This window comes from Panthera leo, chromosome A1, assembly GCF_018350215.1.
Source record: "Panthera leo isolate Ple1 chromosome A1, P.leo_Ple1_pat1.1, whole genome shotgun sequence".
In the NCBI taxonomy this organism is placed as follows: Eukaryota; Metazoa; Chordata; class Mammalia; order Carnivora; family Felidae; genus Panthera; species Panthera leo.
The window spans coordinates 189715662-189858122 of record NC_056679.1 but is presented as its reverse complement, the minus strand read 5'-3'; the positions used below and the strand labels follow the sequence as shown (position 1 = coordinate 189858122).

The following is a 142461-nucleotide window of genomic DNA, read 5'->3' as shown; positions in this document are numbered from 1 at the left end:
TAATTATTGTCAAAGATAATGATCCTGTTATACTGTAATTTTCTTTTCCTTACCCCACTCCCACTACCTTGTGAGCCTTTTGTGAATAGGAGGTATACCTTGTTCTTCTTTTGTCCCACCAGCATTTAGAAGGTATCATAAATGTTTAATTAGATAAATTATAAATTAAATAATTAATTGTTATTATTTCATTCTGGCTCAGCACACTTCCAAGTTGCTCTTAGGAGAATTTTCTTCACTGGCCCTTACTATGGGAATAATGTTGGCCCAGTGACAACTTTGCTTTGTAAACCATTTTTCCAGCAACTAGCTCTTTTTTTAAAGTCCAGTTTGGGTATAATTTACATAATTAATAGTCTCCATGTTTTTTAGTGTACATGACTATGAATTTTGATAAATGCATACAGTTTGAACAACCACTTCTGCAATTAGGATCACCCCCAAAACTTCACTCCTGCTTCCTATCACTCCCAACTACTAGCAATCATTGATTGGCTTTCTGTCATTTTAGCATTACCTTTTCCAGAATGCCACATAAATGGAACCATACAGAATTTAGCTTTTTGAGTCTGGCTTCTTTCATTCAGCATAATGTATTTAAGATTCATCCACGTTGTTGCATGTATCAATAGTTCCCACCTTTTTATTGTTCAGTAATATTCCATTGTGTGGATATACCACAGTTAGTTTATCCATTCACCTGTTGAACGACATTGGGTGTTTCCAGTTTTTGACAATTATGAATGAAGTCACTATAAATATTCAAGTTTTATGTGAACCTATGTTTTCATTTCTCTAGGGTTAATAATTAGGAGTGAAATTTCTAGGTCTTGTGGTTAAATATGTTCACTTCGTAAGAAACTACAAAAAAGTACTTTTAAAAGTGGTTGTACGGTGTTGTATTCCTCCCAGCAATACATGAGAGTTCCAATTGGTCCACATCCTTGGCAGGACTTAGTATTGTCAGTTCTTTTGATTTTAGCCATTTTAATATATGTGTTGTTTCCCAGCAACACTTTTGCATTTCAAGTACTCTGTGAGGGGACCAGATTAGGATTATTGGGTCCATTTTGACAGAAGCAATTAAAGCCTAAATGGGTCTTTTACTCAAGTTCTTTGGTTATGTTCAAGATTTTAGTCTTTAGTTCCTTTTTTTCTCTTAGTAATCCACAGGAGAAGCAAATCCCTCCAACCCCTGGGAAACCCATGAAGCTCTTGGAATCACTCATTCAACAGCATTTCTTGAGCAGTTAATTATGTATCTAGCATTTGCTAGAATCTAAAAACACAAAGATTCTCTTTTAAAACATTTTTTTTTATTATTTTAGAAAGAGAGAGCCCAACATGGGGCTTGATCCCATGATCCTGGTATCATGACCTGAGCTGAACCCAAGAGTCAGACGCTCAACTAACTGAGCCACCCAGGTGCCCTTACAAATACAAAGATTTCTAAGACAAGGTCTCTACTGTAACAATTAGGGTAGGGGGAGGTGAGGAAAAAGAGAGATGGGAATAGGAACTGACAAGTAAATGAAATGACAGTTACAGAGAATGATCAAGTTTCTTAATGTGTCTTGGGCCTTTGAATTCTCAACACCAGGTACTGTCCCCAGAATTGTGGATAATAATAATAATCACTATCATGTGATGGTAGCAAGTACAGTGCCTGTATTATCTCATTCAGTGCCCATAATAGTTCCATAAAAGATATAAGGTCAAAGCATACAGAATTGTTGATTTTGTAGATCAGAAATGGTCAAACTTTGACAATGTAATATGGTTCACCTATTAATAATAGTCATAATTGATTACACAAGGCATACAGTGTAACCAGTGCATTATCACATTTTATCCTTAGGACAACTCTCTACCATAGGTACTACTGATATTCCTACAGATGAGGCAACTGAGACTGAAGGTGGTGATGGAAGCACGTTCATGAAGCTGCTAGGTTGGAGACAAAGCTTGAATTCACAACTGAAGTATGAGGAACTTCAGAGCCACTGAAACCATAATGGTCTGTAACCACTATGATACTCTAATATTATTACAGATAAGCAAACTGAGGCTTGAAGAAGTGAAATTGCCTGAGGTGGCTGTGGGATCTACCATGCCCCAAGTTCACAGGGCATCCCAGCTTCAAACTCCTGGCCAAATCACCTTTTTTTCCTCATCTCCTCCTTGTCACTCTGGATATTGGGCTGAATTCAGGCCATCCTCGGAAACACAGGGTGTTGCCTCCGCAGCTGGCAGAACAGCTAGGAAAGAGGCTTTGATACTTGCTTGCTCCTACTTGACCCTAAAGGAAGTACATCGTTTTAAATTAACAAACTTTATTTTTTAGCGAAGCTTTAGGTTCGCAATAAAATTGAACAGAAAGCATAACGAATTCACTACTTCCCTTTCCCACACACGCACCACCTGCCCCACTATTGACATCCCCCCCCCCAGAGTAATATGTCTGTTATGGTTGATGTTATGAGCCTACCCTGATATATCATTATCACCCAAAGTTCATAGTTTACATTAAGGTTCACTGTTAGTGTTATACACTCTACGGGTTTTAGCAAATGTGGAACTATATGTATCCACCATTATAAATACCATACCGAATAGTTTCACTGCCTTAAAAATCCTCTGTGATCTGCCTATTCATCTCTCACCCCAAACCCCAAACTTCCAATCACTGATCATTTTACTGTCTCTGTAGTTTTGTCTTTTCTGGATTGTCAAATATTTTAAATCATATGATATGTAGCCTTTTCAGATTGGCTTCTTTCACTGGGCATATATCCAGTTAAGGTTCCTCCATGTCTTTACATAGCTTGATAGCTCCTTTCTGTTTATCACTGAATACTATTGTGTTGTTTTAGTTTACGGCAGTTTCTTTATCTGAAGGACATCTTGATTGCTTCCCAGTTTGGGCAATTATGAATAAATATGCTATATATACCATGTGCAGGTTTTTGTGTGGACGGACATAAGTTTTGAATTCATTTGAGTTAATATCCAGGAGCATGATTGGTAGACTGTATGTTAAGATTATGTTTAGTTTTTAAAATAAAAATAAAAATAAATCAAAAGGTATGTGTAGTTTGTAAGAAACTGCCAAACTGTCTTCCAAAGTAGTTGTACCATTTTGCATTCTCACCATCAATGAATGAGAGTTCCTGCTGCTCCACACTGTTGCTAGCATTTGGTGTTGTCAGTGTTTTGGATTTTAGCCATTCTAATAGGTGTGTAGTGCTATCTCATTTTAATTTGCCATTTTCTAATAAAATATGATGTCAAAAGTATTTTCATATATTTATTAGCCATCTATATATCTTTTTTGGTTAGGTATCTTAAATTTTTTGGCCCATTTTTTAATCAGGCTGTTTGCTTTCTTTTTGTTGAATTTTATGTGTTCTTTGTGTACTTTGGAGAACAGTCCTTTACCAAATGTGTCTTTTGCAAACATTTTCTCCCAGTCTGTGGCCTTATCTTTCCATTCCAATGACATTGTCTTTCACAGAGCAAAAGTTTTTTTTTAATTTTGATAAGTCGACCTTACCAATTATCTTATTCATGGATTGTGCCTTTAGTGTTGTATCTAAAAAGTTGCCGCATTCCCAAGGTCATAGAGGTTTTCTTCTATATTACCCTCCAGGAGTTTTCTAGTTTTACATTTACATAGTCCATGACCCATTTTTAGCTAATTTATGTGAAGAATGTAAGGCCTTTGTCTAAATTCCTTTTTTTTTTTTTTTTTTTGTATGTGGTTGTCCAGTTGTTCCAGTGCCACTTGTGGAAAGGAAAAATCTTTGCTCAATTGTACAACATTTTGCTCCTTTGTCAAAGATTAATTGACTATATTTATGTGAGTCTATTTCTGGGAACTTAATTTTGTTCCATTGATCTATTTGTCTATTCTTTTGCCAATACCACACTGTCTTGATTAGTGTAGCTTTATAGTAAGTCTTAAAGTTGTCCAACTTTGTTCTCCTTCAATATTGTGTTGGTCATTCTGGGTTTTTGCCTCTTTATGTAAACTTTAGAGTGACTTTGTTGATATCCATAATATAATTTGCTGAGATTTTGATATTTTGATAAGGATCGCATTAAATCTATAGATTAAATTGGGAAGAATGGACTTTCTTTCTTTCTTTCTTTCTTTCTTTCTTTCTTTCTTTCTTTCTTTTCTTTTCTTTCTTTCGAGAGCACATGTGATTACAGGAGGGGCAGAGGGAGAAAAAGAGAGAGAATCCTAAGCAGGTTCCTTGCCCAGTGCAGAACCCAATGTGGGGCTTAACATGGGGCTCGATCTCCCAACTGTGAGATCATGACTTGAGCTGAAATCAAGAGTTGGACATTTAACCAACTGAGCCACCCAGGCATTCCAAGGGAAGAACTGACATCTTGACAATAGTAAATCTTCCTATCCATGAACATGGGATCTCTCTCCATTTACTTAGTTCTTCTTTTATTTCATTCATCAAAGGTTATAGTTTTTCTCACCTAGATCTTGTACATATTTTGTTAAACGTATGCCTAAGTATTTCATTTTGGAGGGTGCTAATATAAATGATGTTGAATTTTTAATTTCAAATTCCATTTGTTCATTGCTAGTATATAGGAAAGTGATCGACTTTTGTATATTAACCTTGTATATCTTGTAACCTTGCTAAAATTACTAGTTCCAGGAGCTTTTTTGGTCTGCCTTTCAGATTTTTTTACATAGATGGTTATGACATCTGCAAAGGAAAACAATTTTATTTCTTCCTTCCAAATCTGTACATATTTTATTTTCTTTCCTTATCTTATTGCATTAGCTAGAATTTCCTGTGTGATGTTGCAAAAGAGTGGTGAGAAGGTGCATCCTTTCTTTGTACCTCATCTTAGTGGAAAAGGTTTAAGTTTCTCACCATTAAGTATGATATGATATGATATGATATGATATGATATGATATGATATGATATTATGATATTATATTAGCTCTAGTTTTTTTCCTTTAAAAAGTTAAGGAAATTCCTAGTTTACTGAGAGTTTTTATAATGAATGGGTGTTGGATTTTGGCAAAAGCTTTTTCTGTATCTATTGATATGATCATGTGATTTTTCTTTTTTAATCTGTTGATGTGACAGATTATATTAATCAATTTTTGAGTGTTAAACCAGTCTTGCATACTTGAGAGAGACCCCACTTGGTCATTGTATATAATTCTCTTTGTGCATTGCTGGATTCAATTTGCTAATATTTTATTGAGAATTTTTGCATCAATTTTCATGAGAGATTTTGATCTGTAGTTTTCTTTTCTTATAATATCTTTACCTGGTTTTGATATAAGAGTAATGCTGGCCTCATATAATGAGTTAGGAAGTATTTCTTCTGCTTCTATCTTCTGAAACAGATTGTAGAGAATTGGTATAATTTCATCCTTAAATGTTTGGCAGAATTTACCAGTGAATCCATCTGCGTCTGGTGCTGTTTTGGAAGGTTATTAATTATTGATTCAATTTTTTTTAATGGATATAGGCCTATTCACTTTGCCTATTTGTTTTTGTGTCAGTTTTGGCAAATTGGGTCTTTCAAGGAATTGGTCCATTTCATCTAGGTTATCAAATGTGTGGGTATAGAGTTGTTCATAGTATTCTTTTATTACCCTTTTAATGTCCATAGCATCTGTGCTGATGTACCCTCTTTCATTTCTTTTTTTTTTTTTTTCTTATTTTAAAAACTTTCTTTTTCAGTAGGCTTCATGCCCAGTGGAAAACCCAATGTAGAGCTTGAACTCATGATCCTGAGATTAAGACCTGAGCTGAGATTAAGAGTTGGATGCTTAACCAGCTGACCCACCCAGCTGCCCCTCCCTCCGTTTGCTTCAGATATTAGTAATCTGTGTCTTCGGTATTCTTTTCATAGTTAACCTGGCTAGAGGCTTACTGACTTACTGATCTTTTCAAATAACCATTTTTGGCTTAATTGACTTTGTGTATTGATTTCTTGTTTTCATTTTCATAGATTTCTGCTCTAATTTTTATTATTTATTTTCCTATGCTTACTTTGTATTTAATTTACTCATCTTTTTCTAGTTTCATAAGGTGGATGCTTAAATTACTATTTTTTAATTTTCTTCCTTCTAATATACACATTCAATAAATTTCCATTTATGCACTACATTCACTATACCTCATAAATTTCATGAGCTGGTTTTCATTTTTATTTAACCCAAAATAGTGTCAAATTATTCTTGAGATTTCTTCTTTGACCCATGTCTTATTTAGAAGTGTATTATTTAATCTTCATGTATTTTGAAATTTTCCATTTATCCTTTTGTTATTGCTTTCTGGTTTAATTCTATTATGGTCTGAGAGCTGACATGGTATAATTTCTATTCTTTTTAACTTGTTAAGGTCTGTTTTATGGCTCTGAATATGGCCTATAGTGAAGAATGTTCTATGTGATCTTGAGGAAAATATGTTTTCTGTTATTGTTGGATCAACTAGTCTATAGATGTCAATTATATCCAGTTGATTGATGGTGTTGTTGAGTTCAACTATATCTTTACTGATTTTCCGCCTGTTGAATCTGTCCCTTTGTGATAGAGGGGTGTTGAAGTCTCCAACTATAATAGTGGTTTCATCTATTTCTCTTTGCAATTCTATTAGTTTTTGCCTTACATAGTTTGATGCTCTGTTGTTAGGTACAGACATATTAAGGGTTGTTATGTCTTCTTGAAATATTGACCCCTTTATCATTATGTAATGCCCTACTTTATCCCCAGTAACTTTCCTTGCTTTGATATCTGCTCTCTCTCTGAATTTAATATAGCTGCTCTTGCTTTCATTTGAACATTGTTAGCATGGTATGTTTTTCTTCATCCATTAACTTTTCATGTATAACTGTCTTTATATTTAAAGTGAGTTTCTTGTACACAACATGTAATTGGGTCTTTTTTTATCCGCCCTGACAATCTCTCTCTCTCTCTTTTTTTAATTGGTGCATTTAGACTATTGACATTCCACGTGATTATTGATATAGTTGGATAAATATCTATTATATTTGTTATTGTTTTCTATTTGTCCTTGTTTGTTCTTGTTTTTGTCTTCCACTCTTTTTCTGCCTTTTGTGGTTTTATTCGAACATCTTTTATGACTCCATTTTCTCTCTTAGCCTATGGATTATACTTCCCTTTTTTAAACTTTTTAAAAAAGTTTGTAATATACCACAGCTAATCCAAGTCCACTTTCAAATAACACTATACCACTTCAAGGGTACTGTGAGTACCTTATAAGAACAATATAATCTCAATTTCTCCCTCCTGTCCCTTGCATCATTGCTTTTATTCATGCTACTTACATATAAGCATGTGTATGCTAATGCCTTGTGATACTAATGCTGTTGATTGGAAAGCACATTTTCAGAACCACTGCTCTCAGATGCCATTAAAAGAAATTGCAATTATCCTTTTGCCTCATTTCCAAATTTTAGATAATTTTTCTCAACAGTTACCAACATTACAAAAAAAATCAGGGGGCGGCTGGGTGGTTCAGTTGTTTGAGCATCCCAGTCTTGGTCTTGGCTCAGGTCATGATCTCACGGTTTGTGGGTTCGAGCCCCACATTGGGCTCTGTGCTGACAGATTCTGTATCTGCTTTGGATTCTGTGTGTGTGTCTCTCTGTCCCTCTCCTGCTCATGCTTTCTCTCTCTCTCTCTCTCTCTCTCTCTCTCTCAAAAATAAACATTTAAGAAAAATCGGGAGGTTTTGTTTGTTTGTTTGTTTGTTTGTTTTGGTTTTTTGGTTTTTTATCCTGACCCTGGCTTCTTTTCAAACATTAAAAGATTGGACAGTAATAAGCCTAAATTCTCCCATGATGACAATTGGCAGACAATATTAGCTGCTCCTTTTAGGGAGAATATTTGTTCTCTCCATTTTGCCACAGTCACCACCACCCCCAGCCCACATCACTCATTTATTTTATTTGATTTTTCTATCCTTGCAAAAGACAGTGGACATATAATGCAGAATTTTGAGGAGGGGCATCAGCATGGCTGGTTAATCCTATCTAATTAATTCAGGCATCCATGGCTGGCTTCACCAGGGCTACCCAGGCAGTTGCACAGGATCCCACTCTCAGAAGGACCCCATACTTGGCTAAATGCTCTGCTGTTGCTATCTTGAAATTCTTGATACTTTTTGGAAAAGGGGACCTACATTTTCATTTTGTATGGGAATCCACAAATCATGTGGCTGATCCCGCAGCCACCTCACATTTAACGGTAACCTTCTCATCACCAGATTACAAAGGAGAGGCAGGGAAAGGTAATTCCGGGATCAGAGATCATCTTCAGAAATCATCTTATTCAGTAGACGAGGTAATTATTTCATTTTATAGCTAGAGCTACCAAGGTCCAGAAAGAGGGAATTGACTTCTTCAAGGTCATGGACAAACCCTGAAAAAGGAGCCAAATTGGAAATCTAAAGTGATGAGTCTGCAAGGCAGTGAATACTAAAGACTGCCAGTGAGTTTATGTATCTGATGTACCTCTGCATACCAATGAGAAAATCCCTATTTGTCACTTAGCTCAGTCAACTTTAGGCTGATCCAACTGAAACAGGTGAAGGAGGTGAATAAACCCTAAGGGTGGGGGTGTGAGATTTAAGCCGATCAAGAAAACCATATAAACAGACTCAGTTTAGAATAAGGACTGGGAAGAAAGAAAATGTCATATACGAATTCTACCCCTATGTTTTGTTACAAAGGGCAGACCTCCACCTAAATCCCAAATAAATTGGAAAGGGAGAAGGCATTCAGGGAATGCCAATATACTGCCTAATTAAAAATGGCAATCAAAGTTCAAGGAAGCACTTAATTTTAGCTGGCCCCACTTAGCTGGAAAATAGCTCAATTACTTCTAGGTCTCAGCTGCCTGGTTTCAGTTAATGGCTGCATACACCCACTGAGAGAGCTGAGTCCCTGCAGCTAATCAAGTGGTAAGTTGGACTGGGAGTTAGGCAACTAAGTTAGCCCCCGGTGGTCTTGCACCTCTCCACATCAGCGCTTGTGGTTTGGATGGGACAGAGACTCCGCTCCCACCCATCCAGCCCCTCAGAGACAGTCAAGGAACCAAGGCCTGGGTATAGAACTCTGCCCCCATACCCACTGAGCTTGGCTCAGTGTTGGGTATGTGTCCCTGAGCTGGACAATCCTCCCCAAGACTCTTGACAGGCCTATCAGAAAGTTTCTTCCTTTTCTTCAGAGACGGTTAGCAATGTACGTTTGGGGCTGGTGAGGAGTTCTTTTGCTACTATGTAAGGAAACAACCTGGCCTAATAATATTATTTGAACCTGTGGATCCAGGCATGTCTGAAATTGTTTATTTATACCCCTTGAATTTCTCAATTACATGAACCAAAAAATTTTCTTCTTCTTCTTCCTTTTTTTTTTTTTTTTTTTTTTTTTGGTTAAGTCCATCTGAGTTAGGAGTTTGTCCCTTGTGGCCAAAAATGCCTAACATAAAGGCCTTCTCCATCCTAGGCACTATGCTAGGTAGGTGCTGGGGTTAAAATAGTGGACAAGACATACGTCATTCCTATCTTCGTGGTACTTAGAGTCCAGTGGGAGAATGGCAATAAGCAAGCAACTACACAAATAAATCAGATATAATAATTATGCATTGAGATTGGTAAACAAGAGGAGCTAAGACAGAATAAGAATGGAGGACTACTTTAGACAGCATGGTTAGGGAAGCCTCTTATTTGAGTGTCTTTTAAGCTGACAGCAGTATGATGAACAGGGAGAAGAGATTTCTGGGAAGAGCAAATAGGAACTGCTTTTAGTCTTGAAAAAGTCTGCTTCATTCAAGGAATTGAAAGAAGTCCGTCATTTATTCATTTGGTCACGTCAATTAGTGGCTTGGTGTTAGGCATAGGGAGACAAGATAAATAAAAGCAGTCCCTGACAAGTTGACAAGATGTATTGTAAGCTGTAAAAATGTTCATACCATTTCATTTAGCAATCCCACATCTAGGAATTCGGTCAAAAGAGAAAGAAACAGAGATATCTGCAAAAACATCACTACAAGGATGTTCACTGAAACATTTTTTCAACTTTGGATTGATGTACAACATACGTACATGTATTGAATGCACAGATAATAAGGATACCACTCAACTATTTTCACAACTGAAACAGAGATGATTGGTACCCAGATCAAGAAGGAAGATATGGTGCTTACTTGGGCAGCACATATACTAAAATTGGAACAACACAGAGAAGGTCAGCACAGCCCCTGCGCAAGGATGACACGCGCATTCGTGAAGCTTCCGTATTTTTTATGGAAGCCAATTTGACAATAAATTATATTTAAAAATAAATAAATAAATAAATAAATAACAGAAAGAAAGAAAGAAAGAAAGAAAGAAAGAAAGAAAAAAAGAAAGAAAGGAAAGACATGACCAGCACTCCAGAAGCCCTCTTTTGCCCCTTTCTGCTCTCAGATCCCCTTCCCACCTAGGGGAACTTTTAGTCTGACTTCTAACAGTATAGACTAATTTTACCTTTTTTGTATTTTATATAAATGGAATCACACAGTATATGGTTTACCTTGTGGGAGTAGGGAAAGGTGGGGGACAGTTGGAATGGCTTCTTTTGTGAGATTCCACATTATTTATGTAGTTATAAGTTGCTTATTCTATATAGTACTCCATTATGGGAAGGTACCAGTAGTTATTTATCTATTCTGCTATTTATAGACATTTGGGTAGTTTCCAGTCTCAGACTATTATAAACAGTGCTGTTGTGAACATATTTTGGTTAATAAATATCTGCATTTCCTTGGGGTATATACCCAAGAATGATCCACCTTAGTAGATAGTGCTAAACAGTTTAACAATACGATTGTACCTGTTTACACCCCACCAGCTTTATAAGAGAGTTCTGGTTTGTTCACATCCTTGATAACACTTTTAAAAATTTTAGCCATCTGGTGGGTGTGTCAGTATAGAGCTGAGATTTCAATTTTCATTTCCCTGATGATTAATGAGGTTGAAAACTTCTTCATACGATTATTGGTCATTGGATATCCTCTTTTCTGAAGAGTGTGTTCAAGTCTATTTCCTGTTTTTCTACTGAGTAGTCTTTTTTTTTTTTTTATTGGTTTGTAGGCATTCTTTAAACATCCTGGCTACAAGCTATTAGCCAGATATATGTATACGGATACCTTATTCCACCTTATAAAGTGCCTTTTCACTCACTTGATGAAAAGAAATTCTTGTATTAGGGAGCCTGGGTGGCTCAGTTGGTTAAGTGTCTGACTTTGACTCGGGTCATGGTCTCACAGTTCGTGGGTTTGAGCCCCTCGTCGGGCTCTGGGCTGACAGTTCAGAGCCTGGAGTCTGCTTCAGATTCTGTGTCTCCCTTTCTCTCTGCCCTTCCCTTGCTCATGCTCTGTCTCTCTTTCAAACATAAGTAAACATTAAAAATATTTTTAAAAAAAGAAATTCATATATTGTTGAATTTGTCAATTTTTTATGTTTAGTACTTTTTAAATACTATTCAAGAAATTGTGCAGTACCCCAGGATCAGAAAAATGTTCTTCCCCTGAAAACTTTACGTTTTCGTTTTACCTTTAGATCTGTAATCTATTAGAAATTGATTTTGTTTATGGTATAACGTAAAGGTCAAGGAAATTTTTCCACATGGCCGTACCAAGTCACCTTTGGGAGCTATAGTGAATTCACAGGGGTGCCATGAGATATTTTGCATTTTTTGAGAGAAGCACAGTGACATCTGTTGGATACCAAACTATTAACTTGAAGTAGTTCAGTTTCAACATTAAATTGTACTACATTCCCTTCCATGACATATTTTTGTAAAGCTGGGTTTTTTGAAGTTGCTGTGATAAAAGTAAATACCTCTTGAAATCAGGAGATGTGAATAATGGTGTTCAGTCTGATTCCAAGGCCCATTAAGACCTGTAGGGCCCACAGGAGCATAAATCCATTAGTAAATATTGTGGTTGCTTAAAAATAAAAAAAATATTATTTTTTCTTTCAAATTATATGTACTATCTTTCAAATGATTACTAAATTGTTAGGATATAAGTACTTACTAACTTGTTTGGATCTAACTACTTAACAAAAAAAATTGTTAGGTATTTCTTTTGGCCTAACAGTGCCACGAAAAGAAAATTTCTGGGACATTAAAGGTGCCATGTATCAAGAAAGTTTGGGAAACTCACTGAGGTTGAGTCTAGGGCAGTCCCCATGATTCCCATACTGGTGCTTATGTTCTTACGTAACCTCTTCCTCATGAGTCTGGGTGAGACCTGTGAATTGCTTCTAACTGATAAAATATAGCAAAGGTGACAGGATGTATGTGATTTTGTGTACATGATTGTGTTACTTAAAATTGTAACACCCAACTACTCTCTGAGCTACTCCATGGAGAGAGGCATGCAGTAAGGGAGTGTGGGTGGCCTCAAGCTAACAGCAGAAAATTGAGGTCCTCAGTTTGGTAGCCTGGAAGGAATTGAATTCTGCCAATAACCACATGAATTTGATTTGCAGATCCTTCCCCAGTTGAACCTCTGATAATACTGCAGCCTTAGCCAACACCTTGATTGCAACTTTGTGAGACCCTTAAGCAGAGGGCCTGGTTAAGCCTTGTCTAAACTCTTGTCTACAGACACTTTGAGATAACATGTGTACATTGCATTAAAATGCAAGTTAGTGGTTAAACTGTTATTGCTGTTAAACAGCAATAGATAACTAATACACCTGCTGTATGGTTATCTCATTGACCAGCAACATTTCTTGAAAAGACTGTTCTTTACAGTGTCATCTTTGGCATAAAACAGACACTGCATTTTTTTTATAATAGTGAGAAATAGAAAGCACCTAAGTTTACAATAGAGTTTTGATGAATAGGCCATGACACATTTTCCATCTGACTAGGAATAATAAATGGCCAAGAAAAATCATGAGGAAAAACAGCTAATTTACATGGAAAAGTTTTCACAATATATCACTTAAGTGAAAAAAGTGAGTTATAAAGTCATATGTTCATTTATATTCTATTTGTGTAAAATGTGAGTTTTGTGTGTATCTGCACTATAAAAATTGTTAAAATAGAAGAGGAAGGATTACAAGGGCTTAGCAACGTTTTTGTGTGTTTTTAAATTTTTCTACAGCAAATCACCCACTGATTTCCTACTTTTCCTACTTTTACGAACACACAAATTCATACACATACAAATTTTTTTAAGTCAAAGAACAGTCTTTGCCTTGAAGGAATTTATGGTATGGTAGAAGGAGATAGGCTTTAGACAAGTAAGGGTGCTATAAAGTTAGACATTGTATATTCATGACTATTTAGAGACCCAACTTGACCTATCTCAACACAAAGGGCTCACAGACTGTAACTGGCCTTGCTTGAGTTATATACCATCCTTGAACCAATTGCAATATTCAGAATATGAGGTTCTAGGCCAGCGTCATGAGCCCATCCTATGAGTCCTGCCTGTCATCAGCACCACATGGGGGAGGGGGCTTCCCAAAGAAAAGGGGGTGCCATAATCAGAAGAAAAAGGGGAATAAGAAAAGTGACAGTGAAAGACCAAACAAGAAGCTGTCAGTTTTGCCTGAAGGAACAGGGCAAAGGCACAGAGGAAGTCACACCTAACCTGAGTGTTCAAAGATGAGGAGGTGTTTCCAGGCAGCTGGGTTAAGGAGGGCATTTGAAGAGGATGAAGGGAAGTGGTATGAACAATGGAAAAGGGAGCCAGAGAGATAGAAACCGGATCATCCAGAAGTGGCTGCTGTATTAGGCTAAGGTGTTGAGACTTCATCCTGTGGGTGATGGGGAGCCCCAAAAGGATTGAAGGCAAGGACAGCAGTGTTTGATAACTTTTGCTTCCCTTGCAAGGTGTAATGCCTGATGAATATTATTATAAGCAAGAACAGTAATAATATTTTCTCTCTTCTGCATGAGACTCCATGAATTCTCCAGTGGCTGTGAGAAGGATAGTTAGAGGAATAACTTCCACTAAACCAATGTGTTTCCATGTTTTTGGCCATAATCCTCAGTAAGAAATACCTTTTACGTAACAATTCAATTGAATTTCACTGAATTGTGTTTAAACAAACAAAAAACACTGTCCTGGACTACCAACACCATGATGGCAGTGAGCATGACCATATGATTCTTTTGATTACCACTATAATCTCTATGTCTGGCACAATGCTTGTTCCATGGTGGGCCTATAATATTATTATTATTGCCAAGTACGTTTTTACTGAATGAATGAAAAGATGGGTGGATCGATAAATGATTCAAAATGACGCGCTAACTACAAAGAGTAATCCAGATGCAAACAGTTACTCTTAGCAACCAACTTGGAGCTATGTTTATGAGACTGTGTGTTAGACAAATCACCAGAGTAGGCAGTGGGAGGCGATGCCAAGGGCAGAGCAGAGTTGGGATTTGACGCAACAGTGGGTGGTGCCTCGTATACCACATTGGAATGATTCATACTACTTCCTGGGCCAGGATCCTTCTCCACAGGCACACTTCCTCTTTTACAGACTGTGAGTAATTTCAATAGTATAAGGGGATCATGATTCACAGATTGGAGATGAGAGGGTTTCCCTTGCTGGTCCAAAGATTCCATCTCAAAGAGAGCATAACAAATGCGCAAGGTAATCTTTTTCTCTGAAAAGGGACCTGGGATTGAAAAGCCACTGTTAAAGATATCTTGAAAGTGCAGTTGGGGCACCCGGGTGGCTTAGTTGGTTAAGCAGCCAACTTTGGCTCAGGTCATGATCTCACAGTTTGTGAGTTCAAGCCCCATGGCAGGCTCTGTGCTGACAGCTCAGAGCCTGGAGCCTGCTTCGGATTCTGTGTCTCCCTCTCTCTCCCTACCTTGTGCTCAATCTCTCTCTCTCTCTCAAAAATAAATAAATAAACATTAGGGAAAAAAAAGAAAAAGAAAAGAAAGAAAGTGCATTTGGCTCAGGAAGGGTCATCAGGAGCCACTTAAGCCCGTCATTTCCTCCTGGCCTCTTGAAGCTTACTGATCAGTATCAGTTAGAAAGCCCTTCCCATAAGTTCTCTGTAGCCAAGTTCTCTATGGAGAAAGCTAACCAAGGAAACAAGTTTAAAGAAAGCAGTTTGCCCAAAGATTCACAGTGCTAACTGGGACTGAGCAATGACTTTGTTCCAGTGTCAATATTCCTATAAGGTTTGAGGATTAAGATCCCATTTGAAGAAGGACTTGTCAGAAGAAATAATGATTTTCCATCTCTTTCAAAGAGCCATAAAACTTCATGATGGACCAAGTCATCACCAAAGATCTTTAGGTTAGGCCTGCACAAACAGTTTAATAGTTATAGATGATTTGGAAGGGGTGGGGGGTAAATTTCCAATATCAATCACATGGAGCCTTTTTCATTCAACAAACAAGTCAGGAGTTGAAACAATGTTCTTTTTTTTTTTTAAGTTTAATTTTGAGAAAGAGAGACAGAGACAGAGACAGAGAGACAGAGCATGAATGGGGGAGGGGCAGAGAGAGAGGGAGACACAGAATCTGAAGAAGGCTCCAGGCTCTGAGCTGTGAGCACAGAGCCCGACACAGGGGCTCAAACACAAATCCTGAGATCATGACCTGAGCTGAAGTCAGATGCTTAACCGACTGAGTCACCCAGGCACCCCAAAACCATGTTCTTAAGAGGCCTTCAGCTTTTGGGGTGCCTGGGTGGCTCAGTCGGTTGAGCATCCAACTTCGGCTCAGGTCACGATCTCGCGGTTCATGAGTTCAGGCCCCACGTCGGCCGTCCCTGCTGACATCAGAGCCTGGAATCTGCTTCAGATTCTGTGTCTCCCTGTCTCTCTGCTCCTCCCCCACTCATGCTCTGTCTCTCAAAAAATAAATAAACATTAAAAAATAATTAAAAAAAAAAAAAAGAAGCCTTCAGCTTCAAGAGTAAGGAACTTTGGGAACAGGCAGACCGGGATTGGATTCCAGTCTTTCCCCTGTGTCTTTTAAGTAATCACTTTGGTTAAGTTAAAGAACATACCTTCCCTGAGCCTCAAATTCCTCAGCTATATCATTTCAAAGACATTTTGAGGATTAGGAAAAAAAATATATGGAAAACCACTTAGCACTGTACCTAGTACATAAATGTTAAATAAATAATTCTCATGGTGGTGATGATGATGATGGTGGTGGTGATCTTTTTATTATTATTTTGTTCTGAAGAAATATAATATTACATTCATATTCAGAATGCAGTTGGGAAGAAGAGTTGGATTCACAAATAACCAAAATGCCAAGTAATATTTGAGAATAACTAACACATTCCTAACTTCCTGCCTTTATATCTAAGGTGTTTCATCTACTGGAAAAGACCTCTCACACGATGTTCACCTTTCAAACACAGCCAGACCTCATTTCAAATGCTTGTATTCTATGGGGCTCTCCTTGGTCACACAAGTCAAGCAAGCTGTCCTTCAAGCCCTCCTGCTTCCCCCCGCCCCTTCACTTGTATGGTTGTCCCCATGCAGCCTTTCAATAAATACTGCTTTCTACCTGAACTAACTCGAGTGAGTTTCTGCTTCTGTGACCAACAAAGTTTTGATTAGGATAGCACCGATGAATGTGGTTTTAAGCTTTTTGAGGGTGAGGTTGTTGGAAACAGAATTGAAGCAAGCCAGGCAAAAGGTGGGATGTGGGAGTCATGGGCTGATCACCAAAGCTGGTTCAGAACCCATGAGATCTCTGCAGAGGAAAAGAGATGAGAGAAAAGACTGGAAACATGACTGATTTCAAGAAGCACTTAGATAACTTCTTGTCCCACTAAATGAAATGACACTACCATTGAGCACTTAGTGTGCGTAGCCAGCCCAATCTAGGTACTGGGAAAGAATGCAAAGTAGAGCAGACACAACCCTCTGCCCTTCAGGAAATCACAGTTCCAACTTCTACTGAGCACAGATGTAAGGATTACCCTTTAGCAGTTCTTTCTCTAAGGGGTCTTAAAGCCTGACATGGAGGAATGGGATCAGATCATACCAAATATATGCAAAAGTGCTTTGTAAATGGGAAATAGCTTTGTACATATAATCGATGTTAGTATTCAGACCAGAAACATTAACAGTTCACAGTTATGACCTACTGTGCCAAGAACAATGACAAATCTTGTGTACATATTCTTTAAAGGAAAATAAAGTGCCAGAGAAGAAAACACTATCATCCCGTTTTACAGATAAAGAAATGGAGCCTGAAATCTTTGTCCAAAGTCATGAAATTAGTAGCAGAACCAGAAGCAAACCCACATTTATGTAACAACTGGATATCTATATGGGAACAAAAAGCGGGGGTGGGGAAGAGGTCTTGGCCTCTACCTCACAGTATATACATAAATTACTTCAAAATAAATCATAGAGCTAAGAGCAAAACTAAAACTACAAACTTCTAGAAGAAATAATAGGAGGAAATATTCACCTTGAGGTAGGCAAAGATTTCATGGACAGGACAGAAAAGTTTAAACCATTAAAGGAAAAGCTGATAAACTAGACTTCACCAAACCAACCAAACCAAACTTTGCACTTTGAAACACCAGAACTTTGAAAGCCACTATTAAGAAACTCAAGTGGTGAGCCACAATATGGGAGAAAATGTTTGCAAAGCAAAAGATAAAGGGCTTGTAAGCAGAATATAAAAAGAACCCTGAAAGGTCAATTAAGAGAAGGTAACTCAAAGACAAATGGGCAGAAGATTTGAACAGACCCTTCAGAAAGGGTGATATATGAATGGCCAGCAAGCACGTGAAAAGATATTCAACATGATCAGTTAGCAGGGAAATGCAAATTAAAAGCACTATGAGATACTGCTTGAGACCACATTAAGTTACTTATTCTGTGACCCAGCAATTGCACTCCCAGATATTCGCCCAAGACAAATGAATGCATATGCCCACAAAAAGATTTTGATGTGAATGTGCACAGCAACTTCATTCATAATAATCAAAAGAAGCAAACTCAAATGGCTAGACAGATTGTGGTATATCCATGTATCCTGGAATATTACTCAGCAGTGAAAAAGAACTATTGATATATCCAACAACACTGATGCATCTCAAAAACTTTATGCCAAGGGAGGAAGTCATGACCAAGATTCTACACGCACTATGATTCAATTTATGTGAAATTCTGGAAGTGTCAAGTTTCAGTGATAGAAAGTAGATCACTGGTGTTCTAGAGTGGGGGTTGGGGGAGGAGATTGGCTGGAAGGGGCAAGTAAGAATTTTTTGAGGTGATAGGGGTGTTCTACATCTTGACTGTGGTGGTCGTATGGGTGCACACATTCGTCAAAATTTATCAAGCTGTATGTGTACTTAAAATGGAGACATGTTATTATATGTAAATTACATCTCCAAGAATTATTTTTTCAAAATGAGAGAGCCTTGAAACATGCCTGTGCAGCAGGGAGAGAGCCTCTATGGGTAGACACGGTGTGGAAGACATTGAAGTAGACAAGGGCTGGAAACCTAAGGAGAACATTTTAGTTTATAAAGTCACTCCCTGCTTTGACAAGACCTTTCATACTCTTAGAGGTCACAATCGTTCCTCAGGTCCTGTCAGACACCAAGTGCTGGTCTGACAGGAACAGACCTGCCCAAAGGACAACAATATGGAGAAAGGGGCCTACTCAGCTCCCTGGAACTGAAGATAGATATTCTGACTTGTTCTGAGTTCTCCATAGAAACCCTCATGCCTCTCCCCTCCTCCTACCTCACATCCCCACCTTGCTTCCTTAGCAGCCTTTCTCTCTGGCTCTCATTCTGTGGCCAGGGACCCCTCACCATGTCCCTGGGGCAGCACAGAAACTGTATGTAGCCACCAACTTCCAAGCCCTTTGCTTTTTCCAGAGAAGCCACAGGAAATGCTGGATGGAATAAATCCCACCACTCACAAGTGTTCAGATATTCTCCTAAGTACTGTTCTTTTAAAAAGCTGGAAAGTTGGGTTGAGGAGTTTGGAGTTATTATTAGCACCAAACACTATAAAAAGGAAATGCCACTGATAATCTTGAGTGGCTATATTTTTATATGGGATAATTCAAGCTTCCTTCTTTGAGTTCCCAGTCATAAGAAATCCTTAATAAAAATATTACCTCAGGTCATACCCTCAAACCCAGCTTAAACATTGCTGAAATCCATTGGGGCTATTCCAGTCAGGACTGACTAGGAGAACTAATATTGTGTTTTTGGCCTATTTTTATGGCTACTCCTTTCTGAGTTGCTCAGGTCTGTCTTACCAGAGGAACATAATCAATCAACCCATGTAAATATTTATTTGTAGTGACTATGTGGAGGCAACATGGCAAAGGGGTTGGTATGAAGGCCAGACATACTCAAGCTTGGTCCCAGGTAGCATCAGACATGTTGCTCTACCCTTATGAACTTCCCCTACAAGATAGGTTGTTGTGAACCTTATGATGCCCCTCACTTTGTTAATGTTCAGTAACTGTTAATTCATTTTTATGTGTTCAGTCATGCCTCTTACCCTGGGAACTGTAAAGTGTGGTTTTACCTTTGGAAATTCCACACTCAATCTTTTTACACAAAGCATACATACAGGAGAATAAAATAACAACAAAAATAATAGATCTTGTGTTAGTGAAGTTGCTAAAAAAAATAAAACAAAAACCAAACAAACAAACAAAAAAACATGTACTTTAGAGACACTGCTGGCCTCCTGCTTCCAGCTTTATTGGAGAGCAATTTGTCAATGTGTGTCAAATCCTTTAAAATGTGTTTGCCCTTAAGAAAACAATTTAGGGGACACATGGGTGGCTCAGTTGTTTAAGTGTCCAACTTCGGCTCAGGTCATGATCTCAAAGTTCGTGTGTTTGAGCCCTGTGTCGGGCTCTGTACTGATAGCTCAGGGCCTGGAGCCTGCTTCGGATTCTGTGTCTCCCTCTCTCTCTGCCCCTTCCCTGCTCACACTCTGCCTCTCTCTTTCTCTGTGTGTGTGTCTCTCTCTCAAAAATAAATAAACATTAAAAAAAATTAAGAAAACAATTTGTGAGCAAAGATTTAGAGTGGATATTAGACTCGCAAAAAACTGGTAATAGTCTAAACATCTAACAACATGTGTATTTAGACATTATAATCGAACATTTGACAAAAAAAAAATTTTTAATGTTTATTTTTGAGCAGGGGTGCAGAGAGAAAGGGAGACACAGAATCTGAAGCAGGCTCCAGGCTCTGAGCTGTCAGCACAGAGCCCAATGCAGAGCTTAAACCCAAGAACCACAAGATCATGACCTAAGCCAAAGTCAGATGCTTAACCAACTGAGCCACCCAGGCACCCCTATAACTGATGAACGTTTACTCAAAGCAGGTCACAAAACAATATGTAAAATATGGACCCAATTGAAGGTATGACCTGAAGTAGTGCTTCTTGTGACCAGGAGCTCTACAAAGGAAACTTGATTTAAAACATAAAAATATAAATATATGGGTACATGTGTAGATGCATGTAGAAAAGGTCTACAGACCTTGGCTTATAATAGTTCATGTGTGAGTGCTGCTTTTGAGTGGGTTTTTTGTTTTATTTCTATTTCTGTAGAGATATATTGCTTTTATATTAGAAAAAAAGCCCTCAAAACTTAGAGAAACAGTTTGGTGAATTTAGAAAACAGAAAGAGAGAACAAACACAGCACAATAGGTAAGTCAGCAGTGACCTAGTTTTTATTTGACCCTTTTTTTTAAATTTTCAAAAATTTTTATTTTAGAGACAGAGAGAGACCATGCGAGTGGGGGAGAGGGGCAGAGGGAGAAAGAGAGAGAAAAATCTTAAGCAGGCTCCACGCTCAGGGTGAAGTCTGATGTGGGGCTCATTCCCATGACCCTGGGATCATGACTTGAGCCGAAATCAAGAGTCAGGCACTCAACTGGGCCACGCAGGCCCCCCTTTATTAGACATTTCTAAGAATTCTAGGCTCTTTATTTAGCTTTCCACAAATAACACTGATTCACTGTGTGACTTAGGGCAGATTCTTCCCTTCTCTGGCCCTCAGTTTTCCATGTGTAAAATGCATAAGTTGGGCATAGATCAGGGATGGCAAATGACTTTTGTCTTGAGTTTCAGCTCCGTATCATTGCTAGAGACTGCCTGGACCACCTCTGTGATGAGAATGAATGTCTGAAAGCAGGCTAGAGCTCTGTGACTAACAATGTCTATCATGGACCTAAGGATAAGGAATGACACAGGACAACCATGCAGCTCCTATATGTAGACTAGATAACTTGAAGGTTTCTTAGAACTCTGTGAGTCCAGAGCATCTTTAACCAAAAATATTAATCTGAATTTGGAAAGTCACAGGGGCTGGGGTTACCTAATTCCACTTATTCATTTTGGTTAGGTGTGCCAGATCACTCATTCTACATCTTATTTTACAGAACCCAAGACATAATTTGGGATTTATTAAAGAAGAAAATAGTGATGGCTATTGTGTCTCCATTGCATTTGCACCCATTACCTCCTATCCCAAGAGCACGGAATAAATCTGCAGCTGTTATTTCAACTTCTTCAGTCTCAAACAATTTGAAAACCACAGCTGTTAGAGGCATAAACCTGATTCTGTCTTTGTCCTTGGTCTATGTCTCATGTTTCATAGAATTCTCTCAAAGCCACACCTCTGGGAGTTGAGTCAGAGAAGGCCACTTCTCCAATCATCACCCTCCCAGGATCAGAAGTGCTGAGTGCTCATTCCCAAGGGGACTTTCCAGTATGAAGTAGAGTCATTCCTGTTCTTTTTCAGTGGAACCAAGTTCCTGAGAGGGGTGCTGACATTCCTAAAGTCATACAAAGAATTCAACTACCACCCAGCTTTTCCCACTGGCAAGCAGACATGGATAATTTGGCAAACACCAGCATCTGGCTGCTAGCAGCTTGGCTATTTGGAGGAGGGGGCAGGCTGGAGGGCTTTACTGCATCTCAAGTTAACCACACTAATCTACCCTAGCTTTCACAGAGAACAGCAGGCTATATTCAGGGATCTCAGCAACAGCTGTGCTTTCCAAACCAAGATGCTGTTCAGAAAGATGATCCAAATGTGGGTTATGTGTTTCAGCAGGATTTGCAGGGACTTTCCTATTCAAATGGCCCTTTGTGTGCTTCTAAAAGATGGGGCATTAACCTCACACGTGGCTAACGCATGATGGATGACTTGGTGTTCTCAATTTACATTTGGCTGATGGTCAGAACTGAACTGTCAAAATGCCTGGGTATCTGATGGACAGTGCCTGGCTTGTTCAGACTTGTTTCTGATGAAGTGGGTGGATCCTGGGGCTTTTGCTCCATCCAGATTTGATAAGCTAAACAAGGCTGGACTGTTAGAAAGACTGACTTCAGTGTCCTCTCAGGACAGCAGAATCCAGTGTCCTGACTCAGTGGCCTCTATTATCAATTTCATTTATGTTCAGCATCTTTACCTGCTTCTGGGTCTTCCCTGACATTTACCCATTTGTTGCCAAGTATGGTCCTGCCCAAGACTGGGGCATTAGGAATACAGGGCCCATGCTCAAGTCACTTCTCTCAGTTCAATAAAGTCACCTGCTTGGTCTTGTTGCCTTTGTAGTAAGACACTTTGCAAGTACAAAGTACTTCTGAATTCATCAGTGCTCTGGATTGTCTTCTCAGGGCAAGAGGAGTCAGAAATTGACCTGCTGTATCCCTACTTGTCATGGGCTTGTGCTGTTATATGAGAGTTCAACGCTCCCAGGCTGGGGCTAGGAGGGGTTTCACACTCTCCCTTCTCCTTCAGACTAGAGTGGAGAAGGAGCTACTAAAGATTTCAACATGATTCAAATGATTGGGAATGAAATGATTCCCAATGAAAGTTGTGGAGGAGACTCAGGCCAGCCTGGTACACTGACTCCTTGGCTACAACAAACATGATATCACATGGAAGGAGCTAAGCTTAAGTACCTGTAGTCTCACAAGAAGTTATGAACCCAGAATCCAAGCATTATACACTTAACAAAAGATCCAGGGAAAGAATCCCAAACAGGGTAATCTGGTCTGGCAGCCCTTCACCCATGTGGATGCACATTGATGTGTGGCAGCTGCCCCAAGAAGAAGGGATGCCTGGGGTGAGGGTGGAGGGTGGTTGCATCTGCCTTCCTGGACTCCTGATTCTATAGGAGGCATTTTCACTGGTCACTGGCTTAGGTCACAGTAAAGCAAAGTAAGAGCAACCTCACTAGAGTGAGATATATTTTCACTTACCCTTAAATCCAACCAGCTTTATGCTCTGGTCTAGCTCAGAGTTACCAAAAGAGTCTCTTAGAAAGTTTAACTCCTTGGAACCTTTTCAAAGGTTATATATTTTGAGCTCTGGCTCTGAATTTTTTATAGGAATCTATTCTAAAGAAAGGAATTTGTTTTGACTATAAGGCTGTTGTCCCAGGGCTGATAATCACAATACATGTAAGAAACCATTTAAATTCCAATAGTAAGTGATTGGTTAAAACAATTATAGTATATCTATACAAGTAAACTATTAAAAATTCTATTCTAGATTAATACCTCCTGAAGTAAATATTACCTACCACTTAGGAAATATTCTGATCAAATCTCTACATCCAACTACTTATTTATAGAAAATTTAGGGGACAAAGGGACATGTTAAATGACACCAAGGGGATGCAATCAGCAAAATTCAGAATGTAAGCACTGCACAAACCTAGTTTCTTCTTTAATAAAAAACAAAACAAAACAGACCATTAGGAATACATAAAGAAAAAGAGACTTAGAATATGTTTAAAACAAAGTCAGTAAGTAGACCTTGCTTAAATCCTGATAAAAATATGTAATTATATTTTTTAAAAAGTCATTTATGAGACAATTGGGAAAGTTGAACACTGGATATTAGATAATACTAATGAATGACTACAATTTGTTTAAAAACAGTCCTAATCCCTTAGAGATATATACTGAAATATTTATGGATAAAATAATATTTGCAATTTGCTTTTTAAAAATCCACTGAGTAAAGGGAGTAAGGAGTATACAATCGGTAATTGTCGAATGTGGATGGGAGGTACAGGAAGTGTATTATAATGTTTATACTATTTTCATATAGTTTGAAATTATCATAATAACAAGTTTTTTAAAAATCTAGTGTCGTAGAAAAGTGTTTATGACATATTACATAAAAATAAAGAGAGAGTGCATAAGGGGGTTGTATGTTGAGTTCCGTGATGATCTAATTTTTGTACCCATGTGGGTATATGTATGAAAAAGTCTGCAAAAATATATGAACCAAAGTGATCAATGAACTATGAATGACTGGGTTACATTTATACTCTTTTATGGTGTTTACTAGTATGAATTTTTTCCAATATACATTGTTACTCTTATAAGCAGAAAATAACAAGTCTATCTATAATTAGAAAAAAATATATGTATAACTATATTTGCACAGGAAAAGTTATGGAAGGATAGTGGTTCTGAAAGACAGAATTTGAGGATTTTTTGTATTTTCCTAATTCACGCAAAGAGTAGTTTGTTATGAGAAGAAATTTAGAATGAAGAAACTTCAGCGCTATATGAAGACATTTTAAGAAAATGTGTGAATACTTCACACAACACTATATGAAGACATTTTAAGAAAATGTGTGAATACTTATGTATTCTGTGTCTATACAAAGTTGAACTTCTCCCCAACACACCTGAGTTCTGCTCTTCCAACAATGAGCTGTTTGATGGGAGACAAGTCAATGGTTGTTTTGTGGGTCTCTGTTTCTTCACCTTGTGTTTTTCATGAAACTCAAAGGAGAAAGCAAAGTGTTCTGAAAGGCTTTATACAAATGTCAGGAGGTGATAGTGGCTAGTACCTTCTGGACAACTGTACCATTATATCTTTTTTTTTTATTAACGTTTATTTATTTTTGAGACAGAGAGAGACAGAGCATGAACGGGGGAGGGTCAGAGAGAGGGAGACACAGAATCTGAAACAGGCTCCAGGCTCTGAGCTGTCAGCACAGAGCCCGATGTGGGGCTCGAACTCACAGACCACGAGATCATGACCTGACCCGAAGTTGGCCACTTAACCAACTGAGCCACCCAGGCGCCCCTGTACCATTATATCTTAAGGAAAGAGAGAAGCCAAAATACTGGGGCAGGTGGACACCTGAGTAGGACAAATTTCTTTCCCTCCCAATCATTTTCTCAGGTTTGGCCTTGTCCTAGCAACTGGGAGGTGTCCCAAAGACATTATGAAAGAATGAGGAGGAGATGCTGTGTGTTGCTTAAAACATAAGAGGGAAACACCAGGACACCACTACTGCTCCACATATGCCCCCAACATTGCGTATTATCATAAATCCTCCAAAACAATCCTATGAGGTATGTATTATTATTATTACTATTATTATTATTATTCAGAAAAGAAAACAGGTTCAGAGAGGTGAAGTTACTTGCCCAATGTCACATGGTTCCAGAGTGATGGAGCAGGCGTCTTTCCCAGTCATGTCTGATCCAAAACCTGATAGAAATCCTTAAACACTATTCTATACAGCATCACTAGATGTGAAAAATGTACATTGTGAAGAGTATTCACTGAATTTCAAGATGTTGACTGGCTCCTTGCACCACACGAAGGGGATTTTTATGTTTCTGTGTTTGTCCAGATTAATATGCAAGAAATAAAAACCCACCACCACAGGGGGAAAGAACGCTTGAACAAGCTAACTGGCTCAAGGACCAGTGACAGTGTGAAGCTAAGCTTTGTGGTGAATGGAAGCAAAGGCTCAATGTCTGGATTCTCTCTGTGTCTTCCTGCCTGTTTCTGTGTTGGTATCATCATTTGCTCCTACCAAAGATAGACCTTACCTACACAGAGGAAACATGGCCATGGGAAGCTCCAAAGTCACTTCTTAGAGAATCATTTTCTATGATGGCAAAGTTGTCCCACCATGTCCACTTAGAAAACTCCTTGTGAAGGCTCTGACTGGCCTGCTGAATAGCTCAACCAACCCTGGACCCAACAGTGAATTCAATGCACTGTTGTGATTGTCTGTACCACAGCCACATGGCTGCAAAGGATCCAGAAAAGAATATGTGAGGAGTGGTGGTCCCAAGAGGGAAAATGTAGGAGGCATCCAGGGTACTCTGGAAGGTAGTGACAAAATTAGGGATGAGTTGATGATCCCTTTAATCCTGCAGCTTCCTTTCATGTTTTCTTTCATCCTATGGTAGCTCAGACTTCCATATCTCGTGGAAGAAAAGTTCCACCAATCTGTGAGTTCCAGTTGAATTAGATTTTCTCCAGAATTGTTTGTCAGCAAGGGTAACATGGTGAAGCACAAAGAATGCTGAGTTTGGATGCAGAGACTCAAGTTCAACTGTCAACTCTTCTGTTCACTTGCTGGGTTGCCTTGGATAAGTCACTTCACTTTTTAAAATCTCCAGATTTTTCACTGGCTAAATAAAGATGATAACACCTATTTACAAGCTTGTCATGAGGATTAAGTGAGATAATCACACTTAAGTGTGATATTAGATACAGTGGCACATAGCAGGTGCTCAAAAAAGTATAGCTTATATCTCTATTAAATAATTCAACAAATACTTACTGAGCATGTACTACATTGCAAGGCAGAGGGCTGGGTATCTGGGATCGTTAATCAAGAACAAAAGACAATTGTTTCTATTCTCTTGCAGCTCCTCACAGCTGGGGTTGGAGAATATAAACAAGGAAACAAGATAGTTACAGATGACAAAACTGCTTTGAAAAAACATGAAATTGTTTCCATGCTGATATTTATTATTGGTATAACAACCATCCTGTGCAGTCTCTCTCCACCGCTTTATGTGTTGAAAGCCATTCTCAAAGACATTTCAGCATTTACATTAAGCTGGAGCTTGAAAAGGCATTGAACTATTGTCTCTTAAGTGACATGAAGAGGAAAGGAAAACAGAATGTTGATGGTAGGAAAATTCTGATACTATCCTCTAGTATATCCAAATGCCATTTTGTCAACCATTGCCTAGTGGGGTTCAGAATCACCTGGGGGGAGGATCCTTTAAAAGATACAGACTCCCAGTTCCCCTCCTCAAATATTCAAATTCTGGAGGTCTAGGGTGTTTTTTTTTTAAGTTCCCTGGTAATTCTTATGGGCAATCAGACATGAGAAACACTGCTTCCCAGTCAGTCTATGAAATCCATTAGTCCCTGAGGTTGAGAATACAGAACTGTGTCTGTAATTCTGTGGCCTACCATGTGTTTATGTTTCTAGTTTCTAGGATATTTGCCCCCAGTGGCCCTCAAGGAATTTAGAATTTAGTAGGATATATGAACAAAGATGCTGTGGAAATATAAAGCAGGAACAATTAACATGGTTTTTGAGGGTTAGAGAAAACTTTGCAGAAAGGAAGAATTCTGGATAAGTTAAAATTTGGTTCAGTTGCATATGATAGAAAACACAAAATTATAGTGGATTAAACTAGAAAGAAATTATTTTTCTGTTACATAAAGGTCTTGAGGAAAGTAATCCTGTGCTGGCATGGTGCTTTAGACTCGTCTCTTGTTTTGCTGTCATCCTCAGCATGAGGCCTGTAGGTTCCAAGGTGATTGCTCAGATTCCAGCCCTCACTTCTGTATTCTAGCCAGCAAGAAGGACAACAGAGCAAAGAAGGGCATAACCTCTCCCTTTATGGGTACCTTCTGAAAGTTGCATATGAAACTTCCTTTGACATCTTATAGTCCAGAACTTAAGTACTTGACCATGCCTGGCTTCAAGAAACGAAGTATAGCTAAAAATATAGAGTTCTACTACCAAAAAAGAAAAGCATTGAGAGGCAATGGGCTGAGCTATGAAGAACAAGTAGGCCATTAGGCCAGGTAAGTCATGAAGTAGACTCAAGAAACAGGGACTAGTGTGTCCTCTTCAACACAATGGGACACTAGGCCACATTTTTCTTTCCAAGTGCTCTGCTCATCATCCTTCATATTGTGACCCAAAGTCGGACTAGAATGAGCCTGCCTACCTCAACCATTCAGTGCTCTGTTTTAAAAAGACCTCTAAAATGATATCAAAATCCCTCATGTCACTGAAATAATGGCTACTCGGAGGGACCCCCACTCCTTCTGGTCTGTAAGAGAACTCACTTTGAAATCACATCATTGAAACTGCTAGGACAAATTACTGAAACCAACTTGGAAAAAACTACAATCCTAACTCTTTCATGTGGTTAATTATGGCACATCAGCCTGAAGCAATATTGTGCAAACATGAAAGGTAATCAATTATAAAACCATAGAGCATGAAAAACAGCTCACAATAAAATATTGAGGAAGTACACAATAGTGTATATGCAAAAGTGCACTTGTGTTGTGAATATAATTATGTGGAAAACGTGTATATGGACAAATATTAGAAAGAACATCATAAAATAAAAACAATTATTGGGTAGATGTAAGTTTTGTTTGTGTTTTGTTTCTTCTGAAAACCATTGTGGTTACATTGTTTTCATAACAGATATAATTTGAAATAAGCCTCACAAAACTACTTGCTGTTAAAGGTAGGTGTGCTTAAAGATTACCTGAGGAACTTAGTAAAAGTGCAGATTTCTGGATTGAATGCCAGAGAGACTGTGATTCCATAGGTCTGGGAAATGACTACATTTTTAACAAGCATCCCATATCATTCTGTGGGAAGTGGTACACTGACCACATTTGAAAACCACTATCATGGCTAGTGTTTCAGAGATACCTAAATAAGTATAGAATTGGCGCATTATCTGTGCCAAAGTAGCCCTGGCTTACATCGGGCTAAAGACTATGACCAATATTCCTCTACCTTTGCTGGGGAAAACAGCAAGAAAGTTTAAAACAAAGACTCCATATTAACAAAAATTATTACCCACCCTGGATTATAAAATGAGATATCACTGGAGCCCCTGGGTGGCTCAGTCGGTTAAGTGCCTGACTCTTGATTTCGGCTCAGATCATGATCTCACGGTGGGTTCGAGCCCCACATCGGGCCCCATGCTGACAGTGTGGAGCCTGCTTGGGATTCTGTCTCTCTCTCTCTCTCTCTCTCTCTGCCCCTCCCCTGCTCACTCTCTATCTCTCTCTCAAAATAAATAAATACATAAAAACATTAAATAAATAAATAAAAATAAATATCACTAAAAGGTACAGTTTTATTTTTCTTTTAGTCTTCCAAGTAAAGGTGAACTGTCTGATTAAATCACCACAGGTATTAATAATTAGCTATCCTCAGTTCTCTTATAGTTCCTACATGTCCTGTAACTTATCCCCACCCCCGCCCACACACACACACCTTTCTATTAAACCTGCACAAGTTCAGCTATACTCTGCTTTTGTGAGAGAAGCATCATGATTTCAAACTCTAAATCTAGATAGTACAGTCTTCATAAGCCAACCCTCTAGATGATTCTATATTCATTTTATTTATTAGGATAGTCATCTTGTCTCATTTGGCCAGGACTTTTCTGGTTTTAGCATTGAAAGTCCCTTGTTCTGGGACTCCTTACCCCACAGTACTGGGAAAATGTTGGTCACCCTACACCTTTCCATTGTCTATGACCTATGTAATTAGATACAGCTTAAAAGAAAAGACATTCTCCAGGATGGGTTTGTTAGCTTGCACAGTGTCTCAGGGAACACAGGCAAATCTTAGCTCTTTGAAGATATTCCTTTGAAAAAGAATACATGTAAGATGCTGTTCATTATTTTTAGAAATAAAACATTTCTCAGGGTGTTTGAGTGATTCAGTCAGTTAAGTGTCAGATTCTTGATTTCAGCTCAGACATGATCTCACGGTTTGTAGGATGAAGCCCAGGGTCTGGCTCTGCACTGACAGCATGGAGCCTGCATGGGATCCTCTCTCCCACTCTCTCTGCCCCTCCTCCACTTTCGCTCTCAAAATTAACAGTAAAACAAAACAAAACAACATTTTCCTAAAATAATTTCAGAGAAGGAGCCAGAGACTAAAGGGTTTAGCAAACAGAAACTCCCCCACACACACATACAATTTTCCCCTTTTCCTACAAGCATTCATCACTGAGTGAAAAGTTTACTGAATTTGTGTATATTACACTCATCAGAAAGGAGACAGGTAGGTTGGGTCAAGTAGTTAGAACGCAGAATGTAGAGATAAAGAGTACATCTGTCTAGAGGATGCGAACGTTTTCATCAAGTAGAATTAGATAGAATGTAACTACTTATATGTTTGTTTTTAAGAAAACTGATTTTATTATGAAGCCTTTGGAATTTCTCTAAAATCGAATAAGTTTAAATGAGTCAGAAAGCTAAAAAAATGATGTGCCTCAGCAGTCTGTCCCAAAATATAGGCCAGAGATTTTTCAGAATTACCCTGCCCACATCAAAATTATACTACTTTAAGATATTGCAAGTAATTCATAGAATCCCCAGAATTTCATTTCAACATCAGTTCCAAACTACAACTTTCAAAAGTAGCTTATACTTTTGGCTCAGGAATAATCCTACTGACAGCTGGTTTACACTGTGGAAAATATACTTGCATGGGAATTTAGCACATTTGCCCACTTGAATTCCTGGATGTAATATCTATCAACTTTCATTAAAAAACCAGTTTAGTAGAGAAAGGCAACTTACAACTATAAGTTTCAGTTCTTGACTCTTCTAAGACCGTCAGATACTTAGTACAAAAAACAGTTTATTTAGCCACTGCCTTCTTTCAATAAAGGATTTAAGGTGATCAATGCAGGAAACCACATGTGAAGTCAGCAGTTGAAAACCAAAGCCACCGGCTATAATTGTATTAGCATTTTCCAAAGTGGATTCTGTGAGATGTTAGCAGACATGTTAAAACAAAAAAAGGGGGTCTCAAGCCAGATAAGTTTGGGGAGCACTGAAATAAACTGTTAAACATGATTTTTCACTGCAAGACTTTTAACAACCGTCCCCAAGGCAGAGGAGTAGGATGTGTTTCCCAAACTTAAATATTGTCAGAATATCTAAATGGCTTGGGTTCCAACTAACACATTTGGAAAAGCACTGCTCCTGCCCTTCTAAATTTGATAATTAGGCTACTTGAAAATTGGGATTAAATTTATTTTCATTTTATTTTCAGTGAAAACAGTTTCCTTAATTTGCGATTAGCCAGAGCAGCTTTGTCAAAAGCACAGAAAAGTTTGATGCTTTGAACATGCTGATATTTCAACACACTTTTAAAGAAGGCTATTCTTTTTTTTTTTTTTTTTTATGTTTCCTTTAATTTTATTTCTAAAGTATACATCAGAGGGCTTCATGAAATCTGGGGGCATACCCAATCTGAAAAGGCACCAGGTCTCACCTTATAGACTTTCACCCCAATAGTTCACTTCATTCTCCTCAAATTATATTAAGTGTTAAAACAGAGACAACACTTTTGTAAATTCACTTGTAGTAGCCAGATCCCTTTTTAGCAAACTACCCAGTAATGAGCAGCTACAGTTTTCTTTGTCTTGGGCGGTAATATTATCTCAGCCTACACTGAGCCCCTTTGGCTTGGTAAACACAACAGGAAATGCATTATTAACAATGATCTGCATCAACAATTAATAAAATTACAGGTGCATCAAGTTTTCAAGCTACCCAATTCACATCAATGAAGCCAGTACATGATTGCCTAAAGAAGGCTATTCTTATTACAAGTATTACCTCTAATTCATAAGAACAAACAAGGCAATGAGACCTATTAGAAAGTGCTTGTGGCTCCAAGCTTAGAAAATTTCACTCTGATGACTTGAAGAGGCAGATGAATTAGTGCCAATGGGGCAGGGCTTTGTTTAGTCTGTAGATCTCTAGTCAGAGCCAACAGTGATTTAAAGAGCTATAAATGAGCAGATATGGGCATTTGTAGAGAGGCATGCTTATCTGCAGTTGGGTTACTTTTCTCCATAAGAGCTACCCATATTTTCCAGCCCAAATTATCTTGTGTATCTGTATATAATCTAAACTCTTGACATGTGATCCCAGCACTGTTGCCCATCCTCAACAGCCATTAAGTACAAGAAGGAAGGAATTGGTGGTACAGGGCTAGCCTAAAGGTAGACAGGGAAAACACTAAACTATGCTCTGTAACATTCAGCTGCCTTACAAAGGGATTTACCCCAACCAATTTGTCTATAAGATCTGTAATCAAAACCCCATTTAATCACTAAGGTATTATTAAAATGAGATGGGATAGGGGCACCTGGGTGGCTCAGTCAGTTTAGTGACTTCAGCTCCGGTCATGATCTCATGGTTCATGAGTTCGAGCCCCACTTTGGGCTCTGTGCTGACAGCTCAGAGACTGGAGCCTGCTTCACATTCTGTGTCTCCCCACCCCCCCCCACCCCCCCCCCCCTCGCCCTGACTCTTGCTGCCCCTCCCCCACTCGGTCTCTCTCTTTCTCTCTCTCTCTCTCAAAAATAAATAAACTGGGGCGCCTGGGGGGCTCAGTCAGTTAAGCGTCTGACTTCGGCTCAGGTCATGATCTCGCAGTCCGTGAGTTCGAGCCCTGCGTCGGGCTCTGTGCTGACAGCTCAGAGCCTGGAGCCTGTTTCAGATTCTGTGTCTCCCTCTCTCTGACCCTCCCCCGTTCATGCTCTGTCTCTCTCTGTCTCAAAAATAAATAAACGTTAAAATAAATAAATAAATAAATAAACAGTAAAAAAAATTAGATGGGATAAAATGGGTCAAGCTGACACACACATTTTCCCTTAGTTATAAACATCAATTGTGAAGACAACCAAATGTCACTTTAGTTCCAATGTGGGGTTACATGTTTGCCCTATCAATAAATTCAAATTTTGCTCTTTAACCACATTGAAATGACATTGCACAGAGTAATAAAAAATATAAAATATGAAAATAAAATTTTATTGGGAAGAGGAAATATTACATACAATTAAGTATAGGGTTGATGAAATATATTACATTAACAAACTTTCCTTAAGGAACAAATACAGACTTAGTAAAGGAAGATGTTGGAAGCTTAGAACAGGTTTCCATATACAATTTCCAAGCAGTATTAATTAACAAGATCTCAATTTGCATAAATTATACAGATCACTGAGAGAAAAGTGTATTGGTTTGTGGATATTTCTGATCCTTGGTTCAGGTGCCTTGTAGATCTCTTCTACCATGATCCCAACTCTGGTGGTCCTGATCCTGTTCTAAATAGGTTCTCTCAATCCACAGTGGCCACTTACCATGAGGACACATCACAAGAAGGATTTTTATTGCTCACTGTGAATTAAAAAAATTCCATGTGCTCTTCCATGAACTCCATGGTTTTAGAGACAGCTGTTTGAACCAAACCTGGAAGAGTTTTTCCATTTGGGGTAGTGCTTAAGTCACATGTACACACGTGAAAAGAGTTTGAAAACGGCATCAGAATATGTGCACAACATCTTTATTGATACAGTTTTAAGTCTCGTGTAAGCTAATAGAATCTGTGCAATTCTGGAGACTATTAAATAAAAATAAATATCTACTAAGAATCTGCACGTGGTATGGAAACTATCCGCACCTGAACAGTATTCATTTTGCTTATTTCTATCCCCCAAACAGAAAACATCCAACAAGAACAATTTTATCTATGTTTATTTAATTATAACAAAAGTAGAACAATGCATACCAAATGGAAAAATAAATCCAAAAAAGATGATGAAAATGTTTAGGAACAGAAATGACTAATTTAGCGGAAGGACTTAACCCAGTGCCATGAAAACATATTTGCAACTTATAATTGGTTATTCACATAAATTAAATTTAGCAATTGAGTCCAAATTCACTACTAAAAGTTATCAAAATACTTTCAAAATGTTACATAAAAACTGACAATATCCATAAATGTTACATAAACACCAAACAAAAAATCATATAAGAAAAATAAATAAATGTATGTTGAGATAAAATACAAATCACACTTATCATGCCAGCTATACACTCCCTATCCCTTCAAATATAATTATGAGGATTCAGTATTTTTCACATTCCAAGATAAAGTAATGATAATATATATTGATGCAAATTTCAGCCACAAAAATAAACTACTTTATATCTTAAATATTCCTACGATGAAACATCAGGACTCCAGTTTCACTAATCAAATCTTTATGAAGGCATACATCACGTTTGATTTTGACCCCTCATATCATGGCTGAAAACTCTCAGCAAAGCTTTCTAGGCTTTTTTTCTCACACCAACTGACCCAGAGTATATTTTAAGAAATGTTTATTTTCTGTGCATATTTGTTTTAAAATTATAAATTCCTGAGCACTTTTTCTTCATCCTCCTCATCACTGTCAGTGACATTGACTTGCTGGATGCTAGAGGGAGTTGACGTTGGGGCTGTGAAGACGTTCTCCAAGGCTCCAATGTCCAGCTGAGGCATAGGATTTAAGTATTCTTCCCCACTGTGGCTATGACTGTTATAGTAAGAGGTCCCATCCACGCTCTCACAACTCCGAGAATCTTCACTGTGTGTACGTTCATCTGGGTAGTCTCTAAAAGGATAGTCTCTATTTAAAGCTGAAAACATAGCCTCGTGTTTTTGGTACCTGTCTTCATAATAACCAAGGCATTCTGGCATTGAACTTGGAAAATTTCCATAGCCAAAGGGAGGCCGACTATAAGGGCACGTGCTGCAGCAGAAAGACAAAAAAGGAATTAGATCATACCTTGCCCACGTGTTTCCTTGCACACAGACTAATTGAGCACATTTAACTGCTCCTCTTTGGGGCCTGGAAAGTTCCCAAGATAACTCCTCAACCACTTCATGTATCCATCTGTTCTTTTACTACTACCAAGTCCCAACAGAAACTAAATGGCAAAGTAAGTTTGACTCACTAGAACCATTATCTATTATCAGCCTCAGGCTTCTTACCTTTGACAGCCTTGATAAAGAAAAATTGCTTATCTGGGCTTTTCTCTCATGATGCCTACTACCATGTAAGGTTTTGGAAATGCAGACATGTGTTATACTGTGCTAAAAATTGATACTTGGTAAGCAGTGCAACAATTGTTCTTATTAGTATTTGAAACAAATCTTATGGGGGGGGGTGATGTATAATTGTGTTGCAATCAAGAACTACTCATCAACTACATTTTTCACAAAACTAGAACAAGTAATCCTAAAATTTGTATGGAACCATGAAAGACCCCGAATAGCTAAAGCAATCTTGGGCAGGGTGGTGGAGGGAAGCTGGAGATATCACCATTCCATATTTCAAGATATTCAAAGCTATAGCAATCAAAACATACGGCACTGGCACAAAAATAGACACATAGATCAACAGAACTGAACAGAACTCAAAAATAGAACTCAAAAATAAATCTATGATTACATGATCAATTAATTTATGACAAAAGAGGCAAGAATATACAATGGGGAAAATACTGTCTTCAATATGGTGCTGGGAAAACTGAAAGCTACATGTAAAAAGAATGAAACTGGGCCACCTTTGAATAGGATACACAAAAATGAACCCAAAATGGATTAAAGACCTTACTGTGAGACCATAAAAATCCTAGAAAAGAGCACAGGCAGTAATTTCACTGACATTGCTCATAACAGTTTTCTAGATATGTCTCCTAAGGCAAGGGAAACAAAAGCAAAAATAAACTACTGGGACTACCTCAGAGCGTTTACATAGCAAAGGAAACTATAAACAAAACGAAAAGGTAACCTTACTGAATGGGAGAAGATATTTACAAACGGTATACCTGATAAGGGGTTAATATCCAAAACATATAAAGAATTTATATAACTCTACATCAAAAAACAATCTGATTAAAAAACGGGCAGAGGACCTGAATAGACATCTTTCTAATTTTTTTTAAATGTTTGTATTTATTTTTGAAGGAGAGAGAGACAGAGCATGAGTGGGGGAGGAGCAGAGAGAGAGGGAAACACAGAATCAGAAGCAGGCTCCAGGCTCTAAGCTGTCAGCCCAGAGCCCGATGTGGGGTTCAAACACACAAACTGTGAGATCATGATCTGAGCCAAAGCCGTACACTCAACCGACTGAGCCACCTAGGCGCCCCTGAATAGACATCTTTCTAAAGAAGATATACAGATGGTCAACAGACATATGAAACGATGCTCAACATCACTTGTCATCAAGCAAATACAAATCAAAAGCATGATGGAATATCATCTTACACCTGATAGAAGGGCTAAAGTCAAAAAGACAAAAAATAACAAGTGTTGGTGAGGATTTGGAGAAAAAGGGACCTCAATGCTATTGGTAAATTGGTACCAGTCACTATGGAAAACAACATGGAGGTTCCTCAAAAAGTTAAAAATAGAATTACCATATGATCCAATAATTCCACTATGGGGTATTTACCCAAAGAATATGAAGACATCAATTCAAAAAGATATATACACCCCTATGTTTATTGCAGTTTTATTTACAATAGCTAAGAAATGGAAGCAACCTAAGTGTCCATTAGTAGATGAATGGATAAAACAGATGTGTTATATATACACACAATGGAGTATTATGCAGCCATAAAAAAGTATGGGATACTGGGACATTTGGGTGGCTCAGTCAGTTAAACATCCAACACTTGATTTCAGCTCAGGTCGTGATCTCATGGTTCGTGGGATTAAGCCCCACATCCATCTCTGTGCTTGGGATTGTCTCTCTCTCTCTCTCTCTCTCTCTCTGCCCCTTCCCCCTTCTTTCTCTCAAAATAAATAAACTTAAAAAAAAAGTGAGATCTTGTCATTTGCAACAACATAAATGGACCTAGAGGGTATCATGCTAAGTGAAATAAGTCAGATTGAGAAGGACAAATACCATATGATTTCACTTATAAGTGGAATAAAAAAAACAAACAATGAACAAAAAGCAGAATCAGACCGTAAGCATAATAAGCAGAATACAACAGTATTACAGTATTACAGCAGTAAGCAGAATACAGAGAACAAACTGATGGTTGCCAGAGGAGAGAGGGGTGGGATGTTGGGCAAAATGAGTGAAGGGGAGTGGGAGATACAGGCTTCCAGTTAACAAGTGAATAAGTCACAGGAACAAAAGGCACAGTATAAGGAATACAGTTAATAATATTGTAAGAGCAATGTACAGGGGACAGATGGTAGCTACACTTGTGATGAACATAGCACAATGTATACACTTATCAAATCACTATGCTGTACATCTGAAATGAATATAACATTGTGTGTCAACTATACAAAAAAAAAAGTTCCTGGGCAGGGTGGGGAGGGGTGGGGCTCCACCACTGGAACAGAAGATGACAACTTAACTTTAATTGACAATAATTAAATTGAAAACACTCACTATCAGATTTAGAATGGATATTAAACTGTGGTTTTAAAGATCATTTCCAAATAAAATTTTTGCAACATGAACAATTGAAAAGATTATTTTTACTGTTTTACAAACTGCCTTTTTAAGGCAAATATAAAAATTCTGCCATTCAAACCCAATTTTTTTAGGTATTGTAAAGGCATAGAACAGGAATCATAGGAAGGGATATACAAAAGTCCAAGCAAGAGTTCCCTGGGCTCATGGACTCCATCTAGTGACAGATAACATAAACATAAAAACCATAGTCATGGGCAAAACCCATGACAAGTTGGGGGTTTCATTTCATGCTCCCACTTTTTTTTAAAAAAAAGGTCAACTTTGTTTCCTTCTATTAAAAAATAGAAGTATAATCAACATACTAGACATCATCTCAAACTCTGAAAATATGGGGTATCTTCAGCGGATTGATATCTCACCCCCAAATCTCCAAGTGCTACAAACCTTGCCCATGTTAACTATCACAAGTATGAGGCTAAGTTTCCAAAATGTTTCAGATTCCCTTTCCTATTGCCACATCTTCATTCAAGCATTTTTAATATAATACATACGTCCTGAACGTGTTATACTTCTAGCTAGTATGATTTTGCTCCTGTAGCTCTTTCACCTGAGCGTCTCCCCATTCACTGAATTACACAGACACTTTCTCTTTCACAAAACCTTCACATCAGGTGGAAACAATCACCCACTATTTTTTTTCAGGACTCAACGTAGGCAAGATATTATGCAAGGCTTGGTGGATAATTTAATTTAAGAATGATCTAGGGGCACCTGGGTAGCTCAGCTAAGCATCTGACCCTTGATTTTGGCTCAAGTCATGAACTCACGGTTCATCTCTCTCCCTCTCACTCTGCCCCTCCCCTGCTCACATGCATGTGCTCACTCTTTCTCTTGCCCTCTCTCTTTCTCTCAAATAAATAAACATTAAAAATAAATACAAAATAAAAATGATCTAGAATCTAGGTATATAGTAGACATGTGCTCAAGTCTGTAAGGCAAACTGCAAACACCAGATGGCTATACCAGTGTGGTAAAAACACATTAGACTCACAAAATAGATCAGTTAAGACAGGAGTAATCCTAGAAGTTTGCATGGATGAAAATGAATAACTTTGGAAGCACTGAGGTATAGTGGGAAAAGCATCAGTTAGAATTTTCAGGATGATAATATTAGTCAACATTTAACAAACAATTACTACGTTTTCTAGGCATCTGCTAAGGTTTATGTGTTATCTCAATTACTCATTAGAATAACTATATGAGACAGATACTCTATCTCCACTTAACAGATGAGGAAAAAGATAACCTGGAAGAGACTGAGTAAAGTGCTCAAAGTCAGTAATTAGTAAGTAGTGAAACAGAATCAGGCAAGCTAACTTTGGAACTTGTTCTCCTAACTACCATGCCACAGTACATGGGTACTAGTTCTAGCTGTGCCACTTATAAACCTGGTAACCTTAAAGAAACCTACATTTTTCTGAGCATTGGGTTCCTTATATAAAAGAGATAATATTACCTGTTCTGCCAACTTAAAAGGTCTGTCATGAGGAACTTGCCAGAGGATGTCTATATGAGTACTTTAGAAAGTAGAAACACTTGGGGCACCTGGGTGGCTCAGTCGGTTAAGCGTCTGACTTTGGCTCAGGTCATGATCTCACGGTCCATGAGTTCAAGCCCCGCGTAGGGCTCTGTGCTGACAGCTCAGAGCCTGGAGCCTGCTTCCGATTCTGTGTCTCCATCTCTCTCTGACCCTCCCCCATTCATGCTCTGTCTCTCTCTGTCTCAAAAGTAAATAAACGTTAAAAAAAATTTTTTTTTTTAAAAAGAAACTAGAAACACTTATAATGTGTTACTACTTAGTCTTAAAAAAAGTTATTTGTAGCAATGTATTCATAAATATACACACATATGTTTTGCTTTTATTTTCAAAAAGAAAGAATGCAAAGGTAGAGCAAAATCTAATTGAAGTAGTGGTATGTAGGGGCGTCTGGGTGCCTCAGTCGGTTAAGCACCTGACTTCGGCTCTGGTCATGATCTCACTGTTCATGGGTTCGAGCCCCATGTCAGGCTCTGTGCTGACAGCTTGGAGCCTGGAGCCTGCTTCAGATTCTGTCTCCCTGTCTTTATGCCCCTCCCCCACTTGCGCTCTCTCTCTCTCTCTCCTTCTCAAAAATAAACAAACATTAAAAAATAAAAGAAATGGTGGCATGTAGGAGGCAAGATGGAAGGGGGGAAGAGACAGGCAGAGAAGCCAGGCTTCTTAGAATGTACTTTGTATTATGATTTTGGCTTTGAAACCATGTAACAACTTTGCATAATTTTAAAACAATTTACTATTTTAAAAAGTAATGCCCTAAAAATTAAAAGCAAACGAAAACAAATGAACCCAAGTTCATATCAAGTTGCAGTTTCCTTAACTACACAGAGAAAAATTATTTCAAGATAATTTAAATCTGACGTCTTTATTGTGTCTTCCCGGTAAGATACACCCTAAAGAGAAAAGAATGACAAATACTAAACTACATTTGGTAATTTTATTGTTTGTGATACTGCTGCTTTGAAACTCTTGCTCTAATTGTTTTGAAGCTATTCTCTCTCTCTCCCCCCACCCCCCACAAACATATTAGGGAAAAAAAACATATTTCGTAGGACAAAGCAAATATATTATTATCACTAGAAAACAAGATTTCTCCTAGGGAGAAAAGATGTTAGCACATAAAATCAAAGAACTTCATTTAAAACTACAATATTTAATTTATTTTAGAAATATCAGTATATACTCATGAATTACTTCGCATACAAAAAATACATATTATTCTCATACGTATTCTCATATTTTCCACTGAAAAGCCCTAGACACTTTGTTAATTCAGAAGTGATAAGCATCCTTATTGCCCAAATTGTGATTTCAGTAAAAGAAACTTGGATTTCTGGATAAAATGGCTGATTCCAGGTCTGGGAAGTACAAAACGTGCAAGAAAAACCTAGGGCATACTTTGCCAGAGAACAAAAAAGCTATCAAAGATTAAGGACACAGAACCCAATTTATAGCCAACTGGACAAATAAAAGAATAATTTGAGCATCAGAAGATATAATAATGATTGCAATGTATCAAAAAATACCAAATATATAAAAATATACTTGTTCATGACGGTATTCCTAAAACAAAACAAGACTCAGTAATATCAGGCGAGGGTGTGGGGAGTGGGGGGGAGGGGGAATCAAGAATTTATCCTGCTCTTCCTGTATTTCAGAGTAACCAAGTAGTTGATGGCAAGTTTTTCTTCAAAAAAGCATTCTAGTTAATGAAGAAATGCTGATGGAGAAAATCACCATTTTACAATCCCATTGGTCTAGGCAACAATCACCATAGCTACTAAAATCATTACAATGGTAATTCTCAACCTTAGCTGACTGTTACAATCACCTGGAAAAACTTTTTTATTTAATGTTTAATATTTATGAGAGAGAGAGATGGGGTGGGGGGGTGGAGGGAGGGGCAGAGAGAGGGGAGGACAGAGGATTCGAAGCAGTGACAGCAGAGAGCCCGATGTGGGGCTCTCTGAACCCTGTGAGATCATGACCTGAACTGAAGTTGGATACTTAACCAACTGAGCCATCCAGGCACCTCAACCTAGAGAAACTTTTAAAGAATACTGCTGCTCAGGTCCTACCCTGACAAAGATTCTAATTTGTTTGGTCTAAACTCTTCAAGTGATGCTACTGTACAACCAAGAATTGAGAAGTACTATTAAAGTGATAATACCTGAACCCACAGATCATTCTTAACATCACTACTAGAGAAAAACAGACTTTGTGTACCTCTTGATGTGATACAATACAAAGTACACACCACCCAGGAGGTATCATTGTCAGAGAGAGAGAGAGAGAGAGAGAGAGAAATAGGGAAAAGAAAAATAAAGGGGGAAAAAAGTAAAAGAAAAAAATTTGAACCTGAATTTAATCAAGTTGCAAGATCTATCATTTTACAGAAAAAAAAAATAGTTGAAAAGGAAACATATAAACAATATCCAAGGATGTAATAAGCAAAATGTAAGATGAGTATAATTTCTTGTTTCTTCAATAAATACATGGAATTAAAAAAATGAAAGAGGTTAGAGCACGATTTTAGCAAAGAAGAGGCTTAAGAAACATAATCACATCCAATGTGTACGTCTTGCTTGGATCCTGTTTTATGCAAACTAATTGTGAATGGAGGAAAATTCAACAGGTCAGTTGTTCGATGATAATAAGGAAATATTAATGCTTCAGGTATAAAAATGGTTCAACATTTTTTTCAAGTCCTTAGCTAATAAATATAGATACTGATGTATATGCAGATGAAATTATATGACATCTGTGATTTACTTTAACATACTTAAAGCACTTCCCACTAAAAAATAGAAGAAATAAATAAACTGACAAGAGCTAAACTGTTGATAATTGTTGAGTGATGGGTACATGGAGATTCATTATGCTATTCTGCTTTACATATAAAAATTTCTGTAACTAGACAGTAACTAAGACAAAAATATAATGCTATTCATTGCTTCTTTCACTCATTCATATGCATGTAAGATTCCCCCATGTGTTTTCAGGGCTTGATAGTTCATTTTTTTTTAACACTGAATAATATTCCACTGTTTATGTATATCACAGTTTATCTAGTCACCTACTGAAGGACATCTTGATTGTTTCTGTTTTGGCAATTATGAATAAAATGGCTATAAACATCTGTGTGCAGGTTTTTGTGTGAACACAAGTTTTCAATATTTTTGGTAAATACCAAGGAGTATGATTGCTGGATCATATGGTAAGAGTTTTTGTAGTTTTATAAGGAATTGCCAAACTGTCTTCCAAAATAATTATACCATTATGCATTCCCACTAGCAATGAATTAAAATGTCCTTTGCTCTACATCCTCAGGAGTATTTGGTGTTGTCTGTATTTTGGATTTGGTAAGCTCAGATAGGTTTATAGTGGTTTCTCATTTAAATTTGTAAGTCCCTATTATTCAGTAATCAAAAAGAATGAAATCTTGTCATCTGCAACAACATGGATGGAACTAGAGTGTATTATGCTAAGTGAAATAAGCCAATCAGAGAAAGACAAATATCATATGATTTCACTCATATGTGGAATTTAAGAAACAAATCAGATGAACATAGGGGAAGGGAAGGAAAAATAAGAAAAACAGAGAGGGAGACAAACCATAAGAGACTCTTAAATACAGAGAATAAACTGAGGGTTGCTGGTGGGGTGCTGGGTGGGGAGATGGGCTAAATGGGCAAGAGTCATTAAGGAGAAGACTTGTTGGGACGAGCACTGGGTGTTATATGTAAGTGATGAACCACTAAATTCTATTCCTGAAATCAATTTTACAATATATGTTGACTAATTTGGATTTAAATAAAAATTTAAAAAGAAAGAAAAAAGGAGGAAGAACCAAAACTTTCAAATAAAACATAATGGAGTTGGGAAGAGCCAAGATGGCAGAACAGCATGGAAGTTTTTTTTTCTTGCACCTCGCATCCATGAAATACAGCCAGATCAACACTAAACCATCCTGCACACCTAGAAAATTGATTTGAGGATTAACACAATAATTTTCACAACCTGAACCACAGAACTCACCAGAAAGAGGAAAAAAAATATTTTTATTTTCAATTTTTATTAAAAATATTTTTCTTTAATTTTTTCCTACTATATTTTTTACTATTTTGTAAATTTTTCAAATTCTATTTTACTTCCATCATTTCATTTTATTATGTTCCATTGTATTCACTTTTTCAAATTTTCAAATGTTTTTCTTTTTTTCCTTTTTCTTCTTTTTTCCCCCCCTTTTTCTCTTTTTTCTCTAATCTATGAAGCTCCTTTCAACAACCAGAACAAAATATACCTAGGACCTAGCATAATTTCTTTGATTTTGTGTGTGTGTGTGTGTGTTGTTTTTAATTTTTTAATTTTAATTTTTTTTACCTTATTAATTCCTTTTCTTCCTTCAAAATGATAAAATGAAGGAATTTACCCCAAAAGAAAAAAAGACATGACAGCCAGGGACCTAATCAACACAGATACGAGCAAGATGTCTGAACCAGAATTTAGAATCACGATAATAAAAATACTAGCTGGGGTTAAAAAATAGATTAGAATCCCTTCCTGCAGTGATAAAAGAAGTAAAAGCCAGTCAGGATGAAATAAAAAATGCTATAACTGAGCTGCAATCTCGAATGGAGGCCATGGCAGCAAGGATGGATGAGGCAGAGCAGTGAATCAGTGATATAGAGGACAAACTTATGGAGAATAATGAAGCAGACAAAAAGAGGAAGACTAAGGCAAAAGAGAATGATTTAAGAATTAGAGAAATCAGTGCCTTATTAAAAAGAAACAACATGAGAATCATAGGAGTCCCAGAAGATGAAGACAGAGAAAAAGAGGTAGAAGGGTTATGTGAGCAAATCATACCGGAAAACTTTCCTAACCTGGGGAAAGACACAGACATCAAAATCCAGGAAGCACAGAGGACTCCCATTAGATTCAACAAAAACTGACCATCAACAAGGCATATCATAGTCAAATTCACAAAATACTCAGGCAAAGAAAGAATCATGAAACCAGTAAGGGAAAAACAGTCCTTAACTTACAAGAGAAGACAGATCAGGCTTGCAACAGACCTATCCACAGAAACTTGGCAGGTCAGAAGGGAGTGGCAGGATACATTAAATGTGCTGAATTGGAAAAATATGCAGCCAGTAATTCTTTATCCAGCAAGGCTGTCATTCAAAATAGAAAAAGAGATTAAAAGTTTCCCAGACAAAATGAAAATTAAAGGAGTTGGTGACCACTAAACCAGACCTGCAAGAAACTTCAAGGGGGACTCTCTGGGGCTCTGGGGAGAGAAAAGACAGAGGAAAAAAAAAGACTAAAAGCAACAAAGACTAGAAAGGGCCAGAGAACACCACCAGAAACTCCCAACTCTACAAGCAACATAATGGCAATAAATTCATATCTTTCAGGGGAGCCTGGGTGGCTCAGTCGGTTGAGCATCCGACTTTGGCTCAGGTCATGATCTCGTGGTCTGTGAGTTCGAGCCCGGTGTCAGGCTCTGTGCTAACAGCTCAGAGCCTGGAGCTTGCTTCGGATTCTATGCCTCCCTCTCTCTCTGCCCCTCCCTCACTCATGCTCTGTCTCTCTGTCAAAAATAAATAATTAAAAAAAATTAAACAAAAAATTCATATCTTTCAGTACTCACTCTAAACGTCAATGGACTAAATGCTCCAATCAAAAGACATAGGGTAACAGAATAGATAAGAAAACAAAATCCATCTATATGCTGTTTACAAGAGGACCACTTTAGACCTAGACACCTTCAGACTGAAAGTAAGGGGATGGAGAACCATCTATCATGCTAATGGTCGACAAAAGAAAGCTGGAGTAGCCTACTTATATCAGACGATCTAGACTTCAAAATAAAGACTGTAATAAGAGATGAAGAAGGGCATTATATCATAATTAAGGGGTATATCTACCAAGAAGACCTAACAATTGTAAACATTTATGCTCCAAATGTGAAAGCACCCAAATATGTAAATCAATTAACCACAAACATAAAGAAACTCATTGATAATAATACCATAATAGTAGGAGACTTCAACACCCCACTTACAACAATGGACAGATCATCTAAACAGAAAATCAAGAAGGAAACAATGGCTTTGAATGAGACACTGGACCAGATGGACTTAACAGATATATTCAGAACATTTCATCCTAAAGCAGCAGAATATACATTCTTCTCCAGTGCACATGGAACGTTCTCCAGAATAGATCACATACTGGGACACAAATCAGCCCTCAACAAGTACAAAAAGATCGAGATCATAGCGTGCATATTTTCAGACCACAACGCTGTGAAACTCGAAATCAACCACAAGAAAAAATTTGGAAAGATAACAAATACTTGCAGACTAAAGAACATCCTACTTAAGAATGAATGGGTTAACCAAGCAGTTAAAGAGGAAATTAAAAAGTATATGGAAGCCAATGAAAATGATAACACCACAGCCCAAAACCTCTGGGACACAGCCAAGGCAGTCATAAGAGGGAAGTATATAGCAAACCAATCTTTTCCATAGGAGGAAGAAAGGTCTCAGATACACAACCTAACCTTACACCTTAAACAGTTGGAAAAAGAACAGCAAATAAAACCAAAACCAGCAGAAGACAGGAAATAATAAAGATGAGAGCAGAAATCAATGCTATCAAAAACAAAACAGAACAAAACAAAACAAAACAAACAAACAAAAAAAACAGTAGAACAGATCAACGAAACCAGAAGCTGGTTCTTTGAAAGAATTAACAAAATTGATAAACCACTAACCAGCTGGATCAAAAAAAAAAGGAAAGGACCCAAATAAATAAAATAAGAATGAAAGAGGAGAGATCAAAACCAATACAGGAGAAACAAGAACAATATTAAGAGAATATTATGAGCAATTATATGCCAATAAAATAGGCAATCTGGAAGAAATGAACAAATTCCTACAAACATATAAACTACCAAAACTGAACATGAAGAAATAGAAAATTTGAACAGACCTGTAACCAGCAAAGAAGTTGAATTAGTAATCAATAATCTCCCAAAAAACAAGAGTGCAGAGCTAGATGGCTTTCCAGGGGAATTCTACCAAACATTTAAGGAAGAGTTAACACCTATTCTCTTGAAGCTGTTCCAAAAAATAGAAATGGAAGGAAAACTTCCAAACTCCTTCTGTGAAGCCAGCATAGAAGACCAAAACCAAAGACCCCACTAAAAAGGAGAACTATAGACCAATTTCCCTGATGAATATGGATGCAAAAATCCTCAAGTTATTAGCCAACTGGATCCAACAATACATTAAAAAAATTATTCACCACGACCAAGTGGGATTTATACCTGGGATGCAGGGCTGGTTAAATATCCGCAAAATAATCAATGTGATTTGTCACATCATAAGAGAAAGGACAAGAACCACATGATCCTCTCAATAGATGCAGAGAAAGCATTTGACAAAATACAGCATCCTTTCTTGATAAAAACCCTCCAGAAAGTAGGGACAGAGGATCATACCTTGAGATCATAAAAGCCATGTATGAAAGACCCAACGCTAATACCATCCTCAATGGGGAAAAACTGAGAGCTTTCCCCCTAAGGTCAGGAACAAGACAGGGATGTACACTCTCGCCACTGTTATTCAACATAGTATTGGAAGTCTTAGCCTCCACAATCAGACAACACAAAGAAATAAAAGGCATCCAAACTGGCCAGGAGGAGGTCAAACTTTCACTCTTCGCAGATAACATGATACTATAGATGGAAAACCCAAAAGATTCCACCAAAAAACTGCTAGAACTGATCCATGAATTCAGCAAAGTTGCAGGATATAAAATCAATGCACAGAAATTGGTTGCATTCCTATACACCAATAATGAAGCAACAGAAAGAGAAATCAAGGAATAGATCCCATTTACAATTGTAACAAAAACCATAAAATACCTAGGAATAAATTTAACCAAAGAGGTGAAAAATCTATACACTGGACACTATAGAAAGCTTATGAAAGAAATTGAAGAAGACACAAAGAAATGGAAAAATATTCCATGCTTCTAGATAGGAAGAACAAATATTGTTAAAATGTCAATACTACCCAGAGCAATATACATATTCATTGCAATCCCTAACAAAATAACACTAGCATTCTTCACAGAGCTAGAACAAACAATCCTAAAATTTGTGTGGAACCAGAAAAGACCCCGAATAGCCAAAGCAATCTTGAAAAAGAAAACCAAAGCAGGAGGCATCACAATACCGGACTTCAAGCTGTACTACAAAGCTGTAATCATCAAGACACCATGGTACTGGCACAGAAACAGACACTCAGATCAATGGAACAGAATAGAGAACCCAGAAATGGACCCACAAATGTATGGCCAACTAATCTTTGACAAAGCAGGAAAGAATATCCAATGGAATAAAGACAGTCTCTCCAGCAACTGGTGCTGGGAAAACTGGACAGCAACATGCAGAAAAATGAACCTGGACCACTTTCTTACACCATACATAAAAATAAACCCAAAATGGATGAAAGACCTAAATATAAGAAAGGAAGCCATCAAAAGCCTTGAGGAGAAAGCAGGCAAAAACAACTTATTACTCAACACATCTCTAGAGGCAAGGGAAACAAAAGCAAAAATGAACTATTAGGACCTCATCAAAATAAAAAGCTTCTGCACAGTGAAGGAAACAATCAGCAAAACTAAAAGGCAACTGACAGAATGGGAGAAGACATTTCCAAATAACATATCAGATAAAGGGTTAGTATCCAAAATCTATAAAGAACTTATCAAACTCAACACCCAAAACACAAATAATCCAGTGAAGAAACAGGCAAAAGACATGAATAGACACTTCTCCAAAGAAGACATCCAGATGGCCAACCGACACATGAAAAAAATGCTCAACATCATTCATCATCAGGGAAATACAAATCAAAACCACAATGAGATACCACCTCATACCTATCATAACGCCTAACATTAACAACTCAGGCAACAACAGATGTTGGCGAGAATGTGGAGAAAGAGGATCTCTTTTGCACTGCTGGTGGGAATCCAAGCTGGTGTAGCCACTTTGGAAAACAGTATGGAGGTTCCTCAAAAAATTAAAAATAGAACTACCCTATGACCCAGCAATTGCACTACTAGGTATTTATCCAAGGGATACAGGTATGCTGCTTCAAAGGGACACAGTGTTTATAGCAGCACTATCAATAATAGCCAAAGTATGGAAAGAGCCCAAATGTCCATCGATGGATGAATGGATAAGGAAGATGTAGTGTGTATATATATATATATATATATATATATATATATATATATATATATGTGTGTGTGTGTGTGTGTATATGTATATATATACATATATATCCATGTATATATATATACATATATGTATATATGTATATACAATGGAGTATATATGTATACATCCATGTATATATATATACACATATATATATATATATATATATATATGTGTGTGTGTGTGTATATACAATGGAGTATTACTCAGCAATCTAGAAGAATGAAATCTTGCCATTTGCAACTATGTGGATGGAACTAGAGGGTATCATGCTAAGTGAAATTAGTGAATCAGAGAAAGACAAATATCATATGACTTCACTCATATGAGGTCTTTAAGATACAAAACAGATGAACATAAGGGAAGGGAAGCAAAAATAATATAAAAACAGGGAGCGAGACAAAACATAAGAGACTCTTAAATATGGAAAACAAACAGAGGGTTACTGGAGGGGTTGTGGGAGGGGGGGATGGGCTAAAGGGGTAAGGGGCATTAAGGAATCTACTCCTGAAATCATTGTTGCACTATATGCTAACTTGGATATAAATTTTTTAAAAATTAAATTAAAAAAATCATAATGGGGCTGACCTTAAAAAAATGAATAGATAAAAATAAATTTCTAATTCCCTAAAGATACATAATGTGAAGCATCTTTTCATGTGCTTAACTGCCATCTGTATATGTTCTTTGGTGAGGCGTCTGTTCACAGGTCTTTTGTCCATTTTTAATCAGGTTATTTACTTATTGTTGAGTTTTAAGAATTCAATACTTTGTATATTTTGTACACCAGTCCTGTATCAGATACATCTTTTGCAAATATTTTCTCCCAGTGACATGTCTTTTCATTTTCTTGATACCACATTGTTTGATACAGTAGCTTTGTAGTAAGTTTGAAGTCACTCCTCTAACTTTGTTCTCCTTTCTCAAGATTGTTTTAAAACTATTCTGGGTCACTTACAATTCCATATAAATTTTAGGATCAGCTTTTCCATTTCTTCAAAAAAAGGCCATTGGGATTTTGACAGGGATTGTATTGATTCTATAAATCACTTTGGGAAGTACTGTCATCTTAACAATATTAAGTCTTCCAATGCATGTACATAAATACCTTTGCATTTATTTAGATATTTAATTTCATTCCATAATGATTTGTAGTTTTCAGTTGATAGTCTTGCACATCTGTGGTTAGATTTATTCCTAGGTATTTCACTTTTTGATGCTATTGTAAGTGGAATTGTTTTCTTAATTTCCTTTTTGGATTGCTCATTAGTGTACAGAAAATTCAGGTGATTTTTGTATATTGATCTTCTATCCTGCAACTTTGCTGAATTATTCACTGGCTCCAACAAATTTTTGTGGATTCTTTGGGATATTCTAAATACAGGATTTTCTATTTATAGGATGATGTGTAAAAAGAAATAATTTTATTTCTTTTATCTTGGATGTCTTCCCCCCCAACACACACACACTTAATTTCTCTGGCTAGAACTTCTAGTACAATGTTGAACAGTAATTGTGAAAACAGATATCCTTTTCTGGTTCCAAATCTTAGGAGGAAAGCTGTTGGTCCTTCATCAGTGAAGATAATATTAACTGTAGGTTTTGAACAAAAATGCCCTTTATCACACTGAGGAAGTTCTATTCCTAGTTTTCCCATTAAGTTTTGAAATCAGGAATTGTTGGATTTTATCAAATGCTTTTTCTACATTATTTGAGATGATAGGGTGATTTTTTTCCTTTATTGTATTTGTGAGGTGTATTACACTGATTGATTTTCAGATGTTGAACCATACTTACATTCCTGGGGTAAATCCCATTTGGTCTTGATATGTAATCCTTTTCATATGCTGCTGGATTCTGTTTGCTAGTATTTTACTGAACATATTTTACATCTATATGCTTAAGATATATTGGTCTGTAATTTTCCTTCTCATGACATCTTTGTCTGGCTTTGGTAGCAGAGCGATACTGGCCCTAGAAGTGTTCCCTCATATTTTTTTAGAAGAGTTTGAGGATTGGTGTTAATTCCTCTTTAAACATTTGGTAGAATTCACCAATGAAATTATCTAGCCTAGGGCTTTTCTTTGCTGGGAAGTTTTTGATTACTGATTCAATCTCTTAATATAGGTCTGTTAAGATTTGCTATTTCTTCTTGAGTCAGTTTTGATAATTCATGTATTTGTCCATTTTATCTAGGTTATCTGACAGGTAGAAATACAATTATTCAGTGTATTCTCGTATAGTCATTTTTATTTCTGCAAAGTTGGTAGCAATGTACTGAATTTCACATCTGATTTTAGTAATTTATGTCTTATCTCTTTTTTTCTTAGTCAGTCTAGCTAAAGTTTCAGCAATTTTATTGATCTTTTCAAAAAGCTAACTTTTATTGATTTTGCTTTTCTCTACTTCATTAAGGTCTCTTTTGTTTTTCTATTCTTTATTTACCTCTAATCTTTATTATTTATTTCCTTTTGTGAGCTTAGGTTTTGTTTGCTCTTCTTTTTCTGGATCCTTAAGGTTTAAAGTTATCCTGTTTGCTTGAAAGCTTACTTTTTAAATGTAGGTCATTGAAGCTATAATTTCTGTCAGTACTGCTTTTACGAAGTTTTGAGATGCTGTGTTTTCATTTTCATTCATCTCAAATATTTTATAATTTCCCTTGTGATGTCTTATTTGACCCATTGGTTGTTTAAGAGTTAAATTTCCATGTATTTTTAAATTTTCTGGTTTTCTTTCTGTTATTACCAGTTTCATTTTATCATAGTTGGAGAAGAAACTTTGTAAAATTTTAAAACTTTAAAAAAATTTTGAGACTTGTTTTGTGACCCAACATATGATTTATCCTACATAACATACCATGTGCAATTGTGAAGCATCTATATTCTGTTGTTGGGTGAAGCATTATATATGCCTGTTATGTCTAGTTGGTTTACAGTATTATACAGTCTTCTATCTCCTTGTAATCTTCATTCATTTTGGAGGAATTGCCTTTTTTAAAGTTTTTATTTATTTATTTATTTATTTATTTATTTATTTATTTATTTATTTATTTTTTGAGAGAGAGAGAGAGAGAGAGAGAGCGCTAGTTGGGGACGGGCAGAGAGAGGGAGACAGAGAATCTGCAGCAGGCTCTGTGCTGACAGACAGGCTGATGCAGAGCTCGAATTCACGAACCATGAGATCATGACTTGAGCCAATGGCAGATGCTTAACTGACTGAGCCACCAAGGCGCCCCATAGGAATGCTCTTCTATTCATTATTTCAAGTATACACAGCTAACATCATACTCAATGCTGAAAAGCTGAAAGGTTTTCTCTAAGATCAAGAATAAGACAAAGATGCTAATACTTGCCTTTTTTATTCAACATAGTATTGGAAGTCCAAGTCAAAAAAAGACATCCAGGCAAGAAAAAAAAATAAAAGGCATCCAAACCGGAAAGGAAGAAGTAAAACTGTCTCTGTTTGCAGTTACATGATACTATACATGGAAAACCCTAATGATTCCAACAAAAAAGGTTAGAACTAATTGACAAATTTAGAGGTAAAGTGCCACGATACAAAATCTATACACAAAAATCATTTGCATTTCTATATTTTAACAATAAACTATTATAAAAAGGAATTAAGAAAACAATCCCTTTTACAACTGCTTCAAAAAGAATAAAATGCCTAAAGATAAAGTTAACCAAAAAGATAGTAGACTTGTACACTGAAAAATATAAGACATTGATGAAAGAAATTGAAGAAAACACAAATAAATGGAAAGATATGCTGTGCTCATGGATCAAAAGAAATAATATTGTTAAAATGTCTATACTACCCAAAGCAATCTACAGATTCAATGCAATCCCTATCAAAATTCCAATGGCATTTTTTATAGAACAATCCTAAAATTTGATGGAACCACAAAAGACCCCAAATAGTCAAAGCAATCTTGAGAAAGAACAAAATTAGGGGCATTACACTCCCTGATTTCAAACTATATTACAAAGCTATAATAATCAAAACAATATGGCATTACACAAAAGCAGACACATAGATCAGTGGAAAACTATACAGAGACCAGAAATAAACCCACACATATATGGTCAATTAATTTACAAAAGAGTCAAGAATATACAATGGAGAAAGAAAAGAATTTCTTCAACAACTGGTGTTAAGAAAACTGAACAGCTACATGGAAAGAATGAAACCCCTATCTTAAACCACACATAAAAATCAACCCAAAATAAATTAAAGACTTGAACATAAGACCCCAAATCATAAAATTCCTAGAAGAACACATAGACAGTAAGCTCCTTGACATCAGTATTACTGATGATTTTTTGGGCCTGACACCAAAAGCAAAGCAATAAAAGCAAAAATAAACAAGTGGGGCCACATCAAAATAAAAAGCTTCTGCACAAGAAAGGAAACCACCAACAAAATGTAACAGTTATCTACCAAATGGGAGAAAATATTTGCAACTCATACATCTGATAAGGAATTAATATGCAAAATATATAAAGAACTCATACAACTCAACAGCAACAACAACAATTCAATTAAAAATGGGCACAAGGGGTGCCTGGGTGGCTTGGTTGATTATGCATCCAATTCTTGATTTTGGCTCAGGTCATGATTGCATGGTTCATGAGATCAAGCCCCCACTGTCAGTGTGGAGCATGCTTAGGATTCTCTCTCTCCTCTTTCTCTACCCCTCCTCCTGCTCTCTCTCTTTCAATAAATAAATAAACCTAAAAAAAAGGGAAAAAATGGGCATAAGATCTGAATAGACATTTTTCCCAAGAAGACATACAGATGGCCAAGAGGTACATGATAAGGTGCTCAACATCACTAATTATCAGGGAAATGCACATAAAAATCACAATGAGACCCCACCTCACACGTTAAAATGGTTCTATCAAAAAGACAAAAAATAACAAATGTTGGTGTGGATGTAGGGAAAAGGGAGCTCTTGTGTACTGTTGGTGGGAAAGCAAACTGATGTAGCCACTATCAGAAATAGTATGAACATTCCTCAAAAAATTAAAAATAGAACTACCATGTGTTTCAGCAATTCTGCTTCTGGGTATTTATTTTAAATAAATGAAAATACTAACTTGAAAAAATAACTGCACCCCCATGTTCATTGCAGCAGAAGTTCCATACACACAATGGAATATTATTCAGCTGCAAAAAAGGAAGAAATCCTGTGACAATATGAATGGAGCTTGAGAACTTTATTAAAAGTGAAATAAGTCAGAGAAAGACAAACATGGTATGATCTCACTTATATGTAGAATCAGAGAACAGATTGGCAGCTGCCAGAGATGGCAGGACAGGAGGTTAGAAATGAGCAAAAATGGGTGAAGGTGGTCAAAAGTTACAAACTTCCAGTTATAAGTCAGTCCTGAAGACATAATGTATAGCATAGTGACAGTAGTTAATAATACTGTCAAGTTGTATATTTGAAAGTTGCTGAGAGAATAAATCTCTTTAAAAAAATTTTTTTTTAATGTTTATTTATTTTTGAGAGAGAGAGAGGCAGACTGAAAGCAGGGGGAGGGGCAGAGAGAAAGGAAGACACAGAATCAGAAGCAGGCTCCAGGCTCTGAGCTGTCAGCACAGAGCCCGACGCAGGGCTCGAATCCGCAAACTGTGAGATTGTGACCTGAGCCGTAATTGGTCACTTAACCGACTGAGCCATCCAGGTGCCCCATAAATCTTAAAACTTCTTATCACAAGCAAAAAAAAAAAAAAAAAAAAAAAAAAAAAAGCATGTTGTATACATGAAAATAATATAATGTTATATATCAACTATATCTCAAAAATAAAGTATTTAAGTCTTCAACTATTGTAAATTTATCTATTTCTCCCTTTAATTCTGCCAGTTTTGGCTTCATGTATTTTGGAGTCATGTTTTTATATATGTATATGATTATAATCACTGTATCTTCTTAAAGTATTGATTCTTTTATCAATGTCTACTTAACAATTTTTGACAGAAAATCTATTTTGTCTGATATTATTACAGCCACCCCAGCTCTCTTTGGTTACTATTAGTATGGAATATCTTCTTTTATTTTTTCATTTTCAACCTATTTGTGTCTTTGGATCTAAAGTGAGTCTTTTGCAAACAGGATATATTTTGATCCTATTTTTAACCCATTCTGCAAATTTCTGCCTTTTAGTTAGAGAGTTTAATCTACTTACATTTAAAGTGATTACTGATCAGGAAGGACTTACTGTAACATTTTGCCATTTGCTTTCTACATGTCATTCTTTTGTTATTGTTTCTCAATTTATCCATTAAGGTCTTCTTTTGTATTTAATGGGTTTTTTCTAGTGTACTATTTTGTTTCACTCATTTCCTTTGTGTATATTTTTACTTTATTTTATTTTTAAAATTTATTTATTGGGGCACCTGGGTGGCTCAGTCAGTTAAGTGTCCGACTTTGGCTCATGTCATGATCTCGTGGTTTGTGAGTTCAAGCTCCATGTCAGTCTCTGTGCTGACAGCTCAGAGCCTGGAGCCTGCTTCAGATTGTGTCTCCCTCTCTCTCTGCCTCTCCCCCACTTGTGCTCTGTCTCTGTCTGTCTCAAAAATAAATAAAATTTAAAAGAAATATTTAAAAAAAATTATTTATTTTGAGAGAGACAGAAACAGTGTGAGTAGGGGATGGGCAGAGAGAGAAGAAGAGAGAGAATCGCAAGTAGGCTCCATGCTGCTAACACAGAGCCTGACTCGGGGCTCAAACTCATGAAGCCACAAGATATGACCTGAGCCCAAACCAAGAGTTGGACACTGAACAGACTGAGCTACCTAGGTGCCCCTCCTTTTTGTGTATTTTTAAAGTTATTTCCTTAAATGATTACCTTGTAGATTACAATTAAAATCCTAAATTGATAACAATCTGTTTAAATTGATATTTGCCTTCATTGGCATATGAAAACTCTATATAAAACATCACTTCCACTTTATATTGTTGTCATAAATTACATATTTATACATTTTGTATCCATTAACATAGATTTATAATAGTTTTATGCATTTGCCTTTTAAATAATATATAAAGCAAAGAGAAGTTACTAACCAAAAATATAATAATACTGGCTTTTGTACCTACTTATGTGGTAACCTTTACCAGGGTTCTTTATTTCTTTGTTTGGCTTTAAGTAACTGTCTAGTGTCTTTTCATTTCAGTCTGAAGTTTTCCCTTTAGCATTTCTTGTAGGACATGTCGACTAGTTATGAACTTCCTCAACTTTTATCTCTGAAAGTTTTTATTTCTCCTTTATTTTTTAAGGATATTTTGTCAATTATAGAATTCTTAATTGATGTTTTTTTTTTTTTCTTTCAGCACTATGCATCTGGCCTTCTGGCCTCCATGGTTTCTGGTGAGAAATTGGCTGTTAGCCTTATTGAGAATCTCCTATATGAGATAAGTCACTTTCCTCTTGTTGCTCTCAAGATTATCTATTTTTTGGCATTTAATGGTTTGATCATAATGTATTTCAGTGTGGATCTCTTTGAATTTATCCTATTTAGTATTCATTGAACTTCTTGGATTCACATCTTCCTTCAAATTTGGATCATTTTTGGCCATTATTTCTTTAAATATTCTTTCTGCCCTTTCTTTTCTCACCCCTTCTCCTGGAACTCCCCTGATGATTATGTTAGTACACCTAATGGTATCTCCCAGGTCTTTTAGGTTCTTCACTATTTTTTCTTTCTGCTTCTCAGACTGGATGATTCCACTGACCTAGCTTCAGATTCACTAATTCTTCTGCCTGCTCAAATCTGCTGTTGAATCTCTATAATGAATTTTTCATTCATTTACTGAAATTTTAAGTTCCAGGATTTCCATTTGGTCCCTTTTTATAATTTCTGTATCTTTATTGATGTTCTCTATTTGGTGATACTCCGTTCTCCTGGTTTCATTTAGATTTCTGCCCACAGTTTCCTTTAGCTCCTTTAGCTCAAGAAAGTTGATTTAAAGTCTTTGTCTAATAAATCCAATGTCAAGGCTTCCTTAGGAATAGTTTCTGTTCATTTTTCTTGTAAATCCCATACCATCTTGTTTCTTGGCATGCTTTTAATACTTTTTTGGTGAAAACTGGACCTTTTGAGTATTATCACGTAGTATTTCCAAAAATCAGATTTCTCCCCCACCCAGGGTATGATATTGTTGCTTCTTTGGGGTTGTACTTGTGTGCTTCATTGGTGACCTTTCTAAACTATTTTTGTTTAGATTTCATTCTTTGCCATGTGTGATTATTGAGTCTGTTCCACTAGCTTAGTGATCACCTAGTGATTTGGCAGAGATTTCTTTAAACATGTAGAGCCAAAACAAAGCAAAGCAAAACAAAGCAATAAATAGCCTCCCAATCTTTGCAGACTGGTTCTAAGTTGGGGCACTCCTTCAGTGCTTAACCAGGCTGTTCACAATTTTTTCTTAGACTTGATTTCCTACTTATACAGAGTCTAAAGATCAGGTGTTTGCTGAATATGTGGCTAGCCCAGGACATGTGTGTGCCATTCTGGGTTCCCCAATATACGTGGGAGCTTCTCAAAGCACTTATTCCCCCGTGTGTCTCCCTTCCCAGTCTATTTTAGGCTTTTCAGTCTGTATGCTGCTTGCCTCATCTGTTGTCCCTTCCTCCAGGAAGTTGTGGATAGTATATGCTTTTAAATATTTTCCACAACACCACTTGAAAGACCATTCAAACCCTGAAAGTGTTATGAGGTTAGTAAAACAAAAGTAAGCCCTTAAACCAATTCTTCAGGAAACACCAAACAGGTCAAAATGCACAATCATAATGCTTTGAGAAAAAAGGTCCATATTGCCTCTTCTAATATCAGAAAGTCACATGGGCCACCATCCCCTTGACCATCAGTAAACTACAAAATGGGGGACGATTGTGGCAAACTGGGCTAAGGACTTAAAGCAAGCAATCCCATTAAGAATTGAAGCAACATAATACACACCTGAAAAGTTCTTTGAGCTATTGGTATACCTAAATGGGAAGTAATTTTACCTTCCTAAATAAGTAACAATAAAAGACTGGTGTTAGATATGTAACGCTCCAATTTCAATAGAAACTATCTCTGTTTATACACTTAACAGCAATTGAAAAGTAGAAGTTACACTCTATTAGAATGTTTGCAAAGGAGCTAAATTCCCTGGCTCCAAAATGAAAAGTTACAAATTTGTTTTCCCTAGATACTTCCCTATGAAAATCACTTCCTAGGGGAGCCTGGGTGGCTCAGTCAGTTGTGTCTGATTTGGGCTCAGGTGACGATCTTGTGGTTCATGGGTTCAATCCCTATGTTGGGCTCTGTGATGACAGCTCAGAGCCTGGATCCTGCTTTGAATTCTGTGTCTCCCTCTCTCTCTGTCCCTCCCCTATTTGCTCTCTCTCTTTCTCAAAAATAAATAAGCATTAAAATTTTTTTAAAATAATAAATAAAATCACTTCTTTTACTGATAATTTTTATGGGAAATTTTTTGGTTAAAAAAACCACAGTGTAACTTTAGACCAGTCATTTAACCTCACAAACCAAGCACTCTCCTCTATATCATTGCTACTCAAAATGTAGTCTACAAACTAACAGAACTCACATCACTTAGGAGCTTGTAAGAAATGCAGAATATCAGGCCTACTATATCCTTAGACTGCTCTATCCTAGACGTACTGACTCAGAATCTGCATTTTAGCAAGATCACATGTGACTGATATACACATAAAAGTTTGAGAAGCACAGCTCTATACAGTAAGGTGTGCTTTGGGAGTGGGAGGGTAACTAAATGATTTTTTTTTTTCAGTATATGAAATTTATTGTCAAAATGGTTTCCATACAACACCCAGTGCTCATCCCAAAAGGTGCCCTCCCCAATACCCATCACCCACCCTCCCCTCCCTCCCACCCCCCATCAACCCTCAGTTTGTTCTCAGTTTTTAAGAGTCTCTCATGCTTTGGCTCTCTCCCACTCTAACCTCTTTTTTTTTTTTTTTTTTTTCCTTCCCCTCCCCCATGGGTTTCTGTCAAGTTTCTCAGGATCCACATAAGAGTGAAAACATATGGTATCTGTCTTTCTTTGTATGGCTTATTTTACTTAGCATCACACTCTCCAGTTCCATCCACGTTGTTACAAAGGGCCATATTTCATTCTTTCTCATTGCCCTGTAGTACTCCATTGTGTATATAAACCACAATTTCTTTATCCATTCATCAGTTGATGGACATTTAGGCTCTTTCCATAATTTGGCTATTGTTGAGAGTGCTGCTATAAACATTGGGGTACAAGTGCCCCTATGCATCAGTACTCCTAAATGATCTTAAAAACCCTTATCACTGATTTTTTCTGAAAAATCAGATCTGATAACATTGGAGCCCATATTATCTTGTGGCAACAGTCAGCTAAAGCTGAGTAACAGCTATCCTATTAGATGGGGCATGAACTCTCTTTTGCTCCCTTAGTCCTCATCTATCCTCCTTCATATATTTATGTTGACTGCTTGGCCCCTACTCAGCCTCTAATCTAAATCAGATTCCAACCAGAATTGAGGAAGTCCCTTTTTTTACTAAAAATTTGTTAGCTATATGTATCTTTAGGTGAAAGAAAAAAAATGTTCATTTACCTTGATGGGAAGTAGTGAGGTCCAGGTAGGAAGTAAGGGTGATGAAAAGAGAATCGCGGTGGTGTCCCAAACAATGTGGCTGGATGGCCAAGGGGAGAAGCCTGGTAGACATGTGAGTGTGGAATAGGAGGAGCCTGGGGGATTGGAGCACTTCTGGGACAAGTGGAAACGCTAGGATACTCCTTGGGAGGCTGGATGGTTGAGGTTGCAAATCTGGCATGGGCAGTACTTGCACTTGTTGGAATCCTGTTGGTGTTCTCCAGAGAGACAGGAGTGGGTCTCTTCACAGAGCGATTGGCTCCAGAATGTAGCCGATGAGTGTCTGTCTGGGAGGGCCCAGCGAAGCGCTGGGGTGGGAGTGCCGGTCGGAGGGGCAGACTTGGAGCCTGGACAGCCACCTGGGCAGTACTGGAGACGGTGGGCTGGAAAAGTGAGATAGGGCTTGGGTGCTGGACTGCAGGTGTGGGCAGCTGGATGGCAGGTGTGGCGTCACCTTTAGAAATAAAAACAGCATAGGTCTGGCATTAACTGAATTGCTCCATGTCTTTCTTTTTTCAGAATTTAATAAACTGTACAACCAGAAGCCTTCACTAACCAGCTTACCTAACAACATCACCACATCAAACCACTCTATTTCCTGTATAGTATTTTAAACAAATCAAAGTCATTTTGTTTACCTATTTTACATTTTTTGTCTCTCTTTCCCACCTAGATTCTACGTGCCATGAGAAGACAAACCTTTTGTTTTGCTCACTGCTGTATCCCCAGGGCTCAAAATTCTAGCTGGCACAGAATAGGCCCTCCACAAATACTTTTGAATGAATAAATAAATGAACAAAATTATTGAGTGTTTGAGTGAAAGACAAATACACACAAACGCTAATATGTATATATAAATCTTTCTTTAAAAAATAATATGAAACTACTGAAACTAATAATATGGTTACTTGTAAGGAACAATCATCTGGGGAAAGGGACAGGGCAGTGGTGCAGAAAAAAAAGCTAGACTTTCATTTTATATCTATCAATACCATTTGAATTTTCTATTGTCTAAATATGTTAACTTTATTTTAAATATTATTTGAGGTTTCAGGGCAGCGGTATGCATCATTTCTCTCCTATGTCATATACTTCTCTATATTAAGCTAAATTATGAATAACATTTAATATTTTAATTGAAAAAATAAGCAATCAGTAAAATTATTTTGCTTTATTGCATTCAATGTGAATACAGAAGGAAATGCCCAGGTGAGAAGAAGACTCGCCACAGATCAACAATTTGTGGCAGATAGGAAAGGAATATTATTGCAGCAAAGCATGATGGATATGGCAGGATTTTTAAAGGTAGATAAAACAATCATGTTCTTGAACAGGAGAGGACTAATTGAGTTTCTGAGTTATTTAAATGACACATTAGCTGAAATAAACTAAACTTTTCCAAAGAAAGACATAGAGAAGCCATAGCAATAGACCCATGATCTGGTTTATTCCAACGCAGTTAGATCTCTGTTCATATATAAGATGCAGTCCAAGAGCAAACTCTATGATTAGAACTGTCTTGTGCGAGGCTGAAAGGAATGCAGATCTTCTCTTAGTCTTGCCCAGGTAAGGCCTTTCCTTTCTTCTTTCTCTCCAGATAAGGCATATAATACTCCTCTTAAATTTGCAGGCAAGAAATTAAGGGATATATTGCAGGCAAGAAATTGGGATATATCTGTACTTAAGTTAAGTTACAGATAATATAGGAGTTAAGTACAGATAATATAGGAGAAGGGTGTAAATGAAGCTGTCCTGATTCTTAGTTGATAGGGTTATGTACCCTCCCATCTGTGAGGCACAGGCCTTAGGCCTTTCCTGATTGATCAAGCATAAAGTAATTTCCCTCTTCCATGTTCCCTCAGAACATGTAAATCTATAACTTATCACAAAATAGTATAAATCTTTGTTATTTGCTTGCCTGTCACCCTTACCACAATCAAAAAACTGGAAGCTTGAGAGAAGGAACAGTTTCACTCATGTTTGCATCCCAGTATTTGGCAAAGAACTTGGTTAATAATAGTTAAGAAAGGTATGACTAGATGAAAACAACAACAACAACAACTAACAAATAAGTCTATAACTGACAGCACTTCTACCACTGATCTAGTATAAGAACTCCCTTCTCTAAACAACTATGAAGCTGGGCTGATCCGTAAAATCTTTCAAAAGTTTTATTAATTATCACTGCACTCAAGACATCTGCTCCTAAAATCTACCTCTGACACAGGTTTCTTTCCCCCATAGCTAGTATAAGAAGCTCTCAGTCTTCATTAAAGAAGTAGGATCTTCCTAAAAAAAGGAAAGGAACTACACAGACCAACTAATATTACTTCAGATACTGAAGAAGGAAGGGACTCATCTTTTAGCTGATATGAAATGTTCTTTTTTACCAAAGATATTTCTATAAAAAAAAAGAGGTATGAGGCATGAGATGATAAGTCATGCATTCCTTTAATTCAATATTCACTAAGCAACGAACCAGGCACTGTTTTGGTCTGAGGTTAAAAAAAAAAAAAAGATGCATAATTACACTGTACTATAATGAAGATGTCTTAAATGTCAAAATTCTAGTGGTTAAGCAGGAAGTAAAAGTCTGCATCATCCAGTCATCTCTATAAACTGTCAGTGAATAGGGAAGGCTTGTGGGAAGGGCAGAGCTCTAATGTTTCAAGCTGTAGATAAAGTATGTAAAAGACTAGCCAGTCTCTTGTTTTCTTCTCTAGCATAGAGCTAGGTTATCTTTCCCAGCCTCCTTTGCAGTTAGGAACTGCCATTTGGCTAAGGGCTACCCAGTGGAAGGTAGAAGAAATTTGCACCAGTTCTAAGACTGGTCCATGAAAAACTTTCATGCATTATCTTCCATGCTCTTTCCCTTTCTGCAGGTTCATGCACACGAGGTCTGGTGGCCTTGGATGCCACATATTAAAGATGGCAGTGCCACAGGGTAGAAGTCTGTGTCTATGAGGCACTCTTTCAAAGACGGCTACACACTGATTAGAAATACCTATTTTAAACTTGAAATGTATAAAAATAAACCATAATCCTGTTTAAACCATTATGTTTAGGTGCTTGTTAAAGCAGCTTGCATTATCTAATCATTACATGAGATAAAGAGCAGAATTCTAGTCCTATAGTATAGTATGACAGGAACAAAAAAAAAGTTATCTCTCTCACCATCTCTACAAAAAAGGAAGAATCCACTGCCTGTGCTGACTGGACAGAGTGCAACTAGGATTTTGTTGTGTGACTGGGATAAACAGCGAAGGAGTAAGGAATGGCAGAAAATGAGGACAGCCCATATTTCTCTACAAGAAAAAGCTATATGGAGATAGTAAGGAGAGAAGAACCAGCATATGGCTGAGTAAAGAGAAAAAGAGGCAGAGAAAGAAAGAGAGGAGAGAGAAATAAAGTAATAGGCAGAGATGCAGAGACAGAGTTGGGGAATGAAGAATTGGGACAGTTAGGCAACTGATTAAAAAAAAAAGTGGGACTTTGGAGAGGGACAATGGTAATGAGGAGTCCCCAAGACTTACTATATGTTGAACCACGTGATTCCTCCTTCCCTACCCTCTCAAGAAAACCTACAATATAGAGCTATATCACTTTTCAAGTAATTTCTGAGCCAGAGTTGTGTCTTTCATGGACATAATACTTTGCTGGAATGGATCTTAAGGTAGAGAGACAACTAGCTTTGTTGGGATTATAATAGGATTGGAACAGTGTAGGGTTTTTTTGGCTTGTTTCAGTTAAACAAGAAGAGGTGGGTAAACCAAAAAGGCATCAAACAACTGAAATAGTAGTAAACTTTTTTAACCAAAAATTTAGAGAAAGGTATGAATTCAGAAGAGTGAAAGATGTCAAATGAGTGAAGATATAATAAGGCAAACCAATTTTAGGCCTGAGAAATACAATGTAGAGAACAAAATAATTAACCAGAAAATTCATCTATGTATAAAGTGACATTCAAAACCCAGGCTAAAATAATTTCCAGGGTGCCTGGGTGGCTAAGTTGGTTAAGTATCCAACTCTTAATTTCAGCTTAGGTAATGATTTCATGGTTCATGGAATTGAGCCCCGTGTCAGGCTCCGTGCTAACAGCTCAGAGCCTGCTTGGAATTCTCTCTCTCTCGCTCTCTCTGCCCCTCCCTGCTCACACTCTCTCAAAAATAAACACTAAAAAATATATATATAATTTTCACTAGAATTCTGTAAGACGTTAAAGTAAACAAACTTGAGAATATAAAATAATAGTACTGGCATAACTGGCATCAAAGGTATTTGATAAAATAAAGATGTTTAAAAAGAATTCTGGACTATCATGCTGTAATCATTTTTGGAAATGAGAAATAGGAGAAGAGCTCGGGACACGGCATTAAATGTGAAAGGTGGAGTAAACATAATGCACTGGTCACAGAAATGATATCAGACAAGGTACTACAGATTCCATCAAAGAAGTAGTAAAATTGGTTGTATTTTTATCTATCCTTTCTAGAACTACCTTATAAGCTCTTATATAAGAGACTGTAAAGATACTTTTATATTCTGCCTCAAGCACAGAGTTTTATCTATAACTGGTGCTTAATAAACATTAGGCAGTGGGGGACAGGTAGGCAGGCATGCAAATATGGCAGTGGAATACACTATAGATTGAGATGGAAAAGTTCATCAAAACAAAGTAGGATACCAAATTACATTGCTAGATTTCAAATAGATTGACATAATGAGATAAAAATGTGCTAGGATGATCCAGTACATACAACAAATAATTGCTTCTCAGAACAAATAAGTTTAACAGAATACACAGTAAAATAAAATAAGCTTGACTGAGAACCAAATAATGGATAAAGACTACTAGGAGGTGCATGAATTCTGTACATGAAATATTGCCTAGTGATCACAACAAACTTAAATTTAAGATCCTAACAACAAAAAAAGACAAAAAAAAGTCCATTCTTGGGTTGATTTTTGGAAATACAGATGTTGCCTAGGGGAAAATAAAGCTAATAGGGGTAAGTAAAATGAAGAGTTCATTTAAAAATGAAGGTTATTTTATATGATAATGCTAAAAACCTAGAAGTAAAAAATGTGCCTCAAAAATCAGTTATTGGTTAACTGACCAAATTAAAGAGAACAGAGAACCCATCAAAAAGGAAAGAAATCTTTTAAAAATGGAAAGTTTGTCCAAATGTATTAAACAGGGCTGCCCAAGTATGTAAGTGTAAATAAAAATTAAGCAATCCAAAGGAAAATTGAAGGAGTCACATCTGAGAGACCTCAAAGTCAATACTAAGTGACTTCACTTTTATAGAAGGAACGCAGTGGAATCAGTGGAATAGTCATTATAGTATAAAAGGCAACTGAAAGAAGACCAGAGAGACTCAATAAACCCCTTCACCTACAGAAGAAGACTGTAAGATTTCTGAACCCTAATTCATTTTCATAGCAGATAGGTTAAGATTATATAGATTACAGTAGTATAATGTCAAGTTCACAGAATGTTCTAATCCAAGTTGATAAAATTAATATAACTAGATCTTATGCAGCATTCACCTAATAATTATATAGAAGCTCAAAGTCATAACTGAGAAAATATTAGATGAAGTAGATACAAATGGTCTCATGCAGCATTTAACTGTGGATAGAGGCAGATGGAAGAGAGGTCTTGAAAGGAAGAATAAAGAGAAGAAATATGGATTGTGAAAGCATAAATCATAAATAACATAGCAGGCAAAACAAAATACATCAACAAAGCCTTAATTAAGCCTAAGTTGAAATACAGGATTAAAGGAGATACTACCAAATAATGAGGTGTGAAAGTGCCTGACTCTGCTGGAAGAGAATAAGGCAACATAATCAGCTTTCTGCATCTTTCTCTTGAGCCTAGACATCTTTTTTTTTCCTTTTTTTTCTCTTTTTTTTTTTTCAATATATGAAATTTATTGTCAAATTGGTTTCCATACAACACCCAGTGCTCATCCCAAAAGGTGCCCTCCTTGGGGCGCCTGGGTGGCTCAGTCGGTTAAGCGTCCCACTTCAGCTCAGGTCACGATCTCATGGTCCGTGAGTTCGAGCCCCGTGTCGGGCTCTGGGCTGATGGCTCAGAGCCTGGACCCTGCTTCCGATTCTGTGTCTCCCTCTCTCTCTGCCCCTCCCCAGTTCATGCTCTGTCTCTCTCTGTCTCAAAAATAAATAAATGGTAAAAAAAAAAATTTAAAAAAAAAAAAAAAGGTGCCCTCCTCAATACCCATCACCCACCCTCCCCTCCCTCCCACCCCCCATCAACCCTCAGTTTGTTCTGTTTTTAAGAGTCTCTTATGCTTTGGCTTAGACATCTTAAATGTGGCTTTGTTGCTATCAATTGCTATAATGATACATAGGGAAAAAAAGAACATTGAAAATGTGTAAGATTCTAAAAAGTCAATTTTTAACATATCTAAACCCCTTAGTGCTAAGGGGTGGCTGTATTACCAGAAGGAGCTGAACAGGTGGCAACTAGAAAAAGCAGTGGTTTTAGGACAAGTAACAGTAAGTAGTGAATGTATAAAGCTCTGCCTAAGAGATTGTAAAATAGGTGCTGGAAGAACAAACCCATGATGGACAGTTATCAAGTTATCAAGTTATCAAGATAATAGATTCTCAACTTTGGGTTCTTAAAAGCAACAGACAGGAATGTTATAAAGAATTGATAATAGAGGAGAAATTTAGGGAAAGACAATATACAGAACCAGATATTTGGTATAAAATAGATTACTTTCACTACTTTTCTAGAGCAGCAAGAGAACAGTCTTAACAGATCAGTCATCATTGCTAAATTCCAAAACAGGATGCTCTATATCCCATTAGCAAGGCATTCTTTTTTGGTGATAGTACAAAGACACTCCTATTTCCTATTGAATTACGTCAGTCATTTCCTGCATTATCTGCCTAATCTATGTGCTAATGCTGATTTGGTTAAAAGGTCTTAAGTTTTACACATGGAACATTTGCTACTCTGGCAAACCAAGCGCTTTGAGGTCTACTGAAATTTTTCCTTCTCCAATTTAATGTTTTTAAACATTAAACATTTCTTCTTGATTTTTTCCCTTAATATTGTTGTTCTAAAAATTCTTAAGGTAACAGAAACAAAATTTCACCTTAAGGTAAAATTTTCACACAGTTATTAAAAAAATTAATAATCTACAATAAAACCAACTCACCAACTGGTTGAGTGATGGTATTCTGTAGGCTGGGAATTATCACAGAGTAGGTAGGTGAGCGATAAGGATATATTGTTGTAGGATTTGTAGACATGATATTCTGTGTGGTACCAGAAAATACATTGGAAACACTTAAAGGGAAGCGTTTTCGCTTCCCTGGACGAGGTTGATAAACCCAACCTATAGAAGAAGATAAGCAATTTTTAATTTGAACATATAGGCCCTATTTAGCCTTTAGACAGTTTTTTTCACAATAAAATATCCAAAATACTTCTAAATTAAAAAAAAAAAAAGTTATTGTCTAAAGTGTCTTTTCCAGCTTTATTAGGCTATTTCTGTGCATTTTAATATCCAGATAGCTCTTAACTAGTGGTCAGTGTTATAACCCACAATTCAGAGTGAGGTCAAATGTCTTATATCCAAAGACACACATTGATTCCATAGTAAAATCAACATTAAAGACATTGGGTTTGAATCTCAAGGCTTTTCCTTTACCTGTAAGGTAAGATATTATTCATCTCCTGTTTCCTCACTTTCTGTGAGATCTAATTGTCTGTATCTTACAATGAAACGGTCACTAACGACCAGTCATTTTTATGCCTAGTTGGAAGAGTCACTCTCCTAAACTTGGCAGTCCTAAGTCCACAGACAACCCAATTTCCTTCCAAAGTCAGAAAAGTGGAGTTATAACAGTTTGCAGCCACTGAATAACCAGGGGTATCACTCGGACCACCTACCCCCACATCCAGAACCTTTCTGCTAATATTTTAGAAAAAGATAACTCCTCTCCCATCATGCATGATCATGTTGGCCATACACTTTGCCTTTACCCAAGCTTAATCTAAATGTCCTACAGCTGGGGGATAAATCAGAATTCCTTTAAAACTACATCATGATGAGGATAAATTTATCAGTCAGAAGGCACAACTATGTTCTGATAACTATATAACATTAAAATGGAGCATGGTGTCAATTCCTGCATTCTCATTAAGTGTATGATGCATATTTGTTTCTGTTGCTGTGATTTTAACTCTTCATTTTCTATTTGCAAAGTTATAGTCTAGAACTCTGGAGTTTTACCTTCATTAAGTTCATTTCTATATATTTAATCAAAACCACACTAACATTGTTACATCGCCAGGTTTGTTATTAGTTGGCAAGTATGAGACCAGACCCTCTATTTTGTTCTATTTAAGAAAACTTATGCCCAGTATTGATTCAATCATTACTACAGTATTAGCCATTATTCTCTTAATTGTACATATTGGATTAGAAAAATATGCATTTTTGTCTTTTCATCTCAACCTAACCTAATCTTTACCTAAATAAATTTAAAAGAAACTAAAAAGAGGTTTTGTTCATTTCATTGGATTACCAGGAAATTCCTCTCTGTGTTTTTCTTTAATCTTTTGTGCTTCATCATAATAGGGTTTCTTTTGTTCTTCGCTAAGTTTGTTCCATTCTAACCCAAGCTGGACACTGATTTCTGCGTTGTTGGCTGCTGGGTTAGCTTTGGCTAGTGCTGGCCGGTGAATCCTTGCCCAAACCATAAATGCATTCATGGGTCGCTTCACATGACCATTTCTGTCCTTACTGAAGGGAGTATCTGGTATTCCTACATGACAAAAATTAAAAACTAAATTAATGTGCTACATACACACATACATACACACAATGTTAAAGTGAAGTGCACATTCATCTATATTTATTTTTAAATATCTGGAGAAAATACACACTTCAATATAGTCAAAGAACTGCCAGTATTCCAGAATGCCTCATAACGCCTGAACTCAGCATTCTAAACTATAGCTTAGAATGACTCTTCTTTTCTTCAAAAAGGATAATATTGTTGAAGTTATTGTAAGAGTAATAATGTTGAAAATATAGTAAACTGCTGGCTCATTACCTCTTTGAGCTTTAGTAATACCTCTACCAATAATTATCATATAGTTTCTTTCCCATTAAAAATATTCTATTACTGGGAGATGAGAACTATGACTTATTCATGACTATAATCCTAGCATTAGCTAAGTGTTCCCTAAGTGTTTAAAGGAATTCATTTACATGGCCCTGTAGTGTCCATTCAAGCAAAAATATAATATAATACTATATTTCATTATGAAGGAGAAGTTCTTGCCCAGGCGGGTAATCGACACTGATCCTATGTCCTGGGAGAAAAATGAAAGAAAAATAACAAAAGTGACCAAATGAAATTACAATAAAAGAAGGTGGCTAAATTCACATCTCTTACCTAAGTCATCAAAAACAGCTTTCTACAAACTTCCTATATTGTTTCTCTTTAGTTACTTGATACATAAAATGGTTTAAAACACACAAATAAGTATTATAAAGAAAGGTCTCCCTTTCTCTCCTTTAGAAAATGAAGTTTATAAAAGCAAGAGGGTGACATAGAGAAAGGATCATTAAGAAAAATAAGAAAACAATAGATATGAAAGTTAATAAAAATATGAACTGATGATTGATATGATTTCCCATGATACTGATTGGCATAATACTGTCTGAATTAAATTTTAAAATAAGAATTTTCTAACTATATGTTCGTAAGTAATGGTTAGAAATATGTTCGTAGTTGTTACTGCTGTTAACTATAGTCATTTCTTTGAAAACAATTTCTAGCTTATTCTACTGTATTTTAATTTTCTATGTCTATAAATCCTTAGCATTTAGAATACTAAACTGTTACATTTAATCATATACTACTTTTCTTAGAAAAATGTTTACTATTCATTTTTAAAGAAGACAAATCACCCCCAAATCCAGAATAAACTTTCCTGCTGGATTATAACCATTTTTTCATTAAACACCATTTAAAATTTTCTTCTTGATACACGTAAAAATATTAAGCTACTAAATACGGTAGTTTAAGTGCAGCATAACTGAGGGCTGAGGTAACTGTGATATCTAGTGAGAATATTTCTATTTTGTGTATAAACACTAGTCACTTCTAAATCTCATCATTCACTGGGTCTTAAAATAGGTATTTTTAAAAAATGTTTGGGAATCTTGGAACATGTTAGTGTATTTTACTGGTATATGTACAAGTCAATCGGAAGTGATACCTGTGCAGACTTTGCCCTGTAATGAATCAGTTCCATGATTTTATTTTTCTAGTTTAGGCTTCTGAAAGCTGACATGTCAGCTATGGGGCAACACAGACGAAGTTTGAAAAACAGATTCCCCTGTCGTCTAATACCTGCATCTGAGGGAAGCACGGTGAGCGGGACATCTTTAGTTTCAATTTTTACAGAAGGCTCCAGTAAAGATTGCATTTTAATAGGCACCGGTGTCAAGGGGACCTTGGTCAACCGTATCAACTCTGAAGGTGGAGGTCCCTGAAACTGGATCCGGGCCCCAGGGGGGACTGTGTGTAGAGTCAAAGGGATCCTGAGGTCTTGCTGGTGTGGCCCAAAGGCACTGGATGGCTGGCCCAGGATGACCTCCTTGCTGCCATGGATCAGGCCATTGGATGCGGGCTCAGTGCCCAGCCTGCAGTCCTCGCGGAGTCTCTCGGGTTCCTCCGTTTTGATGATGCCTTCTCTGATGGCCACCAGGTTTTTACCCTCCCCGCCTTTCGCTGCATCCCTCATGACCTCCTCCGCTTCCAATCTGCCCTTCTTCTCGCCCCCGCGGCGGCAGTCGAGGGTTGGCCCGGGGCCTTCCACCTTGGCCTCCCTGGAGGCCCTATGGCCGGCCTCCACAGGCCTTCGAGTCCCCGCCGACGGATCCAAGCCCGGCCCTGGCTCCTGCTTCTCGGCCTTGACGTGCAGCGCCCGGGGCTGCACCGGGTGCAGCTCGGGTCTGCAGAGGGCGCCGTCGGACGCGGGCGGCGGCGGTGGCAGCAGCAGTAGCTCGGGCCTCAGCTGCAGCAGCCTCGCTGGCGAGGGTGAAGCAACGACGCCTTCTTCCAGGGCCTGAGGCAGTGGTGGCCCTGGTGGCAGCAGCAACACCTGTTCCGACTTGACCTGCAGCAGTCGCCGTGCCGCGGGCTGTACACTCGACGCCTGGGGTTCCCCACACGACGAGGCCACGGTCGTAATGGCGGCCGCGCACGGGGTGGGCGGCGACGCAGGGAGATCCGCGCCTGCAGCCCTAAAAGAGGTGCCCTCCACCGGCAGCTGAGGCGGAGCAGGACGGAGCGGGCGCGGCGGGGTCGCCCGCGGCAGTTGGCGCAACTGAAGCGGCGGCTCTGGCCTGGCTCTCTCCATGGGGGGAGGGGGGGGGCGACGCCAGGGCCTGGTCCCAACCCGGATTGTGAGCTCAGCCGTTTGTTGGCGACCTTCCCCTTTCCCCTTTCGGTTAAGACCCTTCCAAAGCACTTACTACCCAGAACCCTACGCGGTTCAAAACGCGGCCCTCCGTCTTGGCCTCGCCCAATCACAAGCGTCCCGGTACCCCCGGCCTTCCAATCACAGGCGCATTCTCCGGCCCCTCCCGTCCACCGCTCTCTCCTCGTGCTGAGCCCTCGAATCACCCGCGATGGCAGGGGCTGTGGCACGTGCTGCCCATTTTCCCCCTCTGACTTTGCCTCTCTTCCGGAGTTCTCTCCTGGCCGTTGTCCTTAGTTACCCCTCCCCCGCCTGGAGAGCCCGACAATGGTGTTGCCCAGGGAACGGTGCGGTTCTATGCCACTGACCTCCAGGGGATAAAGTCGAGTGAGTCTCTTACGCGGGATGGGGAGCTGGGCCTTGTACTTGCCGGCTGACGTGACAGAATACATGCAAGTCCCGTGCTTCACGGGGGGCCCTTCAGATCTCTGCCAAGGGGAAAGGGGGAGGATTTTGCAACCCTCCTTTTTGTACAATAACTTTCAGTTGATCGCCAGGTTCTTTGGGCCCTACTAGCAAAATACATCCCAAATTTACCCACCTTTTTGGGCTTCCACCGCCATTACTCTATTCCAAGCTTCCATAATCTTCCACCTGGATACTGCTGTGTAAATAGTCTCCATTTTGCATCCTTGTTCCACTATATTACAGATGCCAGAGATCTTTTTAAAAGTGCAAATCTAGTCCTGTCACACCCTACGCTCCTAAATATTCCCATGGCTCTCCATTGATCTCATGATAAAGGTCTAATGTACTGCAAAGCATGTAAAGCTCCAAATACCTTGGGCTCTGTGGGTTCCAGCTACACTATCCTCTCATCATTCTATCTTAAGGGACTTTGAAAATGCCCCAAAGCTGTTTCTCTCTTATGTCTCCTTACCTCCTCCCTGCTCATTTTTCAAATGGTAGCTCAACTGTCACTTCCTCACAGAAGTCTTACCAGATTCTGAAAATCAGGGCAAATTTCCTTTATGCACTCATGTCTATCACTTAAAACTCTTACCACAATTTGTAATTATGTATTTCTTTATACTATTTAATGACTCTACTCCTTGACTGCAACCTCCTTGAGGGCAGTGTTTTGCTCATCATTGAATCCTCGATGCTATCCATAGAGCCTGACTTATAGTAGGCATTCAAGAAATTCTTGTTAGATAAATAAAGACTGCCTATTGTCTAATAATAACAGTAATTACTATCTATATTTAGGGTTTACTCTTGTGCCAGGCACTCTCCAAGTCCTTTCTATGACTATGCCTCTCCTTTTATTAGGACTGTGTTTATTTTCATCATGGAGGAAAAAGGAAATTGCTACATTTCTAAATGATGTCCTAAGATCTATAGATTTATCTTGAAGCAGATGATTTTTGTAACCAAAACAAGTTATCTCTACAAGAAGACCTGCCCCAATTCTCTAATCCCCTATTGTCAAATGTGGCAAAGAGGAGTTCTTATCTGGAAGGTAGACAAGGGCAGTGGTTCTCAAACTTTATTATCTTGGAACACTTTACACCCACAAAAATGATTGAAGATTCCAAAGTGCTTTATCAATATTTGTGGTTTTATCTGTCAATATTTGCCATATTATAAATAAAAACTAAGGACATTTAAAAAAATTAGTTCTCAGGGCACCTGGGTGGCTCAGTCGGTTAAGTGTCCAACTTTGGCTAGGGTCATGATCTCACGGTTTGTGAGTTCGAGCCCTGCATCAGGCTCTGTGCTGATAGTGCACACAATTTCTGATTCTCTGTGTCTCTCTCTCTGCTCTCCCTCCCTTGCTCGTGCTCTGTCTCTCTCGCTCTCAAAAATAAACATTAAAAAAATAAATAAAAAATAAAAATATTCTCAATTCATTCAAAATATCAATAATAAACTGATTACATGTTAACACATCACATTTTTATGCTAAAACCCTGTTTTCCCAAAAATTAAAAGAGTGGCACTGTAAATCTAATGTCTGGCTTAATTTAAAAAAAAAAAAAAAAGGTTGGATTCTCATGTGTTTCAGGCAATGTGTTGTGATCCACATGTCATATAGAATGCTTCATTCTGCATTCATGAGAGAATGAAGTGAAAAAGGCAAATATTGTCTTAGAATAATTATGATTGGATGCCTGGGTGGCTCAGTCAGTTAAGCGTCCAACTTCAGCTCAGGTCATGATCTCACAGTTCATGAGTTTGAGCCCCGCAGCGGACTCTGCTGTCAGCACAGAGCCTGCTTTGGATCCTCTGTCTCCCTCTCTCTCTGCCTCTCTCTCTCTCTCTCTCCCTCTCTCTCTCTCTCTCAAAAATAAACATTAAAATTTTTTTTAAAGAATTATGAAAATAGTATTAACCTAGCAGACTTTCAGAAAGAGTTGGTTCCTGAACTGCATTTTGAGAACCGCTGAACTGGGGTTTAAATATAAGAGCCAAACATGTGCACAAAGAATGATGAAAGAGGCATAGAAATAAATCAAGTTAATTGATTTTGTTCAGGACTAGTTCATTTTCCAATCTGAATTAGTAATTTAAAAAGTGATATGACAATCTTCTGTAACAGCAATGCAAATCGTATATGGGGAGTATATTTTAATCAGAAAGCAATATTTTTTTAAACAAAAAATAGCTTCATTAAGGTTTGATTTCTGTATCATAAGCTTACAATTAAGTGTACAATTTGATGAGTTTTAATGAATTGATAAAGTTGTGTAAGCATAAATACAATCTAGTTTGAGAACACTTCTATCAACTCAAGAAAGTTCTGAAATGAAACCCAAAAAACTCTTCTTGTTGCCAGTTGTAGTAAAAACTCTGCCCCACCTCCAACCCCAGGTGCTTTCTGTCTCTGTAATTTTCCCTTTCCTAGAAATTTCATATAAATAGAATCATATCATATGTAAGCTTATCTGTTTGTCTTCTTTAACATAGCATAATGTTTTTGAAGTTCATCCAAGCTGAATGTATTAGTGGTTCATTTTTTTTGTTTGTTTTTGCAGAGTAATATTCTATTATACGGAAATACCAAATTGTCTTTAGATATTTTGTTGTAAGATGTCTGTCACTCATCTTGCTTATCCATTCAATAGCTGATTGATATTTGATTATTTCTAGGTTTTTGATGCTGTGAATATGATGTCCATTCATATACAAATATTTGTGGCATCTAGGAACAGACTTGCTAGGTTATACGGTAAGTATAAACTTTTACAAAACTGCCAAACTGCTTTGCAAAATGAATGTACCACTTTAAATTTGCACTCACAACATGAGGGTCTCACTTTCTCTGCCTCTTCTCCAACATGTGGTACCATAAGTCATTTAAATTTTAGCCACTCTAGTGGGTATGTTATAGTAAATAATTGTATTTAAAATTAAATTTTCACAATAAATAATGACACTGAACATCTTTTCATGTGTTTAGTTGCTATTCTATACATCTTCATTGCCTAGTGTCTATTAAAGTGTTTTTGTCCATTTTTTTATATTCAGCTGTTTTCTTATTGTTGACTTTTAGGGATTAAAAAAAATTTTTTTAATGTTTATTTATTTTTGAGAAAGAGGGAGAGAGACAGAGTGTGGCAGGGGGAGGGGCAGAGAGAGAGGGAGACACAAAATCTGAAGCAGGTTCCAGGCTCTGAGCTGTCGGCACAGAGCCCACTGCGGGGCTTAAACTCACAAACTGCAAGATCATGACCTAAGCCAATGTCGGACACTGACTGAGTCACCCGGAGCCCCTAGGGATTTTTTTTTTTTTTTTTTTTTTTTTTAGGGATTCTTAATATATTATGGATACAGAGTCTTTATTAGATATATGTTTGTAAATATTTTCTTCCCCTCTGTGGCTTCTTTTCATTCTTCTTATTTTTCATTCTTTTTTTTAATGTTTATTTATTTTTGAGAAAGAGAGAGAGAGAGAGTGAGAGTGGCGGGGGGGCAGAGGGAGAGGAAGAGAGAGAATCCTAACCAGGCTCTGCACTGTTAGTGCAGAGCCTGATGCAGGGCTTTAACTAACAAACCGTGAGATCATGACCTGAGCTGAAATCAAGAGTCAGATGCTTAACCGACTGAGCCACCCAGGCACCCCATTTTTTCATTCTTAATGATGTCTTTTGAATAGTAAAAGTTTTTTAACTTTGATGGAGTCTAACTATCAATATGCCTTTAATCATATCTAAGAAATCTTTGCCTAAACCAAAGTTAAAAAGGTTTTTCTGTCATGTTTTTCTCTAGAAGTATTATGCCACACTGTCTTAATCATTACAGTTTTATGGTAAATCTTGAAATTAAGTCAAATAAGTCCTCAAACTTAGTTCTTTTCAAAAACCATATTAGCTATTTTTGGTCCTTTGGATTTCCTTATGGATTTTAACATTAGCTTATCAATTTTCACCACACACACACACAGCCTGTTGCATTGAATCTCTGCAATTCACTTGCAGAGAAAAATAGATATCTTAACAATATTGAGTTTTCCAATTTGCAGACTTGGGACATATCTCCATTTATTTTGGTCTTAAATTTTTCTTTTTTTTTCTTTTTTTTTTTAATTTTTCTTTACAATGTCTTGTAACTTTCAGTCTACAGTTCTGCACTTCTTTTGTTAAAATTCCTAAATATTTTTTAAACTGTTGTTAATATAACTATTTTCTTAATTTCATTTCTAGTTGGTTGTATATTGATATTATATTCATATTTTCTTGCCTGTCGCACAGGCTAGAAGCTACAGTCCAGTGTTAAATAGAAGTGGCAAGAGTGGACATCCTTGCTTTGTACCCAATATTGGGGGGAAGCATTGTCTTTCATCTTTAAGCATGATGTTAGTTGTAGGTTTTATGTAGCTGCTTTTTATCAAATTAAAGAAGTTATGTTTTATTCCTAGTTTGTTGAGAGCTTTATCATGAATGTTTGTTGGATTTTATCAAATGCATTTTCTATATTTATTGAGATGATCATATTGTTTACTCCTTTATTCCAGCGTCAGCAACATTTTCCAGAAAGGACCATAAAGTAAGTATTTTTGGTGTTGTGAGCTGTATGATCTCGGTGGCAATCAATCAACTCTGCTCTTGTAGCATGAAAGCAATTATAGGCAACATGTAAATGAATGGGAATAATTATGTTTCAACAAAACTTTATTTACAGAAAAAAAGACACCAGATTTGGTCTGCAGGCTGTAGTTTGCTGCTGCTAATATATGCATTACATTAAGTGCTATTCAAATGTTAAGCTAATCTGGGTAAACCTTACTTGGTCATAATGTATAATACTTTTTATACCTTACTGGATCTTTTAAGAGTTTTAACATTTATATTCATGAAGGGTATTGGTCTGTAGTTTGTAACTCAATTAAGTAATGTAATGTCTTTGCTTGATATTGGTCCATTCAGATTCTATATTTCATCTTGAGTCAATTTGTCATTTCTGTCTGCAAATTCGCTCATTTCAACTAAGGTGTCAAATTATTGAAATAAAGTTGTTTATAATTTATAATATTATGTTGTAATATTTTTATTTCTATAGGGTTCAGAATGTTTCCTCTTTCATTCCTAATTTTGGTAATTTGTATCTCTTCTCTTTTTTTGTAGTCATTTTACTAAAATTTTATCAATTCCATAGATCTTTTCAAAAAACTGTCAGTTTCATTGATTTTGTCTATTGTTTTGCTGGTTTTTGAAAAATTGATTTCTGCTATTGTCTTTATTATTTCCTTCATTCTACTTACATTGGGTTTGATTTGCTCTTCCTTTATAATTTCTTAAGTTGAAAGCTTAGCTAATTTTTTTAGGTTATTTTAAAGCTCATTTCCTTCCTAATATAAGCATTTAAGGCTATAAATTTCCCTCTGTGTACTGCTTTACCTGTGTTCCATTAGTTTTGCTATGTCCCAATTTTTTGTTCATGCAGTAGAGATATTTTCCAATTTCTCTTGTGATTTCTTCTTTGATCCATGAGTTATTTAGAAGCATATTGTTTAATTTCAAACTATATAAAGATCTCCCAGATTTCCTTCTGTTATTGACTTCTAATTTAATTCCATTATGGCCAAAGAACATATTTTGTATGATTTCAGTCCTTATAAATGTATTGTGATTTGTTCCTTCACCTAGTGTGTGATATATTCTAGAGAATCTTTCATGTGTACTTGAAAAGAATGTATATTCTACTGTTGCTGGGTGGAGTGTTCTAGTTGTTTAATAGTATGGCTCAAGTATTCTATATCCTTTCTTATTTACTGTCTAGTTGTATTATGAATTAGTATTGTCAGTGAGAGAGAAATATTGAAATATCCAACTATAATTCCTGAATAGTCTGCTTCTCCTTTCAAAGTTATCAATTTTTGCTTTACATATTTCAGGGTTCTCTTGCTAGGTGCTATTTGGAATTGCTGTATCTTTTTGATTAATTGATCCTGTTATCATTATGAAATATTCTTCTCTGTCTCTAGCGATTTTCTTATTTTTTAAAAATTCTTTAAATTTATTTATTTTGAGAGAGAAAGAGAATGTGAATGGGGGAGGGGCAGAGAGAGAATCCTTAAGCAGGCTTTTCACTGACAGTGTGGAGCCGACATGGGGCTCGGACCCACAAACCGTGAAATCATGATGTGAGCTGAAACCAAAAGTCAGATGCTTAACTGGCTGAGCCACCCAGATGCCCCTCTAGTGATTTTCTTAAAGTCTATTTTAATATAGCCTCTCCAGCTTTCTTATGGTTAGTGTTTGTTTCATATACCTTTTCCCATACTATCGCTTTCAATCTGTTTTATTTTTTAATGGTCTCATCCTTTAGTTAAATAACTTTTTCTTTACCTTAAAGGAATATATTATGGAATGCTACACCTTGGGACAAGGAAACATGTATTTGAAATTCAGTAGTTGAGCCAGTTTGTCCTCCTTATAGTTTCAATGAACTTACATTTAATGAATTGTATTACATTTCATAAAATGTAATCTCACATATTTTTGAATATGTATTTATCTGAGCACTTAAACACTTAGAGAAATTTATCTGAAATCATACTTTTTATTTAAATTTTTAAATTTAATTGTCTTTATTTTAGAGAGAGAGAAAGAGTGCATGTGTGATCTGGGGAGGGACAGGGGGAGAGAGAAAGAGAGAGAGAGAGAGAGAGAGAGAGAGAACCCCAAGCAGGCTCCGTGCTCAGCAGGGAGCCTGAGGCAGGGCTTGATGCCATGACTCTGAGGTCATGACCTGAGCTGAAATCAAGAGTCACACACTCAACTGACTGAGCCACCAAGGCTCCCCTGAAATCATGCTTACTTAAAATAGAGATTATTTGATTTTATTATTTTATTTTTTATGTATTATTTTAAAATTACTGTTATTTTTAAATTCCAGTGTAGTTAATATACAGTGCTATGTTACTTTCAGGTGTACAATGTAGTGACTCAATAATTCCATACATCACCCAGTGCTCATCACGAGAAGTGTACTCTTTAATCCCCACCATCTGTTTAACCCATCCCCTCACCCACCTCCCCTCTGGTAACCACCAGTTTGTTCTCTATAATTAAGAGTCTGTTTCTTGTTTTGTCTCTATTTCTTTCTTTTTTTTCTCTTTGCTCATTTGTTTTGTTTCTTAAACTCCACATATGAGTGAAATAATAGGGTATTTATCTTTTTTACCTAGCATTATGCTCTGTAGCTCCATTCATGTCATTAAAAATGGCAAGATTTCATTCTTTTCTATGGAAGAATAATATTCCACTGTGTGTGTGTACACACACACACACACACACACACACACATCACACCACACCTTTTTGTTTCATCTGTTGATGGTTAAGGGCTGCTTCCATAATATGGCTATTGTAAATAAATCTGTAGGAAACATAAGGGTGGATATATCCCTTTGAATTCATGTTAGTTGTTGTTGTTGTTGTTGTTGTTGTTGTTGTTGTTTTTAGGTAAATACCCAGTAGTGCAATTACTGGATGGTAGGGTAGTTCTATTTTTAACTTGTTGAGGACCCTCCATACTGTTTTCCACAGTGTTTGCACCAGTTTGCATTCCCACCAGTAATGTAAAAGACTTCCTTTTTCTCACATCCTTGCCAACACTTGTTTCTTGTGTTTTTTTTTAATTTTAGTCATTCTGACAGGTGTAAGATGATATTCCATTGTAATTTTGAATTGTATTCACCTGATGAGGAGTGATGTTGAACATCTTTTCATGTGTCTGTTGACCTTCTCTATATCTTCTTTTTTTAAAATTTTTTTAATGTTTTTTATGTTTATTTATTTTTGAAAGAGAGGACAGAGACAGAGTGTGAGTGGGCCAGGGGCAGAGAGAGAGGGAGACACAGAATCCAAAGTAGGCTCCAGGCTCCAAGCTGTCAGCACAGAGCCCAGTGCAGGGCTCAAACTCACAAACTACGAGATCATGACCTGAGCCAAAGTTAGACGCTCAACCAACTGAGCCATCCAGGTGCCCCTGTTGGCCTTCTCTATGTCTACGTTGGAGAAATGTCCTGTATTGAACTGATTTTCCCACAGAGCCTCCAGAAAGAATCAATCTGCCTCCATCTTGATTTCAAAGTGCTAGTCTCCAGAACCATGAGAGAAAAAATTTCCACTATTTTAAGCCACCCAGTTTGCAGTACTTTGTTAAAACAGCCTTGGAAACTAATACATTTCCATTTCTTTTCTCTTTTCATAAGAGAGAATATGCAGCAGAACGTTTTGAGCTCTGCTCTTTTCTATGGTTGCTACCAGTCACTGACTAAAAGCCTAGAGGAGAGTTTCCATTCACTGATTGATTAATTTGTTCATTCAGCAAATATTTAATGAACCCCTAAAATGTGCTAAGCTCTGTACTAGGTACTGGGAACATAACAGAAGATAAAACAAATGATTTCTCTTCTCTTATACAGCTTATCTTTTTTTTTAATTTTTAAAAAAATTTTAAATTATTTATTATTAAGAGACAGAGAGAGACAGAGAATGAGCATGGGAGGGGCAGAGAGAGGAGAAGACACAGAATCCAAAGCAGGCTCCAGGCTCGGAGCTGTCAGCACAGAGCCCAACGTGGGGCTCGAACTCACAGACTGCGAGATCATGACCTGAGCCGAAGTCAGACGCTTAACCGACTGAGCCACCCAGGCGCCCCTATACAGCTTATCTTTTTAACAGAAAATTTAAATTAATAACAACACTGTCTAAGGTCACAAAAATGTCCTAAGAAGATTACTTAAAATGGATCCACTAAACCAGTATTATAGACTGAATGTTTGTGACTCCCAAAATTCAAATGCTGAAGCCCTAACTCCTAGTGTGGCTGTATTGGAGATAGGGTCTCTACAGAACTAAATAAATTTAAATGAGGTCATAAGGTTGGGGCTATGATCCAATAGGATTAGTGTCTTTATGAGAAGAGAAGCCAGAGAGCTCTCTTCTCTTGCCCACCCTCTTTGAGAACACACCTAGGAAAGGCCATATGAGAACATGGCAAGAAGGTAGTTATCTATAAGCCAGAAAGAGAGCTCTCACCAAGAATGAACCCTGCCAGAACTTGATCTAGGACTTCTAACCTCCAGTACTGTGAGAAAATAAATGTCTGTTTTTTAACCTACCCAGCCTGTGTTTTTTGTTATGGCAGCCCAAGCAGTTAATACAAACAGGAACCAAATATCCATAGTAACTGGTGAGAAAGGGGTACCTCTTTATCCTTACAAAATTGTGAAATGAATTTGATTAAACTTACATTTAAAAAATTTTAGAATTTTTTAAGGTTTAGAATTGCCACCACATGCTAATTCTTAGAACAAATACAGAATGAACCAAGTACTAATTGTTTATGGGGGGAGACGGACATTTTTTTTCTTTTTGGACTTTCAGTACAGATAATTGAGTTCATTATTCTCTGTAGTTCCAGCAGAGTATCAACTTTTCTATGGGCAAGTCCCTGTGTAAATTTCCTATTGCTGTTGGAGCCATAAATTTAATGACTTAAAGCAACACAAATTTATTACTTTATAGTTCTGGAGGTCAGAAATTTGAAGTAGGTCACACGGGACGAAAACTAAGTCAGTAAGGCTGCTTTCCTTCTGGAGGCTCTAGGGAAGAATCTGTTTCTTGATTTTCCCACTGTTGAGAGGCTGCCCACATTTCTTGGCTCATGGACCTCTTCCATCTTCAAAGCCAGCAAATGCATCACTCTGACCTTCCATGCCCCCTGCCTTCCATCATTACATCATATTCTCTGGTTCATTTATCTCCCTTTGCCATCTTTTAAGTATCCTTATGATTACATTGGGCTCACCCAGATAATCTACGATAATATCCCTGTTTTTAAATAGTTAACTTAGTCATATCTACAAAGTTCCTTTTGCCATATAAGGTAACGTAATTATATGTTCCTAGGATGATAGTACATGGATGTCTTTAGAGGGGCATTAGTCTGTCTACTGAAGTCCCTATTCCTGTTTTATTTTATTATTTTATGACACTTCTTTATTCACCATTTTCTATTCCCATTCCAATTCTGTTTTCCCTCACCCCCATCCCCCAGGCACGCACTTTAACATAGTTAGTGTATCTTTGGTTATATATGTATCATTGAGTGATATACAGTGTTTGGAGGATACATGTATTTGTTTTTTAATTTACACATATCATCTTAGATACAGACTCAATTTGTTTCTTTTTTTCATTTAGCATAATTTTTAAAATTTCTTCTGGGTTATCTGTATTTTTTCCAGTGGATGTGTTTACTGATCTTTTATTTTTTAAGTGTACAATTTAGTAGTTTTTAGTATGTTTTTAATATGTTTAGTATGTGTTTTTTAGTATGCAGCAATCACCACTATTTGATTCTGGCATATTTTCATTATCCCAAAAGGAAACCTCAAACCCATTAGTAGTTACTCCCCATTTTTCCTTTCCCCAGCTCCTGGAAACTACTGATCTACTTTCTACCCTTGTGAAGCAGAAAAATCTGTAGAAATATCTGTCCATGCCATATAGGTACATCTGGTTCTGAGCTCCTGAATTCTGGATTCTGTCAAGAACTTGTTACCTCTGCATTGCTCTACTGATGGACTCATAGGGTGCCTCCAGCAAGTTCCCACCACAAGCAGTGTTGTCATGGACATGCCCCCATAAACCTGTACAACATCTTCTGTGCAGACACATCCAAGAGTGGGATTTCTGGGTTCTAGGAATGCACACACACCACTTCACTAATGAACAGATTGCTCTCTCAGGTGTCTATTTGACTTCAAACTCATAGCAGTGGCACACACGAGGATTTCCTGTTTTCTACTTTTTTACCAACTCTTGGTTTTATTCAAGAAATTTTGCCAATCTTTTTGGAGTATAGAAGTATCTTACTGTTTCGATTTGCACTTCTCTGATCATTAGAAAGGCTGAGCATCTCATCATAAGCTTACTAGTCTTTTAGCCTTCTCAATTAATAACTATGCATATTCAAATCATTTATCATTTTATTATTGTTCCATGCTTTTTCCATGTTGATCCACAGGAGTCCCTTATTTATTATTGATCTTCAAACATTGCAAATATCTTCTTGTGTGTGACCCATCTGTTCATTTATCTCTGATATCCTCTGTTGAACAGGAATCCTTAATTTAATGCAGTTGCATCCATCATTTTTTTACCCTATAATTTGTGCTTTTAGAGTCTTGTTTAAGAAATATTTTCTTGGGGAAACTGGGTTGCTCATTTGGTTGAGTGTCTGACTCTTGATTTTGGCCCAGGTCATGTTCCCAGGGTCGTGGGATTGAGCCCTGCATTGGATTCCATGCTGAGCGTGGAGTCTGCTTGGGATTCTCTCCCTCCCTCCACCCCTCTGCCCCACTCACACACTATCTCCCTTTCTCTAGAAATAAAGGAAAGGAAAGGAAAGGAAAGGAAAGGAAAGGAAAGGAAAGGAAAGGAAAGGAAAGGAAAGGGAAAGGGGAAGAGGAAAGGAAAAGGAAAAAGAAAAGGAAAAGGAAATGAAAATATTTTCCCACCTCAAGTTTCTCCAAAGAATTCTTTTATATTTTCTTCCATTAAGTTCTGTAGTCTTACCTTTCATATTTAGGTCTTTATTGTGTGTGATTTTCCTTTATATGTGATGTAAAATAAGGACTGGAGTTCACTTCATATTTAGTTATCCTAACTCATCTAACAATCTATGTTTTGTCTGCTACTGTAGCCCGCCTCCATGTACCAAGTAGCCCTATGAAGAGGCCACGTGGGGAGGACTGCCACTTCCCACCAACAGCCACATAAGTAAATTATGTTGGAAGCAGATAAGTTGGTCCCATTCAAGCCTCCAGATGACTACACACCCAGCTGGCATGTTAATTGCAACTTTGTGAAAGACCCTGAGCCAAAACCACCCAGCTAGGCTACTCCGGAATTCCAGACTTACAGAAACCATGTGAGACAATACATACTTACTACTGTTTTAAGCCACTAAGTTTTAGGATAATTTGTTACATAAGAAAGGATTAGTAACATAATTTTTGTCCTGAATAAAGAGGGAAAAGCGAGGCTCCTTGGTCTCTATCACATGGTATCCTATAGTTTCTATTTTATTACTCTCAGCAGAATCAAAATTCTAGCTTTTCAATTTTGTCATTCTCTGAAATAAGAATGGAAGATAATTAATAAAAGAGAAAGATGGAAAGAGAAATAAAGGTAGCTGGGAAAGGAACAAATATTTGAGGTCCCTCACAGTGTACATACTGTGTCCTTTATTATCTTATTTGGTCAAAAGAGCATTTGGTCAGCTGGCAAAAATGTGGTTCTTGCATTTTTATTATCTTGGACCTCCTACCACATAAAATCACTATTGGCCAAAGCAAAGAGGCCCAAGCACTGTTGGTTTTGACTTGACTAGAGGCAGAGGTCATAGAAAGAAATGAGGCAGAATTGGAAAATACTGTGAAGGAGATGTACATGTTCAGTGTAATTTTTTCTAATATTCTTTAAGGTCTGTTATCTCTGATATTCTGAGATCCTGGTTCTTTGTCTGGTACACTTCCATCTACCCTTCAAGACTTAGCTGAAATGTACAATTCCTTAAAAAGCTATCTCTAGATCTCATAGGCAGAATAAAATATTTTTTTAATCTATTCTTTCACAGCACTTTCTATATACCTCTGTTTTGGCATTCATATTAGAAAAAGGATATGGTAAACACTATCGATTGCCTACTTTTCCACCATTCTCCCTTTTTCCTTACTAACAAAACCCTGCTTTTGTTTAGAAGACACTGTCCCAAGTACTGTTCCCTTACTTGAGCTTGGTATAGAGGTGAGCACGTGACCCAGGTTCTCCACTGAGACATAAGGAGCAGTGTATTGGATGCTTCTGAGGAAAACCATTTTTCCTAGTAGAAAAGAGAGCAGATGTACAAAGAAAGTTTTTTTGTGTTCATCACCTTCCTTTCCACTTTAGATGTTATAGTGTGAGAACGTGATGTCTGGTACTATGGCAGCCATTTTGTGAACATGAGGAGAGATCTCTCTGATATGGTGTGGACAGTAAAGCAGAAGTATTAAAAGTGTTCCAATCCCGATGGCATCATTGAGCCACTGCATGGGCCCTGGAATTGCCAAACTCAATTTCCCTATAGGATATAAGTAAATTTTTGTATTGTTTAAGCTTCTATTATTCAGGCTCCTAGTTATTTGCAACAAGAAGCATCCAAATTGATAGAAGGAATGAAAATAGCATTTGTTAAACATTTGTAATATACTTTAATTTTTTGTTAACATGTTTTTCTCCTGAAATTGTTAGTGTAGGGACCTTTTCTTAATTTCTAGCAACTTCTACAGTGTCTGTAGAATGACTGCTTAAGAAGTATTATGCAATGAATAAATAAATTAGTAAGTAATTGAGTGGATAAATCTATAAACCAATGTTATGATGTTATTAGGAGGCATTGTAGAAAAATTGGTTAAGAACATAAACTCTGGCATTACATTTCTGGCTTTCCATCCTGGCTATGCCATTTACTAGCTATGTGATTTGGGCAAATAATTTAATCTCTATAAGGCTATAAAATGGGGGATAAACAACAATATATACCTAAGAGAACTGTTTGGAGTATATTATTAAATGCTCTATGTAAAGGGCTCAATAAATAATCTGGCATCTAGTAAACATTTTAACCATTATTATTGGAGGAAAACAGAGAAGAGCCAACAATGATTCCAAATTTTGGATTCTAAGCCTGTTGACTGGGAAAATGAAGATAAATCTGGCCCAAATTCAGTGTGGAAATGGAAAAGATGATGTTCATCTTCAAACATGTATAAAACAAAGCCTAAATATAGTTCAGGAGTGAAGATACTTTGGATATATTTATATAGAGAGAGTTACTCTGATCCTAATTTATATTGCAGTTACTCATCCTAAAAATCTATAATTACAGAATTGTACTTTTAAATGTAGTAATTTAAAGAGGAAGGTAACTTCCAGACTGCATCTACGATGAGTCAAAGGGGGAAATGATTTGTGAGATTTTGCCTAAGAACATGTTCTTAAGTAGTGATCTTCATAAACAAAATATCACAGAGAGAAAAGATTTCCTTAAATGGTATAAATGCATGCAGTGTCAGTGATGCAGTGTGGTTCAGTCTCTGAAATCCTTTGAATTCTCTTCCCAATGTTATGTTTCTCCACAGAAACAGAGGCAAGCTATGTCAGAAATATTTAGAGGTGAAATTCTGTGTATGAGTGTTCTAGGAACCACTTTTGATCCCCAATTAGCCAGAACCAGTAATAAAAATTAAGCATGGGTAGTAGTATTTTTTATGCAGGTTTTTTTTTTCCTTTGTTAAAATGAAAAAGAAGATCTCATTGAACTCAGATTAGGAAATAATCCTTCCCAAGCAAATTACTTACTGGATTTTCTTTTACCTTTAATTTCCATCACTTAAGAATGAGTAACAGTGTAAGCTATATAGAAAGTCAGTTCACATTCCAGATTCCACTTTTAGATAGGCATGAAGATTTCAAATTCTTTTCTTCAGTAAAGCAGCCCAGTCACTGGAAAAAAATAAATTGAAATATATCTGCCTGTATCAACTCACTACCAACTTATGGCCCATTCAGGGCCAAATCATTATGGAACATTCAAGATGCAGCCCTATAAATAACTCCTAGTTATATGGTGGAATTTATACTTCATTGAACATGATTCTGTCTCTGTATCAATAATAATATTGTAATTATTTCAAGATATCTTAATGCCTTGGATTTTCTAAAAAGGATTAAAGATCTTTGTGATTTAGGACCTCAGAACATTTTATGGATGCCAAATTCTTTTCCGTTTCTTCATCCCTGTCTTCCTTTTAGTCAGCACTGCATATCTGAAATGTTAAAATAGATTCTCTGTTGGCCTAGCTTCCCCTGGGTTTTTTTTTTTTTTCCTTTCATGTACCCTTCATGCCATAGCCAGATTAATTTTCCTAAAACACTGTTAGATAGAGCAAGGCTAAAGTCCTTACCTAGTGCCTGATATCCTCAAGTCTGATGTTGTCTCTTATAGTTTGTTTTCCACTCCGTACGTTCCATCTCTTTGTCAGTCTCCTCACGTACCTCAGTCTACCTTGCATGTATTACTCATACTCCTGAATTTATCCAAAGGTCATCCTATTCTCTTTCAAGTTCATCTCACCTATGTGAATTGCTTTTGATCCAACTCAAACTGCTAAATAAGATGTTGGGTGTGATTTTTCCTGTTGTTCTTAAATTATACCAAAGGCCCAAAGCTGAGAACATTAAGTGTGAAGTAGCCCACCTCTGAGTTTCATAAGCCCCTATTAAGCTAGCCACCTCCCTGAAGGGCTTGCTAAAGAAGCCAGAACCAGGCCTGCTATAATCACCTCTTCACACTGAGTTGACAGAAGAATAGGACTGAGAGGGAGAGAGTTGGCCTGCATTTGAAGGAGCACAGTGCTCTTGACCAACGTTTTAATGCCAACATTAATACATTTCACCTACTGGGAAGTATGGGATCTGGCCAAGATTCTTTAAGGGAATTGCTAACCATGAATAAAGGAGAAGGTGAGAGAGCGGTTATTGGGAAAAAAGAAGTTATTTATTTACACCCCCAATGAATTGAGGCTTCTAAAAATCCAAGTTCATATACAAAAAAGGAACTTACTGGCTTAATCTTTCAGCAGTTATTTATTGATTGCTTCTTATGTGCCAGGCACTATTCCAGGCACAGAGGATACAGCTTTGAAAAATATTAAGCAAGGTCCCTGCTCTCCAGGAACTTGTAAGGGTCTAGGAGCAGCGCTCTGTGCACTGGCTCTAAGCGCAATGCTAAATTCAATGTCATCAGAAGTTGTTTTCTGTATTTTTCAGATTTTTTTCCTTTTGTATAAGCCTAATCAATGGGCAGCCTCTTTTGTCTTGAAGGCAATGTGATCACCAGTATAGCATTTCTAATAGGAAGAGAATCTGATTTTCGTAGTCATTCTAGCAGAATGTCAGACTGTCTCAATGACCTGGCTTAGGTTAGGTGCACATCTTTGAACCTTACTGGTAACGTCTCAGTTATTGGTGAGGTCATCATATTTGTGCAAGTTGGTCACTACAGAGAGGACAAGCAGAGGTTTAAATCCAGTGTGGAGAACACTTACCAAACCTCTGCCCAGTGCACAACTATGTCTGCAGGAGAGGGGGCCTTTTTCTAACTCACACTGAGACACTAGCGTGGTCTTGACCATGTGCTTACCCTGGAACAAATGTCAGATAGGGTATTCTCCACATAAACCAAATGGTCTGGTGGGGGAAAGACCATTGGGATGCCATTGCCATAAGACAGAGGGATGCTGGGCAGGCAAAAACAACAGCTATATAGTTTGTTCCTTTAAAACATAGCAAAGCAAGGTGGTAGAGTGGAAAATACTTAGACTTGGCATTGGAAGGACTGAGTTCTAGGGGGCGCCTGGGTGGCTCAGTCAGTTAAGGGGCACCTGGGTGGCTCAGTCAGTTAAGTGTCTGACTTCGGCTCAGGTCATGATCTCACAGTTTGTGGGTTCGAGCCCCACATCAGGCTCTGTGCGACAGCTCAGAGCCTGGAGCCTGCTTCAGATTCTGTGTCTCCCTCTTTCTCTGCCCCTCCCCTGCTTGTATTCTCTCTCTCTCAAAAATAAGTAAACATTAAAAAAATTTTTTTAAAAAAGAAGGACTGGGTTCTAATCCTGGTTCTGGCAGCCATGACACATTGGACAAATCATTTAAACAGTTCCCACAAAGTTGGTTTCCTTTTTTATGGAGAGAATTATTGTTCTGCCTCCCACAGACTCATTGAAAGGGAAAAAATAGAATAATGTATGAGACTATGGTTTGGAGACTCTTAAGTTTCTTACACTTAGAAAGCATTTTTTTAAAATTACTGTTGTTGTTGTTGTTGTTGTTGTTATTTATTATATCCTTGCCCAGTGCCCTTACACATTTTAGGTGTCCAGTATGTGTTTTTTAAATGGCTGATCCATGGTATGGAAACTCATATTACTCTGGATTCTTTTCCAAAATGTTATACAAGCAAAATCTTTTGGCAAAATGTTTATTCAACATTAAATTCAACAATTCCACAATTCCAGGAACATATGAAGCAAGCTGTCTTTTTATCTCATTATTCAGGTCATAATTTAAATATTGCTTCCTCAGATAAAACTTCATGGACCATGCTCAGCTGCCCAGTCAGGGCAGGGCCTTCAATGTGTTTCACAACACTGAACACAATGTAGTCCAACAGTTACTTGTGAAACTCTTTGTTTAAGGTCTGTCTTCCTCAACTTGCTGTGAACTCCATTGTATAGGCACCATAGCTGTATTGTTTGCTGTTGCATCCCAGTGAACATGGTACATGGTAGGAAATTAAGAAATACTAGTTTAATGAATGAGTAAATTTGTGGGATTAAGTGGTAACAAGGTCAAGTGGAGTAGGAAACATACATCTAATTCCCCCTTTCTGTTTTCCTAATGTCTTTTTCTAAGCCCTCCAGTGACCAGATCCTCATGACTTCTGGAACTTCTACTAAGTAGAGAAAGACGAGGTAGTTGACAAAACATGTCCATTTAAAGACATAATTGATGACTATTTAAAATAAAATCCATTCACTCTGACCTATGTAAGCTACATATCAAAATACAGAGCAAATATATTATAGCAATTTCAAGGCCCTGGTAATCATGAATTTATTCTAGAATAATAGTTCTAAACTTTACACCCATGTAAATCCTGGTATGTAGTGATATTTTTATCTGCCTCAAAACCATGATAGAGCTAGGCAGTCTATTCCTGGAAGTGTATACATTACTCCCAGCCAGAAATTTGATTAGAATGGTTTAGAACAGAAAAGGAGACTTTAGAGACAAATTATTCCTTCTTCTTACCCCCTTCCACCCTGAATTTCATTTACATAATGTAGCTCTTAGTACAAATGAAATGAGTCAGCATTAGGGAAGAAAAATTGGAATATGACTTCCACACCAAAGGTAATTATTTTTATTTCGTCAGCTTCAGTGATAAGTGATCTGCTAAGTAATAGAAATTTTTAAAAATAGAAATCATTGTCCAGTTAGGTTACAAATATCTGTTGTGTGCAAGATTTTAGGTTTTTTTAATTGTGGCAAAATATGCATAACATAAAATTTACCACCTTAACATTTTAAGTGTACAGCTCAGTAGTGTTAAATACATTCACACTGTTGTGCAACCAATCTCCAAACTCTTTTCATCTTACAAAATTGAAATCCTATATCCATTAAACAATAACTCCCTTTACCCCACTCCCTTTATTCCCTAGCAACAATCATTCTATTTTCTGTATGAACTTGACTACGTACCTCACTGAGTTTCCAGAATCATACAGTATTTGTCTTTTTGTGACAAGTGCCCCCACCACCCCACTCCCAGTACAGGCCATGCTTATTACTGAAGGGGCTTAGAGTGGAAGACCCTGCTCTTTCATTCTGGTCCCACTCCAACAACCTGGAATGGAGGTGGGAGCCACAATCTTGTTCTGAGATCCTCTGCATCACCCTCCTCTTTTCAAAATTTAATTCCCTTTGAGGGCTGGGTTGGGGTGTAGGCAAAGCAGAGGCCTTTTTACATAGTTGACCTTCCACCTTGTGGTGGGAAGTCTTCTCTCTTCCTACATTGGCATGGTGCATGGTTATCCTGGGGCCATTTTTAGCACCAGGATGATCTTCCAAGGATCCTTAGAGAGGAACACATAGCTCCTCTTGGTCCTTCCAGCTCTTTCTGTCTTCAGACCCTCTATAGGAGGGATGACTTTTACTTGCCCATTGGGCTCAAGGCAATTCCCAGTTCCTGTCCCCCCTTTACCCCAACCTCTGAGCTGCTTCTTATGGAACCAGTGATGATGATGACCCCCCCCCCCCCAAAACACACACACACACAAAGGCTGAGCGGGACTGCAGTGAGGTATCTCTGTCATTTTTTCAGGCATACCTCATTGCTGATCCTTCTCATACACTGGCCTAATCTGCTCCAGAAACCTCCAAATATGGTGTAGTCACTGGTCTCTACATTCACATATACCCAAAACTCAAGGGGAGCAAGAGAGGGATACTTATCAGGACCTCCAAGTAACTCTCCTGATATCCTGCTACAGTGATAGTATCAGGAGAATTCTTCAGGTCCCCAGCTGGTAAGTAAGGAACTAGTACTCCTTTCTTGCCTGCCTTTGAAGCCTCCCCCAACTTCCCTCCCCATACTTCCCTCCACCCCCTGCTTCGAGTTCCCCCACCTATTCTGGGGATGGGAAGTGGGGGAACTCAAGGCAGGTGGTGGAGGGAAGTATGGGGAGGGAAGAATGTAACATCTCCCCTAGAATTTCCAACCAATCATCTGTCTCTTTTTTTTTTCTTTCTCTGCCTTCTCCTTCTCCTTCTTCCTCTTCTCCACCTCCTTCTTCCTCTTCCTCTTCCTCTCCTTCTCCCCTCCTCACCCATCTCTCCCTCCTCCCGCTTGCCCCCTCCCCCTTGCCCTCTCTTTCCTCTCCTCTTCCTCTTTCTCTTCTTCTTCTCCTCCTCCTCCTCCTCCTTCTTTTTTTCCTCCTCCTCCTCCCTCATTTTCCTCTTCCTCTTCTTCCTCCTCCCCCCCCCCCCCTCCCCCCCCCCCCCCCCCCCCCCCCCGCTCCTCTCCCAGACCTGAGACTCCAGATGTGAGGCTGGATCCCACAACTCTGAGATCATGACCTGAGCCAAAATCAAGATTCAGACACTGAACCGAGTCACTGAGGTGCCCTGATTTTTTTTTTTTTTTTTTTTTTTTTTTTTTTATAAAGTGGCTGAGGGAGGTAGGGGGAGCAGGCTGGGAGTTAGAGTTCAGGGTGCAGGGCCTGTTAGGTTACCCCTTTATAACCCCTAGTGGCTTTTGTGGCAGAAACTTCCAGTTGCCCGTGCAATAGCATTCTCCCTTCTTTTTTGAAAAGAAAGAAAGATCCTATATTATTGGAGATGGCCAAGTGCCCAGCTAAAAGAACTACATTTCCCAGGCTCCACTGCAGATGAGGAAGGCTCAAAATATATACGCAGAAGTTGTGCAGCTTTAGTAAAAACCTGATAAAGAGACGTGATTTGGTTTGGAGGTGTGAGCTTTGCTATCTTCCCGTTTGTCCTTCTTCCTTCCTGGAACATAGATATAATGGCTGGAGCTCCAGCTATCAAGGGTAGAAGCCACACACCAACGCTGGAAAACCCACCCTCAATGAACAACTGTGCAGAATAAATCAGATAGCCAAAGCAATGTGACTAATATATGACCATAGGACCTGGCACAGAGTAGATATTTAATGAATGGTCCCTGGTGTTAACTGATAAACCTGGGGGAGACCTCAGGAGAGTTGTTATGGCTTTTGACCTGTCCCTTCTTCTCCAGGTTTTTATCAGTCATTGGAAGGGAAAGGGAACTCTGAATCAAATCAAGTTTTGCAACTAGCTTCGTGAATGACTTTGAGAATGTCTGGCAATGTTCAGTGCTTCCTTTTCGTTGTTGGCAAAATGAAAAAGAAAACAAAAAATCCTACCACAAAGCATGAGCATTATCCTGGAATTGCATTTATCTTAATATATTGTCACCCTCTATTGTTGACATGTGATGCTAATTTTCCATTTATGGTAATGACAGAATTTCTCTTTCAGATAATTTCTCTTTCAAATAATTTCTCTTTCAAATACTTAATTGAAGTATTAGTGAGTGAAAAACTGTGCAAAAGACTTGAACACATACTTTACAATAAAGGATATCCAGGTGGCCAATAAGTGTAAGAAAAAATGTTAAACATTGTTAATCATCATGGAAATATACTCCTTGAAAGATCTACTACATATAAGTTAGAATGATGCAGCATAATCTTTTTGAAAACTAACAATATCAAGTGTTGGTGAGGATATGGAGCAAGTCACATACTATTTGGAGAAATGGAAATCGGTAAAAACACTTTGGAAAAAGTATGACATTATCGACCAAAAGTGAACAGATGCATTCTCCATGACACAGAAATTCTAGTCTTAGGTATATACCCAATTTAGGCATGTGTACACAAAAAGACATGTACAAGAATGTTCAGAGTAGTGTTTTTCATAATCACTCCCAAAATGGAAGCAATATAAATATCTATTCAATAATACCGTGGGTAAACTGGTATAGTTATACAATCGGATACTATGGAAGAATGAAGATAAATGAACTACAGTTACACTCTGCAACTTGGTTGAATCTTCCAAACATAATGTTGATCCAAAGAGACCAGATGCCAAAGAATATGTACTGCAAGATTTCATTTATGTAATGTCCAAAAACAAACATAACTGTGGTGCCTGGCTGCCTGTCAGTAGAACATGCAACTCTTCATCTTGGGATTGTGAATTTGAGCCCCATGTTGGGCAGAGAGATAACTTTAAAAAATGAACATAAAAAAGTTATAGATGTTAAGAAGGCCATTAGCTCTGGAAAGGAGAGGTAATAATAATTGATATGGATTCCTGGCAACTGACAATGTTCTCTTTCTTGACTGAGTACTGGTTACATCATGTTTTGTGTACTTTTGCACGTGTATGTTCATTTCCAATAAAAAGATTTAAAATGAAGAGAATTGGCATAAAGAAAAATATTTCTAACTAAGGTAGTATATGGGAATGACAAAATTCACAAAGGCTGTATATGAATAAATTATGTTTGAGAATTAAGGGATTGGATGTTCATGTACCTTTTGATTTGAAGACTCAGTGAAGTACTGAATTGGTTGATTTCTGCCGGGTTGACACAGGCAGAAACTATTGTAAAGCTGGTGAATGAAGACAGAGAGAGAGAGAAGGGGAGATAATACTGAGGAGTAGCTAAAAACATGGGCTTTGTAGTTAAAATGCTTGGTTCGAATTCTTTGTGTGTGTGTGTATGTGTGTGTGTGTGTGTGCACTTTTTGCCGAATGTGGGATTTGAACTCATAACCTCATGATCAAGAGTTGCATGCCCTCCAACTGAGCCAGTCAGGCACCCCTAGTTTGGAATTCTTGCATCACCACCTGTTGGATCTGTGACCTTAGGCAAATTACTGGACCTCTCTCTACTCAATTTCCACATCTTTAAAATGTGAATAATGATGGCACCCATTTCCACACCTCTCTCCTAGCTTCTGATGATGGCTGGCAATCCTTTGCCTTCCTTGGCTTATAGATGCATCACTCAAATCTCTGGCTTCTTCTCTACTTGGTGGTCTTCCTCTGTGTGCCTGTTTTCTCTTTTCATATGGGCACTAGTCATATTGGATTAAGGCCCCACCCTAGTGACCTCATCCTAATTGATTATATCTGCAAAGACCCTATTTCCAAATAAAGTTACATCACTGTATCTTGGGTTAGTACTTCAACATATCTTTTTGGGTGACACAACACATAACATGTAGAAAAATAGAAAAAATAATATAATAAATACCCATATGACTACACCTAGATTCAGTAAATGTTAATATTTTGCCACTTTTTCTTCAGATATCCTCTAAGATTAAAGTTATTCTCCTGCTGGTTCCTCAAAAAATTAAAAATAGAACTACCCTACAACCCAGCAACTGCACTACTAGGTATTTATCCAAGGGATACAGGTATGCTGTTTCAAAGGGACACATGCACCCCAATGTTCATAACAGTGCTATCAACAATAGTCAACGTATGGAAAGAGCCCAAATGTCCATCGATAGATGAATGGATAAAGAAGATGTGGTGTGTATATATACACATATATATATACATATATATATGTGTATATATACACACACACACACACACACACATATATATATATATATATATATATATATATATATATATATATATATACATACGTACATATACAATGGAGTATTACTCAGCCATCAAAAAGAATGAAATCTTGCCATTTGCAACTATGTGGATAGAACTAGAGGGTATTATGTTAAGTGAAATTCATCTGTCAGAGAAAGACAAATACCACATGAGTTTACTCATATGAGGACTTTAAGATACAAAACAGATGAACATAAGGGAAAGGAAGCATAAATAATATAAAAACAGGGAGAGGGACAAAACAGAAGAGACTCCTAAATATGGAGAACAAACTGAGGGTTGCTGGAGGGGTTGTGGGAGGGGGGATGGGCTAAATGGGTAAGGGGCATTAAGGAAAATACTCCTGAAATCATTGTTGCACTATATGCTAATTAACTTGAATGTAAATTTTAAAAATAAATTTAAAAACTAAAAATAAAGTTATTCTCCTGCCTAAGCACACTACCATTATTGTGCCACTAAAATTAACAATAATTCCCTAACATCAACTAATGAACAGTTCCAGTAGATTGCATTATTGTTCAAAATTATTCACTTTTCTGTTCCCTGTGGGAAGATAATACATCCCTGCCCTGCAATCTTTGCACTTGACTCCGTTGTTATGCTGCTTTAGCAAACATAATGTGAGCAGCAAGATGTTCCTCTATGGTGCAAAAGCCTTTTGAATCATTGACTGAGTTTTGGAATAAGAAGACACGTAAATCAGAACATCTGCCTGGAGCACAGCAGTAGCCAAGCCAGAAACCTATGAGTGACTTGAGCAAGAAATAAATGTTTGTTTGTAAACCACTGAAATCTAGAGCTGTTTTTAACTGCATGTTTTCCCAGTGGATTTAGAACTACCTTTAATATTTTTGGGGCCAGTATACATTCCAGATTTTCACATTGTATTTTGTTTTTATGTTTCTTAAATCTGTTTCATTCTGAAACAGTGTCCTACCTTTTCCCATCCTTCCTTCCTTTCATTTTTTCTTTTTTTATTCTTCATGAAACTTACATTTTTAAGAAGTCAGGTCAGTAATCTTATATAAGATTCTACATTGTGAGTTTGTCTATTTCCTCCTGGTGTGTTTTAACCTGTTCCTCTAAGTGCTTCCTGATCTTGGTTGCAAATTAACATCACCTTGGAATATTATTATACCAGTGTGTCTGTACATCCATACCACAAATGCTAGCCATCATGTTCTCTAATGCTCACACAATAACTTTAGAGGGTAGCAAGGGAAGAATTGGTGTCTTCTCTTAACAAAGGGGAAATCTGAGAAAAAAAGTAACTTATGTTAGGTCACATAGTCCATCTGTGGCAGAGCCAGGGCATAAATTCATGACATTCACATCCTTCCTTTCTTCATGTTGCCTTCAAACAGTTTGAGAGATTTAGATACAGATGTAGATATATGTTTCTATCTACTCCTGGATGGATATACAAGTAACTAGCAACAGCCATTGTCTGAAGTATAGAGTTAGGAGTCAGTGAGAGACTTCATCATATATTCTTTTATATTACTTGAAAATTTTTCTTGAGGATAAAAAAATAAGTACTGAATTCAAAAGAGCTTTATAAATCATAAAGCATCATAAAAAAATATTAGGGTTTAATGTTACTATTATCTACCAGCAAAAAGAAATTAAAGGTTGGGTCTTCGTGCAAAAGTTGAGTAAATTAATTTAGTAGGCCCATGTGTCAGAATAAAAGCCTATTTTTCTTTTTAAAATCACCCTTTGGAATATTTGATGACATTGGAAAATGCTCAAGGTTTAAGTGGAAAATACAAAAATCGCATAGGTGTATGATTACAATTTTGTGTGTTCCCTGTGTACAAATACAAATACAAAGAAAAGTGACTGGAAGAAACCATTCACAATGCTTTGAAGGGAGAGGGGAAATAGGAAGTATTTTCTTATATTTTCCGGTATATCCCACATTTTCTGCAAGTTAATAAATGCTATTTAGAAAGAAAAAAAATCACAACTAAACCTTCAAACTTGGTCAGAAAGAAAATTTTTACAAAATCTCACTTCGTGAGAGTGACTTGCTGCATGACAGAGGAGAAAAATCTGACAACCGTGTACCGTACGAAAGGTACAACCGAACGCTTCTTACACGCCCGGAAGTGGATTAAGAACTACAAGGAGAGGCGAGAGAGATGAGGACCTCCACTACAGCTAGAGCGGCCACTAAGAGACACAGGAACTTCCGGGGCGAGGCTTTCTTGGTCCTTCACCTTCCGCGGGGCGAATGTGGTCCGCATGCAATGTGAAAGTTCGCGACTGCTGGGCCGTCACTTCCGTTACTCTGAGACGGTGCTTGAAATTGGGGGCGGCCATGGCAAAGAGCAAGTTCGAGTACGTGCGGAACTTCGAGGCTGACGACACCTGCCTGGCCCACTGTTGGGTGGTGGTGCGGCTGGACGGCAGGAATTTCCATCGGTGAGCGAGTTTGGTTTGAGGCAGCAAGGTGCCCAAGGGCTTCCGGGGAATGGAACGCCAATTGTGGCGGCAGCTCTTGGTTACCGGGTAACGTGACAGCCAATGAGCGCGCGGCATTGAGCCTCACTGTACGCGCTAGCTACCAGGTGCTTGAAGGCGTGGTCTGAGTAGTTAAACTGAGGCCGAGTGCTTTTGTGAGGAGCAGCTGGCCTGCGGCGCCCTCGAGCTGAGACCTGTTAGCAAGTCCCTGGTGGAAAAAGTCAGTCCCCGGTGCAGCATTTCAGCTCTTCAGCCAGTTGCCCGGCTATTTAGTTAGTTATATTTGAAGGCAGACTGTTTAGAGACCTTTTTAGGTCTTGCTGTGGGCAATACTTTATATGTTCTTTGATTATCAGTAACTAGCCATACGCGGGAGGAAAAATAAAAAAGAAATGTAACAGAAAGATGGGAATGTAATTCTTAAAAGTATTATTTTAATAATGGTTCTTATCACTTGTTGAGCATTTCCAAGGAGCCAGGCATACTATATTTGTTACCTCCCTCTAACCTTCACAACAGTCCTGTGAAGTAAGTATACTTTATCTCCGTTTCGCAGAACAGGGAATGGAGACTTAGCAATTATGCCCCTTTTTCTCGGTCAGGGCGAGAACAAAGTAGACTTCTTAAATAAGTCAGGTTGTAAGCTCTCTTCCATTCATGCCCTTTTCCCTCTATAAAGGTTTGCTGAGAAGCACAACTTTGCAAAACCTAATGACAGCCGTGCTCTCCACCTGATGACCAAATGTGCCCAGACTGTAATGACAGAACTGGAGGATATTGTGATTGCATATGGACAGAGTGATGAGTACAGCTTTGTGTTCAAGCGGAAAAGCAATTGGTTTAAAAGAAGAGCCAGGTAATTCCATGTCCTAGCTCCTTGAGAATATTTCCTGTCAGCATTTGGTTTTTGCTTTTTTTAATTGGTGCCTTACAGACTGCAGATGGAATATTCCAACTGCAGAATGTATATTTCCTGTTTAGACTGTTGTACTTTTATCTTTTTTTTTTTATTTTTATTTTTTTAACGTTTATTTATTTTTGAGACAGAGAGAGTCAGAGCATGAACGGGGGAGGGTCAAAGAGAGAGGGAGACACAGAATCCGAAGCAGGCTCCAGGCTCTGAGCCATCAACCCAGAGCCCGACGCAGGGCTTGAACTCACAGACGGTGAGATCATAACCTGAGCTGAAGTCGGCCGCTTAACCGACTGAGCCACCCAGGCGCCCCTGTACTTTTATCTTTTATGTGAGCATTACATAAGCCTCTTTATCTGATTCTTTCTGCTTCATTCCTCATCACCTTAGCTTCTACATAGATCTGGCACTGAACATTAAGACTAGAAACAGACACCGTTAGAATATAATAATATTAATAATTCCTAGGTTGGCTTTAGCCAAGAACAGCCTATATGTGCTTTACAATATTGCTTAAAATTTTAATTAAGAAGGATCTCAAAATAGACAAATTTGATATTTCATTTGGCAATATATCGAAACTCTCACAGAAAACAAAGCATATATGAATTGCCTTTTTAAAAACAATGGTTCTCTTCCTTCCAAGGCTAAAAAAAAACACACACACAAAAACCCTCTTGAACCATAAATTCACATAACATCCTACATACAAAAATTCAGTATTAGTAAGTTACTTATTGGACTGGAAAGAGAGGCGGGCTGCTTAGTTTTTCTTGGCCCAGCACATTTTATCTCTTGGCTTGCTGGACACTTTGTATAATCACTCTGTTGCACACACAGGCTCTATCATGGTTTTGAATTAATATCATGTATTTTCTTTTTTCTTGCTCCACCCAATGTGCCTTACTTCTGCAAGTAAGTTCATGACCCATGTGGCTTCCCAGTTTGCCTCCAGCTATGTGTTTTATTGGCGAGATTACTTTGAGGACCAGCCCCTTCTGTATCCCCCAGGCTTTGATGGAAGAGTCATAGTGTATCCTAACAACCAGACCTTAAAGGACTACCTCAGTTGGCGGCAAGCAGATTGTAAGTGAAACCAAATAAACAGATGTAGTTAAACCACCAGTTCCATATATTAGAGGTGGTGATTTGATACAGGTTTGGCACATGTGTATTTTGTTTAGAATGCAGTATTTTGTATTTTTTTAATTAGTTGAAAACAATTGAAAAATTGGGAGATTCATGTAAATGTTCCCGATTTCCAGTTTTTTTGGGAAAAATTAGGAGACCTGGTAATACTAGGTCTACATTCCCACTTAGTATTAGATATTACCTATGTAGTGACTGCTGCCTTTATATATATATACACACACACACAGAAGCCAATGTGCCATAAACTGTACCATTCTCTCTTGTTCCCCATGGGTCACCTACTCTGCTTTATGCATTTATGTTCATGGTGGCCTCAGTGGGTGTTTGAATTGTGACTCCTGCCTTACACAACTATGATGACATGTTTGTGAGACTTACTTATTTGGTGTATCTTGATTTTCCCAGAAAAACTGGAAAAGAGCTAGGATTAATCTAAAATAACTTTGAAAGTATTCCTAAGTTTAATGTGTAAGTTAACCAGTTTATACACAGCATAAGTGAAATGAGAGAATAAAACTTTTAGGTAATAAGTTTGTTTATACTTGACCACTTCCCCCCCATCTTCCCAGTGTATGGTTCTGGGTAAATCACTAAATGTCTCCGAGATCTCTCTCCTTTCGAGGAGAGAGGTGGAGTTCTTTTTTTTTTTTTTTTTAATTTTTTTTTTTAATGTTTATTTTTTGAGACAGAGAGAGAGAGTTGGGGAGGGGCAGAGAGAGAAAGGGAGACACAGAATCTGAAGCAGGCTCCAGTCTCCGAGCTGTCAGCACAGAGCCCAATGTGGGGCTCGAACTCACAAGCTGTGAGACCTGAGCCGAAGTCAGATGCTTAACTGAGTGAATCACGCAGGTGCCCCAGAGAGGTGGAGTTCTACTGTTCTTTGAAACACGAGTGTTGCATAAAGATCATATCTGTATAAACAGTGCTACTCTTTTCTCCTCACAGGTCACGTCAATAATCTTTATAATACAGTTTTCTGGGCACTTGTACAACAGTCTGGACTAACACCAGTACAAGCCCAAGAGAGATTACAGGTATAAGGTCTTAACTGCATTAATACTCACCTGGGGTTGGTTTTCTGTACACTCTCCCATGCCATTTTGTATTCTTTTAAAGCTCTCTACTGCTTTGGTTTGAAAGGATATAAAGATCTTACTAGTAGCAGCTCTGCTACCTGCTTATTCTGTGACCCCAGATGAGTTACTGCTTCTCCCTGAGTCTTAGTGTCCTCAGCTAGAAAATGGAATTGGCGACACTGGCTCTACATTCCCACGTGGTAGTGCGTGGCTGGGGCTGCATATTGGTCGCCTTCTTTAGACAGGGCACATGCTCTTTTTCATCAGTCCCACTTGGCATCTTTATCATTGTCATTCCCTGCTGGGTGCGTGTATTGTTAAGAGTATAGGCTTTGGAAGTCAAATAATTGTACTCGGGGACTTCTATTTAATTTTATCCTCTCTGCCTTAGTTCTTTATAGGTAAGATGTAAGAAGTAACAGTTCCCACTGCATAGGTTTATTGTGAGAATTAAATGGCATGAAGCACAGAAACCATAATAAACACTGGCGTTCATCATTAGATGACCAGTGCTACTTGTGGGATGACTAACTGGAATGAGGTGATGTGTTGTTATGGCTCTTAATATAATGCCTGGCACATTATAATTACACAATACATGTTTGTCATTAACAGTAATGGTGAAGATTTAGAGATAGCAGTAATAATTGGCATATTGGTAGATCTATCCCGAGTTTGGAAGAGCTGAGTTTAGATTTTGATTCTTATAAGAATAAAAGCAGCTTTTGGCCTTAGGCAATTTATATAATCTTTCTAAGCTTCAGAGTTCTCTCTAAAATGGAGATGGTAATGAGGGTCAAATAAGATAACATACACTACGTAGTACAGAATAGTACTCTTTCCTGTCACCCCATCCCAGTTATGACTTTTGAAGCCAATTGTTTGCTATAGAAGACAGTTTTATGAATTTAGACATCTAAATAAGATTTAAACTGCTCTTAGAATTGAAATTCATTAGTATCTATAAGATACTTGGTAAAACCCTTCCACTTTTTTGTTTGTGGAAATTTAGATAGAGGGTGGAATGGATAGGTAGGGTGAGGGCAGAGAGCAGACATAAAAATCTTTTTATATCTTTTTTATTTTCTCAGGGAACTCTTGCAGCAGACAAGAATGAGATTTTGTTTTCTGAATTCAACATCAACTACAATAATGAGCCACTGATGTATAGGAAAGGGACTGTGTTGATATGGCAGAAGGTAATGCTGTTGTGTCCAAATTAAAATGGAGGTCAGAAAGAAGAGAGCCTGTGCCCATCCCAAACTTTGTGTCCCCTACCACATGTATAAGGATGTGACTCCATTGATTAACATGAATTAGATCTTTTTTAAATGAGATACTATATATTATTTTGGATGCTTTTTTTGTCAGTCAGTGCTACTAATTTTGTCAGTTTGTTAGTGATCTTTGTTGTCTGGAATTTCTCTTTATAAGCAGAATCACAGATTTTAGAATTACTTCATTTATTTTCCTGTGTCATAAGCTCTCCAAATCAAATAAAACCCCATAACAGAGTACACTGCAGACAGAAGGATTTTTGCATTCATATAACATTTAAAAAATACTTTCTTCCACACTGGGTAATATCATTAAGTGGTCCACCCGTCCCATGACAACTATAATATGAGGCATAGGGAAACATTGTATATGAGCGTTCTACCACTTGGAGAATGTTCTTGAGATTCCCTAGATATTCATACTTTAATATTCTGTACCTTTACCTAAATTCTTAATTTTACCAATATTTTCTCTCTGTGCCAGCTTCTGAGCATAATGACTTCTCTAAATTTATTTCCTTACATTTAGTTGTTTTTTTTTTAATGAATGTTTTCGGGTGTTAAGGGGTACCTTAAGAATTAGTCCTCCCCACTGGCAGCTTCAGCTTATTAGTATTTTAAAACCACATTTGCTCTTTAGCACAGACTTGGATACTTCTTCATGCAGATGAGAGAAGCAAAATAACAAAAACAAAAAACCTTTAATTCTATATTTATTTTTAATAAGGAACATGGAATTACTCCTTTGTTCCTAAGACCTCCTTTCAGAATGTAGCAACTTTTTAAAAGTTTTTAAACAAATTCATGTATGTTGAGATATGTATTTGTGTATCTACCTGACAAATATTTGTTGGAAGTATATAAGTCAACTTCCTGCATATCCCCCTCTACTCTCCCAAACTCAATTAACAGTGTTAATATTTTAACTTTTATCTGTAGGTGGGTGAAGTCACAACAAAAGAAGTCAAGCTGCCAGCAGAAATAGAAGGAAAAAAGATGGCGGTGACTCGGACCAGGATTAAGCCAGTGCCTTTATATTGCGATATTATTGGGGATGCTTTCTGGAAGGAACATCCAGAGATCCTAGATGAAGACAGCTGATCCTTTGCTTTTCAGTCCTGGCATGCTTAACCATGCAAGACCCCTAAGTTTCCTGGCAGCAGGTGGCCCTAGGATCCTTACTACCAAGAACAGTGTGCCAGGAATAACATGACTGATTGGAAAGGGACCAGGAAAAGAAGGGATGTATGGGGGTGGTTATCTTGTTCTGCTTTAAGTAGAACATTTTTTTTGCAGTATTGGAACATGGTTCCTTCTGTAGAAGTGCATTTAAAAAAAAAAAAAAAAATTGTGGTCCTATTTTTATAAAGCAAGAACTACTTTATGCTTTGCAGAATGAATCATTTTTACATTGTGGCATAAATCTTAAAAAACGTGTCCAGCTCTTTCCACCTATGGTAGATGATGAACCTAAACTTTACTCTCAGCCACCTGTTAACTACAGAATCCACTGACCTTTAAAGCCACCTTTCTTACCCGTGTACTTGACCTGGAGATAAGTAATGGGTTGATGGTTGCAGATGCCTCTGAATTCAGGAATTCCAGGGAGAATGAGCGCTTTGTGCCAGTTACCAAGTTGGCACCTTTGGCTGAACAAATGAGTAGTAGTTTGGATGTCTTTATATGAATATTCCATAGATTGATTTTGTGGAGTTGTCAGCATGATCGTCATCTTGCCAGGGGTATTTCCAAGGCCACTTTTACCTCTTTCTAAAAAGAAAAGGAATTATGTGTATACATGAAAGAAATAAAATGTGTGAGAATGAATGAACAAGAAGGGAGAAGCATTTACTCCATTTTTTCTAGATACTTCAGTTTTAAAAGTCCCCTTCCTATTGGATTCCTGAAAAGGATTCTCAGGTAGCCTCTATGTAATCAGAACACTGGCATTTGAATTAGCACTTCCCTTGGGGTCACAAGTGGCAGGTGTCAGAGGACACCTAATAGTTCCAGCTGCAGATGGGTCAGTTCCAGCTGCAGACGGGGGAGGAAAAGCGGAGGACAGCAGCAGTAATTTCGAGAACCACCACTAGCGAGGGGTCCCCCTCAAGTGGGGGTAGGTGGTGAGAGAACTCCCATTGCCTGCTGTCCTGGTTTCATATTTCAGAGGAAAATTATTTGGCTCTAGTAGGAATTAAGAGGCAGTCTACATTTTAGTGCCTGGTCTTGCATCGCAGACTTCACAGCCACGAAGAAAATGTATTTTTGAAGGCAACGGCTGGTCTCATCCTCCGCTAATTGATACTCCATCTGTTGGAATCATTTTTTTCCCTTCATGTACTCACTGCACAGGAAGAAATATGGTGCATGTTTGGTAATTGATAAAAATCTCTGAGAAAATAAAGGTTTCAACTCCCTTGGCCTACGTTTCCACTTATTTTTCTCATACAAATACAGTGTATGAATTCAACTTTTGTATATATGTCTTTACATAAGCCAGGATAAACATACCTTCATCACCGTGGTGGTTCACAGACTTCTACATACAAAAATTTACTTGGAATGCTTGTTTTACATTCTTCTTCCAGCACGCCTCGATGAAGATTTGAGGTTTGCTCATCTGATTTTTAACCCCAAAGGCCTCTGATGCCTATGGTGGGTGATCTGTGGCACTTTGGGCTGTAAGGCCGTCGGTATCCTGTGATAGGTCAAGTCAGGCAATAAGGTAATGTAGCTCTGGACTGGCGAATGTAACAATGGTACATGATAAGTGGACATTAAAGTACAAACTTTCAGGACAAAACCACCCAAAGAAATGTGATTTCTGTGGGTGTTATGTGATACAAAGGCTCAATTTTGTCATAAGACAGAGGGACAAGCATTTGTTGAATTAGCAGCAGTTTACAGCTTTGTTTTTTGTTCTCAGAAGTTTTGAGCAAAGGTATGTATGTTTCATACTCTTGCCATAACTTAACCTGTAGCGATGGTGTTTCTTTGTTGCCACACGTATTTGTTCCAGCATATATTTCACAGTTGTATGTTAATTTTTATTGTGTTCTCTAAGGTAAAGAATGCATTCTCTTGGGCTTTGCATAGCTTAAAGAAACGTTAAGACATACACAAAAAGAACTAGTATAGAATTAACACTAGTTGATAGTTTGGTAGGGAAGTGGCAATTAGGAAAGTGATTTGTGTGGCTTGTAGGTAACTGGAAACACCTTGGCTGTGCTGGATGAGAGGGTAATACCTGGCCTTCTGTGTAGACTATCACTTTATTTTATTTTTTGAATATTTTGAAAGAGCAAGCATGAGTGGGGGAGGTGTAGAGAGAAAATCCCAAGCAGGCTCTGTGCTAACAGCAGGACTTGGTCTCACTGTGAGATCATGACCTGAGTGGAAATCAAGATTTGACACTTAACCCACTGAGCCACCCAGGCACCCCTAGACTATCATTTAATAGCAAAAAGCAAAAATGTTTTTGCTGAACAGAAGCTATAAAAACTGAAGGTTGCTGGAGGGGTTTTGGGTGGGGGATGGGCTAAATGGGCAAGGGGCATGAAGGAGGACACTTGTTGGGATGAGCACTGGGTGTTATACATAAGTCATGACTCACTAAATTCTATTCCTGAAATCATTATTACACTATATGTTAACCAACTTGGATGTAAATTAAAAGTAATAAAATAAGTACAACTGGGTCTTGGAAATCTTCCATTTTCCTTTCCTCCAAGAGCTGGATCCTGGTTTCCTCCACTTGCCTAAGGGATGCTTAGAAAATCTATGATGTAATGAATTTTCTTTAATACTAAGGTCTCTCAGGTGTTAGTGTAAATTACTTTTTGCATAGGGTTTAGGAAATGGAGGACCGGGATCCATCCATCCTTCACAGCTTCGTTGTCCACTTAACCAGTACCAGCTAGGATAAAGCATTTATATGCTCTCTATGCAGTATCTCTTCATTCTTAGGACAATTCTGTGGGTTAGGTACTATTTCTATTACATTTCAGGTGAGAATGTAAAGACCCAAAGAAGCTAAATAATTTGAGTCCAGGTAGGCTAGCCCCCAGTAAAATTCAGCATGCAAAACGGGACTCTGATTGCCCTCTTCCAGCCTCTTCCCAACAGCTCAAGCTACGAGTATACTACAGTTCCAGAGAGCAGACAAACGCCTAGCGAAGCTTGTTAAAATGCTGGTTCCAGGATCCACCCCCGGGGAATCTGGAGTATTGACAAACATCCTAAGTGATAATGATATAAATGGGGAAACACTGCATTCAAGCAGATTAACCTGTTACCCGAGCGCCCAGGCGGAGGCCGGCTGCTCTGCGCCGAGAGCGGACAGATGCTGCCTCCCGGTGGCCGCGCCGGCGCAGTGCAACCCCAAGCCGCGGCTGCGCAGTGCCGCCCTCTGGCGGCCCCGCTCCTTCTTCCCATCGGCCTCGGCTTGCGGGCCTTTCAAACATGGAGGAGCGGGAGCGGGGGGCGAGGTCGGCTCGCGCCGGGAGCCCCGCGCGCCCGCCCAGCCCGCGGCTGGATGTCAGCTCTGACAGCTTCGACCCGCTGCTGGCCCTGTACGCGCCCCGCCTGCCGCCCATACCCTACCCAAACGCGCCCTGCTTCAACAACCTGGCCGAGTACGAGAGCTTCCTCAGGACCGGGGTCCGGGGCGGCGGGCGCGGGCGGGCGCGGGGCGCGGCCGCGGGCTCAGGGGTGCCCGCCGCCTCTGCCGGGCCCTCGGCTAGAACCCGTCGCCGCCTGGACGCCCCGGCCCCAGACCCCGAGCGCATCCAGCGCCTCCGTCGCCTCATGGTGGCCAAGGAGGAAGGGGACGGGGCCGCCGGGGCACGCCGGCGGGGTCCGGGTCGGAGCAGGAAGGCGCCGCGCAACGTGCTCACGCGAATGCCCTGTGAGTCCGGCGGGCGCGGGCAGGGCGGGGCGGGGGCCGCGGCCCAGGCCCGCTGCCCGGAAGGTGGCGGCCGAGGGGGCGTTTGCAGGGTGCTAGGGGCTTGGTGCGGGTCTGCGCGCCTGAGGGAGAGGGTCTTGATGAAGGTTGCAGAGATCATCCGCGGCCGTGAGGAGGTTCTCCTTGAATAATGTGGGGAAGGGGGGGCGTGGGGAAGGAAGGTCTTCTGGAGTACTGACGGGTGAGGGAGAGCCGTGGGGGCAGAGTGGGAAGGCTGTAGAGGTAACAAGGAGGGGCTCTAACGGGGTCCATGCGAGTGGCTGCAGAGGTGATGCGGAGCCCGCAACGAGGGGCTACGACCACGAGGGTGATGGGCGTCTGGAAAGGTGGTGGGGCCTGGAAAGCGGACATCGCCGGGAGGAGCTGCACGCCACAGCCAGAGGGGAGGGGCACAGCCAATTTTAAGGAAAGGAGAGTGGTTAGTGGGACTGGCGGTGACGGGATGGAGTGTCAGGAGATCTGTCCCTGCAGTTAGAACAGGGGACATAATTTCATAACCCCTGCACACTAAGTGACACTCCTCCTGGGGTCGTAGGAGAAGGGCTGTGCGGTCTTGAAACACGTATGTTCGCGTTCCCAAGTCACAAGTGCTGGAATGCAGCAGGCACCAGTGCCACTAAAATACAGACACTGTTTCACCGCCACCCTGCCAGGATGGGTGCAGGACTGGGTCTGTCAGGCTCCTGTTACCATATGCGCAAGTTATTTTAAGTTCTGAAGGTGTGAATGGCACAAGGGAATCTCTTGGAGCCTAATAGATCCTTGGAGATCTGTAAACAGCAAGGCTGCTAATGTGTGAGTTAGGTCTTCCACCAGTGGAATGAAAACAAGCCAGGGTTATGTCTCCTGTCATCTGGCAAGCAGTTCTCACATCTGCCGGGGAAGACAATGACCTAGTTAGCCATTCAAAGCATCTGTATCCTGATAGCTAAATTGTAACATTTTTAAATCACTGGCTTTGGAGTGGAAGGTTGTGTTAAGCAAGTTGTTTCATTCCTAGAAATGTGTTTGTAAAGAGAGAAACATTCTGAAAAGCTGTGTGCTGTTAGCTGGGTCTTGGTCAGATCATTTACTGTGACAGTGCTAAAGCATTCTTGGCCAAGCCAGGGTGCACCCCAGCCTGCTTCCCCAACGATAACACAAAGACAGAGTGTGCATGTAGCTAAAATAAGAGTAGCTGGGGACCTTGTTTTGCCACTATCAGATCTTTGAAATGCTCTCCAACTCTCAGATTGTAACATTTATTTCCGTTTTGCCAGTTGTGGCTTTGCTACTGATATTGTCAAAGAAAAGACATACTTCTGTATGGCGAGTGGTTTTGGCTTTACCTAGGGAGTACTCTGTTATATTAGTATGACAGAGCATGAAAACCAGCTTTGTTGGCTTTCCACAATTAAATATATGCCTGCAATCAAGATCTCAGAATGTGCCGTAGGCACTGAAAATTTTTATCACTCCACTGGAAACGGTTGGGTGTACATGATAGAGATGGGTAGACGTGACAAAGAACTGATGAGCTTCAGAAAGCAAGAAAAGTACAGAAGCGTGGGTAAGATTAAGTTTATTCAGAGTTCCTATAAAAGGTTGTCTTCAGGTCTTGAAGTTAATTTAAAGAAGGGCATGGTTAGGGATGACAGTAATTATTTAAAAGTTAGGCTAGGCTGTTGAAGTATAATTTGTATGCGGCAAAATTCACCATTTTAAAGTGAGTTTTGACAAATGTGTAGTCATGAAATCACCATCACAATAAAGATACAGAACAAATCCATCATCCCAAACAGTCCCTTTTTAAGCCAGGAGATAATTTTATTGTTGCTAATTATGGCTACAGTTATTTAGTGGGTGAGTGCTGTGCAGTTTGCGAAGCCCTGTAGATGCTTCGTATCTTACTTTACCCTTAGATACTACTTTTTAAGTGAGGCTTGTTGAGCATCACTGCTTGCCCAAGATTACATAGCTAGTTAGCTTGCAACTCGGTTTGTCCAACTCCAGGGCCAATGTGCCAGGGCCATCATGCTAATCTCAAGTGAGGGAACAGGGGAGTACATTCTCATGTTTCTCTGCTCACTTCTTTTGGTGGGTGGACAGTACCACATAAGTGAGGCAGACGGTGTGTGTCTAGAACAACGAGAACGGAATCTGGGTCCAGAGAAGGATGTATTAAAACACTTTGAAGACCAAAGAGTTTCTCTCTGACTTTGTTACGATAGATAGTGGGGACCATGGTGTATATTCTTAAGTAAACACTTTTAGGGCAATGTTTGTCATAGTTTAATTTCTAGTAGTAAAATGTATTTGGTGGGGGACGGTGTATAGACCACAGATGCAGGGGTTCGACTGCTGGCTTTTTTAGTTTTGAACACTAGCTTCTCCACTTTCTAGCTGTTTTACGGAGGCAAGTCACTTAAACTCTTTGGGGCCTCAGTTAGCTAATCCATTCAAAGCGTTTACCACAGTAGTACATGGGGAAATTCTCAGTGATTGTTAAATGTCCCTGTGATTGTTGTAGGTTGTTGTGGTGGTTATTGTTGTTTTAGGCTGTCATAATTAAAAGCTCCAGGGCAGGATGTATGTATAACCTACCCGAATTGGGTGTTGACTCAGCTGTTTACTACGTAAGTAACCTTGAAAAACTAATTCAAATGAACATTTCTGAGCCTCGTTTTCCTCATCTAGAAAGTAGGGCAAAATAATAGTGCCTAAGTGTTAAAGTTGTGAGGATTAAATAACATACATAACGTTAACCTTACCCCAGGGCCTGGCTCATAGGGAGTGCTCAGTAATTGGTGATGATGATGGCTAGGGAGGATGGGAGTGAGGGGACCTCGGAGGCTGTTGTAGTGAACCAACCATCCCATAAGACTCTGGGCTGTATTGGTTGTGGGAAGAGAAAGGAAAGGACAGGTCATACTTATTGAGAGTCCATTGTCTGAGCCTAGTGTGGCCACAAGTAGGGAGAAGAATAGAGTTTAAAATGACTGGGATTTAGGGGCGCCTGGGTGGCTCAGTCGGTTAAGCGTCCGACTTCACCTCAAGTCATGATCTCACAGCTTGTGGGTTCGAGCCCCTTGTCAGGCTCTGGGCTGACAGCTCAGAGCCTGGAGCCTGCTTCGGATTTTATGTCTCCCTCTCTCTCTCTCTGCCTCTCCCTAGCTCTCACTGTCTCTCTCTCAAAAATAAATAAACATTAAAAAAAAAAAAAAAAAAAAAAAACTTAAAAAAAATGACTGGGACTTAGAAGGTTGAGGCCTAAGAATAGTAGCAATGGAGAAGGAGATCTGGAAGAATAACTTCAAAGATAAGGCATATATATCTTTTTGTTGTATTAAATTTTAGAAGCTTGGTTCATATTTGGAGTTTGTTAGACTGCTGGAAAGAGATTCAGAGTGTGTGTTCCGATTCAGAATTTTTGCCTTGGTAGTTTGCTCTGATAGGTGGTGCTAGTGATGTATTTTTGATCACACAGGAGTGAAGTGCTCCCTGGAATTATACCTTATTAATAAATCTTTGGAAGAAAAAAAAAATCAAGGGAAGAGTACAGATATGAGAGTTGAAAGACCTGAGTTTGTCATTTGTTTAGCTAGAATAAGAAACTGTTGTTAAGATATGTGCTTGTCTTTTTTCTCTTATGTGGGGGTTCAGGGGTAAAAGTCATACCTCTCTATTTTTTTACAGGTTAGGAAAAGAGTGGTCTTTCCACTGTTTGTGGAAACACATATGGGGACGGGGGAAGCAGTGAATGTGTATAGGCAAAGAAACTAATCCAGGTTTCTAAAATATTGAATTATAGAGACTTATTCTCAAATGAATCTAGAAGTTAACTAGTCTAACCTCATTTTATAAATGAGGAAAGTCAGACTTGTAGAGAAAAAGTTACTCAAACATTCAAAGAATTTTAAAATATTGCTACAGGTAAGGTAGATGATGAAGGCCAGACCAAAACTCTCACATTCCTTTCCAAGAGCCTCTGTCTCTGCCACATTGCCTTCAACTGTGCCTTCTTGCTGAATCTTCAATCTGACATAAGCTCCTACTTCTCATTTGCTAGGTCACTTTCTTCAGAGTATTTTCTTTTATTAATTTATCATTGCCATGATGTATAAGCTGACCCATGAGTGAGGGATAAAGAGGTCAGGAGTAACCAGCTTAGTTATCCAAACTGAAGGGCAGGACTCTTGTTCTCTTTCATACTACTAGAAACAAAACAGAGATTTTGTGTTCACTATTGATGGCAAGAATCAATCTCCAAAGAATTATGCCTTGCAAACTTGGGAGGGAAAGACAAAGACTATGTGTGAGTGTGAGTGTAAGTGTGTGATTGGACATGTGGTTTTCTTTTGGGAGGTTTTATATATATCATATAGCCATCATATTGTGAAGGCTAAGTTAACATGAAGTAGTAAAAATAAAATTCATCCCTCTTCACAAGCCCTGAGAAAGAGAATCCATCATCATAAAGGCTGCAATTTATAGTCCCAGCATTCTTCCCATGAATCGTCATTCTCTTTTTACGTGATGCTTATCTGCAATGTCCTAAGAGCCTAATGCCCAGCAGGTACCTTTCTGTCAACAAGGCTTGGAATGAAACCAGGTCTCTTCCATCTAGTGTAAAGATGGTGTCCATTGGAACACTAGTGGCTCCAGAGAGCTTGTCCATGGAGTATCTCAGATGGGGGCCAAAAGTCCATTCTCTCGTTAGAGGACTGCACGTGTTTAAGGGCAGATGTGTTACATGGTTTGTTTCCTTTAAACATATGAACAAGATTTTCGGTTTTTTGAAGAGTCAAGCTGGATATGTGGTTCATGAGAATTATCTTTTAAAAAGTTGTCTTAACCAGGCACAGAACTGAGAAGAATTTTGCTGCTGATGTGTACATTTAATGTGGGTCCCCCCCCCCAAATGTTTTTAAATAATGGTGCATCTTAGAATCAATGATATCATAGAACATGGGATATACAATTAGTGAAACATTCGGGTGACAGCCATATGTATGTTTTATCCTCATCCTGGTGGAATCTTGTCTTACTTCAGTGTGTTGCCCGTACTAACCATGCTGCCCATTGGGCCTTCTCATTTCCATAGTGAGGTTGCCACTGCACCATGTTGCCTGGTGTTGCTGGAGATGGTTGGCTGGTCTTGGTTGCTAATTCTGAGAATGAAGGCAGATGTTTACATTATGCTGTCTGCTCTTGTCTTGTTTCAGTGCACGAAGGCAGCCCTCTGGGTGAGCTCCATCGTTGTATCCGGGAGGGGGTGAAAGTGAACGTTCACATTCGCACTTTCAAGGGTCTTCGTGGCGTCTGTACAGGCTTCCTCGTCGCATTTGACAAGTTCTGGAATATGGTAATTAAGCCTTTCTCAAAGGGCTGGAGAACTCCTAAGGATTAAATCTTTTATATGTCTAAATGACCTGAGTAATTTTATTTAGGAAAACCTATAAAATGACTTCCTAGAAGAACTAGAATTTTTGCATTCTCTTGATCAACAATAAAAAAAGTTCTTTTTATTGCTTCCTTTTCTTTAAGGCATTGGCTTTCAGCCGAGGCAATTAAAAAAAATTTTTTTAATGCTTATTTATTTTTGAGAGAGAGATAGTGTGAGTGGGGGAGGGGCAGAGAGAGGGGTACAGAGACCTGAAGTGGGCTCTGTGCTGACAGCAGAGAGCCCGACACAGGGCTTGAACCCACAAACCATGAGATCATGACCTGAGCCGAAGTCAGATGCTTAACCGACTGAGCCACCGAGGCGCCCCTCAAGCAGGGCAGTTTTGCTCTTCTTTCCCTCCTAGGGACATTTGGCACTGTCTGGGTACGTTTTTTTAATTGTCACAACCATGGCATGGAGTATTACTGGTATCTAATGGGTAGCAGCCAGGGTGCTGCAGCACATCCTACAATACAAAAAATAGCCCCCCAGCAGCAAACTATTCTCTGGTCCCAAATGTCATTTGTGCTTAAGGAATAATGATTTATTTTATCTGTTTAGTAATTCTATATCAATTTCCTACTAACCATTCTTTCATTCATTTCAAAACATTTATTGATTTTCCACTTTGGCTGGTACTTTACCACAGTGCTAGGTACAGAAATTTCAGAAAGGAACTTTCACTCTATAGCATTTGGGAAGATAGATAAAGATAGAGGGGAAGCAGACATACTAATAAGCAAGGCACTTTGCATGGTGTTTCCTTATGGAGTACATGCGCCCCCACACTCCTAGAGGCTTACTGTCTGTTTACCAGACATTCGTAGGAGGGAAGAGATAGATTATGGCACAATTATACTGTGAGACAAGCAATTAAAATAGGAACCACCAGGCTTTTCATATGGTCTTCTATCTCTAACTTTTCTTTTTCCTGTGTTTTATCTTCCTCCATGCATTCTCCTGGATGAGTATAATAGTTGCTGACTATTTATTACTTCCTATTTGCTGTACAGTATACTAAGGATTTATAATATAGTATCTCAGTGAACAAGGTCTGTTACTGTTCCATTTTACAAATGAAGAAATTGAGGCTAGAGATATTGAATGATTGGCCCAGATCACACTGTTAGTAAGTGGAAGTATTAGAACATTATCCCAGGTCTTTCTGACTCCTAACACCATCTTTTCAACCACTGTGGGATCAGAAGACCTGGATTTGAATCCTAGCTTTACCACTTGGTAGCTCTGTGACTCTGGGCAAGATGGTTTCTCTGAGGCCACTTTTGTTATCTCTAAAATGTAGGAAAAACTACTTTACTATTATAATTTCACCTTTGAAGGAAAAGTTTTTAAGAGAACATCTTTGATGACAGGCATGATAATAATACCATCAGCTTATATTTGTAGGGTGAGTCACACTTTTCAAACTGAATTCTCATACCTGAGCTCATTTGGCCCTACATAGCTGTCCTCTGAGGTCCATCTCTCAAAGACAGGAATTCCCCAACAGTTCTGTATGGAACCCTGGTTAATACCTGTTCATTGCTGTCGTAAGACCTAAATCTGATGAGGGAAAAGAAGCAGTAGAATAGTGTTTCTCAAAGTATGATCTAAGGGCATCCTACATCAGAATCATGGAATTTCTGGTTAAAACAGAAAATTCCTTGGCTTCATCCCAGACCTACTAAATCAGAATATCTAGGAAGTGGCCTTGGATTTCTATTTTAATAAGCCTCTTAGATACATATGCACACTGAAATTTAAAAACCTCTACCATGCATTTGTAAAGGCCCCTTACCATAGAAGAAACCTATCTTATATGGTGGTAGCAGCTTGGAAATCTTACTCAGAGGGCTCCAGGTATTACCGTTTTCTCCTGCCCAAGAGCTCAGTCACTTGTTAAGTTTAGTTCTGCTAAGTTAGATGTTTATTCTCCTTTTTATTTATTTTTTTAAAACTTATGTTCCACCTGTAGGAGGATTTTTTTTTAATTTTTTCTTCTTAACGTTTATTTATTATTGAGAGACAAAGAGAGACAGAGCATGAGCATGGGAGGGGCCACAGAATCTGAAGCAGGCTCCAGGCTCTGAGCTGTCAGCACAGAGCCCAATGCGGGCTTCAAACTCACAAATGGCGAGATCGTGACCTGAGCCAAAGTCAGACGCTCAACCGACTGAGCCACCCAAGCACCCCAGTGTTTATTCTTCTTTTTAAAATGTTTTTTCTAGAAGCTGTAAAAATAATATTTTTAATTCTGCCTTATCTTTTTTCCCTTTGGGCTGTTTCTCTAGGCACTTACCGATGTGGATGAGACCTACCGAAAACCTGTTCTAGGCAAAGCGTATGAACGGGATTCTTCATTGACTCTTACTAGGGTAGGCAGTTTACCCTGGCTTCCTGAGTACCCAGCATGCTTTCAATCTTAGACATTGAGATCACTGAGCCCGGTGACCAGGTTTTCTTGGGGGGAGAGCTCAGTTGCTGTCCACTCTGTATGCCTGGACCAGGGTCTTCATTAGTCTCTTCTCACGCATTCAGCTAATCACAAATGAGTCTGTGCTTCTGGCCTGCATGTTATTTGAGCAGCAAGTTACCTCTTATAAGCCTTAAAACTCTTTCCATTTTATACCACAGAAAAAAGCAGGTGCCTTTTCTCTTGACATATTTATTGATTTACCCGAATTATGGCTAAACACAGAAAAACTCACTGCTTTTTAAAAATTGCAAAGTAAGAAGTCCATAAAACCTAATTCATGAATATGTTGTTTTTTCTGTATATTCAAAGGAGGATGTTGACGGCTAAAGAGAAGACTGATATTTATCATTACTTTCCTTCTAGCTATTTGATCGCCTAAAACTTCAAGATTCCTCCAAAAAGGACGCAGATTCCAAGTCTGCAGTTGAAGATTCCACTCTGTCCAGATACTCCCAGACATCCACTTGGAAGGTAGCTTCGGTGTGGGGAAGAGGAGACACTGACCGGGGCTCACGCAGGCGTTCCCGCTCCGTCCCTTCTTCCCTGCAGGCGTCTGCAAGGGAGGAGTCCAGGTCAGAGATGTCAGGGAGGACTACACGGACAGAAGGGTCAAGTGCAGGAGGTACCTTTTCCAGGGCTACCACCCTTTCCAGGGGTCAGCCCCGTAAGAAAAAGCGAAAGCCCAAAGTGGATTACCAGCAGGTATTCACTCGACATATAAATCAGATTTTCATTCGAGGCGAGAATGTCCTGCTGGTTCATCTTGCACAGTGACCAGCTCGGCATCTCTTGAGCTTTGGTTCTTAAAAATAAAATGCATGAACCGCTGCTATGCTGTATCCTAGTATCCCAGTGAAACTCTGAGTTGGAATGATTCCCTCTGGTCCTGCATGTGCAGAGCATAGAGCCAGGCTTGGGCCCTCTGGAAGATGAGCTCCCTCAAGCGGACACAGGCCTTAGGAAGGTGGGGGTTTGCGTTAATATCAAGGCAAAAGCTGTACAGAGGAAATATGCATCCAGTTTGGTGTCATGGTTGACTTTAGACACTCAAACCAAATATCATATCTTCCATTTGAATTAGGAGTCATGGTATGAATTAAATTCATCCCACAGACACTATAAAGATGGGAATAAAAAAACACCTCAAAAAATGCTCTCATTTCTAAAAGTTAGTGCCCTGAGTACTTATGAATTTGATTCTAAGAGTAGTAACATAAATTGCCCTGTAGCCCTGCACCCACAACTTGTAACTGACCTTTGATTTTTGCTCTACACCATTCTCTCTCTTTATCAAGAAATGTAATTTATTACCTTTGAATATCTGCAAAACTAAGAAAGAAAGCCACTAACTTATGTAAACTTTGGATAGTTGGTATGCTTAGAGCAGCCAACAATGAATACTCTGTTGTTATCCCTCTCCTTAGTATGTAAAGGGATATGGGAATTCATCAGTCTTCCCCACTTACCAGAGGTAGCTTCTGAGAATGGCATGCCACATGGGACTATATGATGCTCATGAGGTGGTTTCTTGGCCTTTTCTCTCACTTGTGTGGCATGGTGTAGTGCATGTACCCACTGTATTGCCCTTCTGTATGTAGTGTGAACTGTCCTGTGAGCTTTATGGCAGGAGATTGTGACCTACGTATCTGGCTTCAAAGAGTTCTGCATGGACTCAGTAATACATATGCATCACATGGTTGGGAGCTTCCTTTCTGGGGAGGGCTGGCCCGTGTAGACTAACTTTCAGAATGATTTTTCCACGAAGTAGGAGTGATAGTTTTATTTCCTCATGTCACGCCAACGAGGTTCTTACAAAGTACAGTGGGTGGCATCTATAAGGAACACTTTACTTACTGCCTGGCTTGAGTAATGAGAACACTGTAGTACTCTCTAATACTTCTACTTGAATCATATTATATGCTTTTTCAATCACCAGTACAGAATAGGCTACATCTTGATGCAGACTGTTAGGCAATATTGATTTTTTGTTTTGTTAGTTTATATTTGGTTTTATTTTATATAACTTACATTCAAAGTGAGAATAAGAAGTAGCTAACTAGTTAAAATGCTTGAAAAAAAATTCCCTGCTGCATTTTTTGTGTAACTTAGATAAGCCTTCTGAGAAGCAGGGTGAATAATGTTTAGGGAGTTAGGGCACCTGGTCCTTCTGCTAGCTGGGCCACTGGGCCAATGAAAGGAGAGCAGACTTAACCCCTCTGTGCCTCAGTTTTTCCCATCAGACACCTACCTCACTGGGGCACTGAGACAGAGAATTTTAGGAAGGCATTTTAAAGTCTCTAAACATGTTTAAGTGCCATGAGTAATTTTTACTAACTATATTTCATAGCTCGATAAGAGTTCTATGTCTTATGAGCAAGGTAGGTGCTACATAAGAAAGTCATCTCTGTGGCTGTTGTAATTTTGAACTTGTCATCAGAAGGCAGTGATATCTTCAGGAACTATTTTCCATATTCCATTCCTTTCTCCTAAAGGACAATGGAAGTTCTCAGAAGAATATCCTCAGTAAAAGAAGAGTAACATTTCTTTGCTGCTTCCTCCACAAATGCCAGCCCCAATCCTTTTCTGATCATCAGAAAAAATTCCCCTGAACTTTTCAAGAGGTTTATGTGATAGTACCAAAGGGAGATGCACATCTAAAAATGACACATCCCCAAAGGGGAATTTGTGGAAGATGCTTCGTTTCATTTACTTGTTTTTATTTTAAGATGCATTTTAAATATACTCTTTAGAGCCAGATCAGATGCAGTAAGCATTTAGAGAGGTTCCGTGTTACAAAGTCAAGCAATTGTCTTTGGAATCTGCTAATCTAAATTATCTTCTAAATAGTATGTCTAATAAAATCTCAGTTCCCCAATTAATAGTTATCTTGTTTAATCATCAGGCACCCCTGCCTCTGCATCTTTACCAGTCTCTCCTGTTAGATGTCCTCATCTGTCTACCCTTCTGTCCTCAGCTAGAAGCTGCAATAGATACCAGGTTTTCCCAGTAAAGTAAAAGTTTGGTATCAAAAGGAATATATCACTTTGCATTCATTCTAGTGCCTGACTAAATCTAATGTGATTTGTTTTAAACACATGCTGAGTTTTCGTGTTTGTATATAATTTTCATATATCCAGATAAGGATTGGTTTACTGCTTTTCTGTCCAACATAATAATTCTGGCTCTGAAAATAATTTTAAATCCATGTGATCAGTCTAATGTGCCCATTGGCCCCCATTTATCGGTTCAGTTTTGGACAGTGATTCACATTTACTAAATGTGCTGTATTGTATAAAGCATGCCAGTGTTTTATAGGGAAGTCATTTTTTTTTAATTACTGCCTTTTCTTTATTATTGTAGAAATATTTCAAAAGGAAAACAAATTGGTCCTAAGAATGTATGTGCTGCTCAAAATATGTCATCATCTAGGACATTATAATAAGTTGCTATGAAAATAGCTGAAGTCTTCCTCAGGAGAAAGAAAGAAAAAGAGAAAGTAACAGCCAGAATGGTAGAGTTCTGGAGGCCCCCACAAACTTAACCGAAGGGTCCCTATGTTGCAGAAATGCAGCAAAATCTGGTTTCTAGTATTCTCCAGGGATTTGGGCTTAGGACAGTTGGTAGGAATAGTACTTATTTTTGAACGTCCAACTTAGGTTCTTCAAAGTAATCTCTAGACATGGGAATCCGTTCCGAAGACAGTTCATGGGACACACCTCTTCTCCAGAGCACCAGATTTGTTAGATAACAAGGCATCAAGCAATGGAACATGGGTTTCACACCCAGAACGATTTCATGTGCTGTTCTTCATACATAGAGGTGATTCTGTGGTTCTACAACCAGGAGAACGTACGTTTTAGGTTGTTGGTGCTAGTACTTGGGAAGCGTTTATGCTTCATTTCAGAGACTGTCTTATGATGGTGGGTCATTTGTGTGATGGTTAGCCAGTGTTAGCAGTGTCTAAGACAGGTGGCTTTAGACCATTTGGTACCTTGCTGTCTGTGCATGGTGCATATCAAGTTAGAAAGCCTAGAAACCATTAGCATTAAAGTCTAGGTGCATCAGAATCCTTGGTTTGAGCTGTTACTGGATCAGAAGGGACTTGATTTATCCTTGTGGTAAAAAGTCCAGGAGTACCTTAAGAGGTTGTGAAGACATGAACTATGGGCTGTCTTTACTCCTCAGAAGCCTCACAGAAATCTAGTTATACCACTTTACCCCTTGAGAGAAAAACAGAAACCTAACTTGATGCAGAGGAGTTTTTTGGATTTCTTTTTGCACTATCCTCATAGCTGCTGACATGGGCAAAATCATGAAATAGAATTGATTCTGTAAATTTTCTCTAATTTTTGCCTTTAGGAATAATTAAAATTATTCAAAGACAGCTGTCTGTCACTGGTGCTGCCCCAAAACTTTCCCATCTTTTATGTATTTTTTATGAATGAAATAGTTGCTGTGGGAAGTCCAAGGTTCACGTAAGAGTATCATGGCATAAATATAATGGTTTAGCAACTGTTTTAATTTTTCTTTTCCTGTGCCAGATATAGAATACAGTCAATCCCTTTCCAGTAGCTTCTGTTCATCAGCCTATGTTTTCCTGGGCAGTAACTCCCAGAAGGCTTTTCTTAGTGATTATAAAGGAAGAAAATCTTATCTGGGCTTATGTTGCAAAGGTGGGTGGTCTGTCACTACTTTCTGGCAAATTGAGTTGATGGATTTTATATAAGCCTTTGGGATGCCTGTCACAATTTCCTGGGCTCTGAGGAAGGGTTGCGCCTTTTTTACTTTCAGTGTTTTGAGTATTTTTCAAATGTTTGTAAGTTCTCTTGCGCCCCTCTAATAAAAATGAAAGCTATCTGTCAAGGAATGGCTTTGCATGGTTCAGAGATCTAGGGGAAAAGAAATAAGTACACCTGAGACCTTCAGTTGGTCTTTTATTTATTTAGAATAAAAAGTAGTTTGATAAGCTACCAGAGTTAGTGTTGCTTTAAAAACACTCTCTGAAAAGATGGCAACTGTCCCTCAGGAAAGCTATAAAAGCTATTCCCAATACATTGCAATTGCTTTTGATTTTTACTCCTTTGGAGCAAATGTCTGATGTTATGTCTGATGTTATGTTTTTAGAGCTGTGGGGGAAAAATGTCTAAACAATTTTAGGGGGTATTATTTAAATGATTATCTGGCTGAATTATGTGTGAGCTAGGTTCTAGGGCAGCTGTCCAGTTCTTTTTCTGTTGTCCTGACACTAACACAGATAGCAAGCGATGTCTTGAAAAGTGATCTGCTTATTTCATACTGACATCTAAAGACATTAGCCTTCTGTTTGGCAACCCTGGGGATACCCCTCTGCACCGTGACTTATTAATGTGTTTTTTAGGCAAGGCTAAACCTGGTGACCCTCTGTATTTATAGTTTCACTATTCATATATAAGCTGCTAAAAGAAAAACCATAACTTCTCATCTTGTCTTGAAATTACTCCTAAGTGTGAAGTTCACCTAAATTCTTCATGTTTATGGAGGATTGCTGCTAGTAACGTCAGTTTGCAGTGTTCTTCTGTAGGTATGTGTCACATGGGAGTCTGGAAACTGTAATAAATATGATTGTGTTAATGTACTGACTGCTTTGTCTCTGCTGATTTTGAGGGGCGGTGGAGGGGAGGAGGCAGGGGAGTCTATTACCAGGTGATGATACTGACCTAGAAAGTGAAAGCATCCCAAGCCATCTCATTGTTGTAACCTTGTGCCTTTTCTTCACCAAAGCACACATATCTACATCAACTATCCTTGAGGTGGCTTTGGTCTTCCATTTGGTTTATTAGAAGTTCATGCTTAGAAAAGGAACTTGGCCCACATTGTGAATTGTCTCTTCTAAGCCCCAAGTGCTGGTAATTTCCCTGTGAATTTTTTTTTTTTTTTTTTTTTTTTTTACTTTTAATGTGATTATAAATTTTATTTAAATTTTAAATGAGGGAAATACATGTTTATGAGTGTTTTAAAATTTAAAGCTAATGTTACTTTTAAAAATATCCTAAAAACATAATAATGAATGTCATGAATTGGCTAAAATGTTAGTGTGTAAATATAATTTAGTTTATAAAAGCAGCATCACTTACACCTATTTTCTACATTATCTGCTTTATTTTTTCATCTTTAGTTTTTTTTTTTTTGTTTTTTTTTTTTTTTTTTTTTAAATATGGAACGCTTCACGAATTTGCGTGTCATCCTTGCGCAGGGGCCATGCTAATCTTCTCTGTATCGTTCCAATTTTAGTATATGTGCTGCCGAAGCGAGCACCCTGTGAATTTATTCTACCTAATAGCTCACTGGCATTACCCCCTCTCTTCATGATCTGCTGAGATCACCCCTCACTCTGCTCCCTTGGGTTTTACCACATTTGATTAATTGATCCTTACATGGTTCCAGAAATATTTGAATTTGCCACCAGCTTCCCTCTGTGCATGTACAGGAAGTTGAACTGCCCAAAGATTTGTGACATTGATTACTTGAGCTCTGTTTGCTTCAGAACTGAGTCGCCTGTAAGAGAGACAGACAAAAAATCACACGGATGCTTACAGAGGGAAACCTCAAGTTAACTGTTAAGACCCGATTCCCCACTTTCAAAGAATATATTGAGCTGGGTTTAGCCAACATGCAAGAAATTTCTAACCACTTTAGTGGTGGAAAAGGAGGCAAGATCTCTATGCTCCAGTTCAACCCCTTGCTTATTTGTTTTGTATCTCAAAGACTTCTGATTAAGCAAGAATATCATCATTAATCAAAATAAAGGCAGAGGAGTCAGCTGGTCTGTACATTTAAAATGTACAGTGACTGTTACATATTAGCAGGGGGTTGGAGGCCAGTGGAATGAGATATATCTATTATCTTTCCCTAAGCTTCCTGGATTCTAGTGGCAAGGACAAAAAAGTTTATTGCCCAACCACATTCTTCTCTGAGCAGAAGTGAAGCACTTTTCAGTCTGTTCAGTTGCCACTAGGTGGCAGTGGGTTAAAGAGAACTGCTTAACCAGAGGCCCTAGAAGGACTTGAGTCTCCAGATCTCCAGTCACTGCTACAATTCATTGTTAAATGCTCCAGTCTGAACAGAGATAATCAAGGAGAAACAAGCTATGATCAACCCAAGTGGCAATATAAACGTTTCTTCCCAATATCGAATGTGCCTAATTTGAAGCCTAGACAACCTGACTGATGGCAACCAGCCAGTGAATGTGCTTGGAGAGGAGTAGCAAACGGAGACATTGCCCAGCGTCCACTGTTTCAGGGACTCTATCACTGTTCTCACGTCATGGGTTTCCTTGTTTCTTCTCAGAGTATGGTCAACCCCACCCAGACTCTTCCCAGCTGCTGGCTAAGGATTACCCCAGGGAAACTATCTTGAGGCCCCTATTTCTCAGCACTTGTCTCACTTTTGGAAACAATTCAGTTCTACCCAGTGTTGATGCCTGAGAGCCCGCTTGTAAGAAAGGTTACAGCTGTCTCGTGATTCCATGACCAGAATTGAGTCTCCATCCCAAGACCAAGCAAATTTGCTCCTGAGTCAAAGGAAAATTTATAATAAACACAGAAAAGTCTGTTGTTATAGGCTGGACTCTGGGGGCAGATGGGGTGGGTGGGCAGTGGTAGTCAGTCAAGGCCTTCCAAAGACCTTCTCCCCTCTACCTCAAGAAATAGTTTCTCAGCAGCCTATAGTGAAGAGGAATACAGAATGTGAAATAATAAATAGATAAGTCCTCCAAATGAATAACTACAGATAAGATTATAATAAAAAGCTTTATCTCATGCCTTTTTGCACAATGGCAACTTGCACCACATTTCACTCAGTCATGCTATGTGAAGGGGCAGAGGACAGATCAGGCAATAAAGAAATACTGTCATTTTTTAAGCATTTCAGCCCTGTACCAAACATACATGCAATACTTTATTCGAATACAACCACCATGAGCGAAAGATTTTATCCCTCTTCTGTATGTGAGGGAACTAAAAGTAACTTGCCAATATCTCTCTGCTAATCAATGGCAAATTTGGGAAATTATCTAGATCTGACTGACTCTCAAGTTTATTATTAGCCAGCTATACCTCAAAAATACTAAATTTATCAGGCATTGACCAGGAAACTGACCAGAAACCAGAGAGCTGAGTTAAAATGTGGTTTGGTTATCTGCTTCAGGCATCTCTAGTGCCTTCTGATTCATACTGTTCTTTAGCTGGAAGTGGATCTGCGCACAGGGTTTCATGGCTTCCAAAGAAGATAAAGGTGGTGAGCCCCCCAGGGCAGTAGGTCCACTGTGGCTCTGGGAATAGTGGCTGTCAAGTGAGCCCCAGGAAGTATTTCATCGACCAGTACGTTTGGCCCTGGAAGGGTTATTGATCCAATAGTCTTGTTAAAAAGCAGATGGAGTGGGGCGCCTGGGTGGCTCAGTCGGTTAAGCGGCCGACTTCGGCTCAGGTCATGATCTCGCGGTCCGTGAGTTCGAGCCCCGCGTCGGGCTCTGTGCTGACAGCTTAGAGCCTGGAGCCTGTTTCAGATTCTGTATCTCCCTCTCTCTGACCCTCCCCCGTTCATGCTTTGTCTCTCTCTGTCTCAAAAAATAAATAAACGTTAAAAAAAAAATTAAAAAAAAAAAAAAAAAAAAGCAGATGGAGTGACTTAGTGGTCTTTCCCAGCTCTTCAGTATGCATTAGAACATCTGCTGTCCCTATCCTTCCAATTGTCTCCAACACTTGGGAAGAATGCTTTCTCTGGCCTTGACCATAAATTCATCTTATTAAAGAAACTCTTGTCAAGGCTAAACTATGGATGTGCTAAAGCTACAGAAAAATAAAGATTACTTGAAGGCTTATAGTCTTTCTTCAGAGACCTGAAAAGGGGCACAAGCAGAAAGGTTTGGCAGGCTGTCTGTCCATCTTTTAGAATTTCCTTTCAACTTGAAAATGTGTTAATTTCCAGAATATAGCCAATCCTCGGAGGAGCTTGCTGTCCTAGGCTCTTATACTAGTTACTTCTGAGCCTCAATTTCCTGATCTCTAAATAGGAATGATACCACCCACCTCATAGCGTTGGTGACAGAAAATGCTTGGCCTGGACAGTAAGCACTTAATGTCATTTACACTGTGATGAGCTTGCTATGTGATGCCCAGCAGCATTCTTCATTTCCCTGTGCTTGCTTTCTATGTCCTGAGACCAGGCCTAGAAAATAAATGCGCAGAGCAGAATGGTGTTGTCATTCTTTTTTGTAGCATACAGGTGTGTGAAATATTATTCTCCCTGAGTTCTCTGTGCTCTCTTATTTGGCTTTCCCTGGGTTAAAACTTTAGAATATCATCAACTTTTCCACTGCTGGGAGAGCTGTGTGCTCCCCCAGGAATGACATTAGGCTCCACGGGACATTCATTAGTTGGGGTTACGAGAGGACCACAGGGCACTGGAATGGTAATTTCCTACATGGGACCCCAGTGACCCAGAGCGAGCTAGCTCAGCTGGTCTGAGCATGTGGCTAATGAGGGAAGGGTCATGGTTTCACTCCTGTGTGGGCCAATTAGTGTCACGTGGAAAAGCACGCTCCTGGGGCATCAGGCAGCAGCCTTACCTGTGTGTGTGGCACTGGTCACCAGGATGGCTCAGTGTGGCCATCATCACTATCAGAAACTCAACCCAAAGCTTACATCCTCTTTCTTTTTATTAGATAGCCCATTGTTTCCAAAATGTGAGTCATTTGGAGAGCACTTTCATGATTTTTGCCTTATCCTAGGCAGACTACTGCTTATTGATTCAATATTTTTCTATAAATTGACTCACTTTTTAGCTTACACTTATCACTACCATCAATGGCAAGTTGGAATATTTGCCCTAAATTGAAAGTACACAATGAAAGAAATATACAACTATTGAAATTAAAATGTTTGTCTTCAGGGGCGCCTGAGTGGCTCAGTCAGTGTCCAACTTAGACTCAGGTCATGATCTCGCAGTTCGTGATTTCGAGCCCCACCTTGGGCTTTATGCTGACAGCTCGGAGCCTGGAGCCTACTTAGGATTCTGTCTCTCTCTCTCTCTCTCTCTCTCTCTCTCTCTCTGCTCCTCCCTGCTCACACACTCTCTCTCTCAAAAATAAACATTAAAAAAAATTTTTTTTAATGTTAGTCTTCATACTATCTGCAAACACCTCCTGAGCCACAAGTGATCAAGTGTGTTAGTAAATGTTGCACTCTATAAGCTTTGTGTGTTTTATAATATACCCACTGTTCTGTAATAAAATGGTCACATCAGCAAAAACAATATTATATAAAGCAATTGCTTCAGTGGAAAGAGTTGGAATCAGTGACTGGGGAGTTTCACACTTGAAGTGATGAAATTATTCTTGCAGGAATTTCAACACCAAGGGTCTTTCTAAATGCCATAAATATATAGCTATAAAACCTCAACTCTGAACAAATCCAGGGTTTAATTTACATCTAGCTTTTGCTCAAAGTCATGGCTTTTGTTCGCACTCTCTACTGGCACTATCATTAACACTGTGCTTCTTACACATCCTTATCATTATCTCCTGTTTTATGATAAACAAAGCCCAAACATGCAAAGCAGATGTGTTGACTGCACAACATCTTTGTTCCCCTCCAGTCATGAGCCAGTTCACACTAATCTGCCTGGTGGGCCAGTCCCTTACAGAGATCAAATTATAACCAATAGTGGTGTTGGTAATAAAAATGTATTCCCTAATTAATTGAGCATGTTACGTCTAATCCAGTTATGAAAATGTGCACTGGAGGACAAATACACATAAAAACATACACACACACACACACACACACACACACGGCTCTTCAAATTTGAGAGCGGGCCTGGACACTTCCATTATTTGAGGCTCCCAATACATTTAAAAAAATGAAGAAATGTCAAAGCAAAGTTGTAAACTTTGTGATATATTTTTAAAGTTCTAGTTGAATGATAGACAACTTGATCAATCCTCTTTGCGTATCCGTGAGTGGCTGTGAAGCCTCATTTGGAAATGGAGCCACAAGTGTGTATGTGAGGTCTTGTGAATGTGAAGTCCAGAAGGTCTTCCCTCTCTGCCCCCCCATGTCCAGAGATGGGCCCTGACAGAAAAATGGACTTATAAAGGGATATGGATTCAAATATACCATGAGGCAGAGTGTAACATTTTAGCAGTGTGGAAACACCAAGTCGCTCAGGGTATATTTTTGCTCCTGTCTCCCTTACCTTGTGGTCTCTCGCTAAAGCCACTCCTGTTATTCGGTGCCACTTGGGTTTCACACTTTTATAGCTTCCTCAGAATCCTTGGAAAGCCATTGATTGATAGCAAGAGGGCCAGGCCATCTTATAAGTGCCAGAAGACTTACTTAAATCAGAAAATCAAAATATTAAGAAGCAGGAATGCAGTTATAGTTTTCTTCCGTTGCACATAGAGCAGATGAGTACTTTAACTGCAAGAACTACTTAATGACTGCACACACATGCACATGTACACATACCCACACACGGTACAGGGCAAGGAAATGGCTCCATGTCGTTAGCATTTACAAAGTTCTCATCGCATGATTCTTGCTGTAATAGTTAAGACTGTGTAATGGGGAATGTTGTGTGTGTATTTATGGAAAACAGTGCAAAAATAGTATTTACTTAAGAGTATCTGTTAGAATTCTGTTTGTATGACCTTGTTCTAAGATTGATGCATACTTGTGATCTTTGCCCGAAAGCAATTAGTTCATTTGGTATTCTGCGTGAGAAATCTTAGGCCTGTGTACAGACTCCTCCCTGCCTTTCCAGGTCCAATTATTCCTCAGCGAGTCCTCTTACCCCTCCTTCTCCCTGGTCCCCAGAGTTCACCTGAGCACATCTGTTGCTCCATGAAAAGTGTTTTGGCAGAAACTGCCCTCTCCTGTGCTGGGAGTCATCTGTCCTCACTGGCTTGGAATTGTTTTTGCTTACTTTGTTTAAAAATATATCTGTACATACACATTTATATACCCTTATGTATAAATATATGTCATTTCATTTATTTGTTTACTTTTTAACATTTATTTATCCTTGACAGACAGAAAGAGGCAGAGCACGAGCAGGGGAGGGAGAGAGAGAGAGAGAGAGAGAGAGAGACACACACACACACACACACACACACACACACACACACACAGAATCTGAAGCAGGCCCCAGGCTCTGAGCTGTTTGTTAGCACAGAGCCTGACACGGGGCCTGAACCCAAGAACTGCAAGACCATGACCCGAGCCAAAGTCGGACGGTCTACTGACTGAGCCACCCTGGTGCCCCTGTATGTGTCATTTTAATAGAGAGACCAACATTATGACATCAAACCAAAAGTAATTTAGATTCCAATTCCAAAATGGTTGGGAGAAACTGCTTTAATTAAAACCCTCACATGACAGAGGAAGAGCCTGGAAGGATTCAGCATGTTCCCTTCCAGCTCTCACTTCTACTTCAGTCCTTCCCAAATGTATCCCTCAGTGATCATACCTCAATCATACCAAATCTAGGTTCTTTTGCACTGAATGGGTATTCCAAATTTAATACTAACTCTTCAGGGGCACCTGGGTGGCTCAGTCAGTTAAGCGTCTGACTTCAGCTCAGGTCATGATCTCACAGTTAGTGAGTTCGAGCTCCGCATTGGGCTCTCTGCTGTCAGCACAGAGCCCACTTCAGGTCCTCTGTCTCCCTCTCTCTCTGCCCCTCTTCTGCTTGTTCTCTCTCTCTCTCTCTCTCAAAAATAAATAAAAATAAATTTAAAAATTCTAACCATTCATATTGAAAAGTATTGGCAAGGACCTAGTAGATCTATTTTAGGTCACAGAGATCTTCTTACCAGAAAGTAACATACCCAGGAACACATCCTGCACAGGACTGCCCCAATGGTAAGCCATGACATCTTGAGTAATATAACTGATGCCTCAGTTCTTGGGGCAGCTGCAACCTCTGGGCCAGTCGCCTCCAGCCAGAAGCATCAACAGCTTCATCAGGGACCCTTGAGAGTGGCTGAATGGAACAAAGTATAAAGGTATGACCCATTGTCACGTGAACTTTGAACCCCATGAGCCTGATGATATCCAGATTGTTATGCTCTGTGTTAAGAAGCTGAATACAGAAGCTAAAAAGTTGCTTCATAACTCAAAAGCCAGTGGTGACAAATGCCATTGCCACAAGGTAGCTACTATTGGAGGAGTTTGTATTCCCGGTACCCCAGATGCCAACACCAGCTACATAATTTGCAAGGCCTAGTGCAAAATGAAAATGCAGGGCTACTTGCTCAAAACTCATTTCACGATGCCAACAACAGAGCATTAAACCAAGAAAAGGCTCCTTCTAAGTGTGGGGTCCTGTATGACAGCACAGGTTGCACACCCATGAAGCTGGCCCTGCAGGAAGCACAGCACCAGGCCAAACTGGAGCCAGTCACAAGTTCAACAGGGGTGGAGAGAGGGGCAAGGAGGTTCTTGGCAGGCGCAGCGCTGAATCTGTCTTCACAGATATTGGATTCTTCCCTCTGTGACTGACATGCCCTTTCAGAGGTGTCCAAGCTGGCTGTGCTTAGTAGCTACTATAACTATGCATGAGTGGCCTATGAATTAAAGCATTTTTATTATTTTGAAATAATTTTGTTTGAGAAAGCTCCCAAAGACTTGAAATCCAGTCACACAATCTCAAGGAATTTCAGTAGTGCAATTATCAATGAAAGAAAAAGAACTGTTAGATCCTTTAAATAAGGCCCAAATGTTATAAAATTTGAAATGGCTTCAAAAAATGTTTTACTTTCTTGGTATTACTAATTTGTGTGAACAAAGTTTATCGTTAGTGACGACTATCAAGAATTTGAAGAGACCATGATTAAAAAGTCTTGACTGTATTAAAAGTCTTCATCAGGAGTTGCTATTTGAAGCATAAAATCTGATATTAAAAAAAGCTATATTTATAAAAATCAAATGCTAATTTCTCATTAAAAATTAAAGAAATTATTTTTTGGAAATTTTACACAAATTCAGTATGTAACATCTTTCCTAAATTTTGAATTTTATTTTCTTATAATTATATAATATTAAAGAAAGACTAATGGAGGTTTTTGCCAAGACCCATATATAGATGCCCCAAGTTCCTTCCAGTTTACTCCAGTGTGTATCTTAAAATATCATCATTTTCTATGTGTATTACAAAGGAAAAATGTTGAAAGCACCAATATAGCCAGCAGCTCTCTCAAGGAGTCAGAAGCAACTCATCTGTTTTCACCTACTAATGGTGGCAGAGGCTATCAGGCTTTGACTTGGGAAGTCAAGGCACGACTGAAAGAATTCGACCATGATGACAATTAGTAGTATTTTACAGAGCTGTTGAAATTATTACATGAGATACTGCATGCAAAGTGCTTAGAGAAATGTCCAGAACATGGGAAATACTCAATGGATGGCAATTCCTATCACCTGGCAACTTGGATAACTAATAAGTTGACACATTCTTCTGAATCTTGTCCACAATGCTTCAGCTCTCTTCTTTACTTTCCATTCCTCCTGTTCCATCCCATTATAACTTAGTGTTTTTCACTGCTCATCTGGACAATTACACTAGCATTTTAATTTACCTTTCAATTTCCAGTGTCTTCATTTTTGACCTATCTGGTTCGATTAAGATGCTTTAGGTGGCAAGTAACAGAATATCCAACTGAAACTTATTCTTTCATATAGTAAGACACCCAAAATTTCCAGAGTTGGTTCAGAAACTCAATATCAGATCTTTCAGGTTTAGGGAGTGTGTGTGTGTGTGTGTGTGTGTGTGTGTGTGTGTAGTGTAGTGTTTTGGTGGTTTTGCCTTCCCCCTCATGGTCTCAATATGGCTACTATAGTGCTAAGAATTACCTTCACTAATGATGATATCCAAAAGAATGGAAGGAAAGAGTTCTTGTGTGTCTCTTTTTATCAGAGAGGAAGATTCTTCCAGAAATCCTCTTAGAGTTCCTCAGGACACATCCACCATAAACCAATACACAGGCAAAGGGCAATGGAATTACAATAATTGGTTTAGACTTTTCATCACTTATCCCTGGACCTGGGCCTACATTCCCTAAGCATAGTACTAGTTCTATAGCCAAAGAGAACTGGGATTCTGATAGCCAGGAAAGAACAAAGGCTCTTGGGTAAACAACCAACAATGTCAGTCAGTCCTACCTACACACTACCGGTGATTCATCAGGCATTTCCTGCTTGGACAAGAGTTCTCAGCCTGCTGGGTGAAGTCCCTGTCTCTTCATGTGGAAATAAATGCTTGGTCCCTAATCTAGTAGAGGAGTTCAGATTTCATGAGCAAAATCCTCTTGGAGCATCATACTTTTCCTTCATAGCCCGTTATCACCTTTTGTAATTATATATGAATTTAGGGAAGTGCATGACTAGTGTCTCTAGTCCGTAAATTCCATTAGGACCGTGTCTGTTTTGCTCACCATTATACTCAATACTTAACACAGTTCTTGGATACAGTGGGTATTCATAAATATTTGTTGAGTGAATGTCTATACTTGTCAAAGCGAGCAAGCAGAAACTTCAATAGTTAGATATTTAATCTGGCAAAAGCAGGTTTCTATGTAGCTATCAAAAGAGGTTGAAAGAATTTGGTGCCTTAACATCACCAACATTTTGTTAAAGGACTAATTGCCAAGCCCTGTGTGCACGTGGGACCATTAGTAATTCTGTAGCTATGCAAATTAAAACAGTGATGTATGATTTATAGCTTTAATAACATTCTGAAGGCTCTTAAATTTTAATCACTTGCAACATCCTTTTTAATATTCAATTACTTTATTAACTAATTAGGTCACTTGCTGAAAAAGCACATAAGGCTGGTGCTATTTTAATATCAGCTGAGCCTCACAAAATACCTTTGAAATGGTGCAAATGGTTTATTTATTTTAAACAGATCATTAAGATGCTATAATTAATAAACCAATTACCAAAAAAGGCCTGATAGTGATAGATGCACAAGTACAATAGCAGTGTCCGATGGATTAGTCATTTTTATACACATATATCAAGGGGAAAAACTTAAATGAAACCCCATTGTAAAAAGTGCTTTCCTAAATAATTAATTTGTGCAATGACTGATAACCCTATCACGGCAAACCTAACTTGAGGCTTGTTCATTACATAAACCTGTAATGTGTACTTTCATTTCATCTAATGACACTCCGGATGGAAAATCCACAGCATGCTAAACTTGGTGTTCCTTATTTAGTTACAAGGGCCTTAATTCACAGATGAAGCTGGACACTTCATGACTTATCAGTGCATTGGTGTGAGCCAAGCTTCCCAGAGGAGAATCAGAAGGAGACACAGGATCGGCAGCATCCCTGCTTATTGATTTCTCAGCACCGTGTTAAGGTCTTCAAAGCAAACAATGTGAACAAAGAAAGCTGAGGCCAAACCCGTGGGGATTTTTCACCCGATATTCTCAAAGGAGATCGCATCATAGCACTAAGCCTGCATGGCTAATACACAGATATGTTGGGACTGTGGCTGGGGATGCAGCTCTCAGGCTCAGAATAGAATTTTATTTCTGGGATCAGGAGAATGATCCTGAAGAAGCAAGAGGAACCAAATCATTTTGCTGGGCTGGGAAAGAACACTGTCAGATCCTAGAGGCCTGGTAATTTTTTTTTTTTTTTTTTTTTTTTTTTTTTTTTTTTTTGGCTACCAACCAACAATTTAATAATAAACATAATAACCACCATTTACTAAGTGCTTACTATCTAGTGAGTAGACATGTATTGAATGCCTGTATCATCCTCCCGGATATTTCAGGGTATCTGTTTCATCAATACTTATTTACTGAGCACCTTCTAGAAGCAGGCACTGTTCTAGGCACCAGAGATACTGGGACGAACAAGGACAGACAAGTTTCCTGCTCTCATGGTGTTTACATTCTACTGGGGAAGCGAGGCAAGACACATGATTCCCAAGGAAACAAAATAGTAACAACTTCAGACAAGGTAGAGTGCCATGAGAAAACTTAAATGGGAGACTGGGAGGGTGACAGCAAGGCGTTTCAGAGGAAAGCAGCATTTGCAAATGGACAGGAGGGTCTTGAACAACCTAAGAGTTTGTTCTTCCTCCAGTGTCACCAGTTATTTTCTGTTTAGTGTCCTTTCTAAGGTAATGGGGGTGAGTGGAGAAGGCAATAAGGGAGGGGGGCGGCGGGGTGGGGGTGAGAGTGGCAGGTAGGAGAGATGGAAGAAAAACACAAGATGACATTACTATGTTGCCAGCATTATCATTATCATTCTTTTCAAGGGCAGACACTTTTCTGTAGTCTGCCTCCAATATGAACTTGTGTGGATCCTGCCGTTGGTTACGTGTGCTGGTAGGTGGTGAAAAACTGCAGAGAGAGCTGTTTCTCGTCCCTGTCTTCTTCCTGCCACTGTCATGCTCTGCAAGTGATTACGGCTCTAGTTTATGTACTACCACTCTGTTTTAGCACCTTCATGATGTGTTGATGGAACTTTAAAATATTCATACATTTCCACATTGTCCCAGGGATGTTAGGTTCTTTGGGAAGAGCAACCTAGCCCAAACAACAAATCTGATGTAGACTACTGCTCAAAACTGTGAGAAAAAATATCATTCTGCCTGGGTCGCTAAGGAAAAACATCAGAAAAATTCCCCATAATCTCTGTCAATTGTGAACTAAATAGTATTCCATCAAAGTGTGCCCCTCTCCTTTCCAGGGCCCTTGGGACTTTTTATCACACCCATGGGGACCAATGTATATCCAATTCCCAGCACTAACTGAATGATCTCTGAGAGGTATGTTAAAAACATCCTTTTAGAATGAGATAAGAAAAGGTTAATTATAAGCAGACCCCTATATAATGAATAACTACTTTGGTGGATGAAGCTCTTCCCCCCTTCACTGGCCCAAAATAGACCCTACTCCTGAGTGTATGCGAAAAGAGCATGCTAGTGATACTTTAGTATTGAAGAGGAGAAGAGCTGTGAGCTTCGCAGTGAACCTCGACAAGAAAAAGCTAGTTCTGTGCATCTTTCATGTCCTGGAAGCAGACTAGAGGACCTTTTCAAAGTGTTCACAAAAGTCCCCATTTCTCACTCTTGTGGCTTTCCCAACAGTTCAACATAAACTATTCTTACCCAAATTTTGTTCTATTTATTCACTAGCATCGTAACAGCATTGTAATCTGTACATTGTCTTTGCAACTGTTTCTGACACACTGAGTATTAAATAAATCTTTGCTAAGAAAATGAATTACTGTAAACTGTTTTTACAGAAAAATAAATTCTGAGTTATAAATGAAGAGTAAGAAAATCTGGGAACATAGTCCATTTGTGGCCTGGGTCTTCTTTCCTTTTTTTAAATTTGAACTGGAAGAAGATGGTTGGGTTTTGAGATTTCCAAAGGGCTGTAAAAATGATCCTTCACATGTGAGGGTGACCTCTTGGACACACTTCTTTTCCTCCAGAGTGGGTTCTTCAGAGTCTCCTGTCTTCCTCAGGGATAGAGTAAGAGAGAGCAAATGTGCCTAGCACAACAGACTGCAACCGAACTAATAGTGCCTGGCCTGGGGCTCTCAATTCTCTCCTCATGTATGGTAGTGATCAAATTTTTCTGACTGAACATCCAATTTATAAAATGGTGTTTAGTGTCCAATCCCTTAAAGTATATACTTATAAAATAGATATCTGTTCTATCAGTGTGCATTGATCATTAGTAAAATTTATTTTCCTATATTTTAGATAAAATCAATACAAATAGATAGAAAATAGATATCTTATCCTTGTCATGCCATGGCAAATCCTCTGGCATTCTCCCAGGGCCTGTGTAAACCTTCTCTTGATGACCACCACGGTGAGCAATTGAGGTAACTTAAGATAGCCGTGGTTTCTTGCAGAAACATGTCCCAGTTGATGGGGAACAGACCTACTACTAGGAGCATCTTAAGAGCATATTAAGAGTTAGAGTCTTACATATGAATATAAATGGAAAATGCATTAAACAGGGGCACCTGAGTGGCTCAGTTGGTTAAGTGACTGACGTTGGCTCAGGTCATGATCTCGCAGTCCGTGAGATCAAGCCCTACACTGGGCTCTGTGCTGACAGGGAGGAGCCCACTTGGGATTATCTCTCTCCCTTTCTGTCCCCATCCTCACCCCCCTGTTCATTCTCTATGTCTCTATCTCAAAATAAATAAATAAACAAAAAAAGGAAAAAAAAAGAAAGCGCATTAAACAAAACATTCTGGCCTTTGACCTTCTGTGGATCTTCTCTGGAGATCACAGGTCAAGCATTCAAAGAGAGGTTCAATCATGTCATATACAAGTGTTTCCCCAAGTTCTGCCCTTCCCGTATTACTCTTTGCCTCATCATAGTACTGTAGTATTGTTACTTTAGAAATATTTTCTTTAAATTTTCTCATTTTCACTTAAATTATTATATTCAAAAGATTCTTTATAGCACTACCATAAATGGAATGTCAACTTCACTTGCCATAAATTGAAAGAAATAAAAAATTTATCTGTGAATTATTTAAAAACCACAATGAGACATCACCTCACACCAGTTAGAATGGCTGTCATCAAACAGACAAGAGATGAGCCTGAGCCTGAGCCTCAAGACCTTGAGGTGACAGTGACTGCACCAGCGACTCCAAGCAGGAGGAGGAAATGGGCAAGGGGAAGTCCAAGTGACGTCGATTTTCCTCTGAAATTGTCGCAGAAGGGAAAAGGAAAAATCCTTCATCTTCTGAGTTCCATTAGATAACCAAGATGTTAAATGGAAAACCAGAGGTTGATCATGTTCAGTCACCACTGTCCAAACTCAGAAGGGACTTCCCTTTGCAAGGGGAAAATAAAAACTAATTTATTTTAATTTAAAAAAAAAACAAAAAGAAAAACAAAAAAGACAAGAGGTAAATGTTGGTGGGAATTGGTACAGTCACTATGGAAAACAGTATGGAGATCCCTCAACAAATTAAAAATAGAATTATCATATGATCCAGCAATTCCACTTCTGGGTATGCATCCATAAGAAATGAAGACAAGATATTGAAAAGATATCTTCACTCCCAGGTTCATTGCACCATTCTTCACAATAGCCAAGATTGGGAAACAACTTATGTGTCTGTCAATGGATGAATGGATAAAGAATATGGGGTGTATGTATATCCTATGGAATATTATTCAACCACGACAGTGAAGGAAATATTTCTACTTGTGACAACATAGATACACCTTGAGAACTAAGTGAAGTAAGCTAGACAGTGGAAGACAAATGCAGCATGTTATCACCTATATGTGGAATTTTTAAAAAAGTTAAACTGAGAAACAACGAGGAGAAAAGTGGTTGTCAGGAGGTGGGGGTGAGGGAAATAGGGAGAGATTGGTAAAAGGATACAAACTTTCAGTTATAAGATGAATAAGGTCTGAGGATCTCATGTAAAACATGGTGACTGTAGTTGATGGATAACACTTGTATAATTGAAAGTTGCTAAGAGAGAACATAAATGGTCTCACAAAAAAAAAAAAAAAGAAAGAAAGAAAGAAAGAAAGAAAAGAAGAAAAAGAAAAAAAAGAAAAGAAAGAAGTATGTGTGGGGATGGATGTGTTAATGAGCTAGATGGTGGGGGGGGGAATCTTTTGCAATATATATGAATATATCAAATGACCACAATGTACACTTTAAATATCTTACAATTTTATTTGTCAAATATACTTCAATAAAACTGAAAAATAGCCTTTAAAAATGTCCCCCCCCCAAATTCTTCCATATGCTCCCCAAAATCACCAAATCAACCCAAACAAGCAAAAAACCCAAAGCACCACACATTGGGAACTATTGCCTTAAGTTATTTAAAAATTAATACAATACTTGCTGGATCTTCCTTTCATAGTTGTCTTGACATGGCTGTCTTGACACCTGTAATCAAGCAACAGATTATATCATCAGCTCCATCACATACTTTCCTTTTCCATTGAGAGGCCATAAAATTTACGAAGTGCAGCCCTCTCTGCCAGGGCTCCTGGGCTTGGAGTCTAGCTCTCCCATTGATGGACCTGCTGAGTGAAGCAGGGCCTCTGTTTCCCCACCCCACCCCCATCCATGGATCAGAATCACCGAGAAGTCAATATTATTCTTAGTTTTGTCAAATGCCCATGGTTCTTTTCCCATGTCACAGATTTGTTTTGTGTTAAGAAAAATGACCTAATTTGGTGTTGGTGGCAGTAAATATTTGAGAAGTTACTTTTATATTTTCTGGAAATATTTAGTTTCAGTTTTTCTCCTGATTCTCTCAACAAAGTTATAGGACTGCCATTTCTCGTTCTGGAAAAGGAAGCTAACACACTGGCCTAGTGTAACTGAAGCATGGTGGACAGAAAGAGTCCTGAGTCCTGTACTTTTCTCTTCCTTCCTTCCTTCCTTGGAAAAAGTGTGCTGCATGATGAAAGACTAACCAATCTGTGTAACACCCAGACAAGCATGACTTCTGACAGCCAGTCCTAGTTCACCAGATGTGTCCCATGCACTGTGATGGGTCATGTCAGCAGGGCCTGTAGCTCCACAAGCTTTCTGTCAAGATTCGAGCACAATTCAAGGCAGCGTGTGGTAAGCGCGCCCTTGGAGCACAGATGGAAGGGGCCACACTCCACGCCTTCAGCAGGTTGGTTAACAGCATGGAGTTAGAGGGACTGGATGCCTGTTCCTTCCACCCTGCAGAGCCCTAGTTTGCTCCTAATCTGTAAAATGGGGCCTACACTCTGGCTTATTATGCCATTTCAGTAACAGTCGAAATAATGTAGGCTCCTCTGTGGCCCCTTCTTCATTTTCATTTGTCCCAGAGGTGATGCTGGGGGACCTGAGTCTGCGGTTTCCTTGAGTGGGTTCAGTTTCCACCTGCCTCTCAAAATGTGGACTTAAAGTGCATCCTGGTGTTTTCATATCCAGCGCCATGCAATTATACTCCAATTAGGTATATTTTATGTTGTACACAACTCTGTATGTATACATCTATGTTGTGTATGATCCTGTACATAACACCATATGCAATTTAAAAGATTTTCAAGAGCAATTCTGACCTTACCCCATATCTGCTATATTCCTGCTTCTACAATCAAACCCCAAGGGAAGCTGTAACTTCACTGGAATACCAGCTCACAGATCATCATGAGACTTCGATGGGAGAATGTACATAAACTTCTTTAGCATAGTGCCTGGCACAGTGCTGATAATGAAAGTTAATATAACCATGATAATTAGGGTACTATTATTGTTTTCCATCTAGGGTGGAAACTATCAGCTGTAAGAGCCTACTCTATGGTTATTATGAATATAATTATCCTAGGAAAGAGAGACAGAGAGAGATCACTTCTCCTGGGGTTACTCACTCTTCACAGAGGAGAATGGGCATTTCAGATAACAGCCCTGGGTCCAGGTGAAGGCCTCCTGGGGCCTGGTGCCAGGACTGGCCTGGCACAGTGTTAGGGGGAAAGAAACAGGAGCCGAGTATGCCAGCACTGGGAAATGGTTTCCTTTTGTCGCCACATGAGAGAGGACCAAGCATAAAAGTCTGAAAGGGTAGCCCGTGGTTAGATGGCCCTGAATACCTGGACTTGACTCAACCAGGAATGGGGAGCCATCGGTGGTATATGAACCAAGGAGAGACGAACAAGACATTTGAAGTGAAGAAGAGGCTAGGAACATGGAAACCAATTAGGAGGCTGTTACAAGACATTTGTGAGAAGTCGTTCTGAGCTCAAACAAAAGTGGTGGCCAAGGAATGGAAAAGACACTAGCTGATTTAGAGCAATGATAATCCTGTATGGTCTCAGAGCAGATCTCGGATATTTTATTGTTCTTTTTTGCTACAGTTATTTATTCCATCTTTTTGAAAGTTTTTACCATTCAACAACAAATTTTAAAAATCCCTTTCAAGTATAAAACATGGAATTCTGAAGCTATAACTAATGGGAATTTCAATAATGACTTACCATTACTGAAGGATTTTATGAACCAGAGCATTGATGGCTGAATCCTAAGAAAGCAACTGTTATGGGAAGCCCATGGAAAAATCCTCAATGTGGGGTCTGGGACCCACCCACACTTGTTTTAGAACAATCAAAATCTACACCCTTGACAGAGAAAAACACCATCACCTAAGACTGCACTCCCGAATGAAATGAACTGAAACTATCATCTGCCCCAAATAGCTTTGAACTGTGGTGAGGTGAAGGAAAAAAAGAAGAATTGAATAATAAAAGGAGACTGTCTTACAAATACGTTATGAGAGATGAATAAATACTACTATTTACATCACTTGAGTTTAAGCCATTTATTGGCTGGTAACTAAGAAATGCATATCTATGTATATACAGGATGCATCATGAGTTTTTAAAGGAATATTTTTCTTAAGAAAAGTTTGTTTTGTTATTGTACTTGGACTGACAATGTTACAGTATTGTATCTGCCTGATAGTATCTGCCTGAGTATGGCACTGGAATTCTTTCAAATATCTCCCCGCCTGCTCAGAGTTAGAGAATAATTACTGCATATCCAAATATGACTTCCTACTAGATATACTGTGGTATAGGATATTGTCATATTTACATGACCAATACAACCTGTCCTTCTCTACCAAACCACTTTCCTCTGTCACTGAACAAACCCATCGTTTGAAGCTTATGGTGTTTACTTGGCTTTCCACTTGTTATATGAACATATTAGATGGGTTGGTAGTTGTGGTGGTAATTTTTATATAGATTTGGGGGGAACTGGATCTTACATTCCCATGAATAAGGTGATAGTCTCTGTGTAGGAATTCAGGGTGACATTTTATTTAGTAAAGGAGTCACTCCCACAACTGGGAGATAATAGGGTTTTACATATGTTTTTGATTCTATGGGATTAAAAAAAATCACTGTAATTTGGGGCGCCTGGGTGGCTCGTTAGGTTGAGTGTTCAGCTGTTGATCTTGGCTCAGGTCATGATCTCACAGTTTGTGGGATCAAGCCCCGTGTTGGACTCTGTGCTGACAGCCCAGAGCCTGCTTGGGATTCTCTCTCTCCCTCTCTCTCTATGCCTCTCTCAAGATAAATAAGTAAACCTAAAAAAAAAAACAAAAACAAAAAACAAAAAACAACCATAATTCTCAGCTTTTGATAGAACATCACATTTGTGATGTTATAGGGAATGGGTGGGGCTTAATTCACCCCCTCACCTTTTTTAAAAAACTTATTCCCATGGTGTGCATTTTCGTACATTTTCCAGGCTTGAAATTAGAAAACAAAATAATAAAAAGAATAAACTTCAAGGTCGTATTGGTTTTTTTCTTCAAAAGGGCCAAGGGGGAGAAAATGGAATCTGATCAAAGGCCTTGTGTCAAGGAAAAAAGCAGCAATCCAAAATGAGCCAAATGGCACTTCCTCAAAAATTAAACATAGAATCACCACATGATCCAGCCATTCCGCTTCCAGATATATGCCCCAAAGACTTGAAAGCAGGGATTTGAATAGATATTTGTGCACTCATGTTTATAGCAGCATTATTTATAATGACCAAAAGGTGGAAACAGTGTAAGTGTCCAACAGATGGACGGATAAACCAAACGTGGTGTTGTATATACAAGGGAATATTTTTCAGCCTTAAAAGGAATGAAATTCTGACATATTCTATGACATAGACGAACCATGAGACGTACTAACTGGAATAAGCCAGACACAAAGGAAAAATACTGTATCATGGCACTTTGTGAGGTATCTAGAGTAATCAAACTCATAGTAAAATGGTTGCTGCCAGGGGCTGAGGGGAGTGGGAAATGGGGGTGGGGGGCAGTTAGTGTTTCATGGGTACAGAGTTTCAGGTAGGGAAGATGGAAAGTTCTAGAGATGGATAGTGATAATGGCTGCACAAAAATGTGATTTACATTATACCACTGAAAAATACACTTAAAATGTTTAAAATGGTAAATTTTTTATTCTACCACACTTACACACATAAATTTATATTATACACATAAAATCTGTATATTTTACCACAATTTAAAGAGATGATATAAAATAGAAAAGGTAGCTGAATTTATAAGAATTAAGCTTCCAGGGGTGCCTGGATGGCTCAGTTAGTTGAGAGTCTGACTTCAGTTTAGGTCATGATCCACGGTTTATGAGCTCGAGCTCTGTGTCGGGTTCCTGCAGAGCCTGCTTCGGATCTGCTGTCCCCCTCTCTCTCGACCTTTCCATCTGGTTTTCTTTCTCTCTCTTCAAAAGAAATAAATAGAGTTAAAAAAAATAAAAATTTTGGGGCACCTGGGTGGCTTAGTCGGTTAGGTGTCTGACTTCAGCTCAGGGCACGATCTCGTGGTTTGTGAGTTTGAGCTCTGTGGCAGGATCTGTGCTGACAGCTCAGGGCCGGGAGCCTGCTTCGGATTCTGTGTCTCCCTCTCTCTCTCTCTCTCTGCGCCTCCCCCACTTGAACTCTGTCTCTCAAAAATAAACATTAAAGCAATTTAAAAAAAGAATTAAACTGCCAGCCTTTCTCCTTGCCCATTATTAATATTACCCCAAAACATATACGTGAGCACTTTGATGAGAATAGAGTGATGAGTATGTTTGGCTGTGAAAATGCTCTTCTAGGTATAATCTCTCCTTCACCTGGATAATAACCTCAATCAAGACTTCTATGAATATGTCCCTCAAGAAATCTCAGCCACTAAACTGGGCAAGTGTGGTCCTAATCACAGAACTGTTAGGTTGGTGTACCACTTACTTTAGGGTCTCATTGAGACCAGTTATCAAGGCCTGAACTGTCGCCTGCACTGGGGTGAGGGGTTCCCTCAGGAGGACCCAACAACTCCCAAGTTACCTACAGATACATAGAAGTTTTGTTGTAAACATTTTCCAATTCACTGGAAGCCCGTCTTGCACCACTTTGATCCTGATATTAACTGCCTTTCTTACCTGGAGGTGACGCCTTTGTTTTAAAGTGTCTTGGCAAATGTGTGGTTTAGTTGAACAAAACGGAAGGGATTTTTGAAACACAGACGTTGTCAGCCTCAAACCAGGCAATCAGGAGCAAAAAGTTGTACATCAGAAACGTGGCCACCAGTTTGGGAAGAGTGTTAGCCCAAGTGCAGAGCTACAAAGACACAAGCAGCTAACAGTTGATTGTTAACCTCCCAAACTCGATTCAATGTGACAGTGACAGTTCACAGCACATTGCATCCAATCTCATTTGAAGCTGACAAAGATTGTTTCTGCTTTACATCTATTGGTTTATTAATGGTCTACAGCCTCTTAAGCAGATGCATATTCATTAGGTAGCCAGCTGTTAGGAGGTTCCCAGATGTCGAATGTAACTCTGTCTTGGAACGTTTTTTTTCCTTATCATGAAACAAAGTAATTGAGGCCTTATTAAAGAACCAGTTAATTACTAAAGGGGTACCTTATGGCACCCCTTTTATCATTCAAATCTGAGAACTCTTGGGACATCTAAAAAATTTGGTGAAGAGAGTATTTAAGAGCCAACCTTTATTATATATTTATATAGAGAGATTGTGTGTGGAGACATACATACACACGCTTCTCTGTTGGAGGAATTAAAAGTATGTGAAGAGTTCTTAAAAACTGAAAAATTTTCAGCTACAGTATCCTTTCTTTGGTTCATCACGGGAATTAGGTCCAAAAGACAGCACTGATAAAGCCAGTATGTTAATTAAAATTCAGGGCACTTTGATTTTCTTTTATTTAATCTTATCACTTTCCTGTGAAAGATAACTTGAAAAATGTTTTTTTCAACCACTCAACCATCTCAGCTTAGTGTAACTTATGTCTCAAACTTCATTTGATATTTTTCATTAAAGTTAGTATTTTGGGGGTAGCATCGGGGTTGGCTTAGTCGGTTAAGCGTCCGGCTTCGACTCAGGTCATGATCTCCCGGTTCATGAGTTTGAGGCCTGCATTGGGCTCTGTGCTGACAGCTCGGAGCCTGGAGCCTGCTTCAGATTCTGCGTCTCCCTCTCTCTCTGCCCCTCTCCCACTCATGCTATCTCTCTCTCAAAAACAAATAAACACTGAAAAAAAAAAGTATTTTTTCCATATCAAAAATAATTCAACTATTGGCAAACTAGTTTTCAGATTGCCACGTATTTCTAACTGCCCTTTAAAAAATGAAACCTAAAAAAAAAATAAACTTGAGAAATATAAAAAAGTAAATAAACAAAAACCTTATTCTAAAGATGTCAATTCAAATATTCCCTTAAGAACACCTTAAATCTAGAAATTCCATTTGTACTTTCATTTGATAGCTGAGCATCTCAATTCTATTTCTCAAACGCAAGAATCACAGGAGCAAATAAAAAATTGCCAAGAGCACACAATCTTTAAAAGGCATTGCTGTGCACTTTTTGAAATGGATTCCTTAAACAAGCAATCCAAGGCCATCCGCCTTTCCGGCAGCTTGCTCCTAACATATCTTTTGAGCCCTTGAGGTGCCTTCACATTATACTCCAAACCTGCTGGAATTTTCTGCTTCCGATGTGGCTAATGTCTTACGCTAAGTTACATCACCATTTCTACAAAACAAACAAAAGGTTCACTCTTCAGAAGAGATCAGTTTTTATTTGTTCTGTGGCTCATCTCCTGCTGGTGACCTTTAGAAAATGCAACAAGATTTCATAAACATTCAGTGCTTACTTAAAAAAAAAGTATCATTTAACAAGTATCTACTGGCTACTCTGTGTAGAGCGTGACAAGACACCTGGTCAACATGGTCAGAGATCAGGGATATGCAAGAAGAACCTGATAATTTATCTGAATGGCATGTACAATCTTTAAATTAAGAGGTCTGAAATATTATAGAGGCGAAATGAGGGATAGTGGTATAAAACTGGATTTGGATTCTGAGGATCTGTGCTAGGAGACATGGTTTCACTAACTATACTTGGCCTTCTGGGAGCTGGTTTCCTCATCTACAACAAGGGGCTAATAACTGTCTTACCTTCTCAGCTTAGGGTAATTGTGAACATCAGGGAGGAAATGAGTGTGAATCCACTCTGTAAACTCTAATAGGCAAATGGGTGTTGTTACTTCTTGAAGTATTCGGTTTGTATTTATAAATGCCCCCTTTGTATCTTTCACATGTGTCAACAATTGATATATTTCAAGTTCGACAGTAAACATTGCCACACAATTTTCCACTCAAGTGTTTTACAGCCCAAGGCAAGTTTTTCCAAGTGAGCTCTGTGAAAACAATGGCAGTGAAAGCACATGGGACCTTCAGAATACACCATCCTTGGTGGTCATAATCCCCTGAGGAACTTTCGAGGAGAGTGGAGTAATTACGTACCTCAGCCTTCTAAACCTCAACGATTACCAAGTCCTTGCCGATCTCCTCAGCTTTCCTGTTTCATTGAGCTCCAGCCACACCCACTAAGCTTCTGATGGTTCTTTTTCCACTTGGAGGCTTTCCATGTGGGCTTCATCGTTCTTCTGATCTCTATATAAAAGGTCCCTTCTCAGAGAGGCCTTCCTGAGTTACCCTACGTAAATTAGGCCTCCCGTATTTTTTTTTTTTAAGTTTATTTATTTACTTTGAGAGAGAGAGAGAGGTCGCTGGGGAGGGACAGAGAGAGGGTGAGAGAAAGAGAATCCAAGCAGGCTCCACACTGCCAGCCTGAAGCCTGATGTGGGGCTCGATCATGAACGGTGAGATCATGACCTGAGCTGAAATCCAGAGTTGGACACTTAACTGACTGAGCCACCCAGGCTCCTCTCTCCTTCTATTTTTGGCGTAACAGCCACTTAACTATCTCTTTCAGAACACTTAAACATGCACACACTTCCATAGAGTCCTAGCTACGAGGGTTTGGACTTTCTGCATTTT

The 142461-nt window shown here is 38.6% G+C and overlaps 3 protein-coding genes and 2 non-coding genes across 15 annotated transcripts; 3 read left to right on the top strand and 2 right to left on the bottom strand.

Moving 5' to 3' along the window:
• Positions 1-10212: 10212 nt before the first annotated feature.
• On the top strand, positions 10213-10319 carry LOC122202459. Its single transcript, XR_006194678.1, has one exon. It is a non-coding gene; the product is annotated as a U6 spliceosomal RNA (small nuclear RNA).
• Positions 10320-34255: 23936 nt separating this feature from the next.
• SOX30 (SRY-box transcription factor 30) lies at positions 34256-70868 on the bottom strand. Of its 2 annotated transcripts, XM_042948276.1 has the most exons (5): positions 69350-70860; positions 67511-67750; positions 66136-66315; positions 58901-59393; positions 34256-34682 (listed from the first exon to the last, which is right to left on the bottom strand). In XM_042948276.1, the coding sequence occupies exons 1-5, from the start codon at positions 70359-70361 to the stop codon at positions 34301-34303; spliced, it is 2307 nt and encodes a 768-aa protein (XP_042804210.1). In that variant the 5' UTR covers positions 70362-70860; the 3' UTR covers positions 34256-34300. The 2 variants fall into 2 exon arrangements, with proteins under 2 accessions (XP_042804210.1, XP_042804217.1); XM_042948283.1 differs by lacking the exon at positions 58901-59393 and having other exon boundaries at positions 34564-34682; positions 69350-70868.
• A 2706-nt stretch (positions 70869-73574) lies between these two features.
• On the top strand, positions 73575-103116 carry THG1L (tRNA-histidine guanylyltransferase 1 like). 10 transcript variants are annotated; one of them, XM_042948291.1, is made up of 8 exons: positions 73575-73653; positions 75439-75470; positions 82644-82871; positions 96957-97133; positions 98107-98276; positions 99288-99376; positions 100510-100617; positions 101635-103116. In XM_042948291.1, coding segments are annotated over exons 3-8 (708 nt in total). In that variant the 5' UTR covers positions 73575-73653; positions 75439-75470; positions 82644-82869; the 3' UTR covers positions 101797-103116. The 10 variants fall into 10 exon arrangements, with proteins under 10 accessions (XP_042804225.1, XP_042804228.1, XP_042804234.1 ...); XM_042948294.1 differs by lacking the exon at positions 75439-75470; XM_042948300.1 differs by lacking the exon at positions 82644-82871.
• Positions 103117-105156: 2040 nt separating this feature from the next.
• Positions 105157-119173, top strand: LSM11 (LSM11, U7 small nuclear RNA associated). The gene is made up of 4 exons (XM_042948271.1): positions 105157-105601; positions 110863-111002; positions 113375-113458; positions 113923-119173. Exons 1-4 carry the CDS (start codon positions 105157-105159, stop codon positions 114331-114333), a joined length of 1080 nt encoding a protein of 359 aa, XP_042804205.1. The 3' UTR covers positions 114334-119173.
• Positions 119174-119746: 573 nt separating this feature from the next.
• LOC122202401 lies at positions 119747-119853 on the bottom strand. Its single transcript, XR_006194643.1, has one exon. It is a non-coding gene; the product is annotated as a U6 spliceosomal RNA (small nuclear RNA).
• Positions 119854-142461: the final 22608 nt, after the last annotated feature.

Excerpts from the sequence above, each read along its gene's own strand:
- SOX30 (XM_042948276.1), bottom strand. The coding sequence starts at position 70,361 with ATGGAGAGAGCCAGGCCAGAGCCGCCGCTTCAGTTGCGCCAACTGCCG. Across the intron at positions 67,751-69,349 it reads CGTGCTTCCCTCAGATGCAG|GAATACCAGATACTCCCTTC; the intron begins GTATTAGACGAC and ends TTTGTCATGTAG. Across the intron at positions 59,394-66,135 it reads TACCATCACTCAACCAGTTG|GTGACGCCACACCTGCCATC; the intron begins GTGAGTTGGTTT and ends TTATTTCTAAAG.
- THG1L (XM_042948286.1), top strand. The coding sequence starts at position 96,048 with ATGTGGTCCGCATGCAATGTGAAAGTTCGCGACTGCTGGGCCGTCACT. Across the intron at positions 96,239-96,956 it reads GACGGCAGGAATTTCCATCG|GTTTGCTGAGAAGCACAACT; the intron begins GTGAGCGAGTTT and ends CCCTCTATAAAG. Across the intron at positions 97,134-98,106 it reads TGGTTTAAAAGAAGAGCCAG|TAAGTTCATGACCCATGTGG; the intron begins GTAATTCCATGT and ends TACTTCTGCAAG.
- LSM11 (XM_042948271.1), top strand. The coding sequence starts at position 105,157 with ATGGAGGAGCGGGAGCGGGGGGCGAGGTCGGCTCGCGCCGGGAGCCCC. Across the intron at positions 111,003-113,374 it reads TTGACAAGTTCTGGAATATG|GCACTTACCGATGTGGATGA; the intron begins GTAATTAAGCCT and ends CTGTTTCTCTAG. Across the intron at positions 113,459-113,922 it reads CTTCATTGACTCTTACTAGG|CTATTTGATCGCCTAAAACT; the intron begins GTAGGCAGTTTA and ends CTTTCCTTCTAG.